Below are 128,276 nucleotides of genomic sequence, written 5' to 3'. Positions count from 1 at the left end.
CCGGACGCCAACCAGACCAATGAGCGCCCGGCGCCGCGGCCAAGTCCCGCCCCACTGCGCCCGCGGCCAGGTGTCCGGGTCGCTGGCCAGGCCAATGAGCGCCCCGGCCCCGCGGCCAGGCCCCGCCCCGCCCGCGACCCCGCGTCCTGCGCGCCGGGCCGCAGCCATCCTGGAAAAGGGCGGCCGAAGCAGCATCCTCGCGTCACGGGCCGGGCAGCCTGAGGAACTTCTCTGCTCGCAGGCTCCGGCTCTTCGGGAATGTCGATGCAGGGGGTGATCCGAGCAAAAAGAATAAGGAACGAATCACAGTGACTTAGAACCACTTTTCCAGTAGGATTTTATTGTTGCATATGCGCAACAATAAAAAGTAATTAACCTGTCGTCGGACACAAGTATCTAGGTGTACTTTCGGGCTAAGTTAAAAAAGAACTATTTGCTCTCTAGAATTATGCATTAGAATTCGGATTTTTATAAAGCAAGGGGAACTGTGTGAATGTGGGAAATCCATTGGAAGGAAAGCTTTCCCTCGTGAAGCCCAAATTCATACTAACAAGCCATCCTGAGAGGAGACATTCGGTTTCACAGCATTGACTTCCTACTTCACAAATGACGGGCGCAGAGCTTCTTTGCTTATTTCAAAGCAACTTCTGTAACATAAAGAGTTGTGTCAGTTTGGAAATTGTTGGCAACTACTGATGATGACAGTGCCCTCAGTGTGCAGCAGTGTCCTGCAGGAGCTTTATAAAGATTCTTGGAAATTGTGAAAAGATATATCTGCACTAGGCATCTCAGCCTGCACTCATATTGGTGTATCTCCAGATATTAAAAAACATGCTATGGAGGTTTTTTTAAGATTTGTTTATTTTGAATGGAGAGGCAAGTTTACAGAGATAAGGAGAGACAGAGGGACAAGGAAAGATCTTCCATCTGCTGGTTCACTCCCCAGATGTCCACAGAGGCATAGCTGAGCTGATGGGAAGCCAGGAGTGCAGGGTCCAAGGCTTCAGGGCCGTCGGGCACTGCCTTCCCGGGCCACAAGCAGGCAGCTTTAAGGGAAGTGGGGCAGCTGGGGCAGGAACCAACATCCACATGGGACGCTGGCGCTTGGGGATGGAGGATTAATGAATCTGAGCCATTGCACCGGGCCCACTATGGAATTTTTAAATGGTGAATTATTTAATGCAGTAGCACATGTCAGTGGAAACTTGGAAACCTAGAATTAACTTGAAGTCTGTAAAAAAAAAAAAAAAAATTTGTCAGGCCCGGCACAGTGGCCTAGCGGCTAAAGCCCTCCCCTTGAACGCACCAGGATCCCATTTGGGCGCTGGTTCTAATCCTGGCAGCTCCACTTTCCGTCCAGCTCCCTGCTTGTGGCCTGGGAAAGCAGCCAAGGACGGCCCAATGCTTTGGGACCCTGCACCCGCATGGGAGACTCGGAAGAGGTTCCTGGTTCCTGGCTTCAGATCGGCACAGCACCGGCCGTTGCGGTCACTTGGGGAGTGAATCATCAGATGGAAGATCTTCCTCTCTGTCTCTCCTGCTCTCTGTATATCTGACTTTGTAATAAAAATAACTAAATCTTTAAAAAAAATTGTCCCTGTCATTCACAAAATCCTATTTAAAAGAAAATCGGAGGTGGGGGGACGGCGGGAGAAGAGGAAGGAGAGGCGTGGAGATGGTGAAGGTGAGGACCTGCAACAGGAGAGCTGGAGGAAAGGAACGTTAGGCATGGTGAAGCTTCTTGCTGGCGCTGCTGAGCACATCACGTGTTGCCTTAAGTCCCGCAGTGGCAATGCCCACAGCTGTAACTTGAGACCACGCGGCCTACTGAAATCCCTCACCTCCTGACATTTACATACTAGATCCAACCACTTCTCTCCAGCACCATCCCCACCCAGGGCCAAGCTGTCCTCTGCTCTTACCCTGGTTATTTTACTAGCTGTCAAACAATCCTAAATAAATAAATAAAGGTAAGAAAAGGAGAACACTCAAGGTAGCTACATTTGGTTGGCCACTTGTGTGCCCAAAGGACTTTCAACGGCTCCTCATGGCACTCAAGATTGAAAGTGTATGAGGGGTTGGGCTCGGCAGCGTGGCCTAGTGGCTAAGGTCCTCGCCTTGATCCCATATGGCTGCTGGTTCTAACCCCGGCAGCTCCACTTCCTCTCTATCTCTCCTCCTCTCAGTATATCTGACTTTGTAATAAAAATAAAATAAATCTTTAAAAAAAAAAAAGTGTATGAGGGGTTCCAGGGCCTCCTGGACACGCCTCCTGCCCACCTCTGGTCTCAGGAGCATCCCAGCGTCATGGCCTCCCGCTGGTCACACGTGCCACGCCCACTCTGATTCCTGCTGCTCAGCATCCTGCCTCTTGTGTTCTCCAGACCCCATTTCCTGCTGCACCTCAGGCCTGGGCCTTCTCTGCAGGATAGAATTTCAAACCCTGAGCCTTCATCCTGCACATGGTTATCACCAGCAGATTCGTCATCAGCCTGTGCGTTGCCAGAGTCCTAAGTGGCATGCATGGCGCCTGCCTTATCTTGGGCAGCCCAAGTTGGCCCTCAGCACGGCCTTCCTATTTGCTAAAGGAGTGACTGGGACATCCAAGGTACTCAGACGTGAGCACTTTCCTGGCAAGGAGGTGAGCTTCATGTTGCTAAGGAACTTTGCCTCCAAGCTGGAGTTGAGGATGAAGCCACCAACTGCAGTGCCAGCATCCCACAAGAGGCCCAGTTGGAGCTGGTGCAAAACCTCAATCAAAATCCCAACCATTTGTTCATGGCTCATTGCTTGCCTACGTGACCTTTAGCACCAATGGGTTCCAAGGCTCGTGAATCAAGGCCTAAGTCTGGTTATCTCACAGGTGGCTCCAGGTAATTAAATGGGTGGGTACCTTAATCGTTGGACCCAAGAAGAGCCAGGCATGGGGTACCCAGATAGGTAGGGAATGTGTGGTATTTCCCTCCTCAACTTGTAGGCTATTGTGAATTGCCCCTTTTCAAGCTATTGAGGACTGCTCCTATACAAACGCTGCTCAGCCACTAGGCCACGCTGCCGAGCCCTATCAAATGGGATTTGCAGCAACCAGACTCTTGGCCAAGAAGGCTTGCATTGTGCATGCCCTGAACAAGGATACCATGCCCTCCATTGAAGCTCTTGATGCACTAGCCAAGAAAAAGAAGGGGAAAGCACCAGGGGGATCACCTCCTAAGGGCCTGATATACTCAATCAATCCTGACACAGTTGATGATCTGAGCCAGTTTGGAAATAACGTTGCCCGCATGTGCCAGGGGATTCCAACCTACAGGGCTGAGGAGATTCCAGATGCAAACTTGTTTTATTACTCAGGAAAATGCTTCATACAAATGTACTTTGGATTCTGAATATTTCCTACTGTGGAAAAACCGTGGAGGACTAAACAAATTCTGAAATCACTCTGGATTTGGTCACCAGTATATTCTGTGGGGAATATGTGGGTTCTAATGGTTTGTATCCTGTCACTCTTGACAAAGTTTTCTGCTAGTTATGTTTGTGTTAAGTCTCAATAAACTCACAAAGCACTGAAAAAACAAACAAACAAACAAAAAAACAAACGCTGCTCAGAAGGGCCAGTGGGTTACCTTCTCTCAACCAAGAAGGGAGCGTGAATAAACCGCCTTTGTGCACTTGCTTTGACTTCAGACTCCTGGAGATTTCTGGGGATCTCAAAATCTCGGCACAACAGTGGCTCCTTCACTTCTGATCCAACTCCCTGCTAATGCTCCCGGAAAAGCTGTGAAGAACAGCCCAAGTCCCTGGGCTTCTGCATCCATATAGTTGACCTGCGAGAGCTCCAGACTCCTGGCTGCAGCCTGCCTATATATATATATACCCACCACTTGCAGCCATTTGGGAGTGAGGCCTTAGATAGAAGACTTCTGTGTCTCCATCTCTCTGTAACTCTGTCTTAAAAAGAAACGAAAACAGGGCCCGGCGCAGTAGTGCAGCAGTTGAAGTCCTCGTCTTAAACGTGCCAGGATTCCACATGGTCCCCACTTCCTATCTAGCTCCCTGCTCATGGCCTGGGAAAGCAATCTAGGACGGCCCAAAGCTTTGGGCCCTGAACCACATGGGAGATCCAGAAGAAGTTCCTGGCTCCTGCCTTCAGATTGGCTCAGTTCCAGCCATTGCAGCCACTTGGGGAGTGAACCATCGGACAGAAGATCTTCTTCTCTGTATATCTGCCTTTCCAATAAAAGTAAATAAAACTTAAAAAAAAAAAGAAATAAAAAATAAGGGGAGAAGGATGAAAAAATATCTACTTATAAAATGTATCATGAATTATACTGATTAAAAACAAATACTGGGCCTAGTGGCCAAGCTCCTCACCTTGCACGCACTGGGATCGCATATTGGCTGGGATCCCAGATGGGCGCCGGTTCTAATCCCGGCAGCCCCGCTTCCCATCCAGTTCCCTGCTTGTAGCCTGGGAAAGCAGTGGAGGATGGCACAATGCCTTGGGACCCTGCACTTGCACGGGAGGCCTAGAAGCAGCTCCTGGCTTCTGGCTTTGGATTGGCGCAGTTCCAGCCGTTGTGGCCACTTGGGGAGTGAACGAACAGACGGAAGATCTTCCTGTCTCTCCTCTGTATATCTGACTTTCCAATAAAAATATATATTAAGAAGGTAAGATGGTATATGAGCAAGGAGGGTTGTACATCATGCTCCAGTAGTGTGGCTCAAGGTAGGAGTATGTATTTAGTAAAAGAGAAAACCACTAAACTGGGGTGTTGTGTGGCCACTGGGAGGCCTGCATCTACCCTGGAGGGCCTGGCTGCAGCTGCCTGCTCCGCTGCTCCTTCCAGCCTGGCCAGCCCAGCCATGGTGCGTGCTGGGGGAGAGAAACCAGCATATAGGAGTTCAGTCTCTTTCAAATAAATAAACCACAACAAAATTAAAACATTCATTCTTTTCAGTGATCACCCAATATGAGGGGAAAACGCAGAAGCTTGATTTTAAGTTAGGCTGTTGGTATGCCCACTTCTCAGATAACATATCTACTATGTCTACACTGGCAAAAGAGCAGTGCATTTTCCCTTCAATTGTTTTGTTCTCTTTTTAAAATTTTAGATGTTTACATGGTTGATCAGGGTGGGAAGGATCTAGGCTAGGGAGAAGTGGGTGTGATCATTGTTTCCAAGCTTTGTTTCTTCTTCCCATTTCTGGGGGGAGGGAGGAGAGAGATAGGCTACACAGCCTCCCAACCATTCCAGTACCCAAGGATGGGGACAGGCCACCCGATATCAGCCCAAAGTCACAATGGCACATATTCTGAAGGTTCTGCCCAGGTGGGTGTGATAGTTTCAAAATGCTGTCCATCTTGCCGATCCATGGATGAGGAATCCCTTCCAATGTCTATTGGGTGACACAGTCGACCTTATAGTCTCTACCCCCAGACCTGATTCACTCGTGACTTCAGCCTCACAGACCTGTTCCCTTTTCTGACACTGGTAGGTTCCATGTTGTAGCCCTTCAGGTAGAGTGGCCTTGTCCATGGAAGATCCAGAGAAGCCATTCTTCACCTGGACCTGAACCCTAAGGTCCTTGTTGATCCCCAGTGCCATCTCTCAGACTCCCTGTAAACACACACCCCCAAGATCCCAGGGTCCGCGGGCTTGATCTGGGACAAGCTCAGGATTTACCCATCTCCTGGCAGCGGTGGCCGGAGCTAGGATCCCATGCATTGAGCCTGGCTCAGCCCAGGTGCTCCCAGCAGCCACGTGGCAGGGAACCAAGCCTCCAGCTTCAGACTTATGTGGGTTCTCCCACCAGAACAGTGCATTTGCTAGGGTCAGACCAAACAAACCCAATATTGTTTTTCTGAAATATTACTTTTTCCAAAACAGGCATAGCGACAACCATGAATTGTTTCTATCGTATGTTCGTTTCTGTGAGAAAAATTTCCATTATCTTCTAGCTAAGAAATTGTTTATTGAATTCATGTTCATCTGTGACATTCCCCTTCCCTTCTTCATTGTTAAATGTTTTTCAAATGACTGCCTGAGTTAGAGAGGTATTGTGGAGCTGAAAATGGCTAGCCTAGATACCCAGCCTAACCGCTTTAGGGTTAGCTGGGGACCTTCAAGTTTCCTTAATAACCACCATTACAGATAATTGAGAATCGTAAGTTATCAATGTCACACACCCTACCATCCAGGAGGTGCCCAGTAAAAGGCATTTCACTTTAATATTAAAAAACAAACAAAAAAACAAGACACAAAACCTTGTCTTGCAGTGCGAAACAAAATGCTGCTGTCACAAACATCGGTATCTGAACCCAAAGTGTCTCCAGGTACAAGAACGGGGGCGAGACCTCGCCTTGCACGACCTGGGATCTCACACAGGTGCCCGTCCAGCTGCCCTGCCTGTGGCCTGGGAAAGCAGTCGAGAACGGCCCAAAGTTTTGGGACCCAGCACCCGCGTGGGAGACCTGGAGGAAGCCCCTGACTCCTTAAATCTTAAAAAAAAAAAAAGGAATGGAAGCAAGTTGAAAAGGACGTTGCGGGGGCATGGGTTCGTAGCCTGCCAGCAGCCAGGGGAGCAGAGAATGGCTCACCTGGCGAGGGGCAGAGTCCCCGGCGTCCCCCTTCCCTTGTGCCAAACCCCGGCGTCCCCGTTCCCCTCCGCCAGTCCCCGGCGTCCCCCTCCCCCTCAGCCCGACGCAGTCCGGCGGAAGGACGCAGGCCGGCTGGTCTGCGCACGCGGCTGCGCGCGGGGACAACTGTTCCCGGCCGGCCGCCGTAGCGGGGCTCCCATTGGCCGGGCCTCTGGCGCCAAGGCTCGAGGCGGCGCGGGACCGCTGAGGCGGCGTCCGTTGGCGCGGCCGCGGTGCTTGCGGGGCCGGCGCGCCGAGCGAGCCGCCATGTACTGCGAAAAGGCCTTGGAGTTGGTCCGCGAGCTGCACCGCGCCCCTGAGGGGCAGCTGCCGGCCTTCAACGTGAGCGAGAGGAGACGGGGAGCGGGGTCTCGCCTCGGGGGGGTTGGCGGCCCCTAACGCTGTTCCCTCTCGTCCCGGGTCGGCTCCTGCTCGGCCGGCGAGAGGGAAGAGGACGCGTCGGTGCTTGGGTGGCCCGGGCCGCGTTAGCCAGGTGTGGTACCGGGAGTGCGGCCGGGGGGCGGCCGACCAGGGGGACGGCTGGGGGGCCGTGGTGTCGTGGCGTTGGTGGCACCCCGGGTATCCAGTTGCGGGCTTGGGAGCCGGGCGGCCGGCTGGGGTGACTGCCCGGGGGTCAGTCCAGTGGAGCTGCTGGCCGGGGTGCTGGGGGGCGTGGCGTTGGCGAGACACCCCGGTATGCAGGTGCTGTGTCTCGGGGAGCCGGGCGGCCAGCCAGGGGTGGCTTTGGGGCCTCCAGGTGCAGGTGGCTGCCGCCCTGTAGCCCGAGGGACGCGTCCACTCACTGGTCAGGGTCTCAGTGCCTGGCAGCCTCGGTCAGTCGACATCTCCGTCCGGTCCTGGCTGTTGTTGGCCACATTCCTCTGCTACCTGCTTCTTTCCTTCCCTCCAGCTGTACCTGCAAGGGTGAGGGAGCGTGAGGGTGTCGCCGAGTTAGGAGTGCCAGAGGCGCTTGCATGGGCCTCCTCCTCCCTCTGTTATAGGGTAGTCGCCTTGTGGGTGCCGGGCAGCACAGGAGTGGGTGGTCCTGAGGAGGGGCACCCAAGAAGAGGGGCCGCCCTGCCCCAGAAGGAAGCCAAGGCCCTAGAGAAGTGTGGCACTCCAGCAGCAGGGACAAAGCAGGGTGTGTGGGTTAGCAGCCTGGAAGCGTTTTGGGCGTCACCCACAAAGCATCTTGGAAGCTGCAGAGTAACTCAAGACAGACCATCTTTATAAAGAAAACATCTTCTTTTGGCTCATGACCTCTGAGGGCTTGGAGGCCAGGATCTGGCAAGCCGTGTTGGTTTGGTGTCTGGATAGCAGGAGTCAGGGTCAGCAGGAATCAGTTTTGGGGGCCTAGCCCTGAAGAGCTGGTTCAGTCTGAGCATGTCCTGAGGAGCTCGCCTTCATTGTCTTTTTTTTTTTAATGATTTATTTTATTGTTATTGGGAAGTCAGATATACAGAGAGGAGGAGAGACAGAGAGGAAGATCTTCCATCGAGTGATTCACTCCCCAACTGCCAGTAATGACCAGAGCTGAGCTGATCTGAAGCTAGGAGCCAGGAGCTTCTTCCGGGTGCAGGGTCCCAATGCATTGGGCCGTCCTCGACTGCTTTCCCAGGCCACAAGCAGGAAGCTGGATGGGAAGTGGAGCAGCCGGGATTAGAACCGGTGCCCATTTGGGATCCCATCGCATGCAAGGCAAGGACTTTAGCCACTAGGCTACTGCACTCGGCCCCTTCATTAATTTTTTTTTTAAGATTTTTATTTTTTTTTTATTACAAAGTCAGATATACAGAGAGGAGGAGAGACAGAGAGGAAGATCCTCTGTCCGATGATTCACTCCCCAAGTGAGCCGCAATGGCCGATGTACGCCGATCTGAAGCTGGGAACCTGGAACCCCCTCCAAGTCTCCCACGCGGGTGCAGGGTCCCAGTGCATTGGGCCGTCCTCGACTGCTTTCCCAGGCCACAAGCAGGGAGCTGGATGGGAAGTGGAGCTGCTGGGACTAGAACCGGCACCCATATGGGATCCCAGGCGTGCAAGGCAAGGACCTTATCCACCACGCCATTGCGCTGGGCCCAAAAATGTTCCTTCCCTTTTGTGCTTTTTAAAAACATTCTATTATTATTGTAAGACAGAGTTAGATAGATTGATCTTTTTATCCTTTGGTTTACCCTGAAATAGCTGCTACTGTTATTTTCAGAAGATTTAAAGAAGAAGGCTGCAGTGTAGTGTAAGGTCAGTGTGAAATGTTGGGATGGATGCAAGGTGTTTAGGGTCCTTACTGGGATTGGAGAGCTAGAAACTTGTGAGGTCATGTTACAAGTGACGAAATGAACCAGGGATACAGAGCCGCGTGTCCAGATAGATGCTGGCCAAGTGAGCCTTGAAATGTGACTTTCAGTTTAACTATTTATTTATTTTTAGTTTAACTATTTATTTTTAGTTTAACAATTTCGTTCTAGTTTTCTATAAATAAAAACAATGAGACTGGCATTGCAGTATGGCTGGTTACCCACTGCCTACAATACTAGCATCCCATTGGGCTGCTGCTACAAATGGCTGTGCCAGGTCGGCCCAGCTCCTTGTTGATGTGTCTGGGAAAGCCGCAAAAGGTGGCATGTCGGTCCCTGAGCTCACGTGGGTGACCTGGAAGAAGCTCCTGGTTCTTGTTTTCTGTCTGGTTGGCCCAGACCTGGCTGTTGAGCTTGTTTTGGGGAGTGAGCCATTGTATGGAAGACTTTCTCTCTGTTTATCTCTGTATCTCCCCTCCCCCCCAAACTACCTCTGCTGTTCAAATAAAGTGAATCTTTTAAAAAACTAGATTGGGAAAAGCAGATGTGATCTGCCGTCTGACAGATACATTATATGTCATTCATTCTAGGAGGCGGTGTTCTCTTTTTTTTTTTTTTTCTTTAATATATTGTATTGTTGTTGACAATGTTAATTACGGTTTAAAAAAAAAAAAGGTTCGGGTGTATAGCGAAGTGGGTAATACTACCATGTCCATTTGCTTCCATCATATATCCCAGGTAAAGGGGGACATTGAGGGAGAAACTCCACCCGGTTTCCCGCCCACCCCAAGACCCAGATGTGGGGCATGCTCTGAGATATTTGCTCAGGTGGTTTTAATAGTTCTCCAATTATGAATTGCTAACAGTTTCGCTCGATGAGGTTGTCCACTGATTGATATGGTCCATCATAAAGTCTCCGTTTGCCCCATGTTTCGCTGCCAACATATAGCTGAGATGAATGATTGACCTGTCCTGTCTTCTGTCTTTTCTTGGCTAGAGTTCTGAGTCCAGCAGTTCAATTGGGGAGATCTCCAAAGAAACTTTGAGGTATTCCCAGACTAGATTCTTGTATGTTCTAGCAAGCACAGGGCCCGGCACAGTCCATCACCCCGATCAGCTGGTGGTTGCAATTGCTGGGTTGGTTCTGTTTTCAGTCCCGAGTTGCACTGGAACCAATGGGTGTTGCAGTCTAGTCTGGTTCTACCCAGCCCTTACATCAAGCAGTGGGAGCTGCAGCCTAGTCGGGGCGACCCACAATAACCCCCACCAGGCCCGCCCCCTACCCTGGTTTGCCAGTATGTGTAGCAGTAGACCAGTCTGTCCCCCCTCCCATTTGGCTCTTGTACTTGTCACTGGGTATTAAAGGTTAGTTCCATCTAACCAACTCAACCATCCAGCCCTCACGGATGTTGTTGAGTGCCTCTCTGTCTAGCCATCCCAGCCCCCGTCCTAATTTCCATACCCTCCCACGGGAGCAGTGACCCAAGAAGGGGGAACCCACTATTTCCCTTCCAGGTCTCTCTCAGTCCCGGTTTATGCATGCTTTAGGTGGTTCTGTGGTTTGACTTGACAGAATTAGTCCCCAGTGCCAGCTGATGCTGCGGCTAAGCCCAAACATCCCTCACCCACTCTAATTTATGCTTGCACCAGCAGGAATAATCAGCCCAGCCTGGCTTTTCCCTGATCTAGTCCACATGCAGTGCACACAGGTGTTGCAGCCTTACTTAGTCTGGTCTGTCCCCATCCCAGCCCAAGCTCTCCAGTGGGAGTAGCTGTCTGGCGAGGGGAGCAGCCCCTTAATCCGTTTGCCAGCTCTGCCCCTCCCTTCCTGGATCTCACGTGTGCTGGTTGAGTGCTGCATTCAAATCCAGTGGGCAACCTTGCCCTGGCATTCCATAATGTGTACTGGTTTTGTCGCAACCAAACCCAGCTCAACCCACACTCTGTTTTGGTGATCGGATTTGCCAGTGGATGACATGAACTGATTCAGCCTGGTCTGCCCCTGACCCATGCCGAATGTGTGCCAGTGGGAAACTTTCCATGGCCTATTCTGGGCTGTTTCCTATCATGCTTCTTGCGCTAACCTGCAGGGACTGTGTCCTGCCAGAGGAGTTGCTCAGGCTCCTCCATCAGAACCCCTCCCAATGCCAGATTTTGCGCATACCAGGGGGTCCTTGAGCCAACCCTACTCAGTTCACCTCCTGTCCTAGCAGGAACAGTGGCTTTTCCTGGCTTGCTTTCACCCCGTTCTGGTTCTTGTTGTTGGATGTTTCAGCCCAGCCACAGCTTGTCCATACCCACGTACAGCTCACACATGGCTTAGTAGGGGGTTGAGACCCAGCCTAGTCAGTCCCATGTCTACCTGGTTCTCCATGACACCAGATGGTGTTGGGGTCTGAACTGGCCTGGTGCATCCAATCCCAGCCCACACTAGTGCCTCGGGTGACTACGACTGTTTCCTAGATAGAACGCAGCCCCCATTCCAGCACACGCGCCCCTTGGTGGGAACCTCAACCCAGTTAGGGTGTCCCCTTACCTCCCCATTTGGGCCTGTTCCTAGCCGTAAATCGTGCACCTGCCCGTGGTTGCTCTGAGGACCAGTAGGTGCAAGAGCCTAGCTTGGTATGACCTGTGCTCAATGCTGGTTTCTGGTTTTGCTTGTAGGCTAAGGTTTGCTTAGTCCTGCCCAGTACATTATGTTCCATTACCAATTTTATGGCTCAGCATTGTTAAGTGATTAGAAGTTCTTCAAAGGAAGAGTTACTGGCATTGGGAATCTTTAGGATTGACTCAGATCCCAGAAACAGTGTGGTCAGCCTGGAGCTACCTAAGCAACGATTCAGACAACCAATAACCCAGAGCTCCCCGGCCGGGTGGCCAGCAGGCACAGCCTGGCACCAAATGGCGCACTGGCCGCCCAGGCCCAGCTCTCCATGAGCACATGGTGGCTGGGATCAGGATCTGAGCAAGACGCTCCCTCCTGCAGCCCCCAGTAGCCTCGCAGCTGCTGAAGTTTCGGTGTTCTCTTTCCAAGTGAGTTTTTAAAAAGTTATTGAATGTGTATTTCCTAGCAGATGCCCCTGTCTGCTGGCCCCATCTGATGGCTCTCACATGAGCGGCAGGCCACGTGCTCGGGCCTCACGTGCCTCCTTAGCAGGTGGCTGGAGCCTGGCACTAAGCTCAGAATGGACAGAACGCGCCTGTCCCTGCAGCTCTGCATCTCTAGGCAGCAAATGGCTGCCTCTTCAAGGACGTCAGAGAAGGTGACTGGAGAAGCTCTAGGCTTTTTTATTAGTGCAATACAAACCAAACGATGTTTGCTTTGACGTTTAACATTTTCAGACAAAAATTTTTAAAGATTTTATTTATTTTTTCTGGAAAGGCAGATATATATAGAGGAGGAGAGACAGACGAAGGTATTACATCTGATAACTCACTCCCTAAGTGGCCTCAGTGGCCAGAGCTGAGCTGATCTGAAGCCAAGAGCCAGAAGCCTCTTCCAGGTCTCCCACACAGGTGCAGGTTCCCAAGGCTTTGGGCCTTCCTCCACTGCTTTCCCAGGACACAAGTAGGGAGCTGAATGGGAAGTGGAGCTGCCCGGATTAGAACCGGTGCCCATATGGGATCTTTAAAAAAAATAAATAAATCGTCAAAAAATATTCATTCCCCCCCTTTTTTTAAAGATTTATTTATTTTTTTTATTACAAAGTCAGATTTACAGAGAGGGAGAGACAGAGAGGAAGATCTCTTCCGTCCAGTGGTTCACTCTCCAAGTGAGCCGCAACAACTGAAGCTGAGCCAATCTGAAGCCAGGAGCCTGGAGCTTCTTCCAGGTCTCCCATGTGGGTACAGGGTCCCAAGGCTTTGCGCCGTCCTCGACTGCTTTCGCAGGCCACAGTCAAGGAGCTGGATGGGAAGTAGAGCAGCTGGGATTAGAACCGGCGTGCATATGAGACCCCAGGCGTGCAAGGTGAGGACCTTAACCACTATGCTATCACACTGGGCCCCAAAAATGTTCATTCCCTTTTGTGCTTTTTTTTTTTTTTTTTTAAGATTTTATTATTATTGGAAAGCCGGATATACAGAGAGGAGGAGAGACAGAGAGGAAGATCTTCCATCCGATGTTTCACTCCCCAAGTGAGCCGCAACGGGCCGGTGCTGTGCCGATCCGAAGCCAAAACCAGGAACCTCTTCCGGGTCTCCCACATGGGTGCAGGGTCCCAAGGCTTTGGGCCATCCTCAACTGCTTTCCCAGGCCACAAGCAGGGAGCTGGATGGGAAGTGGAGCTGCCGGGATTAGAACCGGCGCCCATATGGGATCCCGGGGCTTTCAAGGCGAGGACTTTAGCCGCTAGGCCACGCCGCCGGGCCCCTTTTGTGCTTTTTTTTAAAAAAAATTATTATTGTAAGACAGAGTTAGATAGTTAGGTGGGGCTTTCCCCTTTGTTTCTCCCCTGACCCCAGGTACAGGGAAAAAATGATAATATTAGTGTGGAAACAATGGTGTTACCCACTTTCACCCTGTAGCCCTTGACCCTTTGTACCCTAATCAACTAAGTAAGATTATTAAAAAATAATTAAAAAAAAGACAGAGTTAGATAGATTGATCTTTTATCCTTTGGTTTACCCTGAAATAGCTGCTACTGCTGTGGCTGGAACAGGCTTCAGCCAGGAGCCAGGGACCTCACCTCTGTCTCCCATATGGGTGCAGACGCCCAAGGACGTGGGCTGTCCTAGGCTGCTTTCCCAGGTGATTTCCAGGGACCTGGATCTGAAGTGGGGCGGCTGGTCCTTGAACTGGTGCCCACACGGATGGCCAACACTATTAGCTTACAATGCCGCCTCCCCCTATAGAAAATATACGTAATACAATGTTTTCCATTGTAATTGCTGGATGTATGCCTCAGTGGCTTTATTTATTTTCCCCTTGCAACATCATCACTGTTTATTTCCAAAACGTTTTCATCACACCAGACAGAAACTCTGCCACTATAAGCTGTAGTCCTCCCTTCACTGCTTCCGGTTGCCCCCTCTTATTCTCTTATCTCTCTGAATTTGCTGGGCAGATACTTCAGATAAATTGATTCTTTTTTTTTTTTTAAGATTTATTTGTTTTTATTGGAAAGTCACATATATAGAGAGGAGAAGAGACAGAGAGGAAGATCTTCCTTCTGATAGTTCAAACCCCAGGCGGCCACAGCGGCTAGAGCTGCGCGGATCTGAAGCCAGGAACCAGGAGCTTCTTCCAGGTCTCCCACGCGGGTGCAGGGTCCCAAGGCTTTGGGCCGTCCTCGACTGCTTTCCCAGGCCACAAGCAGGGAGCTGGATGGGAAGTGGAGCTGCCAGGATATGAACTGGTGCCCATGTGGGGTCCTGGAGCGTGCAAGGTAAGGGCTTTAGCTGCTGTGCTATCGCGCTGGGCCCTAAATTGCTGCTGCTGCTGCTGCTGCTTTTTTTTTTCTTAAGATTTATTTATTTTTATTGGAAAAGCGGATATACAGAGAGGAGGAGAAACAGAGAGGAAGATCTTCCATCTGATGATTCACTCCCCAAGTGGCTGCAATGGCCCAAGCTGAGCCAATGAGGAGCTAAGAGCTTCTTCTAGGTCTCCCACACGGATGCAGGGTCCCAAGGCTTTGGGCTGTCCCCGACTGCTTTCCTAGGACACAAGCAGGGAGCTGGATGAGAAGTGGAGCTGCTGGGATTAGAACCTGCAACCATATGGGATTCCTGCGTGTGCAAGGCGAGGATTCTAACCACTACACTATTGCGCCAGGCCCCCTAATTTGCTTCTTAAAATAATTATCCTGTTGTGTTTGATGTGTTCCACTTAGCCTGATGTTTTCAACATTCATCAGTTCTTTGATACTTCACCCCTTGTGTCTGAATGACAAGATTTAATGAATGTGTTTCAGTGTTAATTATATGCTTATATCTATCTTTTTTTTAATAATATGCTTATATGTTTCAGGAGGATGGAATCAGACAAGTTCTGGAAGAGATGAAGATTTTGTATGAACAAAACCAGTCTGATGTGTAAGTTATAGTAAGAATAATGTTTTTTTTTATATTTTTAATTTTTTATTAAAGATTTTATTTGTTTTTATTACAAAGTCAGATATCCACAGAGGAGGAGAGACAGAGAGGAAGATTTTCCGTCCGATGTTTCACTCCCCAAGTGAGCCGCAACGGTCCGATGTGTGCCAATCCGAAGCCAGGATCCAGGAACCTCTTCCTGGTCTCCCACGCAGCTGCAGGTTCCCAAGGCTTTGGGCCGTCCTCGACTGCTTTCCCAGGCCACAAGCAGGGAGCTGGATGGGAAGTGGAGTTGCTGGGATTAGAACTGGCGCCCATATGGGACCACTGGGCATTCAAGGCGAGGACTTTAGCCGCTAGGCTACGCTGCCGGGCCCAAGAATAATATTTTAAAACCATTTAAGAAATAAGATATTGAAATCAGTTCAGTAATATGATTTTTTTTAAAACTGTGTCTACTCAGCTCCAGTCATGGGCACATTAGTGTGGTCTAGAAGGGTTTGCTGATGAACTCTGTATCTGTTGGATTTAACAGTGTTTTACATGTGGTAGGTGTTCCAGTGAATACTTGTTTGACTGTTATGGTTTGGAGGAAGTTAAAGCCTATCTGAAAGACATGAGATATGAACAAATACAAAAAGTGACGTGGATTGTGGGAGGAAAGCAGTGTAGGCAGAGGGGATGGTGCATGCAAAGGCCCTATGTCATGAAGGGGGCACGGTACTCAGTAAGTCAGAGACCAGTGTGACGGAGCTTGGCAAGTGGCAGAAGGACCTCGGGTGTGGGGCAGCTGGTGTCATGTCAGTGTCTTTAAAAATCAACCTGACTGGGCCTGGTGCAATAGCCTAGTGGCTCAAGTCCTCAGCTTGTAAGCGCCAGGATCCCATATGGGTGCCAGTTCCAATCCTGACAGCCCCACTTCCCATCCAACTCCCTGCTTGTGGCCTGGGAAAGCACTGGAGGGCGGCCCAAAGCCTTGGGTTTCTGCACCTACGTGGGAGACCTGGAAGAAGCTCCTGGCTCCTGGCTTCGGATTGGCTCAACTCGGGCCATTGTGGCCTCTTGGGGAATGAATTAACGGATGGAATATCTTCCTGTGTCTCCTCCTCTCTGTATGTCTGACATTGCAATAAATATAAATAAATCTTAAAGAAAAACATCTTGGCTTCTGTGTGCGTGGCAGAGTGGAGGAGAGTCAGGGAGAGCTAGGGGTCCACGTGGTGCTGGGTGGGGCCTGAGGACTTGAGCCGTGTCCTGCTGTCCTCCCCACTCAGCCACAGCCGGGAAGCTGATTGGAGCTGGAGCAGCTGGCACACGGAGCAGTGCTCACACAGGGTGCTGGGTGCCACAGGAGGAAGCCCAGCGTGCTAAGCCACAGTGCTGGCCCCGGCTTCTCATCTTCTGATGTTAGTAAAATCCTTGATGTGGAGGTATTTATTCTCTGCTTATGTTTGCTTATGTTAACTGCTAACCATAATTTGATAAAAATATATAAATTGGCTTTGGAATTTTCACTTACACTCAGATGTACTGTTTTGTTGTTGTTGTTGTTTTTTAAATAAATGCTCCTCACAGGACTGAAGCAAAGTCAGGTGGCCGAAGTGATTTGATCCCAACCATCAAATTTCGACACTGCTGTTTGTTAAGAAATAGACGTTGCACGCTAGCCTACTTGTAAGTGTCCTTGGTTTGATTTGGGGTGGCAAGGAGAAGTGGAGGGTTTTCAACTGTTGGTTCCCAGTTCAGCTGTTCAAATGGGTAATGGAAGGGTTGCGTTGTCTTTGTAACAGTCTTTTTTCTGGAGGAAAAACATTTGGATAAGATAGCATTGTTGGGAAAGTAAGGTGTGTCAAATAATAGCATGTACCACATGGACCCATCACATCCCACAGAGTTAGCAGTTTCGTGGTCACGGTGTTTCCTCCCGTAGAGCGAACAGTCGTTCAGGGTTTACCATGTTTCATCCCGTAGAGTGGAGTTTCATGGGTCACCATTTTTACTGCATTGTGTTTTGTTTTACAGCCATCATGGCACTTCACCACCAGATCCTTTGGTGTATTTAGTAGTTTGTTATTTCTTCAAGAAATGAGTCCTTTGCGTCTGCATCCTTTTTCTGTTGGGACGGCTGACCTGGAGGCCAGTGCAGAGGAAGCTGTTGGCTTTGCTGGCTTTCTGGCGTCAGTTCAGTCCCCATGTGCTCCTTCTCTCACTTGGTCAGCTTGCGTGAGGAGTCTGGCCTCGCCATCAGAACAGCTGTCTTATCCCCTCTCTTCCCACACCCTCTGACATGTGTCAACATCCTAGGTATGACCGGTTGCTTCGGATCAGGGCGCTCAGGTGGGAGTACGGCAGCGTCTTGCCAAACACCCTGCGGTTTCACATGTCATCTGAAGAAGTAAGTTAGTGTTGTGACACTGTTCTGTAATAATATTTAGTGGCATTTCTCTTTGTTTTTGGTGTGTCTTTCAACAGTTTGTGCCCATGTTTGTTTATTATGTACTGTGATGGGAAATATGCGGTTAGATTCTAAATGCTATGTGGAATACTATTGTTGATGGATAGTCTCATGTACGCGTGGTCACCTGTTAGTGGGATTAAAGGTGTTTCATTTGGGGATTTCTATGAAACGTGTATATACAGATGCTTCTGTAATCAACAGTACAAATTCATGTTTATAATGAAGTCTGTGTGTAGTCACTGAATCAGGTGATTGCAGAGAAGTCACGTGGCTCAGAAGTGTTCAAGGCGAGGACCTTAAACATTACGCTATCGTGCCGACCCAGCAGTGGTGTTTTAATGTTGATGGAGCTTATGTTGAAAAAGCTTATGTATTAAAGTTTCCTAGGTGTGGTAACAGGGAACTGGATAAGTGGAGCCGCCAGGACTTGAACTGGTGCCCTGTGAGATGCTGGCACTGCAGGGGATGGCTTAAGCAACTGTGCCACGGTATTGCCCCTACTTCATTGCTTTTTTTTTTTTAAGATTTATTTATTTTAATTGGAAAGCCAGATTCACAGAGAGAAGGAAAGACAGAGAGGAAAGATTTTTTCCGTCTGCTGATTCAGTCCCCAGTGGCTGGAGTTGAGCTGATCCGAAGCGTGGAGCTTCCTCCAGGTCTCCCACATGGATGCAGAGTCTCATGGCTGTGGACTGTACCCAGCTGCTTCCCGGGCCACAAGTGGGGAGCTGGATGGGAATCAGGGCTGCTGGGATTAGAACCAACGTCCATATGGGATCCTGGTGTGTGCAAGGCAAGGACTTTAGCCATTAGGCTACTGTGCTGGGTCCCACCTCATCACTTTTTAAGATATTTGGCCACCTAAGAGCATGCCTGAACACTGCAGTTTAATATTGGTTATTATTGAGTTTTATGTATATGGATTCCTAGAGTTCTTTTGTCAAAAATCTATTTCACTAAGCTTCGTATTTTTGAGATTCTATTCTGTGGATGTAGTTGTGATGTTAGTATCCCAGTTTAGATATAGGCTGTAATTTATCATTGATATTGATTTCACCTTAAACTTTCTTTTAGAAAGTTTTATTTATTTTCTTTTTTTTGGAAGAAAGAAATTGAGGGTAGGGATCCTTACTTTGCTCCCCACAGCTAGAGCTGGGCTGTGCTGGAGCCAGGAGCCTAGAGCTGGGCTGTGCTGGAACCAGGAGCCTAGAGTTGGGCTGTACCAGAGCCAGCAGCCTAGAGTTGGGCTGTACCAGAGCCAGAAGCCTAGAGCTGGGCTGTGTTGGAGCCAGGAGCCTAGAGTTGGGCTGTGCTGGAGCCAGGAGCCTAGAGTTGGGCTGTGCCAGAACCAGGAGCCTAGAGCTGGGCTGTGTTGGAGCCAGGAGCCTAGAGCTGGGCTGTGTTGGAGCCAGGAGCCTAGAGTTGGGCTGTGCCAGAGCCAGGAGCCTAGAGCTGGGCTGTGCCGGAGCCTAGAGCCTAGAGCTGGGCTATGCTGGAGCCAGGAGCCAGGAGCCTAGAGCTCAGTTTGCATCTCCCACAGGAGAGGCAGTGACTCATGTCCTGGAGCCGTCACTGGCTGCCTTCAGGGGTGCAGTAGCAGGAATGTGGGGCTCGGAGTGGAGCTGGACTTGAACCTAAGCATGCTGATATCGGATATGGCCTCCCAAGTTGCCTCCTCGTCACTGCACTGAATGACTACCTCGGGTCTAGGGGTTTAACTTCAAGGCTGTTAACATGTGAGGCTGCCTTATGTTGCTTTGGAGGGTGTTGAGCAATCCCTCTGGGCTCTCATTAAAGCAGCTCTTCCTGTGCCCCGTGTGTGACAGCCAGAATGTCTCCAGGCAGCAGATGTACTCAGGAAAGTGAAGTCGGTTTGGTCTCCAGAGGGTGTATATTGTTAGTACGTTGTGCCCAGTGATTTTCCAAGGGCCGTATCCTTCACACTCCCGCCAGCCATGTGATGGCCCTTGCCCAACACGTGCATTTGCCAGTCTTTCAAACTTCCCTTGGCATCTGGTGGTTTCTCATTTTGGTTTTACTTTCCCGTGATCAGTGGTCCTAAGCATGCTTCTCTGTTGATGATTTGCATATCTTTTTTTCTAAATGCCTGTTCAAGTCTAATTTTTTAGCACATTTTTTCTAGTCAGCAACTGGTGCACATTTGAGTCTTGTTCTTATCCTCGATAGCGTGTTCCTAACCAGATACTGAAATCCCAAACCTGGTGAGCAGTGATGTGACATCTGGAAGGTTTGGGTTTCAGAGCATATCCCAGTCTGAAACTCCAGGGAGGGGAATGGTGCGTTCTCAAGCATATCCAGCCTTTCTGCCCTTTGTCAATTATATACGTACATTTTGCACCTTTATGGCATCTTGTAAGAAACAAAGTTATAGGTAGGTTATTATTATTAATGTGGCCAGTCTAATTTTTCCCTGTGTGGTGAGGATGTTTGTTTTGTTTTGGACCCAATTGGAGAAATCATTGTCTGCCCTAACATTACTAAGGTAATTTTCCAGGGTAAGCTTAGGGAAGGCATATCCAGAATCGTAAATCTGGCACTGCCAAGGCAGTGGGGTGGGACTCGAGGTTTGGTGAGTCTGTGGCAGTCCACCGAGGATGTTATGGATATCCCGGTGGCTCCTCACCCCGTGTTAGTGCTGCACCTCACCTTGTATAGATTTACAGTGTTGGATTGTCTTATGGGTAATGGAGGAGTCAAGGTTCATTTTGAATGTTGATGTTGAGGTGATACCATTTATGAAATGCTGTTCCTGTTCCCAGTGCTGTCTGTGCAGCCAGCCACCTTTGTCACTCTGGAGAGCTCAGGTTCCTGTGAGGTTCGGGCAGGGACACTTTCTGTTCTGTTAGTCTGTAGCTGAAGTCTATACTTTTGTGCTAGTTTTATTTTCATGATCTGTTTCCTTAGGGTAATGCTTAGTAAGTCAGGTTGTAAACTCTGTGAGAGTAGAGATTTTTGGTCCATTCTGTTGAGTGTACAGATCAGTGCCTAGATCCTGCGAGTCCCTAATGATCGCAAAAATGGTGCATATTGACATAGGTGCTGGTTTTGAAAGGCTGAGTGTATAGTTTGCATACAACTTAATTTAACTTTGTCCAATCCCATCTTGTTGTTTACAGACAGAGTGGTTTAGTCATTATAAAAAATCCCTTGCTACTTACATGAGAACTCTGGGAGGAGATGAAGGCCTGGACATCACGCAGGACATGAAGCCTCCAAAAAGCTTATATATTGAAGTAGGTGTATTCTTCAAAAGTGGATTTTTTCCCTTTGTTTTTAGGATCTATTTATTTTTCTTGAAAGAGAAAGGAGGAAGGGAGCTCTTCCATCTGCTGGTTCATGACCCAAATGACTGCCGTGGCCAGAGCTGAGCCAGTCCCGAACTGGGAGCTTCTTCTGGACCTCCCGTCAGAGTGTAGGGCCCAGGGACGTGAACCAACCTCTGTTGTTTCCCAGGCCAAACACAGGGAGCACCCAGTGTGAGCCAGTGCCCGCGTGGGATGCCAGAGCCACAGGCCTGCTCCACCACTGTGCCTCCCTGGGTTTTCTTTAGTACTTGGTGGTTGCTACCTTTGAGCTCAGATGAGGGTGTTAATAGATATATATTGGCTTCTGAAAACACGGGGAGCACCAACCAAAGCCGAAATTGATGATTATAGTAGGGTGGTAACAGTAGATTACAACAGGTAAAGTTTTATGAGTATACCTATTTTAGGAATGTTGTGTTTTAGACTCTGTAAGTATTTTACCTATTATCAAACTAAGATTAAACATAAATGGTAACCAGTCTTAAATTTTTAAAAGATTATTTAATTTTATTTGAGAGGCAAAAATATTTTAACAGGGAGAAGACCAAGAAGGTCTTCCATCCATGGTTCAATCTTAAAATGGCCGCAGTGGCCAGAGTTGATCTGAATCTGGGAGCCAGTGGCTTCCGCCAGGTCTCCCACGGGTTGCAACATTCCAGGGCCACATCAGAGAGCTCAGCTGGAAGTAAGGCAGCCGGGACACACACGGCACCCAAGTGAGATGCTGTAGCAGTGCTGCAGGAGACACAGAGAAAGATCTCCCATCCACTAGTTCATTCCCCAAATGGTAGCAATGGCCAGAGCTGAGCTGATCTGAACCAGGAGCCAGAAGCTTCTTTGTGGTTTCCCATGTGGTTGCAGGGTCTCAAGGCTTTGGGCCGTCCTCGACTGCTTTCCCAGGCCACAAGCAGGGAGCTGGATGGGAAGTGGAGCTGCCGGGCTTAGAACTGGCGGCCATATGGGATCCTGGCGTGTTTAAGGCAAGGACCTTAGCCACTAGGCCACAGCGCCAGGCCCAAAAGTTTCGAATATTAAGTCCCCCTACAACTATAGGCTCTACAACCCCATAAACAATCCAACAATAATTAAAGCATATCTCTATGATATTAATTAAAGCCAAAAAATTATAGAAGTGGCTAAACAGATATATTTTCTATGCTCCAAAGAATTGCAAGGACAGGCTAACCTTTAAGGTCACAGTAACTCTATTTATTGCCATAGCAGTTCAGCTTATTAGTTTGTAGGATTCTTATTAAGCCGTCTCCCAGAAGGCGTGCTACATGTCTGGGCCAGATTCCGGGACAGTAGGTAGGCACACAGTAAGGTGTCCAGAAACAGCATGGGCTTAGTTGTACTCCTGTGTGCAGTTAAAGGCCCACTCACCAGGACATTATCAGTAGTATTAACTCCCAAGTTCACATCAGTTATAAAAACCATCTCTCGGGGCAAACAACAATGCCTCAATGGATTACAGAATTCTTAGCGGGGTGGTTGAGTGTCCATGCAAAGGGGGTGAGACTGTGTCAAGGTGGTTGGAGAGACATCTGCCAGGCCCTGCCATACAGCTGGAAACTCCTCACGGCCTTGCCAACAGGGGAGCTGGTCTCTCCACACGTTTGTGTCACCCACACTCACTGCATATAGAGGCACACATTCTCATACACACACACTTTCTCTCCCCTCGCTCCCCCTCCACTCTCCCTCTCTCCCCTCTCCTTTTCAAATAAATAAATCTAAAAATTGTTTTCGGTGTAACCTTTTAGAACCCCTGCCTTTCAGAGAGCTCTGCAGTCATTGGGATTGGCTTTTTGTGTAGAATGTAGGTAGGTGTCAGATTTCATTTTGTATGAGGATATTTATTGAAAACTTTCTCAGGTTGGCACGAAGGCTCAACTGGCTAATCCTCCCCCTGCAAATGCTGGCATCTCATGTAGATGCCAGTTCGTGTCCCAGCTACTCACTTTCCATCCAGGTTCCTGATTATGGCCTAGGAAAATAGCACAGGATAGCCCAAAAAACCTTGGGACCCTGCACCCACATGGGAGACCCAGAAGAAGCGCTTAGCTCCTGGCTTCAGATTGGCGCAGCTCGGGCTATTACGGCTACTTTGGGAGTGAGCAGGAGGACAGAAGAGCTTTCTTTGTCTCTGCTTCTCTCTGTTGGTCTTTTTTTTTTTTTTTTTATTGCAAAGTCATATATATAGAGAGGAGAGACAGAGAGGAAGATATTCCATCCAATGATTCACTCCCAAAGTGACCACAATGGTCGGAGCTGCGCCGATCCAAAGCCAGAAGCCAGGACCTTCTTCCGGGTCTCCCACATGGGTCCATAATCCCAAGGCTTTGAGCCATCCTCTGTTGCTTTCCCAGGCCACAGGCAGGGAGCTGAATGGGAAATGGAGCAGCCAGGATACGAACCAGCAGCCATATGGGATGCTGTTTGAAGGTGGAAGATGAGCCTGTTGTTCTGTGGCACCATTGGCTGTTGTCCCTCCTTGTCAGATGGGACGGATGGAGCATTCAAGTTCCCCAGGAGCAGCCAGCCTGAGGAAGCAAGGAGGGTGAGAAGGGATGGTTGGAGCATTCGAGGACCCCAGGAGCAGCCAGCCTGAGGGCACAGGGAAGGGCAAGACGGAGTGCTGGACCGGCACCGAGCAGGTGTTTGCTGAATGCTGTCTTTGTTTCGGCTCCTGCATATGTGTATTGCATAATTTAGATAAAGCATCTGTTTTTCCTTTCAGGTGCGGTGTCTAAAAGACTATGGAGAATTTGAAATCGATGATGGCACTTCGGTCTTACTGAAAAAAAATAGCCAGGTATTTCTTCTGTCTTCAGATATTCTTCAGTTTTTAAGAGGATTGATAGCGCAACTGTTAGGAACAGTAGCAAAAGAAGTAGTACCTTGTAATAATCATTTGTATCTTAGACATTAAGTGTAATAGACTCTCTGTTAGGTGGTTTTTCCACATGCTAACACTAGAAGCAAATGTTGTACGGTCAGGAAATGCTGATTTGCTGGGTAGTTCTTACATTGCACACTAACCGTTGTCTAGGGGAATTACCATGATGGCCCATGCTTTAGTTAAGTGGCAGATCATCATTTGGGGATGTTAAACTACTGGGGTTACCTTTTTTTCTTCGAATTCCAATTTATCAACAAAAGTTGCCAAGCTTTAATTTTAAGCCTGTACTTCACTTTTAAATCCTATTTCTCTATCTCCCACATCAACCCGTAGTAAGTCTTGACTGCTCCGTTTCCAATCCAGCTCCTTGCCACTGTGCCTGAAAGAGAGCCTACACCAGAGACCCTGGCTTCTGTGATCTTTGGAAAGTGAATCGGTAGATTTATTATCTCTGTCTCTGTTTCTCTACCTTGCCTTCCAAATAAATAAATAAATAAATAAATCTTTTTTTTTTCCCCTACGGAATTTTTCAACATACCAGAATTTAGCAGGGAAAGACAGAAATTTGGAAACTATAACTTAAGCTAATTTTTTTTTTTTAAAATAAAGAATCTCAGTGTATTTATTGTTTCCTTAGAAATGTTCAGATTCATACTAGGTGAAGTCCTCTTAGCTAAATTTATTTTTTATGCTCTTCAGGTTTTCTGAGGACACAGTGTAGGGAGAAAAATGAGCCAGTAAAAGCCGCCTTGCTGCAGAGCATTGGTGTCCAGTTGACACATCCCCGTGTGGGCTTTGTTCATGAGGGGTAGCCCCGGAGCACTGCAGGCCCAACAATCATTGGGCTGATTTCCCTAACGCAGATAAGCTGGCATCTTTGGAGTTCTCAGTAGTTTGCAAAAATGAAGGTTGGATTTTTTTCCCCAATATTTATTTCTTATTGGAAAGTCAGAGATAGATAGATGGAGGAGAGACAGAATGGAAGGTTTTTCATCTGCTGGTTCATTCCCCAAGTGGCAGCAATGGCTGGAGCCGAGTCAGTCTGCAGCCAGGAGCTGGGAGCCTCTTCTGGGTCTCCCATGTGGGTGCAGGTTCCTAAGGTCTTGGGCTGTCCTTGACTGCTTTCCCAGGCTACAAGCAGGGAGCTGGATGGGAAGCAGAGCAGCCAGGACATGAACTTCCGCTGATATGGAATCCCTGCGTGTGCAAGGTGAGGACTTTAGCCACGAGGTTACCACGCTGGGTTCGATTTTTTTTTTTTTTTTGAAGATTTTATTGTTATTGGAAAGCCAGATATACAGAGAGGAGGAGAGACAGAGAGGAAGATCTTCCATCTGATGTTTCACTCCCCAAGTGAGCCGCAACGGGCCGGTACGCGCCAATCCGATGCCGGGACCAGGAACCTCTTCTGGGTCTCCCACATGGGTGCAGGGTTCCAAAGCCTTGGGCCATCCTCAACTGCTTTCCCAGGCCACAAACAGGGAGCTGGATGGGAAGTGGAGCTGCCGGGATTAGAACCGGCGCCCATATGGGATCCCGGGTGTTGAAGGTGAGGACTTTAACTGCTAGGCCACGCCGCCGGGCCCCAATTTCTTTTTTTAAAGATTTATTTTATTTTTATTGGAAAGTCAGAAATACAGAGAGGAGGAGTGACAGAGATGATGATCTTCCGTCTGTTCATTGACTCCCCAAGCGGCCCCAATGGCTGGAGCTGCACTGATCTTAAGCTAGGAGCCAGGAGCCTCTTCTGGGTCTCCCACGGGGGTACAGGGTCCCAAGGCTTCGGGCTGTCCTCGACTGCTTTCCCAGGACACAAGCAGGGAGCTGGATGGGGAAGTAGAGCCGTCAAGACGTTAACTGGCATTCATATAAGTTCCTGGCATGTGCAAGGCGAGGACTTTAGCCGCTCGGCTACAGCACCAGGCCCAGGGTTTGATATTTTAAAAACAGATTTTGAGGATGCCCTCAACTCTGGTTAAGGTAGAGATGTCACGCCTGTGTGCCCTCACAGGAGTCGGAGATTAGTGCATCGCAAGTAGCTGAGTTCTCTGAGGGGACTCTCACAGGAAGCTCAGCTCACAGAAGCGAAGCATCACTTCACACTGCTTGCTGTGCTCTCCCGCACGTGCTGTGGCGGCTCTGGCAACACTGCCCTGAGCCTGGGCCTGCCCTGCCTCTCGGCTCAGTGTGGACCTCGTGATGCTTAGAACCCGGTCGCGAAGTGGCCCGCCTAGCTTCAGGTTCAACAGTGGAGACTCTAAGTTATAGCCAGTTCAAGTTGGTATTAAGGGGCTTCCAAAATGATCACATTTCGGATTGTTTATAGAAGTGATATAGATCATTTGTGTAATATGAACCACTAAAAAGGAAACATTTGGTAACCATAATTCTTTCTGTACATTTGTCAGTATGCCAGGCATCTTTTATTTTAGTCCAGAAATGAGAGTTGCTTTTCCTTTTTTTTTTTTTAATAAATGTAAATATTTTTGAGCAGCGGAGAGGCAGGGCGAGCTCACGTGGAGGGCTAGACCAGGGCCGAGGCCTGGGCCTGGGCTCTAGACCCACGGCTCCGCTTGAGCAGAGTGTGAGAGCAGAGGCTGTGGTGAACTGAGACGCGCATCCCAGGGAGGGAGTCTAGTTAATGTGGCAAACGAGGAAATCAGAATTCAGTCCCACCGTAAGGGGCATCGGTTCCAGTGGGTTACAACGGCAAACACTAAGTGTAGCTTGGCTGTGGCAGTGGAAGGAATACATAACCGTTCACTACTGCAGAAGTAATTTAGAATTCTCCAGTCCTTTCTTACTCTCTTTCTTCTTCCCTCAGCACTTTCTACCCCGGGGGAAGTGTGAGCAGTTGATCAGACAAGGAGTTCTGGAGCATGTCCTGTCTTGAGCGGGAGTGTCTGGTGTCCTCCCACTGTTGTGAGCATGCCCTGGGGCCACTGGGACCACTGCCGAGAGTGCCTGAAGCCCACCTGCCCTGTGTCCTTGGGGCATGGTTCACTAGGACAGCCAGGAGGACTTGGACAAGACCCCATTGTTTGCTGTTAAGGATCTGTTTTCTGTGTTGTAGGTCATTGTTGCTACCTTTTTTTGTAATACACTATACTGTAGTCCTGACATTCTGTTTAAAATAAAAATAAAACACTGTTCCATGTGGAGTGTCTGTGTGTGTAGGAAGAAGGCAGCTCTGTGCGTGTATGGTTGTCTGTGTGCTGTGTGTGCCCCAGACAGCTGGCTGGCCTCTGTGGCTCAGGTCACAGGGCAGGTGGCAGTGTGCCCTGCACTGGCTTTTGAGTGTTGAAAGCTTGGGCGTACTGACTTGACGTCTCTTCGGGAGGGAAGCAGGGAAGGCTGTGATGATTTTACTCATTTGCAGCAGTGGTGGCTAGTTTGGCGAGTGCTTGGCTACGAGCTTGGTGGTTGGCACTGGCTCAAAAGGGCCTGGAAGCCTGGGGCCAGAGAAGGAACATGGGTGGTTTCCCTGAGGTTCCCACTAACTGAAGAGTCCCAGAAGGGGTGGTGGTGGCAGCCTTTCTGTGTGCTGGGCTCTGCTGTAGAGCTGGAGGGGCACACACAGCCTTGCCTGTGCTCCGTGGTTTCCCACCGCTCCTCCAGGCCGGTTCCCACTAACTGAAGAGTCCCAGAAGGGGGGGTGGTGGCAGCCTTTCTGTGTGCTGGGCTCTGCTGTAGAGCTGGAGGGGCACACACAGCCTTGCCTGTGCTCCGTGGTTTCCCACCGCTCCTCCAGGCCGGTTCCCACTAACTGAAGAGTCCCAGAAGGGGGGGTGGTGGCAGCCTTTCTGTGTGCTGGGCTCTGCTGTAGAGCTGGAGGGGCACACACAGCCTTGCCTGTGCTCCGTGGTTTCCCACTGCTCCTCCAGGCCGTCCTGTGGCCACATGATCTGGAATATGTTCAAGCCTTAAGAGCCAGATAAGCCAGTTCCTAACCCATACTGTGTTCAGTTTAAATCTTACAAGTGTGTTTCCCCATGGTCAGTCAGATCAGTTGTTGAAAACCATGCTTGAAAAGCATACTTTACTTTTTAAATGACAATTTTATTTTATTTTTTCCTAAAAATTTTTTTGAAAGATTTGTTTATTTTTTATTACAAAGTCAGATATACAGAGAGGAGGAGAGACAAAGAGGAAGATCTTCCGTCCAATGAATCACTCCCCAAGTGACCACAACGGCCGGTGCTGTGCTGATCCGAAGCCAAAACCAGGATCCAGGAACCTCCAGGTCTCCCACATGAGTGCAGGATCCCAAAGCACTGGGCCATCCTTGACTGCTTTCCCAGGCCACAAGCAGGGAGCTGGATGGGAAGTGGAGCAGCCGGGATTAGAACCGTCGCACCAGCGTAGCCTAGTGGCCTTGCACGCCTGGGATCCCATATGGGCGATGGTGAATTCCAGAAATGCCTTGAGAAAGCCAGGGGCAATGCAAAGTAATCTGCCCTCCTTAGTCAGCAGTAGATCACACAGGATCTCATGATGAAGGGCCCTCGTTCTGGCCCAGCAGTGCAGTGCTGTGCTTCTTGGAGATCCCAGGCATCTCATGATTCGTGATCCTACAGGATACCGTGCGTTGTGTCATGACAAAGCCAAGCTCTCGGGTCACCCCTCTGGGAACTGCACAGATGTCAAATTCCCTGGAATGAGCAGCAGATCAGGCTCAACAGCCCAGCCTCCCTTGCGGTCTCCTCACTGAGCAGGACAGCAGTATTTTTTTTAACTTTTATTCTAATATTGCAATGGTGGGAGGGCTGCAGGCCAGTGTGGACAGACCTCTGATGAGGATGAAGAGGGTTGGGTTCGGGGAGAAGGGGTGTGAGATCAATGTTTCTGTTTTCCCCTCTGTGCCTGCTTACTGTCCACTGCAGCAGCACCAGGGTCTGGGGATGGTTGAGCTGGCCTCAGAGCCCCCTATGGGTGAAGAACATGCCAAGGGGCTTGCTTGAGCTGTCTTGTCAACTTCATTGCACTGAGGCCTGTTGGCTGTCCTTGTCTGCCTCGGTGCACCACAGACCTAGGTGCCTGTGGTAGAACCTGGCCTGGAGTGTCATTCAACCTGTCCTTTCTAACCTTTGATGAGATACTTGAAGTCTTTTGTTGGCTTCGGTAATCTAGCCGTCTTTTTTTTTTTTTTTTTTAAATTTAAACATTTCTTTTTTATTTTCATCACAAAGTCAGATAGAGAGGAAGAAAGACAGGAAGATCGTCTGTCTGATGATTTACTCCCCATGTGAGTGCAACGGCTGGTGCTGTACCGATCTGAAGCAAGGAGCCAGGGACTTCTTCCAGATCTCCCATGTAGGAGCAGGGTCCCAAGGCTTTGGGCCATCCTTGACTGCTTTCCTAGGCCAAAAGCAGGGAGCTGGATGGAAGTGGAGCAGCCGGGATACAAATCGGAGCCCCTGTGGGATCCCGGTGTGTGCAAGGTGAAGATTCAGCCACTAGGCTATTTGATACCTAATAGCTTTATTTGCAGAAGAATTTTTATGACTTGCTAAAATGTGGGGATTATAGTCATTTATACTACCAGAAGTGTTCTGGTTTTTGACTATTACCAAAAAACATGCCAGCAGTATCTGTATATGAGTCATCTATGGACACATATTTCTCTTCTCTTGGGTAGACAACTAGATCACATTATAAGTGCGTGTTTAACTTCTTAATTTTCAGTTTTTAAATGTTTACTATTGTTTACATAATTGAGATGGTTGCACACTCATATGGGCCTCTGATTAGCATGGGGAGAACTGAGGTATGACGGTGGGACAAATGTTTCCATTCTTTTTTCTTCTATGTCTGCAAGGGGAGAAGCGGAGGGGGCCACTCCTTGCTGTCAAACTATATCAGCAATCAGGGATGAGGGAATGGCCATTTGATGATATCTTAGGAACCCCAATGTGGGGAAGAACGTTCTGAGAGTGTTAGCTGGGTGGCTTTCATAGTTCTGTGATGTCATTGGCTCTGTTGCGTTAGGATTGAGGAACTCTTAACGTCTATTGGTTGACGAAGTCCACCTTAGTGCATCCACGGACTCAGACACTTGCTGCAAAACTTGGCCAGGAGAGTCGTCCAGCATGTTCTGCTCTCCGTCCATTCTACGTCCTCTGCTGACCTCGCTGAGCTGGCTGTCATGTCCCCCATGTGCATCTGGGCATACTGTCCACTGCACAGGCATCAGCAACTGAGGAGGCCCAGTCCCGATGCATGCACTCAAAGTTTGGACCACATATCCTCTCCCCAAGGAACCTCACCTGGGGTGACTTCAGACTTGATTCTTGTGTGCATCAGCTAGTGCAGGGACAAGTTCAGTCTGTCACCTGCACCAGCCAGTGCACATACCAGCGGATGCAGCTGCCTAATCAGTTCACCCTCAGTCCCATCTCTCATGCCAACTTATGGGTACTGCAGCCCAGTCCAGCTCATCCTGCCACATGCAGGCCCTCACACATACCAGCACATGCTGCCACCTAGTTGGGGTGACCCCTAATAGCTCTCTCACCCGGCCTTCCCCCAGCCCTTTTTTTGTGCGTGCCAGCATGCAATGTGACCTAGCCTGGTCCATCCATCCAGTTCTCACACATATTCATTGGTGCCACATTTTAGCTTACCCTGATCTGTCCCCAGACCTGGCCAGCACATATGCCAACAGGTGCTGCTGCCTTGTTCAGCATGACTTGCCCTCAGCCATGGATCTTGTGCTCACCAGTGGGAGCTGCAGCCTCACAGTTCCCTTGCCAGGCCTGCTCCCAGCTCGAGATCTTGTGCTTGCCAGCGGGTACTGTAGTCTAGCCTGATGTGACTTGCACCTGGTCCCTGCACTTGCCAACAGGTTCTGTGGTCTAGCCTCACCAGCCCACACGTTTTGGCTTTTGCACCTGTCAGTGGGTGTGGCAGCCCAACCCAGCCTGCTCCCAGACCCAGCTCTCACTCCAGTGGAAGCAGTTAGCTCATCAGGTGAGTCCTGACATCCCTCCCTCCCAAGCCTGTCCCCGGCCCCTGGTCTTCCACATGCTGATGGGTGTTGTGGCCCAGTCTGGCGCGGCCTGCCTCCAATGTCAGCGTTTGCCAGCGGTGCTACAGCCTGACTCAGCCTGGGTTGCACTCATTTTGGTTTTCTTTCTTTTTTAAAGATGTATTTATTTTTATTGGAAAGTCACATTTACAGAGAGAAGGAGAGACAGACAAAAAGATCTTCCTTCCATGGGTTCACTCTCCAAGTGGCTGCAACCGTAGGAGCTGAGCCGATCCAAAGCCAGGAGCCTCTTCCAGGTCTCCCACGAAGGTGCATGGTCCCAAGGCTTTGGGCCGTCCTTGACTGCTTTCCCAGGCCGCAAGCAGGGAGCTGGATGGGAAGTGGAGCTGCCGGGATTAGAAATGGCACCCATATGGGATCCCAGTCCGTTGAAGGCAAGGATTTTGGCTGGTAGGCCATGGCATTGGGCACAGATTTATTTTATTTTTTATTGGGAATTCAGGTAGACAGAGGAAAATCTTCCATTCGATGGTTTACTCCCCAAGCGGCCACAACGGCTGGAGCTGTGTGGCTCCTAAGCTAGGAGCCAGGAGCCAGGAGCCTCTTCCAGGTCTTCCATGTTGGTGCAGGGTCCCAAGGCTTTGGGACATCCTTGACTGCTTTCCCAGGCCACAAGCAGGGTGGCCACAAGGATGGGAAGTAGGGCCTCTGAGATTAGAACCGGTGCCCATATGGAATCTTGGTGCGTGCAAGGGAAGCATTTTAGCCGCAAGGCTACGGTGCCAGACCCCTTGTGCTAATTCTATGCATTGTACATAACTTTCATAATTCTTGAAATAGTGTTAATGACCCAAATTTCTTTCTATACACACACACACACACACACACATCTTTTGCTTTTCATATGGAATTTAGGATCAGCTCATGACTTTTTACTAAAAAACAAAGCTTGCAAGCATTTCAGTTTGGATTGCATTGTATCTGTAAATTATGGGTACACCTTCCCTTTTTGTTTTTAAAGTTGCTTATTTTTATTTGAAATGAAGGATGACAATGCTTCATTTCAAATAAAGAGATCTCTAAGGGGCTGGTCCAGATTGAAGTCAGGTGTCTGCTGAGGGGGTTCCAGGAACTCAGTCACTTCTCCCAGCATTGTGTTCCGCGCACAGCTCCGTCAAGCCTTGTCAGCACTTTCTACATTCCGACCCTAATTATCAGTGAACAGAAACAGTACGACTGACAGGCCTGGTGTGATAGCCCAGTGGCTAAAACCTCACCTGGCCAACTGGGGGAAGCAGCTGGCCCTTCGCCCGAGGGGCGTCAGCTCACAGTGAACGGAGCATCATCAACCTCTGTGTACTGAGTAACGCTCAGGTCAGCATGAAGCATACCAAGGCTTCATATTTCCATAACTGGTAGAACTAGGCTCCCGTCATTTTTTTTTTTTTTTTTTGTAGCATTTCCGTAGTTTCCTTTTTGGTTCCTGGGTTGTACAGTAAGCTGTACCTGTCCTGCCGAGTTCCCGAGTGCAGGGAACACTGGCATGTGTCTTCATCGGGATGGTATCCCACATGCTTCCAGCTCTCCCCACCCAACAACTGATGCTGTAAATTCATCCAGTCTTGGGGTTCCCCCAGGAGTGTGTGCAGTTAAGCTCCCACATGGAAGGGGGGGGTGTGCGGCTGCAGGGCAAACCCGGGGGCAGCACAGCAGCCTGGCAGGGAGGAGGGTTGTTTTCAGGGTGTGGTTGTGGCCATGCAGGTGTTTCTTGTAAAACTTCCCCCATTTATTTAAGACAGTATAATGAACAGGTTTACAAGTGAATTTTCATTGAACAGTTTATTGCGAAGGTTGACTTTTACATCAATAATACAAGTAGCATAATTTATGTATATTTCAGATATAAAACTATACATATTTGATATAAACATATATATATAAAATTGTTCCACATAGACTGGCAAACTTCCAGTGACCCTTTCATTTGCAATAAATATGGCATCCCTGAGCCCACACACCTGAGGTCCACCCTGCCCAGGGATCCCTTCAGCACTCCAGGGGTGTGGCTGCAACTCCAAGATCTCCCAGCGCAGGTGCAACGGGAACCGCCTGCATGCGCATCTCACAGACCATCCTGGCCCTAAGGTGTGCGCGGACGCCTGGCTGGAGCGCGGGAGAACACGCCGCCGACTCGCTCCTGGAAGCGGCTCCTGCGTGCGAGGGACGTGTCTGCGCTCACACAGAGAGGGCGGCGGGAGCCATGCGGTTGACAAGACTGTTGAGGGCCTGGACCTTCTCCTCCAGGCCACGGCTCCTCCTCTCGGCCCTGCGCTGCTGCTCCTCGGTCACCTGCAGGGCCTTCACGAGGTGCGCGTTCTCCACGTAGAGCTCCTTGAGCAGCAGGTCGGACCTCCTGTTCCTCTCCAGCTGCACGGGAGATGGGCTGGCTGCACACAATTCCCGTGCAGGCGCATCCGCAGCCCGCCCCAGCCCAGGGGAAGAGCTGCTGAACCCAGTTGTGGGGACAATTTAGAGACAACCCTAAATGCCAGTAGGGGGACTGCGTGACCTGAAAAGCAGCTCCTCTGGGTAGTGGGCTGCCTTGTTCCACATTGCAGTACCCTGGTAACGAGTCCCGCCTCCACTCCTCTTCCGGCTCCCTGCTACTGTGCACCCCGGGATGCAAGGACCTGTGTCCCGGCTAGCCTCCTGGCTGTGGCCAGACGCAGGCACTGGAAGTGATTTCTGGGTTCTGTGCCAGTCTCCCTGGGTCAGCTGGGGACTCCCGTACCAGGAAAAAACATCCAGGAAGAGGTGGGGGAGCTGGGGCCAGCGCGTCCCTCACCTGCTGCGTGGAAGGGGTCGGGGAGCTGGGGCCAGCGTGTCCCTCACCTGCTGCGTGGAAGGGGTCGGGGAGCTGAGGCCAGCGTGTCCCTCACCTGCTGCGTGGAAGGGGCTGGGGAGCTGAGGCTGTTGCTCACCTGCTGTGTCAGCTCCTGCACTTTGTCCTCCAAGAGCAGCTCCACATTGCGCAGGCGCGTCTCCACCTCTCGCACCCGCTCTGCCGCGGCTTCCAGCTGCCTCTCCCGTTCCTCCTGCCGCACACAACACGAGGCTGCAGACTGGCATTTCATATTTACTGAGACTCTCCTCCAGACTGGCACGGAGCTGGGACTTGCAGAGCTGCGTGTGCCCCACCCACAGCCCCGGAACACTTCTCTAACCCCCAGAGGTGCTCCCTGCTCCCAGGCTGTGAAGTCTGGCCCTGGTGGCACCTTAGGACCACACCGGGGTATTTCCAGCAGGAGCTGTTCCTTGGGCCTTTTGCATTTGCCATCTGCAGTGGGCGCCCAGAGGCCACCTCACTGACACCCACCAGCAGGTAGCTCCCACTGGTGCTTGAAGATGGCAGCCGGGGAAACCGAGGCACAGAGTCCTTAACTCTGTGAGTTAGCAGAGGCCTGGAGCACTTGGCTAGTGGACGCTGAGTCACCGCGTCTTGTGCCCTTTCTACCTCAGGGGCCTGCATGGCACTGGGCACACAGCCGGGCCCCCTCACCTGAGTCATGCCTTCTTTTTTCCTCAGACACACCAAGTACCTGGGATGCTTCAAAAAGTTCATGGAGGGCCTGGTGCGATAGTGTAGCGGTTAAGGTCCTCACCTTGAACGCACCGGGATCCCATATGGGCACCGGTTCTAATCCCAGTGACCCCGCTTCCCATCCAGCTCCCTGCTTGCGGCCTGGGAATGCAGCTGAGGACGGCCCAAAAAGCTTTGGGACCCTGCACCCACATGGGAGACCCAGAGGAGGCTCCTGGCTTCAGATTAGCTCAGCACCAGCCATTGTGGCCGCTTGGGGAGTGAACCATCGGACGGAAGATCTTCCTCTCTGTCTCTCCTCTCTGTATATCTGCCTTTCCAATAAAAATAAATAAATCTTTAAAAAAAAAAAGTTTATGGAAAATGCAATCAAAATTTAAGTAGTTTTGTGCAAAAATTTCAAAAGCCACCTCAAAGCAAATGCATAATTTCAGAGTATTTGGCGCTGAAATAAACTTCCTTTTAGCACCTTTTTTGCATAAACGTCCCAAGTCCCCTGCATGGCTCCCATTTTATTTTGCATTTGTGTCCCCGCCTCCCCCAGCGTGTCACTTGTGGAGGGCAGGGCCTTTCCTGCTGTCCATGTCTCCATCTCCAGTGAGCACCCAACAAACAGCACGGCCATGGGTGCTGCGGGCAGTTCTGTTCAGCATTGTTTGAAACCAGAGATCTGTATCTGGGAAGAACTGTCCTGGAGCCCGCTCTGTGACATGCACACGGTCCTGTCCCCACCTCTTCTGCCATGCTTCTGTGTGTGGCCTCAGAGCTGCTTGCAGCCGCACAGAGCCTGGCTATCGGGCTCGGCAGCCCAAGGCCAGCCAAACCTGGCCCGTCCCCCTGCAGCTACTCGCCTGTGGTCATGGCAATGGGCTGCAGGTTGCTACCGTGCTCCCATTCTGCCCAGGTTAACAGGGCCGGCCACCTAGGCCACCTAACCTCACCCTCTGGTCCCGCTGACTGTCCCCAGGGGGCCAAGAGCAGCTGTCTGACTACCCGCTGTGTCCCACCTAACCTCCGCACCCCTGCCCCGCACCCTCTGTATGCTGAACAGGGACTGCCAGCCACAGGCCTCATGGCACCAGGTACCAGCAGCCCATCTGCTCCTGCAGGCACTGGGCCTCATGTGGGCTCTGTGTGTTTGCAGGGTTCCAATGATTACTCTGGGAACAGGCATTGTGTAGCAGGTTAAGCTTGGACTTGCATGTCCCCCACGGGAGCACGGGTTTGAGTCCTGGCTGCTCTGCTTCTGATACGTCTCCCTGCTAATTCACCTGGAAAGGCAGTGGAGAAGGCCCCTACTGGCGCCATGTTGGCTGATCTCATGTTGGGTCCCTATCACCTACCTGGAAGACCTGCATGGATTTTTTTTTTTTTTTTAAATTGCAAAGTCAGATGTAGAGAGGAGGAGAGACAGAGAGGAAGATCTTCCGTCCGATGAATCACTCCCCAAGTGACCCCAATGGCCAAATCCAAAGCCAGGATCCAGGAACTTCCTCCAGGTCTCCCACATGGGTGCAGGGTCCCAAGGCTTTGGGCCATCCTCGACTGTTTTCCCAGGCCACAAGCAGGAAGCTGGATGGGAAGTGAAGCTGCCGGGATTAGAACCAACACCCATGAGATCAGGGAGCATTCAAGGTGAGAATGTTAGCCACTAGGCCCACTGCATGGATTCTTAGCTACTGGTTTTGGGCTGGCCCAACCCTGCTAACTGCAGACATTTTAGGAGTGAACTAGCAGGTAGATCTCTCTCTCTCTCTCTCTGCCTTTTAAAAAGATGAAAATAGCGAGTCATAGCTCCCACTGGTGAACAGGTGGTTCGGACCTGGGGGTCGGACAGGCTGGGCAAAGTAGCAACAATGGTTCGTCAAGGTATGGAAAGGCGATGGAACGGGCGCACCGGGCAGTATTGAGCAAACCTTAGTCCACAAGTAAGATTGGAAACCAGGATGGAGCATAGGACATGCCCAGCTAGGTTCTTGCACCAACTGGTCTGCGTGAGCAGACCAGTCACGACAGGTGATGGACTGTGCCAAGCTGAGTCAGAGCAACCACTGGCATGCTGAACACTGGCTGGGAACAGGTCCGGTTGGGGAGCTAAGGGGACACCCTAGCTGGGTGGAGGTTCCCACTAACGGGTGCATGAGCTGAAATGGGGTTGCGTTCTGGTCAGGATACAGTTGTAGTCTCCCTTGGCACAAGTGTGGACTGGGACAAGATGTACCAGGGCAGGCCAGATTGCAACACCTTCTGGTGTTCTGGAGGTCCAGGGTAGATGTGGGACGGACTAGGCTAGGTCTCAACCCCAACTGAGCCATGTATGAGCAGCTATATGTGGGTATGGATGAGCTGTGGCTGGGCTGAAACATCCAACAGCAAGAACCAGAACGGGGTGAAGGCCAGTTAAGAAAAGTCACTGTTCCTGCTAGGACAGGGATGAACTGAGTAGTGTTGGCTCATGGACCCACTGGTATGCGCAAAATCTGGCACTTGGAGGGGTTCTGATGGAGGAGCCTGGGCAACTCCTCTGGCAGGACACGGACCCTGCAGGTAAGCACAAGAAGCATGGAGGGAAACAGCCCAGAAGAGGTCATAAAAAGTGTCCCACTGGCATACATTTGGCATGGGTCGGGGACAGACCTGGCTGAATCGGTTCACGTCACCCACTGGCAAATCCAAGCACCAGAACAGAGTAGGTCGAGCCAGGTTTGGTTGTGACAAAAGCAGTGCACAACATGGAATGCCAAGGTGAGGTTGCCTGTGCCAGATGTGACCACAGCACCCCACCAGCACACGTGAGAATCAGGAAGGGAGGGGGGCAGAGCCGGCAGGGGAATAAGGGGTGGTTCCCTTGCTGGACAGCTACTCCCACTGGAGAGCATGAGCTAGGATGGCGACAGACCAGACTAGGCAGGGCTACAACACCTGTGCGCCTCATGTGGACTAGATCAGGGAAAAACCAGGCTGGGCTGATTATTCCTTCTGGTGCAATCTACAATTACAGTGGGTGAGGGTTGAAGCTAGTTCTGTCAAGTTAAACCACAGAACCACCTGGAGAGTGCATAATCTGGGAGTGGGAGTGGCCTGGGAGGGAAATAGTGGGCTCCTCCCTCTTGGGTTACCACCCCCCATGGGAGGGCACGAAAACTAGGACAGGGGCTGGGGTGGCTAGACAGACACCCAACAACATCTGTGAAGGCTGGATAGTTGAGTTGGTTAGATGGAACAAGGTTTTAATACCCATTGATGTGTGAGAGCAGAAGGGGATGTGGGACAGACTGGACTAGTCTGCTATACATACTGGCAAACTAGGGTAGGGGGCGGGCCTGATGGGGGTTATTGTGGGTCGCTCCAACTAGGCTGCAGCTCACACCTTTTTATGCGAGGACCGAGTATGTGCTGGGCAGAACCAGGCTGGACTGCAAACACCCATTGGTTCCAGGGATGGAAACAGAACCAACCCAGCAATTGCAACCACCAGCTGATCATGGAGATGGACTGTGCCAGGCCCTGTGCTTGCTAGTACATACAAGAATCTGGTCTGGGAACACCTCAGACAAAGTTTCTTTGGGGATCCCCCCAGTCGAGCTTCTGGACTCAGAACCCTAACCATGAAAAGACAGAGGACAGAACAAGTCAATCAACTACCTCAGCTATATGTTGGCAATTAAAATACTGGGCAAACGGAGACTCTGTGACGGACTGTGGATTCTCCAACGACCTCATCGTGCTTGGAGTGGTGAGAGTGGCAGCAATTCAGAACTGTTGAACTATCAAAACCACTTGAGCAAGACCCTCGGAGCATGCCCCACATCTGGGACCTGGGGTGGGTGGGAGACTGGGTGGGGCTTCTCCCTTAAAATCCCCTTTTACATCATATATATTAAGGAAACAATAAAAAAAAAAGAGAATAAATGATTTAAAAAGATGAAAATAAGCATCTAAAAATACTTTAAGAAACTAAACCATTTTCATTTTATTTGAAATCAAGCTACAGATGGAATTCTTCCATTTACCAGTTCACCCCTCAAATGCCTGCAACAGTTAGTCAGGGCTGGGCCAGGGAGAAGCTGGGAGCCCAGGGCTCCAGGTGGGTCTCCCATAAAGGAGCAAGGACTACAGGCTGAGCCACCACCTGCTGCCTTCCAGGCTGTGCACTGGAGAAAGCTGGAATCAGGAGTGCAGCCGGGACTTGAACCCAGAGATTCAGCAGGAGACAGCTCCACCTTACAGTGGGGCAAATACTGCCCTCAGAAGCCACCAGTGCTTGAGTGAGCACCGCCCTCAAAACAGAGGGTGGTTGGGGGAGGTTGTAGGTAAGGGACATTTTTCCAACATTCCTTTCAGTCTTAAAAATGAAGACGAGAACCCCTGACCCTCAGAGGTGCTGCTGGGCAAGCACCTCTTCCAGGGAGCAGCCCCGGCATGTCTGAAGCCGCAGGGTCTCCCATCCGGGCCGACTCCTTTGCAGTCTCAGCAAGCCAGGGCAGGGAGTCCAGGGCGGGCCCAGCCTCAGGTGAGTGGCCTCACAGGCAGAGACTCAGCAGGTGACCCAGGCCAGCCAGCAAAAGCGACCCAGGGTCAGCCAGCAAGTGATCCAGGCCAGACAGCGACCCAGGGTCAGCCAGCAAGTCACCCAGGCCAGCCAGCAAGTGACCTAGGCCAGCCAGCGACCCAGGGTCAGCCAGCCAGCAACCTAGGGTCAGCCAGCCAGCGACCCAGGGTCAGCCAGCCAGCGACCCAGGGTCAGCCAGCCAGCAACCCAGGGTCAGCCAGCAGGTGACCCAGGCCAGCCGGCAACCCAGGCCAGGCCGGTACACACCACAGCAGACCTGCATGGGGTCCTTGGGGCTCGCCCAGTCACCTGTATGCTCTCCTCATGCTCCATCAGCGCCTGCTCCTGGGGAGGAACCAGCTTCCCAGCTGAGTCCCTGCTCTGCTTTGCCCTGTGTGTGCCTGGTATCCAGGGCTGTGAGGTGCTTGGCTGCCCAGACCTGACCCTGCACAGCCAGCAGGTGTGTGGGTGTGAGGCAGAGTGCAGGCATCATGCCACCCTCGTGCTGGCACCCTCTTCCTCCCTCAGAGGCCACCCTGTGACTCCTGGGGGTTCTCTGCTCAGCTGCTGCCCCTGCACTGGAGAGGAACTCAAGCTCTCACACGGCAGGGAAGTGTCATCAGATGGGTTCAGCGACTGGCAGTGCCGTCAGCCCAGGGTGGCCGTCCCTCCAACCCCATCCGGCCAGGCCTCGGCTCAACGCCCGCAGCCAGCGTGCACACCCACCTGTGGCTGACTTTCTTCCAAGGTCTCCGTCAGCTCCGACTGTGACAATCGCAGGCGCTGACACTCCTGATTCATGCGTTCAAGTTCAAGTTTTTGGATCTGTTCACCCTGTTTCAGAAACACAAGACATCCCTAAGCCATCTGATACATGTTCAATGTGGAAACCTCAGACAATGACAGAAACGTTTTTAATGACGCAGTTTTAATTCTGCAGGGTCCTCGTGGCTGGAGACTCCCCTGGCCCTTGTTCCTGCACACGTACTAGTTCTAAGATGACATCTGAAGGCCAGGCACAGGGTGTCGGCCTCGCTCTGCTCCTGGTCTCAGCCTGGGCCTTCTTCCCCTGTAGTAAACTAAAGCTGGGTTTTCATGGGCCATGCCCAGTTCATTCCAACACCACTTGATTGTTGAGCAGAAGTGCCACGGGACGACCCCAGCTGCTGTCGCCACAACTTCTTGGATAAAATTCCCCTGAGGCTCACAGACACTCTGAACTGCGACGCTATCTTTCCAGCCCCTGGGGACTTGCTGCTGAAGCCTGCCCACTCCCCAGGCCAGCTTCACACTCCCTTGTGGCCCATCCAGGGCTGCTTCCTTCCAGCACCTCAGCCCAGGCTGCTTTGAGCTGCGCATCTCCCCTGCCATGCCCTTGGAGTGTGAATGATGCTGCCTGGACCTGCACCTGCTGCCCCTCGCGCTCGCCTGCCTCCTCCAGCCCTTGAGTCAGCAGTGCGACAGTGACGTGGTTCTTGTCCCTCCAGGTGTGGTGGGCAGAAGCACCCTCCTCCAGCTGCAGGACCCTGCTGTGGAGCTGGGAGAGTTCATCTTCGTATTTCTGACCCTGCAGCAAAACAGGTAAAGATACAGATATGAAAATAGAAAAGTTTCTAAGCTGAAAGCAGTTCCCAGGTCTCTGGGCAAAGCCACAGACCCGCGTGGGTGTCTGTAGCTGGTAGTGTTTGCCACCCCACAGTGGGGATGGCTGCGCGCAACCTTGGGACTGCTGCACTGCCCAGAAGAAAGAAGAGGTCAAGGCCATGGCCGCCACTAACCCCCACCCAGTCACTTCCTCCAGACCCTAAGCCAGTTAGGGGAGAAAATTATCTAAACTTGACACACAAAATTTCCAGATACAAGAAAAGGAAGAATTCAGGTTAAGTCTTGCTCAACCTGTGGTGTCAGGATCCCATACGGGTGCTTGCTTGAGTCCCAGCTGCTCTGCATCTGATCGAGCTCCCTGCTAACGGCCTGGGAAAGCAGTGGTGTCTGGGCTTCTGCACCCATGTGGGAGACCCAGAGGCTCCTGGCTTTGGCCTGCCCCAGCTGGGGCCATGACAGCCATTCAGGGAGTGAGCCAGCAGACGGAAGATCTCCTCTCTCCGTAACTTTGCCTTTCCGACAGATGAATACATACAATCAGTCTAAAGGAAAAGAGTGCCCCTCACACTTGCATGGCGACACTGAATACAGGAATATGGGGTGAGGAAGTCACATTCCTTCTACCTTGCTTTATTTCTGTGAGCTGGGATTTTGGGGCTCGGCAGCTCTTGGGGTGTTTTTAGGTGTGTTCTCAGCAGTCTTAGCATGGTGGTTTTGTGAGCTTAATAAGGGAACCCTGAAATGGTTGTGACCAGGGTCTTTCACTTTGGGGATCAACTAAGTTGATTCTCTTATACGTGTCTTCAGTAAATAAGACAGCATGGAAATGATTACAACCCAGACAGTTGTAAGAGCAGAATGAGACAGAACCAGCAGCACCTTTCCCATGCTCCGCTGTGCTCGGGGGCTCAGCTGTGTGTGCGCACGCATGACATCATGTGTGTACCCATGGACGTCTGCATGCAAGCCACACACGTGCCATGACACTCAGGTACACAGATGACATCACACATGCACAAACGTGTGTACATGCCATGCATATGTGTCCTGTGCAGCTGTGCTTGCACATGACTGTGCAGTCACTGAGTCAGGCAGTGACCACGTATCCTCAGATGTATACACATACACACACACACACACACACACACACACACACACACGAGCCTTTTGCCACGCATCAGTACCTGACCTGTTTGCTCAGCTCCTCCACTGCAGCGCAGGCCTCCTCCTTGTCTCTCTTCAGAACTCCTATTTCTTTCCTATTGAAGAAGCACACCAGAGGTGAGTCCCCTTCAGACACCGGTCTTCTCTTGGTCACAGCTCTGATGGCCGTGATGAGGGCGAGCCCATCCTCAATCTCCAAAACGGAGAGTTGGCACTGCGACTCTGGCCACATTTGCAGACGGTCACGGTGCCACCCCCGTGTCGGCACAGACACGCAGTTCACACCTGCTGAGGTCGGTGATCTCAGGGGTCCCAGAGGCAGACCCGAGCCGAGAGTAATTCAACTCACAGGATTTGGGACTGCTGACATGCAGTTGTAGGGCATGCCCACGGGGCTCCAGGAAAACTCGACCAGTGAAGACCCTGTCTCCAGCAGCCAATGGCAAAGGGCATCCTGATGTATGGTCCTGGAGGTGGCCATGGTGGTGGCAGCCGGTGGGCCAGCTCCCGCAGCACATGTCCTCCCTCACTGCCTGACGGATGCACCCCTACAGCCCCCCTTCCGGCTCCGGGTCACTGATTAATAAGCCAGCACTGATCCACACAGAGAAATGCAGCTGATGTGGTTCTTGGGGTGCATTCGCTGGAGGGCGGCCAAGCGCCCCAGGCCTGTTCAGGAGGCCACAGGCCTCACCCAAGCCAGACTCCATGGTGCAGGCTGCTCTGTGCCTGCCCCTCCCAGGCTCACTCTCCTGAGGGCAGGCTGAGTGGAGAGCCGGCCTTGGCTGCTCTGCGCCTGCCCCGGCTGCTCTATGCCAGACCCAGCAGCTCTGCGCATGCCCCGGCTGCCCTGTGCCAGCCCCTCCCAGCTCACTCTTCTGGCAGCAGCTGCCCACCTGTATGCATCACTTGCGTTCTCGGCAGCTTCAAGCTCCTGCCGAACCCTTCCCAGCTCCTTCTTCAATAACACGTTTTCTTCAGACAGCCTCTGAAACTCGATTCTGTGTGGGAGAAAAAAAAACAGAAAACAGAGGGGTGAGCCCTGGAGGAAGTGCCCACTGGTTGCAGTCAGGGGTCCAGGCTCTCTGGCAGGAAGTGCTGGAACTGAGCAGTCCCCATGCCCCTGCTCTCGGAGGACACAGGACTCACACACTCTGCGTGTGCAGTCAGGCTGCGGCAGACAGACCTTGGTCTAGGCCATCAGCAATGCACTAGTGCCCTGGGCACACTGGAGTCCTTCACTTGGAGCCCACAGCTCCCTGACCAGGTGCATGCCCCAGTTCCAGCCCAGGGCTGTGTGTGAGGGACACTGTCCCCAGCAGGCAAGCTCCTGCACACAGCTCAGAGATGCATATTCTCCTCCAGTGCGCCCCTGCCCCGCACCCGACCGTCAAACCCGAGAGAAGCACGTGGGAAGCACTGGTCTATGTGTGGAGACCCTCGAGGCCAGGGGGACATCTCCTGTGAGGGGAGTTCCCCTCCTGTGGGACAGGTGGGAGCGTGAGCCCCGGGGTGCCATGTCTGCCCGCAGCACCACTCCAAGCACCACCGATCCTCAACTGATGAACAACTCACACACACACTGTCGCCAACTGGAAACTGACAGGAAATCAACTGGAAATCTCGCTGCTCTGGCAGTCAGGGAATGCTCTATGCTTCCCAAAAGGGTCATTCAGGACTAGAGTGCTACACAGAAAAAGTGGCCCAATGATACTGCTTTTCAAAGATTACCTATGTCAAACGCAGGGTTACAGAAAGTGAAGGAGAGAGAGAGAGAGAGAGAGAGAGAGAGAGAGAGAGAGAGAGAGAGAAACTCTTGCACCTACGGGTTCACTCCTTAAATGGTTACAGTGGTTAGGGCAGACCAACGAGTAGCAGGAAGCCAGGAGCTTCATCCAGTTTCTAGCGGATGCAAGGCCCCAAGTACTTGGGCCATCTTCCACTGCTTTCCCAGGCAGCAGGGAGCTGGACAGGAAGTGGAGCAGGCAAGACTCTAACCAGTGCCAATGGGGTACCAACACTGTGGGCAGTAGCCCAAGTTGCCACAGTGCTGGCTCCAAAGAGTTTTTAGAAGTTGAATGCTTTTAATCTCCTTGAAAGCCAGAATAGGGAGTGAGGAAAGAGAGAGAGAGAGAGAGAGAGAGAGAGAGACTGACTTCTTGAATGCTGTATAGCTGACGTTAGATCAGGCTGGAGCCAGGCACTGCATCCAAGTACCGACCATGACTGGGCACTTGAGCCTCCCAGGATACATTCGCAGGAAGCTGGATCAGAAGTAGAACAGCCTCGACACAAAGTGCCACTTGGCTGTGGGACCACTCTGCCCTAGTAGCAGCTGAAGCCGAGATGGCGATGGCGTCATGGGCCGTGGTCGACAGGAGCATTGCTTGGCATGTGGCTCTCCAAGAGCTTCTATCACAGCACTCTATCTGACAGCCAGGAGCTACAACTACCCAACTCCATCAACAGCAGAAGGAACAGCCCATGGTGCAGTCACACAGCCAGGAGCTACAACTACCCAACTCCATCAACAGCAGAAGGAACAACCCGTGGTGCAGTCACACAGCCAGGAGCTACGACTACCCAACTCCATCAACAGCAGAAGGAACAACCCATGGTGCAGTCACACAGCCAGGAGCTACAACTACCCAACTCCATCAACAGCAGAAGGAACAACCCATGGTGCAGTCACACAGCCGGGAGCTACAACTACCCAACACCGTCAACAGCAGAAGGAACAACCCACGGTGCAGCCGCACAGCTGCAAGCGAAGTCAGGCAACAATAGCTGGCATCAGGGAGCCCAGACTAAGGGCTGCCCCACAGATAGCACAAACCAGGCAAAACCGTGAGACCACAGCACGGCCTCTCCTTGCAATGCCCTCACTCACGTGTTGTAATCCATGCCACAGAACCCGACTGGTAGTCGTGTTCATTTTCCTTATGTCTGTAACCCTCTAAGCATAAATTAAACAGAACGAAAGCGGGGCCAGCACCATGGCGCAGCAGGTTAAACTTGCACCTGCACCTCAGCATCTTGCATGGGAACACTGATTCCAGGTCCAGCTGCTCCACTTCGGATTCTGTTCTCTGCTAATGTGCCTGGGAAGACAGCATGTGATGCCATGGTGACTTGGGGACCCTGCTACGCTTGTGGGAGACCAGGACAGAGCAGGTAGCTCCTGGTTTGGACCTGACCCAGACTTGGATGTGGTGGCCATTTGGGGATCTCTGTCTGTCTCTCACTCTGCCTTTTAGATAAATAAGTCCCAAGACATTTTTCAGACAAACATAAATTTGAAGAAATTCACTCCAGCACCATCTGCTAACAGCTAGGGTCAAAAGAAGGAACACGTTCCCTACAGGGAAGGTAGGCAAGGAGGGGAGCCGAGCCTGCTCGGGTGTGGGTTGAGAAGGACGTGGGATCAGTGCACGGAGCTCGCTGACAGTCTCCCGCTGGCTCCTGATCCTGGAGCATGAGCAGGAGGGCCAGGCCCTTTCTGCACAATGGCCTTGACTTCTTGACATGGTCAGACTCTAAACTCCCAGGACTCAGTCCTACCCTGACTCGGCAAGATACAGGGCGACTCAGCAGACACACAAAGAAAACGCAGTCTCTTAACAAAAGCCAGAAGCAGGGCACTTTCCTGAGGAGGCTGACCAAAGGGTCCAAGAAAAAGCAGCTCTTCCCAATATCAGATCCAAAGACACCACAAGGGAAGGGAACCCACAGACCAACAACCCTGACCACGTTGAGGCCAAACCCGAGCAAAGTTCATGTTTAAGGGGTACTTTCCACTCAGGATGACGGAAAGACCAGGCCAGCAGACGGTGGTCTCTGCACAGCACTGTGGACGCTCATGGTACCTATTCATACTTACAAGTGGCTGTGGGGATCAGTGTTCTACTCTGCATATTTCACTGTGGTTAGAAGACGTGACTGCCAACCCACAGCAGGAATGTGGGGACTGTCTTCCAGCTCAACAGATACGCAGAGGTGTGTTCATAAATGCGCAGCCTACCCCTGGCTGCATCAGGAGGCCAATGGCCCACAGGAAACCATGAAAACAGCTCGGGAGGTGAACATGTTACAGTCAGCTTCCCTGGGTTGCGGGAGGAGGTCACACTGTCCCTACAAACACCACACCGTGGCACTTGGCAGTAAAATATCCTAATGACTGCATGGTCCCCAAGGACTCAGCATACCAGCAGCAGCGTCTGCACTGAGAACCATGATGTCCTCTCGCCGGGAGGCCTGGATTCTTCACAGCCACTCCCTGGGCTCCCCTGTCATGACCAAGGCCAAAACCCTCATCATGGCCTTCAAGATCCTGTGAGGCTGACCCAAGTTCTGCACGGGACCGCACACATGGTGGTGCCATGGATCTAGAGGACCAGCTGCGAATCCTGGCCAAGGGACCACTAGCAAGCACTGGAACCAGGGCTGGATCCCGGGCCGGTGGGGGGAGGGAGGCAGGGGTCCAGATGCTGAGCCCGGGAGACTCCTTCAGGTGCTCTCAACAGCTGGCCCAGAAGGAACTCCTTGGGCTCCTACCCAAGGGACACGCTTCCCCCAGGGGCACTCAGCAGCTCCTCCTCACCCCAGCCCACTCAGTGGTGCCTACCCAGGGCCGGGCAGCATGGAGGCCCCTTCCAAACATGTCTGCCCCTATTGCTAACCTCCTCCTACACCAGGACAGGGGCCTGTCTGGCCGAGACAGCGCTGGGTTGCAGCCCTTTAAGCCCACCTTTCTCAAACCCAGCCAGAGGAGGGGAGGAGGGTTCCTTAGGCACCCAGGGTGAAGGTTGTGGCTCTAAATGTCAAGCCCTTGTTCCCAGACACCAGTGCCTGCCAAGCTGGGTGCCCAGGGACCGGGAGGCCAGAGCAGGGCTGGGCTCACAGTGCCCACACAGCCCTGCCAGTGGAACAGGCACTGGTGACCGACTCAAGCCGGAGGTTTCGTGTCAGACTGCTCAGTGTGCATGAAAAACAAACCTTTCAGCATCTCTAGAAGCCACTGCTGTCTCAAGTGCACAGACGATCCCTTCCAGCTGCACAAGTTTGGCTTGCACGTCACTCTTCTCTCTCTCTGGCGTGCCTTCGGCCTCTGTCTGTCCCAGCATGGCAAGCTGCTCCTGTCCATCTGGGAGCCCAGCGTGGGAGAAGGATGGCTCCCTCGTGGCTGCCCTCTTGGGAGGCTGGTGTGCAGGGTCCAGGGCCCCGTTGCTGTCCCTGGCCTGTCCGGGACACCCTCCTGGGGCTGCCTCTTCCAAAGCGGTTCTCATCCTCTCGACCTGACCGCTCAGCTGCGGCTCCGTCATCCGGGATGAAGCTGCTAAGTCATTGGCCTCTGCTCCTGGGCAGGGTGGCTCCAGGCCTGCAGGCCCGCTCAGGCTCTCTGGGGCCCTGTCAGGAGGCACTGGGTCCTCCAGGTTGCCTCGCTTGTCCATCGCACATGACTGCACGCATGACGCCCCATCCGGGGGAACAGAAGCCCCTTCCTTGGCATTGAGCAGCCCACCTTGGTTCTCACTGTAGCCGATGCTCTCTGAGGGCCCTCTGGATGCCAGGATGGGGGCTGCAGCTGGACTCTGTACAGTGTCCGCACAGCAAGAGTGGCCAGGCCCTTCTCCTGCGGGCTCCTCTGTCTCTCCATCAGCGCCCAGTTCCGGCTGAGCAGGCGGCCGCTCCACACCACCCAGACACGGGGCTGCAGGGCTAGGTGCACCCTCCTGTTCTCGCCCTGCTGCCGACAGCCTCCCCTGCAGCAGGGCCTGTAGTGCCTCCACCTGGCGGGTGAGCTGTTGCACTTGCTGCCTGTAGGTGAGCTCCAACTTCTCCTTTTCAAGGGCAAATGCCTTGCAGATCTGCGCCTGCTCTTCGCTCGTCGTCTCCCGCAGCTTCAGCTGCTGCTTGTGGCAGCGTGTGCGGATCTCCTGCTCCCTGCCTTCCTGCTGCTCCCTCTGCAGCTCCAGCTGTGTCGTCAGGGCCTGCACCTGCAGCTCGTGCGCCTGCAGCAGCTGCGCCCTCTCACGCCGCTGCTGCAGGGCCAGGTTCTCACAGTGCGCAGCATGCTCCGCCTCTAGCCACGACAGCTTCTGGCTCAGCTCCAGCTCTGCCTCCTTCCTGAGGAACAAGGTGGCACCCATCACAGGCTCTGCCAGCTTGGAGCCTCAGACCCTTCCTCTTGGGGTGCAGGCCTCCCTGGTTCGTTCTCCCCTCAACCCCGGCTGCCGTGTTTTCATCCCACTTCACTTGTTCCTTCCAGAGCCTCAGTCCCCACACCCTGCAACTGGGGACCTACCTCCAGGGTTCCTATAAACACAAGGTACCCTAGCAAGACACTTGCCCTAGGTAACTGCGTCAATGTAAGGGAGTTACAATCGCCAGGAGTTAAAATCCAGGCCTTGAGTTGCACTGGCCACATTCAAGGTGCTCGAAAGCGGAGATTGGCTGGCAGAGCGGAGCCAGACGCAGGATACGCCCATCACTGCAGAGAGCCTAAGGATGAAACAGCAGGCTCACCCACAGCCCCAACTGCTCTTAAAAACCCTAGATGCTGCTGGGTGGGGGGCCCCGGAGAGTCACGTCAGGGCTGGGCAGGAGCCCCACGCTCAGGTGCTGTCTGCTGTGGCCAGGGCAGGTGGGATGGGGCTGGAGGGGCTGCTCCTCCATGCAGAGGGGTGACTGCGAGCCCAGCTGGATTCAGCAAGAAGCCTATGCCTTAGGGCCCGGGGTGGTCTGCTGGGGAGTGAGCAAGTGGCTCAGCATGCACATGAACCCGGAGATGTGGGTCCCTGTTGGGTCTGGTGGGGTTTAGCCCCTTATTGCATGCCCTGGGGATTAAGAGAAAAATAAGACAAACATATGGTTTAACAGTGACCTTGGGCCCAGGCCCTGGGGCTAGGCCTAACTCCCTGTTTCCAGGGAGGGGAGGAAGGCTGCCATGTCACCTGCCTTGCAGCTCCGCTGCCGAGCGTGGCCAGGGGAGACATAGGAGGCTCTGCAGGGTCCCGGAGGGGCTTGTCCTTTTCTGAAACTGCCCTCAGCCTGGCCCAGCCCATGTGAGAACTGAACCATGGCTGGAATCTCTTTCTCTCTGTAACCCTTTCAAATAAATACTCTTTAAAAAAAAAAAAATCCTGGTTGCAAACTGCTTAATGGGACACACTGTATTTAGCGATTCATTTAAAGTTAAAGCAGAAATGCCTATACAATGAGCTGTAATTTCCACACCCATCCATCTGCCCAGACAGAAACCACCCTGTCAGTAGGTCCTGCAACCTCAGGGACGTCACCCAAGCCTGATTTCTTGGCAAGAAGCCCAGACCTCATCTGCTGCAGCTGGTCCTGGTGCCGAAGGCGCAGCTCCTCCTCCAGGCGCAGGGCCAGGCCCGAGAGTGCCTGGGCGCAGCACGGCCCCAGCCCCGCCTGCGTGGGCTCAGGGGTGCGGGCCACGTCCCGCAGCTGCTCCTGCAGGCCCTGGATGACCTCCTGCGCCTTGGCCTGCAGCGCCTCCAGGTCCGCCCTCTGTTCCTCCAACGCGCTGATCTCCTGCTGGTGCGCCAGCTCCACCTCTTTCCTCTCCTTCTCGAAGTTCCTCTTCATGGTCTCCACTTCCCTCTCATAGTAGTTGACCTAAAATGACAATCACAAGCAACGCTAATCAGAGGGACCTAAAAACACAATGCAGCTAAACTACAAGCACAATGCTGAGCTGACAGATGCGATGGCTCAACAGGGGCCAGGGTCTGCAGGAGGGGACAGTGTTGTGAACAAAGCATCATGATGGCCTGGTATGACCAAGATGTCACGTGACATCCTGGGATGTATGTTCAGATGTAGAACGGAAGGCAGACAGCAGGACAACTATGGAGAGCTAGGGAAGCAGGGCGTTTGCAAGTCCAGTGGGTTGGCTCTCAGCATGCCGCAGTCCCTGATAGAAGGAATACTATGTGGCCACAGGCAGGCAGGGCTCTTCTGCAACCTTCTGGTTGTCTCACCCAGGGAGCCCAACAAAGTGGCACAGGGCAGGAGATGCTCCCGCCCTGCTGTCACTCAGAAGGGGATATGTGCAGGCTGTGGATAGCAGCCCTTAGGAGCCACCAGAGGCTACAGAGTATGGGATCAGCCGGGGCAGCCTGACCATGAAACCACGGAGTTCCTACGAGGGCAAACGCCAAGTCCCTCTGGCTCAGAGCAAAGCCGGTGATGACTCCCCTTGGCCAGAGAGCAGAGTGCTGCCCAGGATGCCCAGCCCTGAGCGTGTGCCCAAGTCACACTTGGAGAGCAGCATCTCCCGCTCCATCATGAGTCACACCCTTGTGCCACCTCCTTCCGAGAAGGCCGTGACAGACATCAAACTCCGGTCCCCACAGGCTTGGTGTGTGGCACAGGTGGGATGGACACGGGGGTGGGGGGGACACAGGTGGAGCTGCGGGGCCCTCAGCCTGTCACCTTGGTCTCCAGCTGGATGCTGAGGTCCTGGTAGTGCTCCTTCACCTGCTCCATCATGATCTCCGTTTCTATACTCATTGGAGTGGACTCGCCCACAAACAGGATGCCTGCAGACAGAAGCACACTGCTGCTGTACGTCTCAGCCATGGTGCTGCAGGGGCCCTTCCCAGCCTGACGCTGGGCAACACAGGTCCCACCCCACATCCTCTCACCGCCCCACTAACACAGCATGACCTCCCAGGTGCACTGCTCCTTCCCAGCCTGATGCTGAGCAGCACAGGTCCCACCCCATGGTCCTCTCACCGCCCCACCAACACAGCATGACCTCCCAGGCGCACTGCCTGCAGGCTGAGTACTCTGTTGGCCGAGGGGGTTACTCCATGTTCCCTAGACATCAGTGCCTCAAGACCTGGCCAGAACACAGAAGACTCAGACACAATGAGACAATTCTCCACGGGGTGGCAATGTCACAAACGGGGGTGGGGGAGCGCAGATAGCCTGCCAGAAACACACTTCCCGGCAGTGAACAAGTTTATGGTGAGGTCTCGGTCTCAGGACCCCTGTGTATTTGGGTCTTCCCTTCTGTCGGCATTACACCCTACAAATGAGGCAGAACTGCAGAAGTATGTCTAGAAGTTGCTGACAGACAGGAAAGAGAAGTGACCCATCAGACAACTGCACCTGCCATGCAAGGTAACTCACTGGCACGAGGCCTGCAGGCCCACAGCACCCGAAATGTACCTGAACCTGAACCCTAACCCTGCAGGCCCACAGCACCCTAAATGTGCCCAAACCTGAACCCTACCCCACCCTGACTCTTCCCTGTGGCTGGACCACATGCCTGGCCACACACAACATTTCTCTGGGGATTTCAAAGTGACCCACAGGCTGGCTGAGCCCCAACATCTTGTGGCCTCCTCGCCCAACTAAGCAACATCATCAAAAACTGAACTAAGATGGACTTTCTCACAGTTGGTATACAGTACGCACCTTTAGCTAAACAAGTGGTCTTTAACACACAAGAAGATGTAATTCTGTCTGTGGCCTCCCTGGCGTGGGACCCAATCAAGACAATGCTTGGTCCTTCCTTGTGGTCCCAGCAAGTCTCCTGGCCAGTGGGCCTGTGGGATTTAGGAGCTGCCCGATTCCAGCAAAGGAACCAGCAGATCAGGTGGGGCTCCCCTCAGGCTCCCAGAAAGTTAGTGACACAAGCAGAAATGCCCTCTGGTTTCTCTGTAAGGATTTCTGTTGGGTCCCCAAGGGCCGTCCCTGCAGGAGAGCCAAGGACCTCACACGTGCCTGTGGCAGTGAGCAGAGAGCATGCAGCCCCCAGCATGTGGGGTCCCCAAAAGGGCTGGCTGTGACATCTGGATGTGTTCTGATTTCTAGAAGGATCTGAGAGCACTTCAGCAGGCAACCTGTGGCCTCTGGGCATCTGAGCTGGTCCCAACCCCATGGGTAATGGCATTGGAGGCTGATACCCTGCTCCCTACATGCAGGCAGGCCAGCCCCCTTCTTCTTGTGGGGCGTGGGGTGGGCCTGCCTTTGGTTCCCTTTCTTCCTGGCTCTTCAGGTGACTGCTCCTGTGCCTGGTCAGGTGACTGTCCCTGTGCCTAGTCAGGCTGCTGGATCTTCCTTGGAAACACCCCTGTGGGGGGATGGTCCTCCCTTGAGGTGCTGGTGCCCAGGTCAGCACTTCTACCCTATCAGTAAGATCCTCCAGTCTCTGGGCCCCAGAGAGGCCTCAGGGCTACCCTTGCTGAGGCTCACACCCATCCCTTCCCAGTGCCAGGCCGAACCTGCTGGGCCCCAGGCAGGCCTCAGGGTTGCCCCCACTGAGGCTCACACCCATCCCTTCCCAGTGCCAGCCCGTACCTGCTGGGCCACGACCAGGGAGCCGCCGTCGGTGTCCGCTAGGGCCCTGGGCAGAGCTGTGCTGACTCTCAGGCAGCCGTGCCCGCAGGCCTTCCAGCTCAGCCTGCAGCTCGTCATTACGGTCCTGCAGGTCCTGTGGGGGTAGGAGTGTCCCAGTGAGGACAGGGGGAGCCCAGAAGGGCACCCACTGTGGGCAATGCACTGTGAGAAGTCCCCAGCTATGTGGTGAGCTAATAAAAATGGGTCATTTCTTGACTTCCCATGTCCTACATCATATCCCATTACTGGATATAAGGGATAGACGTTAAAAACATTAAGGAGAGTTGCAGAAAACACAGGGCATTGTGGAGACCAGCACTGCAGTTAATCCATTAAGCCACCATCTGCAACGCCAACATTCCATAAGGGCACTGGTTGGAGTCCCGGTTGCTGCACTTATAAATACATGGCTTCTCACTTATGGAAATAGATAGTGATGGAGTACTGGGGTCTACCATATCCAGATGTGGGGGTACAGTGCAACACGCATCCCTGCTTCCGAACAAAAGATGGATTCCCAACGAAACTGTTGGAAATGTGTGGACAATGGGACGCCAGACTGTCTGACACTGTGCCAGCAATGTCGGGGCACACTTAAATAAGAGACTGACAGAATTATGACTCCTTATGAAGGACTACACTATTGTAGCAACATGGGGAAAATCTGTCGGGGGTGGGAGTTTTTGGGGGGAACCCCAAACAACATAAAATTAAAAAAATATATAAATATTTGTTTTCTCTTTCTTTTGTTTTACAGTTTTGTAGGTCTAGATGTCTGCTCCTTTCCCTCCTTCTACTCCCTTCCCACTGTCCCCTGTATTTTATATTAATCCAGTCCTTCGGTTGCTGTCCATCTGATCCAGTTCCCGGCTAAGGCACCCAGGAGAGCAGCAGCAGAGACCCAGGTTGTAGGACACGTGGCAGACCCAGATGAAGCTCCTGGCTTTAGCTTGGTCCAGCCCTGGCTGCTGCAGCCATCCGAGGGAATGAGCTAGTAGATGCAAGATCTCTCTCTCTCTCCCTTTCTCTGTAACTCTGCCTTTCTAATAAAAATAAATCTTGAGAGAAAGAAAAAGAAAAGTGTAATGACGTTGCAGCATGCATGAGGCTGCGTGTCCTGGCTTCTTTCCACTGAACGTGCCAAGACCCGAGTCATTTCCTGTACCCTGGCGGATGCACATGCTGCAGATCCAATGCCACAGAGTGAGTCAGGAAGGGTGGGTGCAGGGCCTGCAGCAGGATTGGGAGCCCCAAGAGGAGCAGGACCTGGCTGAGAGACAGCCTGCAGCCCTGGGGAACAGGGCAGGACTCACAGTGGGGTCCCTCTGGTGGCTAACTGGCCCTGACCGTCACATCCATCACAGCCAGCGCTGGCTCTGCCCTGCTGAGCTCCTGATGTACATTTGGTTTCTGTCAAATGTGCTACATACACACAAGACACGCTGGATTTCAAGGACTTCCTGTAAGACAGGGACCCAAAGCTCCCCAGCCGCTTGTTTAGGTGTTGAAATGATAACACTTTGCAAATATTGGAGTAAAATAAAACACATCCTTAGATTGAACATCAGCAATTTTTTTCTGACATCTTTGAATGTGTTAACTAGAAAACTTGAAGGTATGTGTGTGACTCACATTGACCTGTTCCTGGCAGTGCCAGTGCAGAAGGCACCGTCTGCAGTACCACTGTGCCCAGCATCCTGCCCCTTCAGGGTCGCTGTGCTGCCCTGAATGGGTGCTGAGAGCACACAGAAATCCCCTAACTCGGTGGTGCCAGAAAAACAGGATGTGCAGGGAGGTGGGGGCTTATGACAGAGTGGCACGTGCCATCCTGGGCACCTGTGGGCACCTGTACTGCGCATCATTGGGTGCAAGGGGTGAGGGTGCCGCAGGCGACTGTGGGATGCTACAAGGGGACTTCAAAGAGTTTGTGGAAAAACAGAATAAAAGTTCATTGTCATGCAAAAAAAAAAAAAAAGCACTTCACAACCCTGGCAGTCTCCACAAGGAGCAGCTCCCATGGAGTTTTTGAGCCCCCTGCACAGTGCCAGCTGGAAGAAGGGCTGTGTAAGTCAGCGCCGCAGCAGCCATAGCCCACAGCACTGAAGGGCTGAGGCCTCGGAACCCAGCACGGCTCTTCTGCCTTCTGGCGCTGGGGGAAGCTCCGGAAGCCGGGCTGGGAGCGGGATTTCAGCAGCAGCCCAGGAAGGCGTTCTGACAGCAGGAAGGCTGGGCTGGCAAGGCTGCTTGGGGAAATGCCAGGCTCATTAAGCATAGCAAGAAGGGGCTAAAGAACTGCCCGGAAGATGGGTAGTAGCAGCCTGTTCCTCTTCAGGTTGGTGTGGAAGGGCAGGGGGAACACACAACATAGGGCTTCCGAGCAAGGACACAGAGGACTGACCCCTAAGGTGGATCTGTGCCCCAAGAAAACGGACACTGACCACTGAGAGGTGCCATTAAAGGTGAAATGATAGTGTAGCTGGAAGGCACTCAGCACAAACGAACCCTGAGAGACCACTTGGAGACACACGGTGTGCCCAGTGGGGAGGGTTGGGTTTATCGCCTCTGCGCTCAGGAGCTGCCTTCAGGTGGGAGAGCAGTGACCAGGCCCCTAACCGCCCCCCTGGGAGCAGTAAGCAGGCAGAGCACCCATTCCCTCATGTTTGGAACAGGGAACCAACACATGTGGCAGAAATGGCAGGTGCCGGGACAACTGGGAGCCAAGCGTGTGAGCCAAGCATAAGGTGAGCCTGGGGCACCTTGCTGGGCCAAAGAATATGAAACCATTCAACCAAAGCAAAAACAGAAAGCAATGGTGGTGTGTCACCAGAACAGGCAGCCAGCTGGGGGTGAAAGAATATTAAGCCTGGCAATGTTTTACAAATCACTAGTGTGTGTGTGTGTGTGTGTGTGTGTGTAGGATTTGGAATCAGGGCTTTGTACCAGTAATAAACAGACGACAGAGGAAACTCCCCCATGGTACTGTATAAAGTCAGCATCGCTGACAAATGCTGGAAAATTATCCACAACTATCATGATAAAGACTGAATCAAGCAAGAAACAGCCATTGATGTTAAATCCAGGAAAAACCTTGATGAAGAGCAGCACACCTGTTCGGTCTCAGAGCATCTTCCTGTGGGCTGCTTACCAGTTGCCAAGAGAGAATGGCGGGGAATCAGAGACCACTTCTAGCAGATGGTCAGAGTTCACATCCCCAGCGGCGAGCATCACCCACACAGGGTGCCGCTGAGACAACAGAGATGGCCAATGCAAGCAGGTCAGGGCCCTGACCCGAGCCAGCACCCCACGAACCTGCTACAGAATGCTCAGGTGAAACCTAGGGTTTGACAAGCATCGTATGACATCCCCAAACCCCCGCAGGAGCAGCGCCTGCATAGCGTAGGGCCTATTCACAGGGCATGCCCAGGTAAGGATGGGTCAAGGGTCCTGATGCGTGTGCCTGGCCCTCAGATGCGTTACAGAGACTTCCGTGGAACCCTTCATGTCCTCACAGACAAAGCAAACCTAGCTGAGAAAGCAGATGGTGAAAAAATGTGAGCAACAGGTGAATCTATGCAGAGGACAGACAGGCGTTCCGGTACTACCCTCACGTCTGCGTCTCTATTTTTTAAAAAGATTCATTTATTTTTATCGGAATCAAAATATATACAGATATAGAGAGAGGAAAAGACAGAGAGAAGATCTTCTGTCTGCTGATTCGCTCCCCAAGTGGCTACAACGGCTGGAACTGAGCTGATCTGAAGCCAGGATCCAGGAACTTCTTCCAGGTCTCCCATGTGGGTGCAGGGCCCCAAGGCTTTGGGCCGTCCTCGACTGCTTTCCCAGGCCGCAAGCAGGGGACTGGATGGGAAGTGGAGCAGCCGGGATTAGAACCGGCATCCATAAGGGATCCCGGCGCGTTCAAGTTGAGGACTTTAGCCGCTAGGCCACTGCGCTGGGCCCGAAGCCATTTTTAAATGAAAGGTTTCTGAGACATGCATTTAAACCACCTAAGTTATCTCACAGCTGCAGGACTTTATAAGAATGCTGAGGTTTCAAAAAGGAAGATCTGGAGTCCAAAGTGAGGCCTGGCCTGGCAGCCTCGTGGCTAAAGTCCTTGCCTTGCATGCGCCGGGATCTCATGTGGGCGCCAGTTCTTATTCCAGCTGCTCCTCTTCTCATCCAGCTCCCTGCCTATGGCCTGGGAAAGCAGAAGAGCTGGGACCCTGCACCTGCATGGGAAACCCAGAAGAAGCTCCTGGCTTCAGATGGGTTCAACTCCAGCCGTTGCAGCCATTTGGGGAGTGAACCAGTGGATGGAAGATCTTTTTGTCTCTCCTCTGTAAATCTCTCAAAAAATGAATGGATAATAATAATAATGAAAAGGAGTCTAAAGTCAAACAAAAAAAAATCTCGCAGTAAGGGAACTTTCTAACTGATGGGTAACTCCAGGCTCTGAGTCTATCCCACAGTCTCCAGGCAGCAGAGGACCCAGCAGGAGATTGTGGCCCTGGCAGAGAGCTGGCCGGTGAGATCCAGGACACCCAGCCCCAACTCTGCTCCACCCCAGTCCACTCCAAAGAGTGGAGCTCGGCTGGCCACACAGGATCTTCAGAGGCAAATGTGGCGGTGCAGGGTGGAGTGATGCAGCCCCCAAGATTACACAGGAAGTCACAAGCCGGTCGCACCCAAGACGTGCTGGGCTCACCGGGGCCTTCTGTGCTACGACAGTCATGTGCAGCCCTAGGAGGGGAACTGGTGGCAAACCATCAGCGACAGGCAATGCTGTTACCCGTTGACCTGGTCATCAGAGACTGTGAAGGTCAGTACCAGCCTGGGAGGAAAGCCATCCTCCCCCCCTCCTCCTGCCTGCACAACTTTCAAACCATGAAGACTGCTTTATAAATAACTAGTGCTGTGCCTAAGACCATGGCAACAACCGCACTCAAGCAGAGGTTCTCAGGCTGAGGTGCCAGACCCTACAGGAGAGGCCGGCAAATCTGCAGGAGAAATAAATGAATGAAGAGTGACCTCGAAGGCCATCCTCCAAGTGTTCTCTTGGACAGGGTTTCGTGTGGCTGCAGCACCGAGCAACGTGACCTAGGTAGGATTCCGTTTCTAGACGCATCCGTCCTCAGAGCTACTTCCGAGGGTCCCACGGCTCCAATGAAAACGGTCTCAAAATGTTTCGCCATTCTGACGTCAGACATGACTGTTTCCGGTTCTGCTGCTGTAACCCTCATGCCAAGGGAGGGGCAGGTGGACAAAGGGTGGAGGACCATGATGGGTACCAAGGTTATCCATGCCTTTCACAAGTTAAGCCCCAACCAGGAGCCGTCTCATACAGACCCAGGGACAAGTGAGGAGTGTAAGAGCTTAGCGGTGCCTCGAGTGGCCAGCCTGGCTCCACACTGCCTTCTTCATTTTCCCACACTGAAATCTCAGCAATGCCTCTGCAGGGCCCAGCACAGCCACAGCTCTGCCTGGGGACGATGGCCTCTGACCACCCTTAGTGGACCCCCTGAATGCTCAGACCAATAGTGAAGCCCACCCAGGAGGCAAGAGGAACAAAGCCTGCCTTTGACCACACAGGCCAGACCCCGACAACACAGAGGGCCTGCCCCATCTCGACGGACCCATTCCACTCCTGCTGCAGGATGGAGGTGTGTGAGCGAGGCTAGGCACCAATGACAGAGCAAGGGCCCCAGTCTGGAGATGCTGGGAGACACGGATTTATTCTGCGGCGCCGCAATGGTCACGTACCCGACATTTGAGCTCACACTCCTTTAGGACGGCTGCGAAGCGCTCCTCCTGGACCAGCAGCTCCGTGCTCTGTGGCTCCAGCTGGGAGACAGGGGACAGGGGACAGGCCATGAGCCAACTCCGCTGGTCCCAGGCCCTGAGGACACGGCAGGTCTCTAGCTGCATCCAACCACGTGATCCCTCCTCCCCTGCACAGCCCCTTCCCCTCCTTCTCCAGCATGGTCTGCTGGAGCTTCTAGGTGTGGAACTGGTGGTGACATTGACATGGCTGTGCAGGGGAGCACAGCCAAGGCCATGCGGCTAGGCCAGCTGTCCCCCCTCCCCACATTAGCCCACGCCAAGGGGCCTGGGGACCACGGACCCGTGATGGGACCTGCCTTTTCCCTCAGCACCAGCTCCAGGTCACTTTGCAGCTTCAGGGCCACCTTCTCAGAATCCGAAAGCTTCACCACCACTTCCACGATCTCTTTCTGAAGTCGGCTGTTCTCCTGCAGGAGCGTCACAGATCAGGGTGAGGAGCAGGGTGACAGGTCCCGGTGTTACCTGCCGTCATGTGCCCTTGCGGCAGCCAGCTTATGTGCACTCAGGGAGGACAGCCCTGAAGGCAGGCTGCTGGGCCTGTGGCATGGATGTGCCAGGGGACAGCCTCGGGCCCCACCCTGTCACACCTCCCATGGTTGTTGCTTCTCTGGCCCCCTGTAGCCTCCGTCTCCCAGGGTTCTGAAGCCATGAGACTGCATTGAGCTACCCCTGCAGCTCAGGGGTGCTCAGGGGCCCCCAGGAGAGGAAAGAGACTCATGTGGACCCAGCAGGGTCACACGGCTGCATTGACAATGCAGTGGGAGGGGTAGCCCCAGGCATACCAGGCCTTCTCCCTGGAGGCAGGGAGCATGTGCGCAGGACTCCAGATCAACAAAGGGTGAAGACGGCAGAAACAACAGCGGGGAACACAGACGGGGTGTCCCTGCACCCTGCTCACACCCAACTATCCATGCAGCCCAGACAACTTAAGGGAGTCAAAGACAGGCTGGGTGCAGGGCAGGGGACACTCACAGACCCCACCCGGGTGCCAGTGAGCCATCCCCCAGGTGTTCCTGGTTTCTGGAGGTGCAGTCCTCAGGCCCCCGAACCCGCAGCAGAGTGTGGACACAAGGGGACAGTGTTGAGACACAGCAGGTTAAATGGTCACTTGGGATACCTGTACCCCTCCTCAGAGTGCCTGGGACCCAGCCCTGTCTCTGCTTCCGCGGCAGCCTCCTGCTAACACACCTGGGAGACAACAGAGGACGGCCCTAGTGCAAGGCCCCTGCCACCCGCATGGGAGACGGAGGTGGAGTTCCTGGTTCCTGGCCTCAGCCTGGCCCACCCCAGCTGTTGTACCTATGACATACCGGCAGTGGGCCATGGGAGGGAAGAGTCCCCCTCTCTCTGTCTCTCTCAAATAAATAAGTCTTAGAGAACAAGGAGGTTAGAGTGAGTAGAGGACAGAGCCTCACAGCTCCTTCCAAAGCCAGGGGCTTCAGCCTTGGCCACGGGGATGACGGCTCCCTGCTGCAGCCAACATGGGTGCTTCACAGCTTAGGAGAGCCAGGTGCCGAGGGCCCCCTAGAAGACTGAACATGTGGGCATGGGAGGAAGGTTGCCGGGCCTTCCATGCCTACCTTCAGGGCTAGGTTCAGCTTCTGACGCAGGCGGGCCTCTTCTGCCAGCAGGCGGGCCACGTCCTGCTCCAGCGTGGCCTTCTGCTTGCGGGCCTGTTCCCAGAGTAGCTCACGCTCCATCTCCACCTCTGACCGCAGGAGGTTCAGCCTTTCCAGGTACCCCTGCTCCAGGTGCCTGTAACACATCACAGCACATCATGTCTAGGCTCCCTGGCTGCTCCCTGACTATCCACAGTAGTCCTCTGCCTCTCCTTACCCTCAATGCACAATGCACAGGTCAGCCTCTTTCCCCAGAACCAGGCAGCGTGAAATGCTACACAAAGGGTGTCCAAAAGAGGCAGCCACACTGCAGCAGCCTCCCACAACTGAGCCTGTATCCCCTAGTCTCTCCAGGGCGTCCAGCAGAGGCAGCCACACCACAGCAGCCACTGGAACTGACCCTGCATCCCCCAGCCTCCCCAGGGCGTCCAGAAGGGACAGCCACCACATCACAGCAGCCGCCATAACCAAGCCTGCATCCATGTAGCTGGGATCCCAACACACAGGCTGGCCAGGACATGAGGTTCAGAGTGGTACTGTAATGGAGTGGGGGCATCAGACAGAGGGAGTGAGGGTCTAGCAGCAGCCCGTGCTGTTAGTCTGTCAACACTACTCTGCTTCTAATTTTGAACAAAAGCTCCTCTAAGGAAACCCGGAGTGGATTCGCAGTCTGTTCTGGGAGCTGAGCAAAGCTGACTGAGCATGTGGGACCTACATGAGGTCCCATGCTTGACCCCACCCTGAGACATTGCTCAGACAGCAGTTTTAGCTGCCCCCAAAGACGAGGTGATGCTTAAGTGAAAACCCTCATGATGCAGTCACACAGCCTGTGCCAAGCAGTAGAGGCCGAGTGAGTCCCGAGAGAAGTGTCCTCGCCCAGATATACCTTAGGACCAGGGTCAGGTTTATGGCTATGAGGCATGATGGGGAACACTTGCAAAGAACAGCTCCTGGAACCCAGTGTCCACATACCCTTACACACCCACATCCCTAGCTAACTCATCCACACGCCCAGCTCATACTCACACACACTCGTCCACATGCCCAGCTCACACACTTACACACCCTGCTCACACACTCACATACTCTTCCACACACACAGCTCACACTCACTCATGCTCATCCACACGCCCAGCTCACACTTACACACCCTGCTCACTCACTCACATACCCTTCCACACACCCAGCTCATACTCACATATGCTCATCCACAGAGCTCACACACTCTCACACACCTCTAGCTCACACTCAGCCACATACACTCACCCACACCCCTAACGCTCAGCCACACAGATCACTTACACATACTCATACACTCATGCACTCTCCCACACACTTGACACTCACACCCAAACACCTAGCTCTACACCCACACCAACCTGGCTTCCACATCGACACACTCACCAGAACTCACACTTTGATACTCTTCTCTCACATACCCACTTGTACATACTCATCCACTCACAGCTTCACACGTCTTCCTCACGCTCACCCATGCTCACTCACATGATCACTCCCATGTCCAAATGTGCTCACACTCACGTCTGCCACGCTCACTCACCCATGTTCACATCCATTCGCACTTGCGCACACTAAGTGCCGAATCACAAATGCTCACCTTCACTTACATCTATGTTTAATCACACCTATCCTCGGATGCATTCTCCTTCTCTCACACTCAAGTCGTGCTCACACTCATACTCCCACACTCACACGTGTGCTCATGCACGTATTCATGCGGCTACACACACCCACTCTCAGTCACCCATGCTCACACACCAGCACTCAACCAATCACATTTACAAACTCACACCTCTCCCACTGACCTGCATGCAGTTACGTTCATGCTCATGTTTATTCACGCTTACCCACACTCAGTCTCATGCACCCACATTCATGCTCACTCTCACCCTCAGCCCCCCACCCTGCCATCACCTACACTCACTCAGACCCACATTCTCACACACATACCTGTGTATGCACATTCAGATTTTCACACGTCCACACAGTACCACGTTGCATTCCCAAAGGCGCGCGTACGTGCGCACACGCACACACACACACACACACACACACACTCCACAGCACAGGTGCTGGTAGATCTCAACCTGCTGTGGGTGGACTTGTCTAGACACCCAGGGAAGGCCCCAGTTGGTTCAGGGCACACCCTCCATGGCAACACGTAGAATAAGGCAGCCCACACTCAGTGCAGATCTATGGAAAACGAGTGTGCAGGCCATGAGAAGGGGTTGCTGGGCCCTGGAGCTGCCAGAGGACTTAACACTGGGTTAGCCTTTCTACCTGCTGGAGCAAAGCAACCAGGTACTTTCACCAGAGGCCTCATTTTCTACAGCCCCAAATAAGCAGCACTAGGAATAGAACAGACCAAGACAGATGTGAGGCTTATGTGACACCCTGTCACCAGTGGCTGCAGTCACCTCTTACTGAGTCAGGATTCCGTCACCACGTGGCTGCGGTCACCTCTCACTGTCCTGGGTCCAGTATCACACACCTTTCTACAAGTGGGTGTGGCTGCTTTTTAGTGAATTGCTTCGAACCTGTTTCTTTTACTGAGAAATGGGAGTGAAATGGCTGACTTGAATCACAATGAGGTGACGGCATCAGTACACACAGAATCCCAAAAATTAAAGCGGTGCCCCTGGGACTCAGCAATGGCCCTTCCAGAAGTGGCAATCAGCTGGCCTGGTGAAGGCTCAGAATGCCTGTGGAGGAAGAGGAGTCCTCTGGGTAAGCCCCTGGTTTAGCCAGGGACAGCACTACAGATACTGCAAGATACCGCCGGCATCCATCGGCGGGCTCGTCCGGCATGTTCATCTCTTCCCCATGAGCTCACACACACAACCACCCGGAGCGTGAATGCCAACGAAACGTCTTAGCCTGCTCACCTGCAGCCTGGTGGGGAACTTTGTTTTGCTGACAGCGACAGTCACTGTGTGTGGGTGCCCACATGCTATGTCTGCAGCGATGCCCATACAAGCTGCCTGTGCAGAGATGGTTTTTCTAAGTGGGCATCCATAACTACTGCTTCCACAGAAGAACATCTGGAGGAGCAGAAGTTTCGAGAAGGCAAGCAGCTTGGGCTGGCATTGTGCTGCAGTAGGTTAAGCCATTGCTGACACCCCACTGGAGGCTTGCACACCTCCTGGCTGTTCCCCTTCTGACCTAGCCTTGTGCTAACATGCCTGGAAAAGTAGTGGAAGACACTCTAAGCGCTTAGGTCCTGGCCATCCAGTGGAAGAACTGGATGGAGTTTCTGGCTCCAGGCTTGAGCCTGGTCCACGTGTAGCCAAGGTGGCCATTTGGGGAGTGAACCAGTGGATGGAAGATTGCTCTCTGATGCTCCCCTGCTCCTTGTAAACCTGCTTCCAGGTATTTCCTCTGGTTAATAAAGCACAGAGGTGATTGTGAGCCCAGAACAAAGTTGCCAGAAGTCTCTTCTCTGGCTTTCTTGGCCACTAGCTCTACAGACTGCCCAAACTTCAGGGGGCAGGTGCCAGACAGTGTGGTGGCCGGTCCCTGGCATTTGTGTTGCTCCTCCAGCTCCCTAACACACGTGCATACCTGACCCTTGTAGGATGGACCCTTACAGCAGGAAATGGTATCCCTGTGTCCCACGGCCACACACAGCTGCTGCAGGCACAATGCCCCAACACCAGAGAGGCTGCCTGTTAAACACGCCCCTTCCAGACCTTTCCCTACCCCCAGAGCAGGTGAAACGGACGCCTCACTTCTGCCTGTGCATGCCCTGGCCCCCACCCCAGCTGGGCCTGCGGCAGCTTCTGAATCAAAAGCCACTGCTCAGGCAGCCACCGAGCTGTTTGCTGCTGGGTCCCTCCAACTTTACTTGATTTTCTTCTCCGTGAGCTGCTCCAGTGTGGAGTGGCAGTCGTCCATCTCTTTCACAAACTCTAGGTTCCTCTTCTCGGCTCTGTCCAGGTCCTGCCTTGCCTTGTCTCGCTCCTGCACCAGCTGCTCCATTCGTCCTCTGCCCACAGCAAAGACAGAATGAAACTGGGACACCGCCATGAGCCTGCTATGCAAGCCCCATGTCCTCAGGCAGACAGAAATGACTACGTTACTCAGAGGCCACTACCATGCTAACCTCAGGCCCTAAATTCCTACACTTGTTTTACAGATGTGCATACTAGGAGAGCCCAGTTTCCAGAAGGTTTCTGAACCCAAGAGCCTCGGGTACCACAGTGTTCCACACCACAATTGGGGCCCCTGGCTTTATCTGTGCCCTGCTGTCTTCAGCATCTAATCCAGGAATGGCCACGTGAAGGACACAAGAAGGGTGACCACTCATCATTCTGGCAGCCTGGTACCTGAGTAAGCGCAGGTCCTTCCCTGGCTCTGCAGCCTTGAGAGGGACACGGGCAGAGTAGGTCCTTTCCTGGCTGTGCAGCCTTGGGAGGACATGGGCAGGGCAGGTCCTTCCCCAAGTCTGCAGCCTTAGCAGGGACACAGGCAGGGCAGGTCTCTTCCCAGCCCTGCAGCCTTGGGAGGATACAGGTAGGGCAGGCCCTTCCCTGGCTCTGTGTACAGAACCTCCCAGAGGTCAGAGAGCTCACATGTCTATATCCGACCAGACTTTAAATCCTTAGGGTTGAGAATGTGATTTCTGCCAATATTTTCTACAAAACCCCAAACCAACAAGTGCCAATCTGCTTAGCATATGGACGGCCTGTGCTGCCGGCTAAAAGCCAAGCCAAGTTCCACTAACAATGGGACTTGGCCTTACTATCCCTCTGAGCTTTGGGGTCACACCTGAAAAGTGCTTCTGTTCCTTCTCTCGTTGGCTGGGCCAAGCATGCAGCTACTTCTGGAAGCAGGTTCATGGACAAATGAAGGACACCTGACCTCTAGCAGTATGGGATGAGGGTCAAGTTAAAGCCCTCCTCGTTGGAACCAGCTGAAGGGGTAAGACCTTGACACACTGATTTCCAAGATTCTGACTCAGTACCACGAATGGTTGGTGACCCTTACCTTCTGTGGACACAAACACCTGAGCAGTACCTCCACTGGATTGATGGGGTCCTTAGGCCCTACCCAGTCCTGAAGGACAACATTCCTCCTTCCTTCCTGCTCTGTATATCTTAACTCTTTAGTGACCCACCTGAGGACCAGCTAAACGGGGCAGAGGGTGCAGGATTGGTTACTGGGCTGGAAGAGGGAAGGGCACAGAACAGCCCAGTACCTGTGTGTCCCAGACTGCCCCTGAGCCCCACCTGGATGACTGCTCCTGCCACCCCAAGTCCCTCGTGGGCTCTTACTGGAGGAAGCTTAACTCCTGCCGGTAGCAGGCCAGGGCTGCCTGCTGGGCATCCCCATCGACGGTCAGCAACTCGTTGTCAAGGGCCCAGCTCAGCTCCAGAAGGTTCACCTTCTCATCCACACGGAAATCCAGGCTCTGGAAGGGGCATAAAAAACACGAGTGGCTGCTTCCTATTCTCCCACGGGAGGGCCAAAGAGCCCACCCCACACTGCCTGGCACAGGCGACACTTGCCCTTTGCCTCTTGGAAGGAGCCCCTCTTTTGCCCCCAAAGCACAGTCTCCTCTTACAGCCTCATGGTGGACATAGCTTTCCGATCTGAATGTTGGTGTCAGACACAGGGCAGAGCACCCTGGGGCTCTGACACAGGCACCCAGGGGAGACAGAGCCTTCTCCCTGTAACCCTGGCTACTGTAAGGGCTCTAGAAGCCTCGGCAAGCCCCTTGCAAGGCTGGTCCGTGGTCACAGCCACCAGGGAGAGGGCTGAGGAGGGCTGCAGAGCTCTGACTCAGTTCCTGCCAGGCCTGGCTGCAGCTACTCCCCAAGTGCCCACCGGCCACCCCTGAATCCTCTCCTTTCCAGCCATTTGGGCTCGGGTTTTTGCCATGTCAAAGGCAGAGAATCCAGATCACTGGGCCTATGAGACACAGAGTGTGCTGGCTGAAAAACATCAGGAGAGGGACACAACCCAAGCCTAGAGCCGAGCACAGCTCTACACCCTCAGGATTTTAGAAAATAAAGGTAAGGTCAAAGAGAAAGAGCAGAAGAGCTGGTGCTGTGTGCCTTCTTGCTTCCCCACCCTCCCACATGCCCAGGACAGAGGCGCGAGCACTCCTTGGCGACCCCAGGCCAGCTGGCCAGCAGCCAGTGTCGCTGCGGCTGCTTCCTAAGCACTGCCTGCTGGTTCTCCCCTTCCCCCCACCTTTTTTTTTTTTCAATATTTATTTGTTGACTTAATGTTTAAAAGGTAAGGGGATTGGGCTCAGCAGCGTGGCCTAGTGGCTAAGGTCCTCGCCTTGATCCCACATGGCCGCTGGTTCTAATCCCGGCAGCTCCACTTCCTTTCTATCTCTCCTCCTCTCAGTGTATCTGACTTTGTAATAAAAATAAAATAAATCTTAAAAAAAAAAAAAGGTAAGGGGATTGCAGACCCAAATGGGCCACCAATTAGGACGGAAAGGGACACAGTGTGAGAGGAAAAGCAAAGCCTTTGCCCTCCCTCCTGTGATCACAAAGGGGGCAGGGTAGGGTAGGGAAGACGGACTGCCCTTTGCTGTCAGACCACATCAGTGCCAGGGGACAAAAATGGTTCTCCGATATTGTTCCAAGGACTCAGTTGGGGCAAGAATGTCTTGACTGTTACTTGAGTGGCCCCGACTGCTCTGAGATGTCGTTGGCTTGCTTATGTGAGTGGTGAGAAATTGCTTCTGATGCCTGCTGGCTGCCCATGTCTGTCTCAGTATGTCCACAGGCTTAGGCACTCACTGGAGAAGTTGGCCTGTCGTGTTGCTCAGTCTACTCTACTCCTCTTTCCTCCTCCTGCTGGGGGCACTTGAGGTCTTCTGTCGGATTAGAGCAGCTGGCTGCCTTGTCCTTCGTGTGCATCTGGGTATGCTGTTCATCTCTGCATGGCAACGTGTGCTCCGAGGCTGGACCACATGTCCACATCATGTTCCCTGAGGTTGGGGATTGAGTGGGGCGGCCCAGCAGGGAAGACCCCCCAAGAATCCCTATTAGACCAGTCCTCAGCCCTTGGATCCTCTAGTGTGTGCCAGCAGGTGCAGCTGCCAGCCCTGTCTACCCCCTACCTGTGTCCATGCATGTCCCAGCAGGGGGAGTTGCCTTTCTTGGCCTGCCCCCAACCCCAGTTCCTGTGCTTTGAGCATATAAGTGACCTAGTTAAGGAGATTCCCTAAGTCAACCACCAGTCCAGTCCCCAGACCCAGCTTTCATGTATACCTATGGGTGCAGTGGCCTGGCCTGCCTCCAGCTGCAGTACTTGCTTGTACTGGCCACTGCTGCAGCCTGGTCAGGAAGACCGCTTAGACCTCTACCAGGCCCGTCCTCTAATCCAACTCTCGCACACTCTCGTGGATGCTATGGTTTAGCCCAGCCTTCGCCCAGACCTGACTCTTACTTGTACTGGCAAGTGCTAAGGCCTGACATCGCCCGCATCCAGACCCAGCTTTCACCTGTACTGATGGTGTAGTGTTCTGACCTGGCCCTAGACCTGGCTTTTGCACATGCTGCTGGGCGCTGTGGCCTAATCCATCCTGTCCTACTCTGAGATTCGGCTCTCATGCACACTAGCAGGTTTTGTGGTCTAGTCAGGGAGAACCCTAAGAATCCTTACCTGGCCTGTCCCCAGGCCTGGCTCCCTCATGCACTGGTAGGTGCTGCTGTCTGGCCTGTTCTGCTCCCAGATTCAACCTTCACTTGTACTGGCAGGTGCTGTGTCCTCACATGGCCTGCCTCCAAACCTGGCTTTCACCCGTACAGAATGTGCAGTGGTCTGACCTGGCCCAGCCTGCCCCTAGACTTGGCTCTTACACGTGCTGGTGGGTATTGTGGTCTGATTTGGCTTAGTCCACCACCAGATCCAGCTATCACTTGTACCTACAGGTTCGGTGGCCTATTGGTACAGGCCTCATCCCAGCCCTTGTGTAAGCTGCCCTGCTGGTTCTTACCTCCTCTCCCTCTGACTTCTGGACATCACACATGGCTGCACCCGAGTGGGCACTAGGCAGCATCCATGGTCTCCTTAGAACCAGTGAGGGATGGGCACCCTGCTTACATCATGAAACGGGGACCTGAACTTGCCCTGCTGCCCCCTGAGCTGCTCCTGGGAAGCAGTGGCTGATGGGGAGGTTGGGAGGCCTACTCTTGTCACCTCCCAAGTGCAGCCTTCTTGGTGGAATCCCTGAGTCAGGTGGAGAGGGGACACAGACATGGAGTCACCACTAGCCACCCTGGCCTCTGAGATGGCCCATACTCTTGGCTGACAGCAGGGCCTACTGCTCTGAACAGGGACACTCTGAGTGGTGTGCAGGGCCAGATCAAGATCCTGTCCTTGAGAATCACCCGAGAAAAGTCTCCTGGCAGGCCCTGAAGAGCAGCGGGGCAGCAGCACAACCAGTGACAGGGCTGGAGTCAGGAGGCAGGGAAGCCAGGGCTGCCTCATGGTCACAGCAGAGGGTCCCCCTGACCTGCTGCCTCACTTCCTCACCCTGCACTGGGGACACAGGTGTGAACCTGCCTGCAAGCGGGCTCTTCCCGGGCTTGCTTCTTCTATGTTTTATCACCTAACTAACACTACCTTTAAAGCTACCTGCCCCATGAGGTTCTCTGCATGGAACACACGGCTATTACACTACCTCCCCCAGGAGGTTCTCTGCATGGCTAGCCTGACAAGGGTACTCCATCCTGCCTATGGGGGGACCTGACTCCAGGCCCCCTGCTGGGCTCCACGCCTTTGGGTGCCACCTTCTAGCTTCCAACCTGCAAGATCTCCCTGCCATTGTGAATCCCCTCCTGGGCCAATGTGGCGATGATCTGCTCTGGGAAGGCTGAGCCGGTTCCGTCATCAATGCTGGAGAAGAGGAGCAGGCCGGAGGCCACAGACACGAGCGATGAGGCTGTAGGGGTGTGGCAGCTGCTCTCCTCAGGGACCTGTGGAGGGCAACAACACACTGAGCACACAGGGCACGGGTCCCACAGCCTCCCACCTACATGCTAACCCATGGGCCACTCTCCTCATCCTTGCGCAGGCTCAACAAGAATGACCCAGGAGACCGGCAGTAGCTCCTTTTCCTAGCTGAGGGAATGGAGACAGGGGTCATCTCATGATTTGCATCTGGGGCTCCCCCCAAGGGTGACTGCACACCTGCTCCTGGGCTGTCCCCCTGAGGCCTCACTAGTGTGTGGCCGGATTGCTAGCCATGGTCAGCAGGACATGACTTAGGATGATCACAAAGGCGTCTGAAGGTTTCTCTCTGAATTAGTAACAGGGTAAGCCTGGTTTAACAGAGGAAGCACCCAGGAAAGTGCATGCCTGGGCCAGGAAAACCAGACAGCAAAAAGGGAGACTGGGTTCAGGAAGGAGAGGGACAGCCCAAGCACAGCCACACGCTTCCTCAGAACACAGTATGCGCCCCACTGCTGGGCAGTCCTGGAGAGCACCATGAGGAAGGCAAATGCCTCTCTGGCCAGAAAGCTGTCACCTGAGGTTCAAATGCCATAGGGCTGCAAAGGGCAACACACTTTCCCCATGGTGTTTTGCCCCAGGCTGGGTTCCCAACGAGCCTATGAGCCAGGGGACAGAGGATGGTGGCCACGTTCTGCATGCCACATGGCTAGGAACACCTCCCTGCTGTCTAGCATGGCACCTGGCTCCAGGCACTCACCTGGCCTGTCCCTCCCACCGGGTCTGAGCCTTCTCACAAACAGGCAGGGATGAGTAATCTGCTTCTTGAGTAGGTCAAGTTGCACAGGGCAGCCACTGAGGTCAGCTGTGCCTTTGCCTCCCCACAGACGGGTACTGAGAATCGCTTCACTGAGCCGTGTGGCGCTCTACAATCATCCTACCAAGTGGGCAGCACACCTGGTCTTCCAAGGAGAAAAAGCAGCTCCAGAATACCCAGAAATGGCCAAGGCTGCCAGTGAGAAGCTTAGATTCCCAGACCCAAGGCACCTGTGTTCCCCCATGTCATGACCTTGAAAATGGAGACTGTAACCTGAACCCCGCAGGTATGAGCAGAAGAGTGGCGTAACCTGAACCCCGCAGGTATGAGCAGAAGAGTGGCGGTGATCTCTGTGCAGGGGTTTCACCTGTGGGGTCCAGCACACCCATACAGGTCCACACACACAGGACACAGCCCCCGCAATGCAGTCAGGCTGGCTTCTTGGCCACCCTGGCATTCCCTGCAGATGCCATATATTAGGAAGGCAGGCACTCAGGGCTCTGCAGACTGAAGTCAGAACCCATCTCTGCCCAGAATGGCTGGGTGGGTCATGGAGTAACACAATGAGTGTGTATCAGTGACGAGAATGTGTGTTACATGAGACACAGGTTTACATGGTGAATGTGCACACTGTAAGGGGTGTGCATGCGCACAGCTTACACAGTGAGCATACACGGTGGAGATGGGTGCAGTGTGTACACACGTATAGGTGCAATGAAAGTTGGAACACATGCAGTGTGCGCAGAGGGGGTGCGTAAGTGCAGGCATACACAGAGAGGGGACACAGGAGCATGTATACGGTGCAAAAGTGTGCGTGCATGTGGTGTTTACAAGGTATGTACAGCAAACATGTGCGTGTATGAGATGCATCGATGCAGGACACATGTGCATTTGCATGTGTAAGAGGTGAGCCCTCACAGTGGGTGGAGCATACACAGTGGGTGGAGCATACACAGCAGGTGAGCACTCAGTGGGTGGAGCATACACAGTGGGTGGAGCATACACAGTGGGTGGAGCATACACAGCAGGTGAGCACTCAGTGGGTGGAGCACACACAGTGGGTGGTACATACACAGTGGGTGGAGCATACACAGTGGGTGGAGCATACACAGTGGGTGGAGCATACACAGTGGGTGGAGGGCTTGGCAGCGTGGCCTAGTGGCTAAGGTGCTCGCCTTGATCCCATATGGCCGCTGGTTCTAATCCCGGCAGCTCCACTTCCTCTCTCTCTCCTCCTCTCAGTATATCTGACTTTGAAATAAAAATAAAATAAATCTTAAAAAAAAAAAAGAAACAGTGGGTGGAGCATACACAGTGGGTGGGGCATACACAGCGGGTGAGCGTGCACAGTGTCCACAGCACAGCAGGTATGTGTGTACACACAGTTTGCACATAAAGTGGGTACACATGTACACCTGTGTGAGTCTATGTGCATGGAGGGTTAAGTTCCAGGCATTCAGAGAAGACTGCATGACTCGTGACTGTGCGTGTGCAGGGTACCGGGTGTAAGGTTAGATGGCTCAGAGTCTGCCGCACCCAACTGAACAGGCAAAGCGTTCCAGGGACAGGAAGAGTGAGAGCTCATGTCACCCCAGGAGGGCCTGCAGCTCCCAACACATTTGGGACAGCAGCTTTCTACAGCAGGTGAGAAGTGCCTGCTGGGAGCCTGTGGGGCTCACAGTAGACCTCACATGCATTCAGTGAGTGTAGCCACCTGAGGACCAAGGTTCAAGGTAGACAATGGTAGTGCTGATGCACAGGAACCGAGAAGGCACTGCCCCAGACCAATGCTAAGCACCCCTCGGTGAGCCTCCCCTGGGTCTTCCTGAGCTGACACAGTCCCTCAGCTCTGGGTCCTGAGTTTATCCTTTTTTTGTTCCTACAGACTCAGGGTGTCAAACTTGCATTCTCAGGCGCACCTTCCAATGCTGTCTTGCAGTGCCCACCAGACACGGAAGCAGCCTGATGACCAGCCCCACCAGATACGGAAGCAGCCAGGTGACCAGCCCCACCAGATACGGAAACAGCCAGGTGACCAGCCCCACCAGATACGGAAGCAGCCTGGTGACCAGCCCCACCAGATACGGAAGCAGCCAGGTGACCAGCCCCACCAGATACGGAAGCAGCCAGGTGACCAGCCCCACCAGACACGGAAACAGCCAGGTGACCAGCCCCACCAGACACGGAAGCAGCCTGGTGACCAGCCCCACCAGACACGGAAACAGCCAGGTGACCAGCCCCACCAGACACGGAAACAGCCAGGTGACCAGCCCCACCAGACATGGAAGCAGCCTGGTGACCAGCCCCACCAGATACAGAAACAGCCAGGTGACCAGCCCCACCAGACACGGAGGCAGCCAGGTGAGCAGCACCTCATCTGGGGGTGCCCAGGACAACCGTGCGGTGAGGCAGGCACACTGAGAACCCAAAGTCTGGCCCAACAGTCGCAGAACAGAACAGAATCTTAGCTCCCACAGCCAGCTGCAGTCACTCCATAGACAGCAGTTCAGAGATGCAGCCTCAGGAGTGCTGGGTGGGAGGGCATGGGTTGAGGAACTGCTGGAGGACCAATCCAGATGCACTCCCATGGCCTTCACTGCACAGCAGAGTGGGGAGAGAAATCTCCCACTGGAATTCATTCCACCCCACGCTGAGATGACACACTGGGGCCCACCACGTGTCACACACTTCGCATAACCTCCCATTCCCCCTCAGACGAGCGTCCGAGCATCCCTACTCCACAGGTAACTCACACAGGGATGCACAGCACCAGAGCAACCCCAGCTCTGCATGGTCCTAGAGTCTGAATCATGCAACCTCCTGCACATGCCCTTGCTCTGCCCAGCTCTGCCCAGCTCACTAACTGGCCACACAGGCAGGGGCCGGGCACCCACAGTCACTGCAGGGGCTGAAGGCTGCCCATCTTACCTGGCAATGGCACCAGGGCCTGCTTGGTTCGACCACACTGCAAGTTTCTGTCAGTGATGGAGGTACATGGCTGAACAAGCCGAGCTGGAACTCCTCCAGGCTCACGCGGCCATCTCCATCTCGATCCAGTTTGTTAAACAAGTCTTCCAGCTCCTGAATGAAAGCCACCACTCCTCAGCTCTGGTTCACCTCCCGGTTATCTGTGAGGGCACTGTGTGTTTCTTGTCCCAACTCACACTGTCTGGGCCCCACCTGGGTATGGCTCCCTAAGGCCTCCCCTCTCTCTACAGGTGGGCGTCCCCTGAACTTCCTCATTCCACAGATGCTCATTCAGACCCTCAGGAGGCAGATGCTCCAAGCATGCCCGGGCAGCCTAGGGCCTGATGTGGGTGCAGGTTGGACAAGGGTGTTGATACAGTAAGGCTTGCCCCATTACAGCATCAGGGATGGCGGCACACAGGCAGGCTCAGAAGTGCTGTGTTTTGGGCTGGCTGGTAGAATGCGAGGGAGCAGGGCAGAGAAGCTTCAGAAGGTGTTAGACGTGCCCCCGGAGCAGAGGCTGGGCTGAGCATGCCTGCTCTCTACCAGCCTGGGGCTGGAGCTATGGCAGAAGCCCTGGGAGCTTGCCCACGGGTATAGACAGCAGAGTAATGGGACTGAATTGCTGTGTAGGAGTGGCCACTCAGAGGGAGGCTGGCCACCCTCGGCCCCTTACCTCTGTGTCCAGTGTTCGCAGCCCGATGCTCTGGCAGACCACAGCCAGCTCCTGCCTGCTCAGGTGGCCACTGTTGCCCACACCCAGCTTGTCCCAGATGGCTCGCACCTGGCTTTCAGGGCTGTCCAAGGAGGGGCTGCAGGATTTCTGAGAGCCCCCCAAAACTTCGGAACCCCAGGCTTCCAGCTGGCCTGAAGCAAGAGGGAAGTTTATGGTTAAACCTTGTTACATACACAATGTAGTCTTCAGCCTTCACATGAAGTGGTCCTGCCACAACAGGATGAACCTGGGACACATCACTCTTTGCCTTTTAAAGACAGAGTTGCAGAGAGAGGACAGAGAGGAGAGGAGAGATGGGGATGGAGAAGGAGAGGAGAGAAAGGAAGGGAAGGGGAGAGGAGGGTAAGGAGCAGGACAGCAGAGAAGAGGAGGGAGAGGAGGGGAGGGAAGGGAGAGAGAGAATGAATGAATATTTTCTTTATCTCTCTCTTTTTTTTAAAGATTTTATTATTATTGGAAAGCTAGATATACACAGAGGAGGAGAGACAGAGAGGAAGATCTTCCATCCGATGATTCATTCCCCAAGTGAGAACAACGGCCGGTGCTGCGCCGATCCGATGCCGGGAACCAGGAACCTCTTCCGGGTCTCCCACGCGGGTGCAGGGTCCCAAGGCTTTGGGCCGTCCTCAACTGCTTTCCCAGGCCACAAGCAGGGAGCTGGATGGGAAGTGGAGCTGCCGGGATTAGAACCGGCGCCCATATGGGATCCCGGCGCGTTCAAGGCGAGGACTTTATCTGCTAGGCCACGCCGCCAGGCCCTTCTTCATTTCTTAGTTCACAATCACCAGGGCTGGGCCAGGCTAAAGCCAGCAGACAGGAACTTCATCCAGGTCAATCACAAGGGGCCCAAGCAGTGAGGATATATCCTGCTGCTTTTTCAGGCACACCTGCAGCAAGCTAGATCAGATGTGGAACAGCCGGAAGTCAAACCAGCGTGTGTGAGACGACGGCATTGAGAGTGGAAGCTTGACTGCCTGCGCCACAACACTAGCCCTAATGGAGGACATTATTCTAGGTGAAAGGAACCAGACACAAAGACAAAACTGCAAGACGGCATTTAGATGTGGGATCTAAAACAGTGCAACTTGTGGTCATGAAGATGAGAACAGAGGGGAGCAGAGGGCTGGGGGTGCAGGACAGCGAGATGTTAGACAAGGGGCGAGCCCTCAGCTGTCAGAGGAGCGAACCCTGGAGCCCGATGTATGGCCGGGGACTGCAGGAACTGACCCTGTGGCTTAACTCACCTCAGGCAGAGAATATTTAAAAAAAAAAAAAAAAACCTCACATCTGGACAGAACAGGCACAGATTTTTCTGGTCATTATTCCCCAAACAGTAGAGTCTGAAGACTATTTGCAGAGCAAAAGTATATGAAAGATGAGAATTCACCTAGAGACGACAGAGTGCACAGGAAGGTGGGCTCAATGTGTGCCCACACTCTGCTGCCACATAGAAGAGACCTGAATCGCCACGGATTGTGGTGGCCAAGAGGTGGCAGGGTGGGGAGGGAGTGCGAAGGGCAACCCTTGGTGAGGAGCAGCTGTATGGCACTGTGCACCCGAGAGCCGTTCAAGTGCTCCTGTCACACACAAACATCACTGCGTGAAGGGACAGATGTGCTTGTTACTACACTGGGATGATGAACTCAGAGCATGCAAACAGCTGCACAGCACACCTTAACCTGCCGACCACTCCTCAACAGTAAGACACAGCGACCACACTGCACACCTTAATCTGCCGACCACTCAACAGTCAGACACAACAACCACACTGCACACATTAACTTGCCGACCACTCCTCAACAATCAGACCCAACGACCACACTGCACACCTTAACCTGCCGACCACTCCTCAACAGTCAGACCCAGTGACCACACTGCACACCTTAACCTGCCGACCACTCCTCAACAGTAAGACACAGCGACCACACTGCACACCTTAATCTGCCGACCACTCAACAGTCAGACACAACAACCACACTGCACACATTAACTTGCCGACCACTCCTCAACAATCAGACCCAACGACCACACTGCACACCTTAACCTGCCAACCACTCCTCAACAGACAGACTCAACGACCACACTGTACACCCTAACCTGTTGACCACTCCTCAGTCAGACCCAACGACCACACTGCACACCTTAACCTGCCGACCATTCCTCAACAGTCAGACACAACAACCACACTGCACACCTTAACCTGCCAACCACTCCTCAACAGCCAGACGCAACGACCACACTGCACACCTTAACCTGCCGACCACTCAACAGACCCAATGACTACACTGCACACCTTAATCTGCCGACCACTCAACAGTCAGACACAACAACCACACTGCACACCTTAACCTGCCAACCACTCCTCAACAGTCAGACACAACGACCACACTGCACACCTTAACCTGTTGACCACTCCTCAACAGTCAGATGCACTGACCACACTGCACACCTTAACCTGTTGACCACTCAACAGACCCAGTAACCACACTGCACACCTTAACCTGCTGACCACTCCTCAACAGTCAGACCCAACGACCACACTCCACATCTTGAACCTGCTGACCATTCTTCAGTCAGATCCCATGTTCCAGGTTTAATCATTGTGGGAACCACATCAGCATTGTCCATTGACAGCTGGACAGACAGCTGACCAGACGGACAGATGGGAGTCACACTGTGTGCTGTGTGGTGCTGGCACACAGCACTGACAGATGGACAGACAGCTGACCAGATGGACAGATGGGAGTCACACTGTGTGCTGTGTGGTGCTGGCACACAGCTCAGGCCAGTGCACTTCTTTCTACTCTATGTTTGCAAATTTTCTTTTCTTTTTTAAAATTTTTAGTTATTTAGGTGGGAGGAGGAAAAGAAATAGGAGAGAAGAGAGACAAAGAGAGAGAGAAACAGAGAGAGAGAGAAGCATGTCCATCCACCAGCTTATTCTTCAAATGCCCACAGGTGCCAGGGCTGGACCAGGCGAAAATGGGCGCGCCAGCACTGCTGGTTCAGCTTCCTGTGGATGTGCCCTCTGAGAGAAGCAGGTGACAGCTCAGACACCCGAGTCCCACTTGAGATGGCACAAGCCACCCACGTGGGAGACTCCGATTAGGTCCTGGGCCGATGGCTCTGACTTGGCTGTGATGGTGGGCATTTGGGGGAATGAATCAGCAGACAGAAGACCTCCATCTCTCCTGCCTTTCAAATAAAGTGAAGATAAATACATTTTTTAAAAAGAAGTCTCTACCCATGAGAGCAGCAAGTCATGTGTGTGCTCCCCAGGCAGATGCCACGTCATACACAGGCACCTGCTGCTGTCCCAAGGCGTGGGTCTGGCAGACGGCCCCACAGGCAGCTTAGTCCACATCCCTGCACTGTGCAGGGACCTGGCCACGCGCTGCAGCTGTCACATCCACCTCCTATCCCCCGTCTGAAGCACAGAGACCCTCGTGGGCAAGGCGGATCTGTCATATCAAGATCCAAGCTGTGCCCAGGACTGGCCCTTTAGGGAGAAGGTACAGGGTAGCCCTAGAAGTGATGAGACTGGTCTGAGACTCCAGGGTCACACCCAGCAGCTGGGGTCGGGAGGCAGTGGCAGAAGCAGCCTCTGCCCGGGATGTGACCACAGAGGGTGCTGAGGGCGGAGGGAGCACCTTGCAGCTGTGATGATCACATCTGTCCACACCTGGGAAATCAGCCACGGCATGTGTTTCCCAGACGCGGTGGCTGTGCACCCTAACCAGCCAGTTCCGGCAGGAGGGACCACCATGTTACCTTGTGCTTCAAGCAACTCATTCCGAGGCTCCTGAATGCTCCCAGTGTCTTCATCTGACTTGATGCTCTGTGGGAGAACATGAAGAGAAGGATGTGAAGGCGCATAACATGTCGTGGCAGACAGAGCACCAGGAGCCAACAGGACGGGGCGTTTCATTGGGGGTCAGCCACCATGCCTCCGTGGTGCAGTCCCTGTCACACACTGCGCCTCACCCCACATGGACTGCGGCCCTCTCAGAGGCACACAGGGACAGACTTGCCTAGGTCCATGCTCGGGGCTCAACATAAACCAGCGTCATCAAAGAATGACCTCAGTTCAGACAGTGAATGGGGCTGGCCCTGGAGCTGCTCGCCAGTCCCAGCACCAGCACTGCTCTCTGCACTGTTCCTCAGTGTCCACATGTCCAGCAACCGCACAGAGGCCAGGAGCGGTGCTCTGTTCCTCCAGGGTGCCCTGGGACAGCAAACCCTGACTCTGAGACAGCCTCTGCCCGCTTGCACCCGAGAGAGTATAGGCAGGGCTATCAGGAAATGTGTGGAGCCAAGCCCTCCCATCTCAGCGGCCTGCGCAGCCAATCAGAGCCAGGTGCTGATCACGCAAGAAGCACCTGGGTGACCAGGACTGCCAACCAGTGGCAAAGAGAATCAATCCGCGGGCAGACCAAGGGCGGCCCTGTGTGAATGCAGGTGTCAGGGTCAAGGACTCGAGGGGAGACATGGCAACAACCAAGATGTAGGACAACAGGTCGAGGCCTAGAAGCCAAATTTAAACAGAGGGTCAAAAGGGGGTATCCTAAGCTTGCAGCGGGCCTGGGAGAAAACAGACACTCAAGTTGGAAGCCAGGCTTATTTTCCTTCTATCTGTTTGCAGAACACATCTGTTTGCCTCCTCTGTTCAAGGTACAAGCTAACCAACAGTGAGGCCCCGAGCTGTCTGAGTTTTGGATGCAGCTCCCCTCCCCCTTGTAACAGCAGGAACCAGGGGCCTGCTGGGGTCGTTGCCTAACTTGCAAGCCATGGACCTGCCCCATGGATATACCTCCTTACACTCACACTGTAGGGCTCTGCCCCCAGCTCCCAGCAGCCATGGATGGCTCAGGAGGGCTGGGGAACATGCCACAACTCACCGAGTCCCAGGAGGTGGCTGGCTCATATTTAGCTTGTCGTAACATGCGAGCCTCAACATATGCTGAGAATCGGAGGCAGCAGGGACCACGGTTGTGCACACTTAACTGAAAGGCTGTAGCTAAAAGGCACCTTGCCATTTCTGTCCTGGCCACATGAAAATCGCCTCTCGCTTAGACGGGCAAGTGGTGGAGAGGCATGAGGGAGAGAAGACAAGTACGAAGGTGTAGGTGCTCTACTCCTGAGGCCTGAAGACACCCCCTGGCTAGGATTATCCTGTGCATGATCAGACCCCAAACAAGTGGAGATGCAATATTAGTGGGTGATGGGAGCCCATGCTACGGACACTTACTGTGCCCAGGACTGCCTATCACTGCTGCACACACACACACACACACACACACACAGACACACACCCTTGGTGAGAAAGTGCCATGAACCATGATGAAACAAAACATTTATTCCCCCAATGCTGGTGAGCTGGGGCAGGAAGCAATGGCTGACCCACCTCCACGCTTTCCAGAGAGGCAGAACGCTGGAGCTGGCTCTTCAAGTTGCCCTTGGCCTGCGGTTCAGGTACACATTTGGCTTCTGTCACAGGGTCCCAGAGCTCGGGCTGGCTCCGACGGCCGTACCATTTAGAGCCGTTCACATACTTCGGTGGGACAGCTGGAAGGAGAACGAGAGATTTGCTGGTGGAGCCTTGGAAGGGCGCTCTGTACTCTGGCGTGCCGAGACACCATGGCCTGGAAAACTGCGGGAAGCTGTGAACTCAGCTGTGCTCTGGCCCAGGCTGGGCGTCTGAGACAGCAGGGCGTGCTCAGGTTGAAGTGCCTATATAAACATGTTTAAAAATCTATTTATTTTAATTTAAAAGATTTACAGAGAGAAGGAGAGACATAGAGAAAGATCTTTCACCTGTTGGTTCACTCCCCAAATGGCTGCAATGGCTAGAGCTGAGCCGATCTGAAGCCAGGATGTGAGTGTGTGTGTGAGAGAGAGAGAGAGAGAGAGAGAGAGAGAGAGAGAGAGAGAGAGGAAGGGCTGGCACCTGTGACGTGTGTGTGTGTGTGTGTGTGTGTGTGAAGACATCTTCACCCAGCTTTCACTTGGCTCCATCAGGGAAACAAGGTTTGGGAGAAGAGTGTACACACAGCTCCTCAGAACAGCGACAGCAGGGGTGGAGGAATCAGGCCTCCTTTCAGGTGGGGAACACCCAAATCTTGGCCCGGAGTCCCTTTAGCTCACTGCAGAGGGCACAGGAGGGCAGCAGCTGCTGGGAGGGGTAGTTCACCACCAACAGAAGCTTTGTACATCTGCTGGGGCCTCAGTGTGTGACCTCAAAGGTGTGAGCACGCCCTGAGCTCGAATGCACTGACTGACACCTTCAACTTCGGTCCGGAAGAACAGAATGACAAGGACATCGGGTCACTCTTCAAAACCTGGGACATGTGTTCCTGCCACAGGCACTTTGAGGGACAGGCCATGTGGTCCCTCACGGGCACTCCCCAGGCATGCACAGGGTGAGAGACAGGGACAGGCCATGTGGTCCATCACAGTCACTCCCCAGGCATTCCCAGGTTGAGGGACAGGCCATGTGGTCCATCACGGGCACTCCCCAGGCATGCCCAGGTTGAGGGACAGGTCATGTGGTCCATCACAGTCACTCCCCAGGCATGCACAGGGTGAGAGACAGGGACAGGCCATGTGGTCCATCACGGGCACTCCCCTAGGCAAGTACAGCAACAGGGACAGGCCATGTGGTCCATCACGGGCGCTCCCCAGGCATGCCCAGGTTGAGGGACAGGTCATGTGGTCCATCACAGTCACTCCCCAGGCATTCCCAGGTTGAGGGACAGGTCATGTGGTCCATCACAGTCACTCCCCAGGCATTCCCAGGTTGAGGGACAGGCCATGTGGTCCATCACGGGCGCTCCCCAGGCATGCCCAGGTTGAGGGACAGGTCATGTGGTCCATCACAGTCACTCCCCAGGCATGCACAGGGTGAGAGACAGGGACAGGCCATGTGGTCCATCACGGGCACTCCCCTAGGCAAGTACAGCAACAGGGACAGGCCATGTGGTCCATCACGGGCGCTCCCCAGGCATGCCCAGGTTGAGGGACAGGTCATGTGGTCCATCACAGTCACTCCCCAGGCATGCACAGGGTGAGAGACAGGGACAGGCCATGTGGTCCATCACAGTCACTCCCCAGGCATTCCCAGGTTGAGGGACAGGCCATGTGGTCCATCACGGGCGCTCCCCAGGCATGCCCAGGTTGAGGGACAGGTCATGTGGTCCATCACAGTCACTCCCCAGGCATGCCCAGGTTGAGGGACAGGTCATGTGGTCCATCACAGTCACTCCCCAGGCATGCACAGGGTGAGGGACAGGGATAGGGTTGGAACAAGATTAAAAGCACTGAGCTGGGGGGCAGCGGCACGTGAAACAAATGCAAGCTCAGGGAGCACAGGCAGCGGTCACTCTGCGCTCGGTGGGGCGTGGTGGGGTCAGCCCTTCTGAACGTGGGGTGGGTGTATGGAGGGGACAGGGACAAGCCCTCCAGCATGAGGGGTATCTCAGGCGGGGCTAGGTGAGGAAGTCTCTTCCCATCTCGGCCCATTTCCTCGTCCCATTAGCAGGTGCAATGTCCTTTGATGTTTCCTCCTCTGACCCCAGCCATGCAACCCCTCCTGGCCAGGACCTGCATAGCACTAGCCAGCTGTGGGACACAGCAAAGTGCCCACACACGTCAACGGGAACAGTTACACCTGGGAGTGCTCTGTCATCACCCTCCACTTCGTACTCAATCCACCTGCCCCAAGGGGGATTCTCTCCAGCCTCACAGTCTTGCTGCCAACTCCCATCAGTTCAGGAAGGTAAGCGGCTGCCCACATCTTGCAGAATGTGTGAGAGACAAAGCCTGTCTGGTTTGCCTAGGCTGCTACAAATAGGAACTGGCAACGCTGACTGTCCCTGCACCTGAGCCCAGGACCAAGGCCAAGGACTGATTCCTGAGAACGCGACCAGCCCCATTTCTGCAACTGACTCCCATCACTCACAGTGGCACAGCACATCACCGTCCGTGACCAACCAGACTGCAGGGCTGGCCTGGGCCAGCCTGCATGCCACACTCAGAGAACCATCTGTACTGTACTGTTAATTCTCCCCCACAACCATCGGCTCATAACCTTATAGTGCAGGTGGAACACCTGCTGTTACTGTATTTCACTACCTACAAGGAGGAGAAGAAACCCAGCCGGGCAGAGACAGAGGTGAAGCCAGAATTGAGTTTTCTGACCCGCGTGGCCATCCTTCAAAGGCTAGCTCATCAACACCAAGGAAAGCCTGAGTGCATCTCACCTGATTCTACAGAGCTGCTCTCTTGCTCCGCAGGGTTGGCACCAGCCCCGGACGCCAGCACGGCCACGAAGCCCGCCTTAAACTCCTCGAAGTTCACCTACAGAAATGCAAGGGGGTCACACGTTGAGCTCCTTCAGCCTTTGGGGCTTTGTTCCCAGGCGGAGGAATCTACTGTTGCCCTTTGATCCAGAGCACTGGATAAAAGAACATAAGAAACAGAGCAGTAAACACCATTCATAATTTTATTAAAAACAAGTATGGGGCTGATGTTGTGGGCAGTGAGTTAACTTGCTGCTAGGGTGCCAGCAGTTTCACGCCGCCTTCTTTTGTTTAATGTATTCACTTACTTCAGTAACAATATGTAGGCCACGCTATCACCGTGGAATTTAAGTTCAGGTTAGACAAGAGGATTTCACAACTGCAACAATATATTCTGTGGTATGTCAAAGTCTGTATATAATGTCTGACCAATAGCTTGCTCATAAACTATGAATCACTTCTATATGTAATTTAATATTTATGAGTCTTACACAGAAGCATCCTATACCCATTTAAAGTGTTAATTTACCTTTGTCTTAAGCAGTTAAAATATGTTTCAATTTGAAGATGCCATTTAAAAGTGATTCTAGTGTAACAGCAGCAAAAATATAATTCTGCAATGATAAAAGAGCTAACCTGGAATCCATAATTCTGATTATGGATTCTGAAATAAATGCTGCCATATTGCTATCTGACAAGTTTTTGTTTACATACACATTCAGTTGGGGAGGACTTATAAGCTCCACGAACTTTTTTAAAAAGTTCTTCAAGAGACAACTAGCCCTAAAAACTGAAATAGTCAACCAGCCTATTGGGCAGGCAGAAAAACAAAGTGAATCAGCTGGGGCGGTGTTCTCTGTAGTAATTTAATCACCAAAGTTTAAGAAGGGGGGACACAAATGTAACACTGTGTTACCCCGGCTCCCCATTAGCGCTAGTCACAGATAAGTCGGTCACCAGGCAAACTACGCCTACAAGGAGGTCAAGAAAAATACCACATGTTACCATCTAAACTCGCTCAAACTACTTTTGACATACAATGTAATGTCAATATGAGATGTCTAAATTAAATGAGCATCTCCAACAGAACCAAGCAGGCATCTTTTCTTCTAAGCCGCAGGTTTTGTGCAATAGACCATACGATCAGTCACTGCTCCTGCAACAGAGCCCTGAGCTGCCCCCTGCATGGGGGTCAGGTGGAGGGACATTTTAGCATTTTCCCTGCTTCTCTGTTTGTACAGCCATATGCAACATTACTGTAAACCTGCCAGTCCAATGGGGACAAATGGTTCCTCTGGATATTCAGATAAGCTTAGCTGCCTGGTCTTCATCATACAAAGAAAGAGAAACATCTGTGGTGGTTGATGCAACGATTGCTTAAAGAATCTTTAAACAGTTAAAATAGCTCACACATGCCAACCACCTTCTTGCAGGTCCACTCTGATGCAGCTCCCTGTTGGGAAGGCGGCAAAGGATGCTCCAAATGCTTGGGCACAGCCACCCACAAGGGAGACCTTGGAGGGAACCCCTGACTCTCGACTTCAGCCTTGTGCAGCCATGGCTGCATGGTCTTTCAGGGAGTAAACCAGAAAATGTAAGATCTTTCTGTGCCTTACCGTCATTCTACCTTCTAAATAAATAAACTTGTGTCCTGGCTGCTCTGCTGCTTCCCATCCAGCTCCCTGCTTGTGGCCTGGGAAAGCAGCTGAGGACGGCCCAGAGCCTTGGGACCCTGCACCCGCGTGGGAGACCCGGAAGAAGCTCCTGGCCAGGCACAGGGGCGTAGCTCTGGCCATTGTGGCTGCTTGGGGAGTGAACCAGCGGATGGCAGATCTTCCTCTCTATCTCTCCTCCTCTCTGTATATCTGACTCTCCAATTTGGAAAACGAAGTGCAGAAAAGAGGGATGTAAATAGCATGCAGCAGGACCAGGCATAAAGTAACCCTAAATGGCATCCCATAGTGGAGTGCTGGTTGGCTTCACATCCAGCTCACAGCTCAAGTACCTGGGCTCCTGTGGAAGGCCCACATGAGTTCTAGCTTCCTGGCCTTGGCCTGGTTCAGCCCCAGCTACTGGGCCCATTTGGGAAGTGAGCATAAGGACAATCTCTTCCTCTCTCTGTCACTCCGCCTTTCGAATAAATAAAATCTTAAAAAGAAGAAGCAAAAAGATGTTGCTTGGGATGTCCACATCCCATGTGGAAGTGCCTGGCTGGAGGCTCAAGCACAGGCTGCCAGGGGGACCCCGCACTGAGCTCTGGCCTCTAGCCTGGCCCGAACCCACAAACAGCTGATTCGGTCTGTCTCCCTGTTTCTCTCTGTGCTACTGCTGATCTGCCTTTCAAATCAAACAGAAACAGGGCCTGGTGGCGTGGCCTAGCGGCTAAAGTCCTAGCCTTCAACACGTCCCAATCTCATATGGGCGCCGGTTCTAATCCCGGCAGCCCTGCTTCCCATCCAGCTCCCTGCTTGTGGCCTGGGAAAGCAGTGGAGGACGGCCCAAAGCTTTGGGACCCTGCACCCGCGTGGGAGACCCGGAAGAGGTTCCTGGTTCCCGGCTTTGGACTATGAACCCTGAGCTTTTCTAAGTTCACTTATTAACCAATATTTCCCCTCTACTGTGACAGCACGAGGCCTGTGTAACACTGCAACTCCATGACTGCCCTCCTCACTTGGGTGGCTTCGCTGTCACGTATGATAACTCTCCATACATTATTTTGCTTTGTACAGTAAATGTTCATGTGGAATGAACACATGAACCACTTATCTTTCTTTATAATTTTACATATTTTTAAAAAATATTTTTTATAGGAAAGTCAAATATACAGAGAGGAGAAGTGACAGAGAAGATCTTCTATCCACTGATTCACTCCCCAAGTGGCCACAATGGCTAGAACTACACCGATCCGAAGCCAGGAGCCAGAAGCCTCTTCCAGGTCTCCCAAGGCTTTGAACCAGTGCCCACTTGGGATCCCAGTGTGTGCAAGGTGAGGATTTTAACCACTAAGCTACCATGTTGGGCCCTAATTTTACATATTTTTAAAGGATTTATTTATTCTATTTGGAAAGTCAGATATACAGAGAGAGAGACATCTTCCACCCACTGGTTCACTACCCAGATGGTCACAATGGCTAGAACTGGGCCCATTGGAAGCTGGGAGCCAGGAGTTTTTTCTGAGTCTCCCATGTAGGTATATGGGTCTAAGGATTTGGACCATCCTCTACTACCTTCCTAAGATATCAGCAGGGAACTGGATGGAAAGTGGAGCAGCGGGGACATGAACTAGTACCCATATGGGATGCTGGCACCTGTAGGTGGAGAAATAGCTTGTTGAGCCACCATGCTGGCCTCAGAATTATTATTTTTTTGTAATAATTTCCAGTTTTTCTCCTTCGGCTAGGAGAGCCAGAGGTAGTGTGAGATATATTTCTGTTTTTAATAGTTATTTCTGAAGAGCTTAAACTATTTCCATTGCCAATAAAGCTGGTTGCAAATTAATTGGCTTTTCTAAATGCAAATCAATCTTCTTTGTGTGTATGAAACATAAATGTTCATTTAAAATATGCATAAGCAAAAAATAAACAAAATAAAATGTTAACCACACAGAAACAGACTGTCGCCGCCCCGCAGCGACACTAAAATAACGAGGCATGCTCTTGAGGGTCTGGGAAAACATGAACCACAATCGGACCCCTCACTGCCAAAAGTGGCTGCGTTTAAATCCTTCTCTCCGCTGCTCTTGTCCCCATTGGTCTAAGCTTTCCTCCCTGTTTCTCCAGCACCCTTCCTCCCGCCCGCCCTCCTCCCTCGTCCCGTCTTTCTCCGTCCGCCGTTCGTTCGTCTGTCTGTTGTCTGTCCGTCCCAGTTTGTCCGTCTGTCGTCGTCATCCCAGTCTGTCTGTTCCCCTTCTTCTGACAGGCTTGGATATCACTGCAGGTGTCACGCCTGGCATCAGGTTAGGTATTAGTTTATTTTCCGACTCTCCAACTAGAATGTGAAGGCACGGCTAGCACAGTGTCGGTCAACAGTATGCTACGTGTGTGCGTCTCCGTACCCTGCTGTTGCTGAGCCCAGCTCCCCTCGTCACTGATGCAGTCTGCCTCACTTCTGCTGGCACGGGCTTCAAGCAGGCAGTTATTTTCCGCTCGCTCACCGGAGACATCTTTCCACTTGTTTCTAGCTTCCACTGCGGCAGTTAGAGAAGCAATCACTAACCGAACTATAGCTAACTTTCAGGATATGCCCTTTTTTTGGCTGATTTTTTAAAAGATTAAACTTTTCATGTTGAGACAATTAGATTCATATACAGTTATAAGGAAGATGCAAAGCAATCCTATGTGTCCACCTTTGGCTACTTTTAAGGTATTCTCTCTTAGTTTTCTTTCAGTTTCCAATTATATGGTATGTGCGGATTTATCATTTATCCTTGTAGGTTCATTGGTTTGAAATACCAAGATATATATTGTGTCCAGAAAAGTTTTTGGCAATTTTCTCTTCACACAGTGCACCTGACCTTTTTACTCCTTTCTTCTGGGATCCCAGTCAAGGGCATGCTGGACCATCTTCTGGGACCCCAGTTAAGGGCACACTGGACCACCTTCTGGGATCCCAGTTAAGGGCACGCTGGACCACCTTCTGGGATCCCAGTCAAGGGCACGCTGGACCATCTTCTGGGATCCCAGTCAAGGGCACGCTGGACCATCTTCTGGGATCCCAGTTAAGGGCACGCTGGACCATCTTCTGGGATCCCAGTTAAGGGCACGCTGGACCATCTTCTAGGATCCCAGTTAATGGCACACTGGCCATCTTTTGGGATCCCAGTTAAGGGCACACTGGGTCACCTCCAACTTCACTGTCTTTCCTTTCCATATCTTCCTGCTATATTCCAGGGGCTTGCAATTAATCCGTGCATTTAGCTGTTTCTAGTCTATTATTACTCTTTGCCATTTAGCACTTGTTTGTTTATTTGACAGAGCAAGACAGAGCACTCTATCCACTCTCTCCCCAGGTACCCAGAACACTCCCAGCTACGGCTGAAGCTGGGAGTTGAGAAGCCAACTCACGTCTCACACACTGGAAGGTGCTCCATCTTGGAGAAACTGCATTTCAGGACACACACAACATGTGAGAAGTCAACAATTCCAAGTAACTTGAGCCTACCTGTCTCTGCTGATCCAATCTCCTGTCGTTCCTGCAGACACAGAACATGAAGGAAGGGAAGCCTGGGGAAGGATACGGCCCACTGCAGTCAACTGAGCCTACAGTTGATGCTACAAGGTGATGGGCCCAACAGTTACTCTTTTGGTCTGAATTTTCCAAACCATCGAAAATATCAAGGAAGTCAGATCACCGCTCCACGGTGAGTGTCAGGAACCAGTCCCATCGTGCAGTGGGGTAAGCCGCAGCTCGTGGTGCTGACACCGTACATCATAGATCACGGGTTGGAGCCCTCGCTGCTCTGCTTCTGATCCAGCTTTCTGCTAAGTAACCTGGAAAGCAGGGAAACAAGGCCCGTGTTCTGGGGCCCTGCCCCTGTTGCATAGCTCTGGATGGAGTCTGGGGCTCCCAGCTTCGGCCTGATCCAGCCCTGCCTGTTGTAGACATTCGAGGCATGAACCAGTGGGTGGACGTTCTCTGTCTTTCTCTCTCTCTCTCCACCCTTCAATTAAATCAATCAAACCTTTTCATGTAACAACATTCATCTCCATGGGGATCTGTGGGATGGGCATAGCCACTAGGGACTTGGAAATTACATATGCTTAAAATACATGAATAATAAACAGTGTTGGTGGTTTACAGATATACCTTTGGTTGACCTGAGTCCCAAACAGAATTCCCAATAACATCAAAGACCCATCTATTCTCTGGTGTATTTTAAGAAGGCAGGAAGAAAGTAGGGAGACAGGATCGGCAAAGCCCGTCTCCCACAGATGGGAGGAGTACTTTCTGGGGGAGCAACAGCTCCCTGCCATGCAAGCAGAGGAGTGACAATGGGTGGGGCCACCTGGCGACCCGCACAGGCCAGCATGAGGGATGGGCAGGGGGCTGTGCTTATTTTTGCCCAAGAGCCAATGCAGGGACACATAGAGGCTGATCTGTTTTTCACATGAAATGGAAGGATTTCATGACGTCCCGAGGACAAAAGCGCCTCCTTCCGAGTTCGAGTGAGTGACAGCAACAGTCCTAGCCTGTGCACTGACATGTTCATGTCTGGGTCCTGGGGGGACAGTGGGGTGCTTTGACTGCTCATGCAGGTCACCACAACCGAGAGGTCATCACTCCGGATGACCTTGAATTTCCTGGAGGAAACCATCCTCCAAGCTCACATCATCCATCTGCCAGATGAACCCAGGGGAAAACCTCTGAACCTGGGGACCCTTTGTGCTGGATGAATTTCAAGCTGTGGACCCTGAAAGCAAATCTGCCCTGGAGGTTCTAAGACAGGGCTGTGCTGTACCAGTGAACCCCAGATCCAGCCTGTGTGTCTGTGACCCACAGGGCCACCATCAGCGCCAAACCCCTCTCCACCCTACTCCACGGCAGCATCTCCTGGAGGAACCAAGTAGAACAAACCTCTGGCAGCTCCTACACTAAATGGCAAAGCCTTCTGGGGAAACTCAGTCTGTGGGCACAAAGCAGGCCAGCCCACCTCCCGGCAGCTGTGCTTCATCACACAGCCTTGTCTGCTGCCCGCTGGGCCCGGGGCAGGGCCTCCTGCCCGTGCGGTACCCACCCTGGTGAAGGGGTCACTGCCAAAGAGCGTCTGAAGGAGAACAGGCAGCTGCTTTTCCAGCTGAAGCTTTCGGCAGAGTTGGGTCAGCTCGTCCCGGTCCAGGAAGCCTGTGCCCGTCGTGTCGCAGCTGCTGTAGACTGCCCTGAGCTGCAGGATGTAGTGGCTCTCCTCTTCCTCCATCCCATAGCACGCTGTTGGGAACAAGGGAAAGGAGAGACATTAGGACTCGTCCTGCCACACTGGCACACTGCCACCTGCTGGGACAAGCAGGCCTGTGCTGACTCCGAGTCCCCGCAGGATGGCGAGGGGCGGGCGAGGACGCAGCCCCACCTTAGCAGCTAAGCTCAGAGCAGCCATAGGAAGCATGGAAAAGAACCATCACAAGAACCAACATTTCTTTTATCGTGTTAGAAGTAATTTAGGAAAAAGTGCAAAAAGATGACAGAGGAAACCAGAGTCACCCTCAGTTCTGTCTGCTAACACGTATTAGTAACACTGTCATAAACACAGGTTCTAATTTTTCAGCATTTATGTACACACACATATGCACACATACACACAACATGTAACATCCCAGGCTCCTGCTTCAGAGCTCACATCGGCCATCTCCGGGATCCTGGGCAAATCGCATCCTGGAATTTTCCTTTTACCTTTAGTTCCAATAAACTCAAGTATCTCTCTGAGTTTTCCCCTTAAGACAGAAGTTCTCTTTCTTACAGTTGCATTAAATGATGTGCTTACAGGAAAGCACAGGGGGTTGCTGCTGTGGCAGAGCAGGGAAAGCCAACATCCCCCATAGAGCTGGTTCTGTCCCTGGCTGCTCTGCCTTGGCTTAGCTGTCAATGGGACTGGAAAGCAGCAGCAGAAAGCCCAAGTGCCTAGAGCCCTGAAGCCATGTGGGGGACCCTGGATGAAGCTCCTGGCTTCTGCTGGCCTGGGCCAGGGCTGGATGTTGTGACCATCTGGGGTATGGCAGCAGACGGAAGACCTGTCTCTCCCTTTCAAATAACTAAGTAAATAAAATAAGTAAACAAAGGAGTAATAGTAGTTTCAATAAAAATAGACAAAAGAGGTTAAAATATGCAAAACTGCTCCCGTACACACAGATCCTATTCGCTAGGGTGGAATTGTCAAGCCCAGAGCCTTCAGGGTTGCCTGGGGCCACCACAAGGAGGCCTCACCCTGGCTAGGGACGGGACTTCGCCTACAGCCAAGAGACGTGAACCCGTTCTCACCAAGGCCGGCCACTCCTTGGACTCAGAGAGACACACAAACCAACACGCAAGCTTACCAGAACTTTATTGTGAAAGGACATGGAAGAAAGAAACTAAATGCCCAGCAACAGAAAACTAGTTTGTGCAATTATAGGGTATTTCTATGATAGGTCAACAGCCTGAGTAATCCACTGTTGAAACTTTAACAGCCTGGGAGGTGTCCTTGTTAAGTGCCAATGCAGGGGAAAAACTTTGTATTAATATCAGCTTACTCACTCATGGGTCCTTTTATGTGTAATAGCTAATTCGTGCCTTAGAACAATTCCATCAGAAGCTTGTCTACCTTCTGCAGTAAAATATATTTGCTTAAAAATGTTAAAAATACATTAAATTGTAAAGAATGTTTTCCTAGTTATTGAGCATTTATATCCTGATTCATAATTTACATTTTCAAACATTTTATGAGCAGAGCAATTTTATGAACATACACATGTTGCTAAGACATGAAACAGACCAAAGTCCTGAAGGTGTTAGGCTAGAGCAATCTGTGCGCACCTGTACGTGTACTCATACAATGGCGATCTCAAATGACTCAGCTTGTCACGTAGGTACAAGAACTAAGACACCATTCTACAAAGAGGAGTAAGGAAGCCATAAGAGGGAGGCATGACTCAGACTGACACCGGGGTTGGAATCTAAGAAAATCTGCCTGCTCATCTCCTTCCCTCGGCAAACACAGATGGTGTCTTCACAAAGGCATCTCATTATGAAGGGGAACTCATCATACCTTGAATTATACACCTGCTGATAAGATCTGAATCCAGTCAAAGTCCTCCCTGGAAATCAATATTCCAGTTCCGGATCTCTCATGCAACACAGGTGTAAATGGAAGGGACCTGCCCAATAACCCTGTGTGGGTGTGTGCTGTTGGCACATCAAGGAAGCAGGGTGAGGCGAGCGGTGGACACCCACCCTTCGCTTCTGATCATCTTGAAACAATGAATGAACAGGGAAGCTAACAGCAGGCCAGAAAGCACACTACACAGTTTTTCTAGGTCGACAGCTTTGAGACTGCACGTCTCCCTTTACCAGCTCACTCAGTCCTTGGGTTGAGAACCTTCCTGGGAGACCTATATAAAAATGTGAATATTCATAAATGTTGGCTGATTTGTTTGACATGTTTGAGGATGGCTCACCTACAGGGGCAACTACGGTTAGGCCAGTTTGTAGTATCTGCTGGCATCCATGTGGGTCAGGTCTGGGGCAGGCCAGGCTGGGCCAGTTCATAAAACCCATTGGCACATCTGAGAACCAGGATGGGGTACAGGACAGGCTGGGTCAGGCAGCAACATGAGCCAGTTCACATTAGGGCCTGGACTGGGGACTGCCTGGGCTGGACTAGGCTGCAACACCCACCAGAATGAGCTGGAACTGGGGGCAGACCAGGCCTGGCCCGGCTATAGCACCACTAGAAAATGCTGAGGTGAGGCAGGCCATGTTAGCCTGGGCTGGAACACTGTCCCAGCACATGAGGGCACACAGAGCGAGGGGGAGTGTAGGGTGTGAGCCTGGTAGGGGGCCTGTGGGGGACTCCTCTGCTGGGACACTGTTCATAATGGTGAGAAAGAATAGGGACTAGGGGCAGACGAGGCCGGGTAGGGCTACAACACCCATTGGCCTGCATGTGAACTGGATTAGGGTGTATCCACCGGTGTATGCATGAGTCAGAGAAAGGGTAGACTGGTTGGAGTTTGTTGCAGCATCATCTGGCAAGTGCTGGGAATGGGGGCAAACCCTGTCAAGCTAGGCCACAGAACCATTGGACAGTACAAGATCCAGGACTGGGAGAAGGCTCAGTAGGGAAATTGTGGGCACCTCTCTGATGGGCTGCAGCCCCCATCGGTGAACATGAGAATTAGGGCTGGGGTAGGCCTGGCTAGACAGGCAGTAGCACCCACTGGCATGATTGTGGGCTGGATGGCAAGGCCAACTGGGGCGAGCTAAGCTTCAACGCCCTCTGATGTGTATGAGAGCTGAATGGGATGTGGGACAGACTGGACTAGTCTGCCGCATGTACTGGTAAGCACAGGAGCCAGGGCTGAAGGCAGCCCTGGCGGGGGTCATTTGGGGTCACTCTGACTAGGCTGCAGTTCCCACTGGTGTATATGGGAGCAGAGTGTTTGGTGGGCAGGACTGGGCTGGGCTGCAGCATCCACTGATGGGGCTGGAAACACAGTCGATCCATCAGTTGCAACTACCAGTCTGCGCAGCTTGATGTGGGTGACGGACGAAGTGAGACCACATTGGCTAGCACACACAGGAGTCAGGTCTGGGATCACCTCAGATGAAGTTTCTCTGGGGATCCCCCAACTGAACCACCAGATTCAGAGCTCCAACAGGAGCTATCATCTGATCATGGAGTGCATGTGTCAGAACTGGACGTCCTCGGTGGCTCAGTCGGAGCAGTGGATGGCATACCCAGATGCATGTAGGGGATAAGGCAGTCGTTGGGGCCTGCAGGAGACATCTGATACCATAGCAGAGGATGGAGGGCAGAGCAAACTGGACAAGTAACCCAGCAAATTACTGACAGCAAACATCTGGGCAGATGCAGACTCTGAGGTGGACTGTGTCAGCCAGCCTGACCTTGGAAGGATTTCCTCATCCTTGGAGTGTGACATCAACAGCATGTCAGAACTGTCAAAACCACATGAGTGGAATGCTCAGAGCATGGTCCACACGGGGACCCTGGGATGACATTGGGAGGCATTCCCCATCCCTGGGTACTGAGGTGGTTGGGAGGCTGGGTGAAGTTTCCCCCCTTTTCTCCCCCCTTCCCCCAGATACACAAGAACAAAATTTAGAAACAATGGTCCCACCTGCTTTCCCCTAATCTTTGACCTTTGCCACTCTAGTCAACTACGTAAACATAACCGAAAATAAGATCTAAAAAAATTTAAGAAAACTTTTCACTTTAAGGAAGAAAGGTCTTTTTTGTCACAAATCGTTAGGACATTTCCTAGCAATGTCTAGCTGTGCTCTATTTTTTAATTTAAAAAAATTAAAAAGACCACTGATTCCAATTTTCGTTTTCTTCTTCCCGAGTTCCCAGCCAGCTCCACTCTGCTGGACCCCAGCATGAGTCCCCAGCCTCCCCAGACTGCTGGGCACCTGGTGTAAGGAAGGTGCCCAGGTGCCCGAAGTGTTTTCAAATATAACAGGAAAAGAACACAAACTTCCTCCCTTCAGCCTAGGAGGCAGCCTGTCTTTCTAGAACTTTTCAGATTCCATATGACCAAACTTCATGGGTGAGACAAGAAGGCTCAGGAAATCCCGAGAGCTGCACGGCTGAAAGTCTCGGTTTGCAAAACTCATCTGGCCCACTGCCAAGGGACTGTACACCTGCCACAGGCTGCCCTAAGACTCACGGATCCTGGAACAGGAACAGGTGTAAGATGCACGGAACTGGGGAAGCCCTCAGAAATAGCCAAGTCTGATTGGGAGGCTCACACACTCTCCATGGGCTGGAATCCAGAGCCAGTGATGGGGGGAGAGAGTAAAGACGGGCTTCAGCCTGGTACTACATGTGAGCTCCAAATGAACCCTTGAGGCGCACACAGAGAGAAAATCATTACAGTCATGGAGCAGAACAGTGTGCTGTCCCAAGGCTTGCTCCCAGTCATCGCGGGCCTTTGGAAGGCAGGAGACTGGGTTGGCTTGTCAGGGTTGAATCTGGAGGCTTGGATACAAACACAGGTGTCCGTACTCTGTCCTGTCGTGTGGCCTTCCATGCTGCCTCAGGACGCTGCCAGCAACAACATGACTAGAGGCTGAAACCAACGGGGCTGGCCAACCTTGGCCTCCTGAAACCATGAACCAAAATGAACCCCATTTCTTCCTAAGTGGCTTGTTTCAGGTATGTCGCTATAATAATAAAAATGCTGCTACCAGGACAAAGGGAAATCTCTTGAATACTGCTGTAGTTTTAATTCCAACCACAGAACTGGAATACTAAAAAAGAAATCCTCCATTAAGTATATGTAATAATAAAAACATTTAACATGAAAGAGAAAAATAAGAAAATTAAAAATCAACTCTGTGTGCCTGGCACACTAGCCTAGTGGCTAAAGTTTTTGCCTTGCACCCACTGGGACCCCATATGGATGCCGGTTCTAATCCCAGTGGCCCTGCTTCCCGTTCAGCTCCCTGCCTGTGGCCTGGGAAAGCAGTCGAGGACGGCCCAAAGCCTTGGGACCCTGCTCCTGCATGGGAGACTCGGAAGAGGCTCCAGGCTCCTGGCTTCAGATTAGCTTAGCTCCAGCCATTGTGGCCGCTTGGGGAGTGAATCAGTGGACAAAAGATCCTTCTCTCTGTCTCTCCTCCTCTATGTATATCTGACTTTGTAATAAAAATAAACAAATCTTTAAAAAAAACCACGAGGCCTGACTTGGCGATGATTTTGTTCATATGAACACCAAAAGCGCAGACAACAAAAAGATAATCAGACACATGGAATTATATTAACATTACGAACTTAAGCACATTGAGGCATGCAATGGGAGAAAATACTTCCAAGTCATGTATCTGATAAGGGTTGATGTCCAGATGTATCAAACAACCTCTAATATTCAACAGCAAAAAAAAAAAAAGCGACCCAATTTAAAAATGGGCAAAATACCTGAACAGACATTTCTGCAATGATACAGGTACAGTCAGTCAGAACATGAAAACGTGGTTGATGTCTCTAATCATTACAAACATACAGGTCAAAGTCACACGAAGGGCGGGCATTTGGTGCCGTGGTTAAGCCATCATCTGGATGTGCGCATTCCACATCCGAATGCCTGAGATGGAGTCCTGGTGTCACTGTCTGTTCCAGACCCCCAGGTATGGACCTCAGCACCCCATGTGGGAGACTCAGCTCAAGCTCTCAGATCCTGGCTACGGCATGGCTTGAAAAACAAATCTTAAAAAAAAAAAAAAAAAAAAAAAAGAAGAGGGAAAGGAGGGGCTGGTGTGGTGGCACAGCTAGTTCATGCCCTACCCTATGGCACAAGCATCCCACCTGGGTGCCAGTTTGTGTCTCAGCTGTTCTACTTCTGATCCAGCTCTCTGCTTATGCCCTGGGAAAATAGCAGAGGATGGCTCAAGTTCTTGGGCTCCTGTACCTGTGTGGGAGACCCGGAAGAAGCCCCTTGCTCCTGGTTTTGGATCCACTCTGGTCATCGTGGGCATTTAGGAAGTGAGCCAGCAGACCTAAGACCTCTCTTTAAAATGTGTCTTTTAGAGTCTAACGTGGTAGCCTAGTGGCTAAAGTCCTCACCTTGCAGGCACCACGATCCTAAATGGGCGCTGGTTTGTGTCTCGGCACCCTGATTTCCACCTAGCTCCTTATTATGGTATGGGAAAGCAGTCGATGATGGCCCAAAGCCTTGGGACCCCCTGCACCTGCGGGGGAGACCCAGAAGAAGCTCCTGACTCCTGGCTTTGGACCGGCTAAGCTCCAGCCGTTGCAGCTGCTTGGGGAGTGAATCATCGGACAGAAGATCTTCTCTGCCTCTTCTCTCTGTATATCTGGCTTTCCAATACAAATAAATAAAAACCTTAAAAAAAGGTCTTCCAGATAAAATAAATAGAACTTTAAAAAATGGAAAAAGAAAAAAGAAGCGAAGCATGGCTTCACGCACTGTAGCTGTGTCAGCTACAACAGCCAGGGAACGGCCACACTCCTGCCGCCGGGCCAACAGCGAGAGGCCAAACATGCAGTGGAATTTTGCTGATGCAAAGACAGTTCCCAGCGACGGAGAAGCTGGCCCTCGGCCTCCACAACGCCGGGGCCCTGTCCGCATGCCTCCCTGCTCAGCCACCACTGGCTCTTGTCTCTCCCTCACCACAGCTCCTTGGGCTGTCAGCGTGGGAGCCCAGACGACGTCCTGGCTGGGCTGCTGGGGGCATGCATGGAAAACCGCCGCTTGCCCTGCTGCTGTCCTTCCCGCAGGGGGTCACATCACTCTCTCTGCTGCTCCAGTTTCCAACAGCGCCTCACTGCACAGCTGCAACGACTCCCTTCCACAGATAAGCAATCAACTGCGCCTCGTGTGGTGACAAGAACGGGTCAAGTTGCTTCCTGTGACACTGGCATGCCACACGGGGGCTGGTTCAGTCCGTGTCCTGGCTGCTCCTCTTCCCACCCAGGAAGCAGCAGAAGCTGGACCAAGTGCTTGGTCCCCTACTACCCCCAAGTGGGAGAACCAGATGGATTTCTCGGCTCCTGGCTTGGGCCTTGCCCAGCCCTGGCCATCGTGACCATCTGGGGAGTGACCCAGCAGGTGGATGATTCTCTGTCTCTCCCTCTCTGTCACTCTACGTTTCAAACAAATAAATCTAAAAAAGTATCAGGGCCCAGCGCGATAGCATACTGGTTGAAGTCCTTGTCTTGAACATGCTGGGATCTCATATGGGTGCCGGTTCTGATTCTGGCAGTTCCACTTCCCATCCAGCTCCCTGCCTGTAGCCTGGGAAAGCAGTCAAGGATGGCCCAAACCCTTGGGACCCTGCACCTGCATGGGAGACCTGGAAGAAGCTCCTGGCACCTGGCTTCGGATTGGCTCAGCACCGGCCATTGCGGCCACTTGGGATGGAAGATCTTTCTCTCTGTCTCTCCTCTGTCTCTATAGATCTGCCTTTCCAATAAATAAATAAATCTTTAAAAAAATTAATCAGCACACATGAGTTCAACAGTGTTCGCTCGGCCAGCACTGCTCCCTGGGGGCTCCCAGGCCAGCTGGGTCAGCACTGCTCCCCAGGGGCTCCCGGGTGAGCTTGGCCAGCACTGCTCCCAGAGGGTTCCCCGCCCTTCTAGGCCAGCACTGCTCCCCATGGGCTCCTGGGCCAGCTAGGCCAACACTGCTCCCCAGGGGCTCCCGGGCCCACTCATCCAGCACTGCTTCCTGGGGGGCTCCCAGGCTAGCTTAGCCAGCACTGCTCCCCAGGGGTTCTCAGGCCCACTTGGCCAGCACTGCTCCCCATGGGCTCCCGGGCCAGCTAGGCAAGCACTGCTCCCCGGGGGCTCCCGGGCCAGCTCGGCCAGCACTGCTCCCAGGCCCGCTCCGGAGCTAAGGTGCAGGCCTCAGAGCAAAGTGCCTCATTATAAATAATAAACACTATTTACCTGGGCAATGCAAAAGCCTCTCCAGTTTCTTCTTCATCCTGACTGAATTATTCAACATTCTTCAGGAGTCCACACATACTCAGAACCTCTGCACATGAACATTGGCTGAAGGCTCGGCCAGCGCTCGGCCGTTGATAGCAATACTGGGAGGGCCATGCTCCACATACACAGAACGCCTGGTTCCTCGTAGCTTACGTATTCTTTGAAGTTGAGATGAATAGAATTTCAATAATTCTGTAGTTTCAAATGCTACCAGCAAAATCCCATTTTCATTCAAAAGACAAAACCTCTTCTGAGAAAAATCCCCAAACTGGCCACTCACTGTCCCAGACATGGCCGGCTTTGGCCTTCTCCTTGCAGGACAATGTGGCCCTCTGGAGGCCAAAGGAGCAAGGTGTTGGGTTGCACTTAATTTATGCACAGCAATGAGGGAATTTAATCTGTGCCAGGTATGGAAGGCACACAGAGAAGGGTGCAGCCTGGGTGTGCGGGTCACGTGGGGGTGCAGAGCTCCCCACACAGTGGGAACAGCTCCAACAGGGCCCTGCGGAGACCTGCTCGTTTAGAAGGAACAGGACTGGGTGAGGAGTCTTCCCAGCCCGGCTCCTTGTTCATCTGCGATGATGTCACAACCCCGATAAAACACTGAAGCCAAGCCTCAGGATTCGCTCAGCAGACCTGGGCCCCAGTCTAAACAGCCCCGCAGGTCAGTGCACAGCCAACCCCAGCAGCTGGGCAGTTCTGACCCGCAAGGACTGCTGGCTTTTCCTTGCTGTTCAGATGTTGCGCTTCTTACTGACTTTGCACAACAAGCCCTAAATATCTCAGTAATAAAATTTGAGAAACTGTATTGTTATAGCCACATAGGGATTCAGAAACTATGCTTTCAATGTGCCGGTTTCAACTATATAATTTTTTTTTTTTTATCCATTTTATTGTATTGTTGTTGACAATCTTTACATAGTTAACTATAGTTGAAGGAAAAACAAGAAAAAGAAAAAAAAGGTTCAGGGGGATAGGGAGGTGGGCAATGCTATTATGTCCATATTTCAACTATATAATTTTAATGTCTGTTTTCCTATAGAGATGTTTGAGTACACATTATAAAGATATAACATTTGAAAACTGTCCAAGGGACCTGATTGTTTTAGGATCTCCTGAAGAAGACGACTTGGCACTCCTGAGGCCTGTGACCATGGTGGGGGTTCTGTGACCTGAGAGAAGTCACTTCCCTGAGCCCATTTCCTGGTCAGAACCTCATTAGGACATTATGAGAATCAAGAGTTAACCTGACTGTCCTTGGCCCAGTGCCTGGCATGTGGTACCTGCAGAATTCACATTAGCACCATTGCATAGGCACACGTCTCTAGCATTGCCACCTGAGGAGGGCATTTATTGCTTCTATGGCAGTTGCACACAGACAACCTTGTATATTCCTACTGTATGACAACATATTAAAATTTTTTAACAACCATATATATTTATGCTGACTACTGCTGTCTAGACACAACATGTATGCACCCTCATGCAGCTACGAAACACAGCCGTATGTTACTAAATGGTGGATGCACTCTGAGAAAAGGCAGTTAGGCCAGAGTATGGTCAGGTGGATTATAAAGTTCAAGCTGCCAGGAGCTCAAGCTGAGTTCCGTGGAATAGCTACTACTGCTTGTAGGCTACACCTGCACAGTATGTCACCCCGCTGCGGAAGCAACTGTGCCGCACATGGAGCATCTGTGTATCTAAACATCCCAGGGCACAGAAGCCAGGGCTGCTTCTGGATCTCCCATGTGGGTGCAGGGCCCGAGCCCCTGGGCCATCTTCTACCCCCTTCCAGGCGCATGAGCAGGGAGCTGGATCAGAAGGGCAGCAGGCAGGACATAAGCCAGCACCCACACCACAGGAGGCAGCTTGATCGGTACTGGCCCCTACTTTTCTTCGTGTACCTTATATGCTTAATTAAAAAAAAAAAATCTGTTGGCTCTTTTCTGACATATAACACACTGGACAGAAATGAAAAATATAATTGCATTTCTTTGTATTATTCCTTAATTTTTTGTGTGTGAAAAACTAAGACATAAGCACGTACATTAGCACAGGCCCACCAAGGATTGGGGTCATTGGCATCACTGCCCACCGACACGTCTTGTCCCACCAGCAGGTCTCTGAGGTGGTAACACACATGGGACTGTCATCTCCTAGGACAATACTGACTCCTTATGGGACAGCTCCAGAATGACCTGTCTAAAATGGTCATGGCTAACTTCTGCTTTTTTGAATAAGCAGATGGAGGAGTACACTCACATAAAAAAATACAGTGTCTACAGCATTAAACATAAATGGACTAAATTCTTTTATTACATGAAAGGCACAGGCAGACCGAATTGTAAAACAAGATCTATTCACATGTTGACTACGAGAGATGTACTTCAGATTTAAGGCGGAAAGGACAAACACAAAATGACAGGAGAAAGATACTCCCTTTTTGTTGTTAGTACATAACTAACAACCAAAGGAACTGGAGAGGTTGTAGGGCTGAGGCAGGAAAGCTGAGGCTAATTGGTAATCTGAGAAAAACAAACTCCAAACCTCTGTTTGTGGTCTTGGTCTGTTTTGGTGTCTCTGTCTCCTGCCCTTATCCCTGCCCTTGGGGCAGAAGGCAGAAGGACTAACTGGGGAGGCTGAGGCAGCTTCCCTTAGAAGCCCTACACATCAGATGACCCCAGGATCACACCAAGGGCCACCCTCAGCAGTGTCCACTCCTAGAAGAGTAGAACTCTCTTCTGCACTGGGGGCCTCAGATCACTGCTGTCCAGCTCCTGACATCCTAACAGAACGTGCTATGATGAACCTTTTGCTATGACGAGCCTTTACTGTTACATTTGTTGTCTATGTCTCATTCAACTCCTTGTCTGAGGTTAAAAGAACCAAGATCTTGGCTTCTGACTTTTGATTCCTACAACATAGTGTCATATAAAACAAAATTTAAATAAAAAAAGAATTACAAGGAATGGAAAGAGGACCTCATATATTGATGAAAGGATGATGAGGCAGGAGGCCACATATCAATTATACATGCATACTTAACAACAGAGCTCCAAAATATACGAAGCAAAAATGAACAGAACTGAGGGGAGAAACGGTCCAGCAACAACAGTTTAAGACTTCAACATCCACCCTACTTCCCATAGTCAACAGAATGATTAAAAAGGAAATAGAGGACTTGGGGGCAGGCCGCTGCAACACAGGCATCCCCCATGAGCGTCAGTTCGAGTCCTGCCTGCTCCACTTCTGATAATGTCTCTAGGAAAGCGATGGAAGCTGGCCTGCAACCACACGGGCCATGTGGGTTGGAGTGCCAAGCTCTGGTCCGGTCATGGCCTTGGCCATGTGGGCCATCTGGAGAGCAAGCCAGCACAGCGAAGATTCTCTCTCTGCAAGCCTGCTTTTCAAATAAATAAGTAATAAATAATAACGACAAAAAAGAAAATAGACTGCTTGAAACAGCATTATAAAGTAGACTGCAGCAACATCCATAATTTCCACCTAACAACATCAGGTTATATATTACCCTCAAGCACAGAAGGAGCATTCTCCGTGACAAATGGAGGATTAGGCCAGAAACAATGAACCTGCATAGGCTAAAAATCAGGCCAAGTATTTTCTGTAACCACAGTAGGGTGATACCAGAGAACAGGAACAGACAACTATGAAACCTGAAAATCAAACGCCACGCTGCACTCCGACAGGATGGGTCCAAGAATCATCACAGAAGTTATAAAATATCTTGAGACAAGTGAAAACAAAAGTAACATACAAAAAGATACGTCAAAAGCAGTGACAGAAAGGAAACCAAGCTGGATTCAGCATGAGCCTTGCTAGTTTAGTCCCCAGCTTCCTACCGATCCGCTCCCTGGAAGGGGCTGGCTGCTTGCCACTCTCACAGGAGACCGACTCTACCCAGTCCAGCCACCGCAGGCGTCTGAGCGTGAACCAGTGAAGAGGTGGAGTGCTCAATTGCTGAAAGCATCTCTCCCTAAGAAAGCACAGGTGCAAATCACAGCGTGATGCTTAGCAAACAGGAGAATGAACACCAAACCTTACCAGACTTTCCTCACAAAATGGAAGATGGGGGGACATTTGTAACTCACTCTGCCAGGCCTGACACCAAAGCGCAAACAAAAAGTACAACAATATACCTTATCAATACTGATGTAACCGCCCCCCCCCCCACAGCAAAACACTAGCAAACTTATCTCAGTCGTACAATAAAAACACTGTAACCATAACCGAGTGGCATTGATTCCCAAGTGCAAAGCTGGGCCAGCTCACAAAAAGCAACTAAGATAACACACCGTGTTACTTGAATGAGAGAAATAAACAGTGATCACCTCAACCGATACAGAGAAATCTAACAATTTCCATAACAAAACGACTCGAAGATCCAGGACTAGCAAGGAACTCAAATTCCTAAAGACCACCCACCTACAACAGCAGCCACCAAAACCGAGAACAGCACAAACAGTGAATGTCACACTCAAAGCTCAAAGACTGAAAGTGTTTCCCTTAAGATCTGGAATGAGACAAGATATGCTTCCACCACTTGTATCCCACACAGCACTCCAACCCCCAGCCAGAAGTAGGGAAGAAAAAGAAACTTGTGATGGCAGAGAAAGAAAGAAGAGTTCTATGGTTGGTATCTTCTTACCTGCAGAAGGCCATAAGCATCTCTCTCTCTCAGCAAACTAAACCAAAGAAAATCTGAGCCAATAAACGATTTCAACAAAACCACAGCATACATCAACACCTAAAAATCACACATTTAAAACACTAGCAATGAAAAGTTAAATGTAAAATAAGAAAATCGCTCTTTCGACTTTCACATCAAAAGGAATAAAAAAGGAACAAATTTAAGTATATAACGAGAAATACAAAACACTTGTAATAGAAATACACTTCCAATAGAAATTAAAAAAACATACAAATAAATGTAAAATGTATCTTCAAGGTTGTTAAAACGACATGCGCTCCTGTAATCTACAATCTACATTCTGCAATCTACAAATTCAGTGCAATCTCTGTCAAAATCCCAAAGCGGTATTTTGGAAGAAAAGAAAAATCCACTGTACAATTCACATGAGAGTTCAGTGATTCCACATACCCAAAACAACCCTGAAAAAGAGGCGAAGCAGCCTTGCTAACTGCTGATTCCAAGAAGAGAACTCGGGCTGCACGGAGACCAGCAGAGATCCCTGCTGCACCAACCACCAGCAGCAGTCTGGACACAACGCCCTTGGCATCCGGAGCGACGGCTCAGGTCCAGCACCCCCAGGCTACCTACTTGTCCAGATCAGGTGAGACGCACAGACCACAAACACACACCACTGCAGACAGGTGACAAGGGATCCACCTTGAGCTGGGCTCCCCCAGGCTCAAGAAAGCTACCCAGGGCAGATGGAGTCTTGACTGTGCCTGCCCAACTCTGCACCACAGCCAGCGGCCACCCTGAGAGGCAGCCCACTTTGGGGGACACGTGACCCACTGGGCAAAGCTTTGAAGGACATCCTGCTTCCACAGGAGAGAGAAACAGGCTGCAGCCTGTCTCCCACACGGTCCCTTCTTCGCTCAAGAAGCTGCATATCCTGAGACAGACTTGAACAAAGCCTGGGCTGTTTCAGGCAGCTGGGTCCTATCTCAGGACACTCGAGTTACCCTTGAGAACCGCAAACAGCCAGAAAGTCAAGGGAAGCAGGTCACTCCAAGGCCACGGAGCTGTCCTGTAATAGAGCAATCAAGGAAGAAGACTCAGACTTCCCGATTTCCCAACTTACTACAAAGCTATAGTAACCAAACGCTGTAGCATTAAAGAGAAGGCTTTGGCCCTTATTGTCCGCTACATACAAGAAAGAACTCCAAATGGATTAAAGACAGAAATGAGAGAGGGTGAAGTGCAAAACTCTTTAACAGGAACAGAAGAAAAGCTGCACAGTATTGGACTGGGCCAGACTCTCCCAGCGAAGGCACGAGAAGCGCAGGGCTGTGGCTTGAGTGTGTCCCCCAAAGCTTCTGTGTCAGAAACTTACTCCCCAGAGCAACTGAGATGAGAGGCCAGGACGGACCTGTCCATAAACGGACGGACTGCCATGAGTGGAGTCATTAACTCAAGGCGCCTTTGTTAGAAACGTGTGTGTTCAGGAAGAGGCATTTGCCGTGTGCTCAGGGCTCGTGTGACTCATTCAGGAGGGCCCGGGTTTCAGTGCCAGCTCTGCTTCCTGCTCACGCCCCCTGGCAAGCAGCAGCCAACCGCCTCCGTGCTTGGGCACCCTGGCAAGGTCTGGTTGCAGTTCCTGGCTCCTGGACATTTGGGGCGGGAGCTGGCAGAAGAGGACAGTCTGTCTGTCTGTCTCACAAATAACCAAGCTAAATTCTTTTTAAAGCTTTATTTTATTTTATTGAGAGTTACAGAGAGTGAGAGACACAGATCTTCTATCCACTAGTTCACTGCCCAGACGGCCACAATGGCTGGGGCTGGGCCAGCCTGAAGCCCAGAGCTTCCTCTGGGTCTCGCATGTGGATGCAGGGGTCCCAGAGCTTGAGTCATCCTCTGTTGCTTTCCAAGGAGCACAAGCAGGGAGTGGGATCAGAAGTGGAGCAGCTGTGACTCGTGTTGGCACCCACATGGGATGCTGGCACTGCAGGCAGAGGCTTCATTTGCTGTGCCATGGCACCAGTCCCAAATAAATTCTTGAAAATCAAATAAATGAATAAAGCTGAGGTTGGCAAATGATATCCAGCATCACACCAGATCAAGCCAGAGCAATGCCACATCAAATCAAATCGCAGCAAACATCACACTGAATCAAACCTGAGCAATTATCATATCATATCAAACCAGAGCCAGTGTCAGATCAAATCACAGCACAGCCAATGTCATGCGGAATCAAACCAGAATCAATGTCACAGGCACTCAGACCACAACCAAACCACAGTGAGCATCACATTACAAGGTCAGAGAACATTTCTCCTGAGATCCAAAAGATAAGCCCACTCAGAACATCACCGGAGGTTGTAGCCAAGGACTAGATGTAGATGACAACTAGACTGCAATGGAAAATGTAAAATAACTCCTTGCACATCACATGGTCTTGCACACAGAAAACCCCAAGGAACACACTAGAACTATTCTAACTAGTGAATGAGTTCAGCTGTTTTTTAGAACATGTGCAATGAATAATCCAAAAATTAACAAAGAAAGCATTCAACATATAACAGCATAAAAAGACTGAACTATTTGAGTATTAAATTTAACCAAAGAAATGTGAAAACTGAGGCACACACGTAACCTGGTGGCTAAGATGCCTGCATGCCACACTTGGAGAACTTGGAGTTCTAGAACCCTCTGACTCCAGCTTCCTACTGACGCACAGCTCAAGGGGCAGCGGCTGGCAGATGAGAGGATGCAGCCCAGGTCCAGGCCTGCCCACTGATGACCTGGGGCAGTGAGCCAGTGGACAGCAGCTGGCAGAGGAGGGAATGCAGCCCAGGTCCAGGCCTGCCCACAGATGACCTGGGGCAGTGAGCCAGTGGACAGCAGCTGGCAGAGGAGGGGACACAGCCCAGGTCCAGGCCTGCCCACAGATGACCTGGGGCAGTGAGCCAGTGTACAGCAGCTGGCAGAGGAGGGGACGCAGCCCAGGTCCAGGCCTGCCCACAGATGACCTGGGGCAGTGAGCCAGTGGACAGCAGCTGGCAGAGGAGGGGACACAACCCAGGTCCAGCTATGCCCACAGATGACACCGGGGGAGTGACCCAGTGGCCAAGAGCTCATGGTGTCTAATTCCTTTCCTAGACTCTCCAATATATGTTTTCAAAAAATGAATGTAAAAAGAAAGGTGTAAAACATGCATTCTAGAAACACAATTGAAATTCTGAAAAATAACTAAGTAAATGCAGAGACACCGTGGGACTCCCGATTCGTGGCTGCCGACCATGAATTTCACATTCAGTAAATCAATCTCCCAGACAAACAACGAGCAAGCTGGACATCGCTGAAATGTACAACCCCGGCCCCCTCGCCTGTGACCTCACCAGTAGCCACATAACGGCATAAAGGACACACCCAAGGACTGATGGGCACACAGCACCACCCATCCCTGGACCACAAACAGGGCGTGCAAAGCAGTGGGTCTCTTGTTCGTTTTACTGTGCATCTACTAATTCCCAGCTTGCAGGGAAATTAAGAAAGAAATAGCAAGACAAACACAGATCCCAAGACAGCTTGCCTTGACTTTGCTCAGAAGCTGGTCCCGCATAAAAAGCCTGAACCGGCCCACCAAAGGGGAAGAGACATCCGAAGGTCTCTTTGGGGCTAGAAGCCAGGCTTCTGCTGCAGGCACACAGCCTGTCTTGCGAGATGAACGGTTTAAATAAACACATCTCCAAGGCGTGCTTATTAAAAACAGCAGGCTGACATTTAACTGAGGAGCGACAGGGCCCATTTTCTGGGTGAGCAGAAACCTGATGAACTCCGAACAGGTCTGGCAGGTTTTCCTCGCGTGAATGCTTTCTGCATGTTTTACAAGCGATTTCTTCACCCCAGTTATTCAATCCAAATTTCCCCAGGATAAAGGCTCTCCTACCCTGCCCGTGGACTTCACCCTGTCCCACCTGACGGCAGTGTTACAGGACATCAGCAGATAAGCGAAGCCTGGCTTGGCACGCTAGCATGTGGCATCAGAAGCACGATTCACATTCCACCTCTGCTCCAGCTGTTCCCCCTGGAAGGCAGCAGATGATGGAGCAACTGCTTGGCACCTGCCACTCCAGTGGACACCGGGAAGTGGTTCTGAGCTCCTGGCTTCATCCTTGTCCAGCACTGCGACTGCGGGCATTTTCAGAAGGAACCAGTGGACACAAGACATCTCTCTGTCTCTCCCTCTCTTTCTGTGGATCTGCCTTTCAAATAAACAAATCCATTTTTTAGAGAGTTCTTTATTTTATTGCAAAATCAGATATATATACAGAGGAGGAGAGACAGAGAGGAAGATCTCTCCACTGATTCACTCCCCAAGTGGCTGCAATGGCCAGAGCTAAGCCGATCTGAAGCCAGGAGTCTGGAGCCTCTTCCGAGTCTCCCACGTGGGTGCAGGGTCCCAAGGATTTGGACCATCTTTGACTGCTTTCCCAGGCCACAAGCAGGGAGCTGGATGGGAAGCGAGGATGCTGGGATTAGAACCGGTGTCCATATGGTATCCTGGTGCATGCAAGGCGAGGACTTTAGCTGCTAGGCCATTGCATCAGGCACAATAAACAAATATTAAAAAAAGAAGAAGATAAACAGAGGACACCTAGTTCAATAATCCCATGTCAGAGATGAACCCCAGTCCATGAACACACAGCTGGGGAGGTGTTCGCAGGATCTCAGCACCCAAGCAAAGCTGCGTCCGCATGGGTGATAACCACACCACCTTCCTGTTACCAACAGGCACCCAACGGCTACAGACGAAGCTGGAGTCACCAATACTCACCGCACACCTCTCTAACTCCTTCTGTTTGAATGACACTACGTTGGTGATTTGAATGCTGTTCTGGAAGTAATCACAGCCACTGCTTTAGGCGCGGACGTGGGAGGCGGCGGGCTGTTAAAGACTGCGCGTGTATCACACCACAGGCTAAAATGGAAAAGACTTGTGTCAGGTGCTGGAGAAGATGTGGAGCAATGAGAAGGCTGGCAAGCTTGCTGATGGGACTTCGGCACAGCTTTTCAAACGTTATCAGAATCATCCAGCAGAGCTAAATGCAACCACGCTCCGTCGGCTCAGGCTGCCTCCCTAACACGGCAGGGACTGGTGCTTTAAACTCAGCTCCGGGCTCGGAAGACCCAGACCTGGATGTCGACACCCTCTTGTCAGGGACACTGGTGGGAGTCCTCCTCCAGGTGTCAGAAGCTGCCAACTTCTTGCTGATACCTCCACATGGCAGGAAGATGGCAAGAGAGCTCTCTGCGGTTTCTTCTAAGAAATGTATCCTGTTCACAAGGACCTCACTGTCGTGACCTAATTTCTCCCTAGGACCTGACCTTCACAGTCCACACACTGTGAGGTCAAATTTCAGCACAGAGTCTTGGCGAGACACATCCACTCTCTAACACCTACACCTATGCTATGATTCAGCAGCTCAACTCCTAAGTAGATCATCAACAGAAACACATGGATTCCTACACCAACACAGGCTTTCTCAGCAGCAGTACAGAAAACAGCCAGCTCCAAAGCCCATCAACAGTAAAACAGAGGTTGGCATTGTGGTTCAGTGTGCTAAGCTGCCACTGGCGCTGCTGGGGTCCCATAGGAATGCTGCTTGCAGCCCCGGCTGCTCCATCTCCAGCTCAGATCCCTGCTGATGTACCTGGAAAAGCAGCAGATGACCCAGATACTGGCTGGGAGACCCAGATGGAGTTCCAGGCTCCTGGTCTCGGCCTGGCTAAGCCCTGGCCACTGGCAGCCACAGGGAGGAGTAAACCAACAGATGGATGATTTGTTTCTCTCTCTTTCCAAGTAAACAAATCTCCTCCTCCCGCTCCTTTAATGTTTTCAGGGGCTGGAGTGGTGGCTCAGCATGGCAATCCTCCACCTTCTAGAGCCCATCCCATATGGGTGCTGGTTTATGTCCCAGCTGCTCCACTTCTGATTCTGCTCCCTGTTTATGGCAGGGAAAGTAGCAGAGGCAAAGCCCTGAGATGCTGCACACACATGGGAGACCCGGAACAGCTCCTGGCTCCTGGCTTTGGATTGGGAGGTGAACCAGCGGATGGAAGACCTTCTCTCTGTAGCTCTCATTTTCTCTAAAATCTGACTTTCAAAGAAAAATAGAATTTAAAAAACCTGTGTTTAAAAATAAAATGAAAAAGCAATTTGTGGAAACTTCTGGAAAAAGCTAAAGCAAAGGCAATGAACGAATTGCATATCATGAACCTTGCAAACCATGTTACAGGAAAGAAGCCAGATACTGCATGAATCCATTTACATTAATGATAAAAGCAAGAATAATTCATCTAAGGTCTTAGAAAGTCATAACAGGGAAGGAGATAACGGCTGGGGCAGTGACATTCTGTTTGATTTCTGGGATGCATTGCTTGTTGCTAGCGTAGACTCTGTAGCAACTGCTCTCTGCCCTCCAAGGCAGCTGGCTCTGGGGTGGCCTCTGAGCAGACGCTCTCAGCTCCTCCCTACCTCGGCTGCACATCCGTGGACTCAACCAAGTGTGGGTGGGAGACATCGGGGAAAATCTCACCTGTGCTGTTCCTGCACAGTTCCTTCAGAGCTAATGTTTTCCAGAATTGTTTGGACGCGTGGACTTTAAAATCTTCCACTAAAATGAACTTAACTCAGAACTGCATTTCCCATGACTCTTGAAGTACTCTTTCACACAGCACTGATGTCGTGTTAGGTGTTACAAGTCGTCTAGAGAGGATTTAAAGCATGCAGGAGGGGTGGGTGGGTGGCCCGGTGGTGAAGCCCCCCATTTGGATGCTGGCACCCACACTGGAGTCCCAGCGCCATTCATGACTGCAGTTTCCTCTGGATGTGCACCCTAGGGGGCACCAAGCGGTCACCCAAGGGCTCAGGTCCCTGACACCCACGTGAGATACCAGGATGGAGTTCCTAGCTCATGGCTTCAAGCCTGGCCCATGCCCAGCTGTTGCAGGCATTTCAGGAGCGAAATAGCAGGTGGAATCTTTTTCTCTTTCTCTTTTAAATGAATCAAATAAATACAAATGTTAAAAGAAGAAAGCATTTAGGAGTATGTTAAGTTACAGGCACACATGCTATTTTATGTCAGGAACTTGAACATCTGTAGAGTGTAAGATCCACGAGGGTGTCCAGGAACCAATCTCTGTGGACAATGACAAACTGTACCTAAGGTAGACAAGGTCCCAGAGTGGGTCCCTGACCCAATGGAAGCAGCATCCTCACCGAAAGGGATACCAGAGGGTTCGCTGCCTGTCCCCTCTCACTCCACACTCCGAGGCGGAGTGGTCTCACTGGGCACCAGGCCTGTTGGCACTTGATTTCCGATCCACAGACATATGAGACAACCGATTTCCTGATATTCAAGGTCCACAGTGCGCAGGCAGTCCATGTGGACTAGGATGGACGGACACTCTTTTGAAAATGGGCATTTAACTTTTTACGTATAGGGGAAACGAAGACGCAGCAAATGTTTCCCATTCTGTGCCGGCTTCTGGGTGCTCGTCTCTTGACACTCACATCTTGCTATCACAGGTTTTGCTGCCAAGATTCCAAGGCAGAAATCAGTGACGCTGAAGAGGACTTGGAAGCACAATTTGAGTGTCACAGGAGCCCGTACAGAGATGACACTGCCACGTGACACTGCCACGCTCAGCTGTGCAACTGGTCTGGGGTGGTGCCCATTCCCGCCGGCTCTCACGCAGCTCATGAAAAAGCTGGCTGGGAGAGAAAGCAGAGAAACAGAAAAGTGACGTGCGGGCTGGCACAGACCATGGCAGGTCCCTGTGGCTGCAGGAACAGACCGTCCGACCTTTGCTTAGCATGGCCAGGCCCCTTCCCAGACCCTCAGGGTAACGAATGCTGGGTCTCACCTCCTCTCTTCCCACTCCTGCTCAGTGTTGGGAAAGGACAACTAAGAATTCTACAGCCTAACAAAGGCCGGCAGGAACTCATTATGCACCAACGGGAACAGATGAATGACGTCACCAGAGGCATTGGGGCGTAACACAGGGTGGTTAAGCAAGGCCTTCCCAATGTTGGTGAGGGAAAGACCCCTCCCCCTCCCCACCCACGGAGTGCCAGACATTCCTCTTCAAGTTGACCTGTGCCACTCCTGGCGACTAGTTTCACAGGGTCCTGCGCACACGGGCTGCAGCTGAGCCTCCTCACACCTGTGCACTCAGAAGCACGCCTGCAAACACGCTTCTAAGCCAGGAGTCGGTGAGTGGGTTAGAAATGAATACCAGGCAGACAGGAACGTGCAAGCATGTAGCATCCACAGGAACAAGGGCATTTGGTCTCATTTCCAAATATCTTGGCTCACATTAGGTTTACTTAGAGATAAAAGGAGCCTGCCCTAAACAGAAAAAATGACCACAGGGGCTTGGTGTGGTAATCTAGTGGCTAAAGTCCTCGCCTTGAATGCGCTGGGATCCCATATGATCGCCGGTTCATATCCCGGCAGCTCCACTCCCCATTCAGCTCCCTGCTTGTGTCTTGGGAAAGCAGTCAAGGACAGCCCAAAGCCTTGGGACCCTGCACCCACGTGGGAGACCCGGAAGAAGCTTCTGGCTCCTGGCTTCAGATTGGCGCAGCTCCAGTGATTGTGGACACTTGGGGAATAAACCAGTGAATCGAAGTTTTTTCTCTCTGTTTCTCCTTTTCTCTGTAAATCTGGCATTCCAATAAAGATAAATAAACTTCTTTTATAAAAATAAATGAATGAAAAACTAAAATGCAAAAAAAAAAAAAAAAGAAAAAAAAACAAACAAAAAAAAAAAGAAAAAACAAAACAAAACAAAAAAATAAATGAATGATGCTAGTTTCCTTAAGCCTTCTTTCATTTTCTCCTTTCCCCCATTCAAGTTTTGATAAAATAAAGAAATGTAATACACAGTCCTCCGGGTTTACAAGGCCAATTGCAGCTTTGTCCTGTTGACTAATCACAAAGGTGAATTCCAGAGCCCTGGGCCAACCCTCACCAGCAGCACAGAGGCAGACACAGCCTCCCCAGGTTCTGCTGAGCCAGGGAGAGAGGCCACAGGAACGGGCATCGGCTGAGACCTTAAGGGGCCAGGTAAACTCAGCCAGGTCAGGAAGGGGTCTTGCAGAAACAAGAGAAAGGAGAATGGGGGCACAGCGGGGTAAGCCTCAGCTGCGACACCCATATCCCATGCTGGAGTGCCTGTGTTTGAGTCCCTGTTGTGCCACTTCAGGTTCTACTTCCGGCTAATCTGCACCCCGGAAGGCAGCAGACGACAGTCTAAGTACCTGGGTCCCCCTCACCTGCAGAGCACACCTGGACTGATTGCTGGGCTCCTGGCTTCGGCCTGGCTCACTCAATCCCAGCTGTCGGACTATTTGAGGAGTGAATGAGCACACTCTCATTCCATATCATTCTCTCTCTTCCACTCCCCCCAGCTTTCAAATAAAAAAGTTTTTAAAGATTTTGAGGAATCAAGATGGCAGCAAAGGGTGGAGACATGTTTAAGATGACTGGGGATTATTAGGGTAAAGAACAGAGAGCAGATTACAGAAAAAAGATAGGGGTCAGGAAGTCAACAAGGAGGTACCTGGAGAACCCTTGGACACAGGGAAGAGGTGATGACGGTGGAGTGATGTTACAGGGAACAGAAAACCCAGCAGCCACTGGTGAGCTGTGACCTGGACTCCAGCGACAACCAGGGATCCAGAGGCGTCCACAGATCAGCCCTTGGGACAGCCAGGTGGGAGACTGGGTTCACATTGGGAGGTTGGGTGGTGAAGACAGGCTGGGACTGGCCAATCATGCCAGATACCTTGGCCCAGCAACGAACAGAAAGGGAGCTGTGGACTCCACGGGGCAGACTGGTAGTGGGTCGGAGCTAACAGCACAGGGATCAAAGGCCGGAGTGGGCACGTTTCCAGCTAGTCACACTGGGCTGATCTCACAGGGAGGACAGCGCCAGCTTTGTGTCCTGCAGGATCTGTGTGGTCCTGGATCTGAAGGCCAACAGCCCCGGCTCTCCAGCAGTGCTCCACTGGGCACCACCTTGTATGTCTAGACAAGATCAATGCCGCCAATAAAACAGTTATCTGGGACAGTTGACGTCTTCCTAACCCAGGACACTGATTGAACATAAAAACTGACTTGTAGACCTGTAGGTAATACATCTTAGGAAGAATCTGGCAAACAGGATTGTAATATCAAAAGTTAAAAGAAGAGACAGAGGCACAATGAATGTTACCGAAAACTCACTGGTAAAGGAGCAAAAGTCTCTACCACCCTCAGAGTTAAGTGAGGAAGACATTGAAAACATGGGGGACACAGAATTCAAAAAACTAATTATAAAGCTTCTGACCAACAATGAGAAGCACATAATACAAGAGCTCAAAGAATTTAAAGAATTTGTTACACAGGAAATGAATCAAATGAAAGCTGATATTTCAGAAGTTAAGAATACAGTGGAGAGTCTAAAAAATACAATGAATGATGCAGAAGAAAGAATCTCAGAATTGGAAGATATTTCTTGTCACCAGGTGGAAACAAACAAAAGCTGGAAGCAGAGCTGAATCAGGCCAAAAAAAGCACCCAGGAATTCAAAGATACAATTAAAAGGCCTAATACAAGAATTATGGGAGTTCCAGAAGGTGCAGAAAGAGAAACTGGAATTAAAGCTGTATTCAATAAAATAATACACGAAAACTTCCCTAACTTAGAGAAAGAATTGGGAAACAACATCCAGGAGGGGCACAGGACTTCACCTTCACCAAGACACATGATAATCAAGCTCACCTCAGTTTAACATAAGGAAAAAAATCCTTTAATGTGCATGTGACAAAAATCATGTGACCTACAGAGGAGCCCCAATCAAACTCACAGCTGACCTCTCAGACGAAATACTGCAGCCAAGGAGAGAATGCAGTGACACAGCCCAGACTCTAACAGGGAAAAATTTTCAGCCAGAATAATGTATCCTACAAAGCTCTCCTTTGTCTTTGAAAATGATATAAAATTCTTCCACAATAAAGAAAACTCCAAGAATCTGTGTCCTCCAAACCAGCCCTATAGCTAATACTCAAAGATGTTCTAGTGAAAGAGAAAAGGAATAGCAGCTACCAAAGCCAAAGGCATCTGTGGAGAACATCCCAGTAAAAGACAAACAGAAAATTCAAACAACAACACATTACTACGACGCCAGAACCAAATGGCCATCTATCCATATTAACATTTAATGTAAAAGGTTTAAATTCATCTATCAAACACCACAGATTAGAGGACTAGATCAAAAAACAAAACCCATCTTCTGCTGCTTACGGGAGACACATCTCAATGACAAAGATCAGAGGAAATTGAAAGTGAAAGTATGGAAAAAGATATTCCAAGCGAATGATAAGGAAAAATGTGCGGGGGTAGCCATTCTTATATCAGGTGATATAGACATTGATGTGGAAAACATTAAAAGAGACTCCCAGGTCCTCACTAAGGAATATCAGTATGGAGACCAAGGACTATATCCCAACTGCCAAGGAGACCACAGGGAACTGGAGTGTCCTCGTAGGCCGAGAACTCTGAGATCATCCATTCCCCATCGGATCTCCCACACAGGATGGAAGAAGCCCAGATCCGTGCTCACAGGATCTAATGTTGTTAGAACAACAGCTGGGAGCCCTGAGCGGACCTCAGAAACAGTAAACAGTAAACTTCCTTTGGGGCTCGGGAGGGGAGCCTTCTCTGGTCCTTACTGAGTTCTAACTTTGGACCCCCACCCTCTCTTGCAATGACCATCAGGGTCATGCCAGAGGCCCCCCCGCCCCACCACCCAAAAATTAGATCAGTTAGACAGAGACCAATAAGGAAAGCTTAGCACCAGACAGGAAACAGATAGATTGGACTCACATATTCCTTACTAGGTAGGACACAAAGATTGGTTACTCCTCACTAGGGTATTGAAGATTTCTCTGCACACCCCTCCTGAAACTGTTCTGCACCACAATTGTTAACATTTGCCTTGTTAGAGTTACCAGCTGGTTTAGACTATCCTAAAATTCGCCAAGTCCAGTAAAAATTATGCTTCAATACTATAAACTGCTAAATATAAAAATGAAAATAGACACGAGACAGCTGAACAGTACCCTATAACCATTCTAAGGTGTATAGCAATTGGTTGTGTATAAACTAAAATTGAAATGCCAATGAAGTAGTCACAGGATGTGGTTCAGAACTTATATTTTCTAACATATTGGTCACTCAGTACCATGTCAATTAAGTTCATAATGTTATACATTGCTGTTGATGTTATGTTGTGGCTGTTCATTGGACAGGATGATATCCTGCCAGCTCTACTTTCAGACTAGGGAATGTCTCCCCAAGAAACTGTTGAATTTACCTGGACAATAAGATGCTGGACTCTATGCATGGTACATGCTTGCGATGAAGGAATCATGACTGGATTTGAACTGTAATACTGCAACAATGTGGAGGAATCCAACATGGGGGGGGAGCATGGGGAGGGGTTGGGGGAATCCCAGAGCCTATGAAACTGTGTCATAAAATGAAATTAAAAAAAAAAAAGAGATGAAGAAGAATACCATATAATGATCAAGGGATCCATCCATTCAGCAAGAAGAGATCACCATGATAAATATATATGCGCCAAATGTCAAGGCACCTAGCTACGTGAAACAAGCATTAATGGACTTAAAGGGAGAAACAGACTCCAATACAATCATAGTGGGTGAACTTAATACCCCTTTAACATCAATGGAAAGATCAAAGAGACAGAAACTCATCAAAGAAACAACAGACCTCACCCAAACTCTAGAGCAAATGGACTTAGTGGATATCTGCTGAACACTTTATCCTACAGATAGAGAATATACTTTTTTTCATCAGTGCATGGAACTTTCTCCAGAATTGACCATGTTACACTTCACAAAAAAAGCCTCAGCAAATGTAAAACAACTGAAATTATACCATGCATCTTCTTAGATCATGATGGAGTGAAGTTAGAGACCAAGAAGTCAAAACACCCAAGAAGACTTGCAAACACATAGAGACCATATTACCAAAAGTAATATACAGATTCAACGCAATCCCAATCAAAATCCCAACTACATTATTCTCAGAAATAGAAAAGATGATACAAAAGTTCATCTGGAATCACAAAAGACCACGAATAGTCAAAGCTGAAGAATAAAAATTGGGCCTGGCACAGTGGCCTAGCAGCTTGCTTTGAACGCACCAGGATCCCATATGGGTGTCAGTTCTAATCCCGGCAGCTCCACTTCTCATCTAGCTCTCTGCTTGTGGCCTGGGAAAGCAGTCGAGGATGGCCCAAAGTCTTGGGACCCTGCACCTGTGTGGGAGACCCAGAAGAGCTCCTAGCTCCTGGCTTCAGGTCAGCGCAGTACTGGCCGTTGTGGTCACTTGGGGAGTGAATCATGAGATGGAAGATCTTTCTCTCTGTCTCTCCTCCTCTCTGTATATCTGATTTTGCAATAAAAATAAATAAATCTTAAAAAAAAAGAATAAAAATCAAGCTAGAGGAGTCACAATTCCAGACCTCAAGACATACTACAGAGCAGCGTTCATCAAAAACAGTCTAGTACTGATACAGAAACAGAGAAGAAGATCAGTGGAACAGAATAGAAACACCAGAAGGGAGCCCACACCCACACGTGTATAGCCAACTAATCTTTGACAAGAAAACTGAAAACAATCCAGGGAAAAAGCCTGGTCTATTCAACAAATACTGTTGGAACAACTGGATATCAGTCTGCAGAATAAAGAAGCAAGACCCAAACCTGTCACATTAATACAAAAAATCAGCTCTAAATGGATCAAGGACTTAAATCTACACCTAGAAACCATCAAACTATTAACGGAAAACATAGGAAGCACACTCCAAGGTATAGGGACAGGGAAAGACTTCTTAGAAAAGACGCCAAAACGAGGTTCCCACCAAGGGGTGCGTGTGCTGGAATGGGGTTGCGTTCTGTCTAGGAAACAGTTGCAATCTCCCGAGGCACTAGTGTGGACTGGTATCCTGAAGGACCAGGGTGGATGTGGGGCTGACTAGGCTGGGTCTCAACCCCATACTGAGCCATGTGTGAGCTGTACGTGGGTATGGACGAGCCATGGCTGGGCTGAAACATCCAACAACAAGAACCAGAACGGGGTGAAATCAAGCCAGGAAAAGCCACTGTTCCTGCTAGGACATGAGGTGAACTGAATAGGGCTGGCTCAAGGACCCCCTGGTATGTGCAAAATCTGGCATTGGGAGAGGTTCTGATGGAGGAGCCTGGGCAACTCCTCTAGCAGGACACAGTCCCTGCAGGTAAGCGCAAGAAGCATGATAGGAAACAGCCCAGAATAGGCCATGGAAAGTTTCCCACTGGCACACATTCGGCATGGGTCAGGAGCAGACCAGGCTGAATCAGTTCATGTCATCCACTGGCAAATCCGAACACCAGAACAGAGTGTGGGATGAGCCGGGTTTGGTCGTGACAAAACCATTGCACACTATGGAACACTAGGGTGAGGTTGCCTGTACTGGATTTGACTGTAGCACCCAACCAGCACGCGCGAGATCCAGGAAGGGAGGGGCAGAGCCGGCGGGGGGATTAAGGGGCTGGTCCCCTCTCCGGACAGCTACTCCCACTGGAGAGCTTGGGCTGGGATGGGGACAGACCAGACTAAGCAAGGCTGCAACACCTGTGCGCTGCACGTGGACTAGATCAGGGAAAAGCCAGGCTAGGCGGATTATTCCTGCTGGTACAAGCATAAATTAGAGTGGGTGAGGGATGTTTGGGCTTAGCCACAGCACCAACTGGCAGAAGCTGGCACTGGGGACTAATTCTGTCAAGTCAAATTACAGAACCACCCGAAGAGTGCATAAACCGGGAGTGAGAGAGACCTGGGAGGGAAATAGTGGGTTCCCCCCTCTTGTGTCACTACTCCCGCGGGAGGGCATGAAAACTAGGACGGGGGCTGGGATGGCTAGACAGAGAGGCACTCAACAACATCCGTGAGGGCTGGATGGTTGAGTTGGTTAGATAGAACTAAGCTTTAATACCCAGTGACAAGTACAAGAGCCAAAAAGGATGTGGGACAGACTGGACTAGTTGGCTATACATACTGGCAAACCAGGGTAGGGGGCGGGCCTGGTGGGGGTTATTGTGGCTTGCCCCGACTAGGCTGCAGCTCTCACTGGTTGAAGCATGGGCCGAGTGTGTGCTGGGCAGAGCCAGGCTGGACTGCAACACCCATTGGTTCCAGTGGAAATCAGGACTGAAAACAGAACCAGCCCAGCAATTGAAACCACCAACTGATCAGGGTGATGGACTGTGCCGGGCCCTGTGCTTGCTAGAGCATACAAGAATCTGGTCTGGGAATACCTCAAGGTTTCTTTGGAGATCTCCCCAATCGAACTGCTGGACTCAGAACTCTAACCAGGAAAGGACAGAAGACAGAACAGGTCAATCATTCATCTCAGTTATATGTTGGCAGCGAAATACTGGGCAAATGAAGACTCTTTGATGGACTGTGTCAATCAGTGGACGACCTCATCGAGTGAAACTGGCAGCGATTCATAACTGGAGAACTATTAAAACCATTTGAGCAAGGATCTCAGAGCATGCCCCACATCCGGGACTTGGGGTGGGTGGGAAACTGGGTGGGGCTTCTTCGTCAATATCCCCCTTTACCTCAGATACATGATGGAAACAATATGGACATAATCTATTACCCACTTCCTTATACCCCCTGAACCTTTTTTTTTTTTTTACCGTAATTAACTATGTAAAGATTGTCAACAAAAATACAATAAAGAAAAAGAAAAGAAAAGAAAAGACGCCAAAAGCAAAGGCAATCAAATCCAAAATGAACAAATGGGACTACATCAAACTAAAAAGCTTCTGTACAGCAAAGGAAAGAATTAACAAAGTGAAGGAGCAACCAACAGAATGGGAGAAAATTTTTGCACACTACACAAGTGATAGGGGACTAATATCCAGGATTTACAAAGAATTCAGAAAACAAGGGACAGCAAAAGCAAAGCAAAACAAAACAAAAACAGCCCTGTAACAAAATGGGCAAAGGAAATGAACAGACATTTTTCAAAAGAACAGATTCAAATGGCCAGCAGACATATGAAAAGATGCTCAGGGTTCCTAGCCATCAGAGACACAAATGAAAACCATGTTGAGGTACCACCTAACTCCAGTGAGACTGGCCTATATTCAGAACTCAACTAAGAACACCTGCTGACATGGATGTGGAAAGAGGCACCCTCCTTCACTGCTGGTGGGAGTGCAGGCTAGTACAAACAGCATGGAAATAAGTATGGAGAGTGCTTGAAGAATTACAAATGAACCTGCCATATGACCCAGCTATCCTGCTCCTAGGAATATATCCAACAGAAATGAAATCTGCATATGAGAAGGGCATCTTTAATCCCATATCTGCAGCGTCATAATCCACAATAGCAAAGACATAGAAACAATCCAGATGTGCATCCAAAGAAGAGTGGTTAAAGAAACTGTGGTACATCTACTCCATGGAATATTATTCAGCCGTAAAAAGGAATGAAATTATAAAATTTGCAAATAGTTGGTCCCAATTAGAGACCATTATGCTCAGTGAAATGAGTCAATCACAAATGAACAAATACCATATATTCTCTTATATAAGGAAACCAGCATGGAAAGTGTAACTTCAATAATCCGATTCATACTTTTTTTTTTTGGCTGCATCCCATGTGTTTTGATGCTTTTGATTTCAGTTTTATTCATTCCTAATACTTTCTTTTCTCTTGTTGAATTCATTGCTGGCTCATGGATTACCCGGTGGCATTTTTCCCTACAGACTTTTGTATTTCCTTTTTTGTCACCCATTTGTTGGTTACTCAGTGGCCTGTTTTTTCATGGTGTTGTAATTGTTGTTGAGGCTGTTGTTCTAACTCATACCAGCTGATGACCTTGTTTCATGGCTTCTCAATTATGGGAAATGTATAGAGATGGAGTACTGGGGTCTACCATATCCAGATGTGGAGGTATAATGCAACATGCATCCCTGCATCCAGATGAAGGATGGATTCCCAATGAAACTGTTGGAAATGCGTAGACAATGGGATGCTGGACTGTCTGACATTGTACCAGCAATGTCTGGGTACACTTAAACAAGAGACTGATGGAATTATGATTCCTTATGAAGGACTATACCACTGTAGTAAAATGGGGAAAATCTGTTGGGGGGTGGGAGTTTGGGGGAAAATTCCAGCCTATATGACATTGTACCACATAATTCAAAAATTCAATATATATATTATATTATATATTACACACATATATAATATATATAATATTTTGAAAAGAATTCATATTTGAAATATACAGATAATGAGTTTACTGCCCAAGGAACAGCTACTCTACAGAGTAAGGCAACAAAAGGACATCGCACGTGTGGTTCTTTGGCATCTTACACACCATAAGGTGTAGCATAAGCTACACACCATAAGATGTCTTACAGGTGTTTGAATGAATCTTTTGGGAGCATTCCATTTCTCTCAGAAACCACAAAGCTCACTGACCTATGGTTCATCTCTCACATTCAGTTCTTGTGCTATTGGGATGAGAAGTTTAACCAGTGCTCTTCAGGGAGCAGATGTGGGGCTCGGTGGCTCGGAGGCCACTTGGGACACCCGTATTGGGCCTGACCCCCAGCTCTGCTGATGCCGGCATCCTGTAAGGTGTGTGCACCTGGGAGGAAGCAGCTGATGGCTCAGGGCTGGCTCCCTGTCGCCCACATGGGAGGCCCGCACTGAGTCCGGGGCTCCTGGCCACGGTCTGCCCAGCTCAACCTGTCATGTGCCTCTGAGGAGTAAACTAGCAGATGGAAGAGCCCTGCCTGTCCCCTGCTTTCTGTCTCCATGTCTGCCGTCTACAAATATATACAGGACTTCAGTTTCATACAAATCATAGATATGGCTTAAAATGTCATTTCATATTAAAACTATGTCACAAACATTATTATCATATGTCAGTGTCTGACTTAAAAAGCTTCATGTAGCATAATTTTTTTTTTTTTTTTACCTATTTAAAATCAACTGGGGCCATTAATCCTACAAACCTGACTCTTCCCCATAAAAAACTAAACTGTGGGTAACAGCAACCACCTGAAAACATGCTGAGAGCAGCCGTGGGGTCCGGAAAGGGGGTGCCTGGGGGAAGGGCATTTACACTGTCACAGCTTCCAGGCACAAGAGGGGGAGCCGCCAAATCTAGTGGAAAAGCACCATCCCGATGCTGGAGAAACCGAGCACAGGAGGCTAAGGCAAGTGAAAATCAAGCAGGGATCCTAGGAGGGACGGAGCAAGGAGAAAAAGCACCAAACCCTGCCTAAATTCTGCGTGTGTCTTCGCCAAACGAGGCCCGTGTCAAGCAGCTTCCAACAACTCAACTAGAAAGAAATGAGCTTTCTGAGCCGCTGTACAGCACGCAGAGTTTTCAATTCGGTCCAATCAGCTCCACTGCTTACTAAACAAACAAAACCCAGTGCTCTTCAGTGCAGGATCCCACATTCCCCACAACACATGGTCACAGCACGCAGCCTGTGACACAAAACTGCTCACAGAAACGAAAGCTCGGGAAAAAGGAAACTCTTCTCCAGACAGCACCCAACAGACCAATCGCCAGATGATTCAGAGGGCATCAGCTATTCCAAGAGCCCAGCCCACCACCGTGACAACACTACGCAGGCAAAGGGAAAGGATTCTTTAAAGGAAACCACCCATATGGATATCAGCAGAGAAACAAACTCCAAAAAAGTCAGGTGAAAATTTCAGCACTGAAAAACAAAGCCACTTAAAACTTCAAAGGCAAGGCTTAACAGCAGAATGGAACTGACAGAGACGAAAGGTCAGGAACTGAAAAACAAGACAATAGCAGCCACCCAACTGTACCAGGGAAAACGGGAGCTTTTAGGGATGAAGAGCCCTGGGGTGCACCGGATACAAATGTAGCCGTTCATGAAGCAATGAAGAGCATCCAAAAAGGTAAACAAAACTCTTAGAAAAATCCAAGAAACAAGATTTATGTTTGCAAAAGCACAAATACCTGCTTCAAGTCAAATGCATCCCATTGCCTTGGGATGGTGATGTGTATATGCCAGCTGTATTACAGGATGAACACACACACTCGAGGGATTTCTATGTTAAACCCAAAGCGTAAGATGCTAACTTTAAAGACTGAAAGGTAAGAATCTGTATTGCTGCCTCCAGAGAAAACTCCTAAAATACAGAGGTAAACCAAGGGGGCGGGCAACTGGCCTGCCAAGCTGCTCTGGGACACCTGTGTCTCGGTTCCTCTGCCTCCAGCTCACTAACCCTGCGAGGCAGCAGGTGATGGCTTAAGTGCCTGGATCTCTGTCACCACGTGGACAAGCTACATGTAGGTCCAGGCTCCTGGCTCGGCCCTGGCTGCTGCAGGGGACAACTACTGTGGTTCAGTGGGCTAAGTGACCACCTGCCAAGCCAGCATCCCCTGTCCGTGTGCCGCTTTAAATTCCAGCTGCCCCATTTCCAATCCAGCTTAGGCTCTTGTTATCCATGTGGGAGACCCAGCTGGAGTTTCCAGCTCCTGCCGTTGTGGTAATGACCACAATGGACAGAATCTAACTCTCTCTCTCTCTCTCTCTTTCTCCCTCACTGTGCATTTCAACTAAATAAACAGATTCTGACAACGCATGTAGGCTTCACAGGCAGTGGCCTCACTAGCTGTACTACGTCATCCTGCCGGTCAGCTTCACTGGCTGTATTACGATGTCGCCCTGCTGGTCAGCTTTTTAAAAGCAGCAGCTGGGATGGACACAGACTGCACTGAGTGTGTTCATCACTTAGGCAACATATGGGACAGTGTTTTAGACTTGTAGAGCTGCTGCAATAAACTATTTCAAACAAAGTGGCTTAAAACAGCATACTCTTACAGTTAAAGAGATCAGAAACCCAACACCAAGGTGTTGGCAGGGCTACTTTCCCTCTCTGTAGATTCCAGGAGGGCGTCTGTTCCTTGCCTCTCTTGTTTTCTGGGAAGCCTTTCCCTGGTTCACAGCTGCATTGCTAATCTTGGCCTCTGTGATCAAAACCATCAGATCTACAGACAGAGAGTAGATGGGTGGTTGCTTAGTGCTGCAGGAAGCTAGGGGATGAGAGGGAAATCGAGAGTGACTGTGAATGGGTACAGGGCTTCTTCAGAGGATGATGACACTGTAATCTGTCCTGATCCTGGCAGCAGAATTCTGAGAACATATTTTATTGTACACTGAATTAAAACAAAGCTGAAATGTAGGATATTTGAGTTATATCTCAGTACAGTTATTATCTTTTAGAAATACTTGGCATGTTGGAGCAGCCCCTACTAATACTGTTCACAATACTGACGATTCGCACAGACTTAACATAAACACATATGTACCTAACAACAGCCTCAAAATACAAAGAGCAAAAACTGATGAAACAGACAATTCCACAAACCGAGCTTAAAACTAACTGTGGTTTCTTGGCAACTGATGGGACTAGACCTTTAAAAAGAATCAATAAAGATGCTGAGTTGAGTCAGCAGCAATTAATAAATTAATCAAAATAATTTATTTCCTTGGAACTTAAAAGGCTTTGTATTGATCAGGTTTTCTAGAAAGAGCTGCCCATGGTAATTTGCACCAATGGCTTCTGCTTAACAAACTGTTGAGCCTGGCACAGTACGTTTTCAGAACTGAGACTAGAGCAGTAAGAAGTGGAGACAGCCATCCAGATGCAGACACTTGGAGAGTCAAATGTTCATCCTCAACATTGAGCAGCAGAAGCAACACAGGTTTATCTTTTCTGCTGTTTCCAGAAAAAACAGCAGAAGGCTGTTTGGCCTCAGAATATTCTCCAGAGTTTCACATGTTTTGCAGCATGCCACAATTAGCTGCAAGCTGCAATCTGTCTCAAGAGGTTTGTACAATCTTGTTCAACTAATAATGACCCACACGGAGCCTCATCAGGTAAGAAAAACAGAGAATAAATCATCTGCACACCCAGGGGGCTTCACCAGTGTTAACAAAGCGAGCCTAGCAGGTGCTTCCTCTCTCACCCGATGCCCTGTGTCAGATCACAGCGGGATCACCAGCGGTCTGCTTGACTCGGGGAGCAAAAGGAATGTAGACATGAGGTTAAAGCTGCAGGGAGAGAGCATCAAACAGGGGGAGGTACCCGATGCACGCACACCATCACACCACAAGAGGATGGCAGCATCAACTTACCCTTCAACGGAACAGAAGAGATGTCAAACACAGTGAGAAGTAAGGGTTTTAGCGTCCACAGCATAGTGGAACATGTATGGTGCCCATTCCTGGATTATACGCTGAAGAGACAGAAGGAGCACCTGCCTCGCCTGGCTACGGCATCCTCCATCTGAGTACCTGAGTCAGCTTCCTAGCTTCCCGCCACCTGCATCCATGGGAGGAAAGGGTGACACCTCAAGCAATGAAGCTCTTAACACTCTGAACCTCCTGGTTCCTGGCTCTTGCTCTGACCCAGGCCCAGCCCTGCTGTAGCTGCCGTGGGTATTTGGGAAGTGCATCAAAGGATGGGAGTCCTCTCCCTTGCTCTCCCAGAGAGAGAGAGAGAGAGAGAGAGAGAGTCCCCTTCCATCTAGGTCTTTCCCTGGTGTGATCTCGCTCGCACCCTGCAACAGGACAGCACGCCAAGAGTGTGAGTCCAGCTGCTCTGCTCCTCACTCAGCTCTCTGCTCACGCACCTGAGAAAGCAGCAGGTGGCCCAGAGCCCCAGGTCCCCGCCATCCCATAGGAGACTAGCACAAAATTCTAGGCTCGTGGCTTCAGTCTGGCCTAGGCTGGACCGCAAGGCTAGCTGGGGGGTGAACCGGTGGATGGAAGATCTCTCTCCCCCTTCCTCTGCCTTTCAAATATATAAAATAAGCCTTTAAGAATAATGTTCATCATAATCATAAAAACCTAGTTTCTAGGGCCTGTGTTGTGGCTCTGCTTCCAGTCCAGCTCCCTGCACGTGACAGGCCAGTATCTGGGTCCCTGCTATCAAGTGTGAGACGCGCAGACAGTGCTGGGTCTTAGCCTGTCTTGGTGTCGTTACCTGGGAAACAAACAGCAGATGAAAGGCTCTCTCTGCCTTCTAAACAAATTAATCTTTTTTAAAAAATGGCAAGCATCTTCTCCCTGAGGCAGGAGGCACAGATGCAGAGCCTCCTGGGGGTGGCAGGGGTGAGAGTGTGCAGTACCAGGGAGGCAGCAGGTGGGCATGGGGAAGGGCAGCTGGGACAGGACCAGAACCAGCTGTGTGCATCAGCCAGAAGGACTCTGTCCTCTGCCGCCTCCTTAGAGAACAGAGCCCGACACAACCCTGCATCGCATCAGCTCACCACGTGAATGATTCTAAGACAGCTTCCCTGAGCATCCCCCTTCCGCCGGGGGAGCAAAGTGCCGGATCCTTTCCACACCCCGGGCGGCGTGGGAAGGGAGAGGGAAATAAACTGGATCCCCGAAGAGCTAACTTATTCCAAAAAAGGAAATAATATAAAAGCAGTTCAACTTGCCAATGTTGTGTGAAGAAACAAGGGAAAAACCACAGAAGACCGCCCTTCATCACAGCTTCCACGAGGCAGAAGGAAATCCCCCAGCTTCCCAGGCAGGCACAGCCAGGAGGCAGGAAGACATCATTTCAAATATCTGAAAACATTGTAAGTACAAACGAAAGGCATTCTGCCCACCCAGCTCCGTCCCTCTGCCCCACTGACGGTGATCACTGGATCGTTTCCCGGCTTCCACTGGAGATCAGGCTCAGACTCGGTGCCCCTGACCCCTCACCACTTCAGTACGCATGTGCTGAGCTCAGGGACACACCTGCACATTGACCAACCTCCGGGTGTGGCCAGAGCAGGCAACGCGGATGAGGACACAGCACGACTGTCCCCTCTGTCATTCACAGCCAGTTGTGCCCACTGTGCCACAGCCGTTTTTTCTGTCTTTCCCCACCATATGCCATCGTCCTGTCCTGTCACACCCCTCTTAGCACAGCTCTTCCCCCCTTCACTGTGCTTCAACGTGGAACACTTTGAAGAGTACACAGGCCAGGCATTGTTGTAGAATCTTCCAGAAATGGAAGTACCTGTGTTCAGTCAATGCAGGTTACAGTGGATGTGGTGGGAACCCCCCGACCCCAGAGCAGCCTGCTGTACCTCCTTGCTGGAGAGGCTAATTTTCATCACCTGGTCAAGATGGGGTCCATAACAGGACAGTCACCCTTTTTTTTTTTTTCATTTTAAGTTCAGTGTATCTCTTTTAAAATTTGTATGGTGTATGAATCTGAATGGTGAGAACTTCACTATGGGGCTGGCACCACGGTGTTGGAAGCTGAGCCTCTGCTGAGTGCCAGTTTGAGTCACGGCTGCTCCACTTCTGATCCAGCTCCCTGCCAATGTGCCTGGAAAAGCAGAGGACGATGGCTTGGGTCCCTGCACCCACATGAGAGACCCAGAAGAGCCTCCTGGCTCCTGGCTTTGGACCACACAGCTTCGGCCATTTGCAGGCATTTCACGAATGAAATGGTAGATAGAAAATTCTCTCTCTTTCTCTCTCTCTGTAACTTCCTTTCAAATAAAAAATAAACCTGAGACACACACACACAAAAGCTTTACGTCATAAAATCTACAGAGAGTCTTATTGTATGTATACCATGTGGAATCATGACAGTTCTTGGAGATTTTAAAATGCATCAAGAACTGACCAATTCTAAAACTGCATGGCAGTGAGCAGGGTAACTCTGTCTTAGACTTCTGCCATGGAGCAAGGCTGGGCTGGTCCTGGCTCACACAGACAGCAGACCTGCCTGTGTCAGGCAGGGGCCATGCGCACATCCTGCTGGAGGCACTTTGCCCAGGACCTGGGCATCCACACGCTTGCCCCATCATTTCCCTTCCCTTGGGTCCTTAGAGAGGGACAGTAGTGACCGAGCTGACCTAGGGAGTGCCTGCAGCCTGACCTTAGGGGTCTAGGGGCAGGAGATTCATGTGCCCCACAAATCTGTACAAGGATTTGCTACTTTTCTCACCTTGGGGACCTGGTGTTGTGGCTCATTTTTTTTTTAAAGATTTATTCAGTTTATTGCAAAGTCAGATATACAGAGAGGAGGAGAGACAGAGAGGAAGATCTTCCATCCGATGATTCACTCCCCAAGTGGCTGCAATGGGCCGGTGCTGTGCCGATCCGATGCCGGGAGCCTGGACCCTCTTCCGGGTCTCCCACGCGGGTGCAGGGTCCCAATGCACTGGGCCGTCCTCAACTGCCTTCCCAGGCCACAAGCAGGGAGCTGGATGGGAAGTGGAGCTGCCAGGATTAGAACCGGCGCCCATATGGGATCCCGGGGCTTTCAAGGCGAGGATTTTAGCCGCTAGGCCACGCCGCCGGGCCATGTCCTCGGGGGTTTACCCCACTAGGCTACAGTATCCACTGGTACAAATAAGTGCTGGACCTGCTGGACAACTACTTCCATTGGAAAGTGTGAGTCGGGATGGGGCAGATCAGACTAGGCAGGGCTATAACACCTGTGGGCCTCCTGTGAGCAAGATAAGGGAAGGGCCATGGTGGGCTGACTGTCCTGACTGGTGCAAGCAAAAATTAGAGTGGGTGAGGGATGGTTGGGCTTAGTCGCAGCATCAGCTGGCAGAGGCTGGCACTGGGAGCTAATTCTGTCAAGTCAAATGCCAGAACCATCTGGAGAGTGCATAACCTGGGAGTGGGAGTGGCCTAGTAGGGAGATAGTGGGCATCTCCCTCGGGGTTACCACTCCCACTGGAGAGCATGAAAACCAGGACAGGGGCAGGGGTGGCTAGACAGAAAGGCACCTGCCAGCATGTGTGTGGGCTGGATAATAGGTTGGTTGGGTTGAACTAGGCTTCAATGCCCTTTGACATGTGCGAGAGCTAAATGGGAAGTGGGACACACTGGACAAGCCTGAGGTACATACTGGCAAGCATGGGAACCAGGGTAGGGGGCAGAACTGGTGGGGGTTATGGGGAGTCGCCCCAACTAGGCTGCAGCTCCCACTGGTTTGCATGAGGACCGAGTATGAAGTGGGTAGGATCGAGCTGGACTACAACACCTGTTGGTTCACGAAGAAGACAGGGCTGGAAACAGAACTGACCCAGCAATTGCAACGACCAGCATGAGCATAAGCTGATTGGGGCGACGGACTGTGCCAGACCCTGTATTGGCAAATTCACACAAGAATCAGGTTTGGGATCATCTCAGATGAAGTTTCTTTGGAGATCCCTCCAACTGAACTGCTGATCTCAGAACCCCAACCATGAAGAGACTATGTCAGCCAGTGGATTCTGAATAGATTTCATCGTGTGTTGAATGGTGAGATTGGCAGCAATTCAGAACTGTTGAACTATCAAAACTGCTTGAGCAAGACCCTCAGAGCACGCCCCACGATGGGGATCTGGGATGGGTGGGAGGTTGGGTGGGGCTTTTCCCTTTGTTTCTCCCCTGACCCCAGATATAGGGGAAAAATGATATTAGTGTGGAAACAATGGTATTACCCACTTTCACCCTGTAGCCCTTGACCCTTTGTGCCCTAATCAACTAAGTAAGATTATTAAAAATAATATATATATATTAATAAGTGCTGGAGCTGGGGGCAGGAAGGGCCAGCACACAGCACCTGCAGGTTCATGAAGGAGCTGGGGCTGGGGGCTGGCCTCCACAGGCTGTGCTGCTCCCTGGTGTACATGAGCCAGGCTGGTGGCAGGCCTAGAAGGGATCCTCAGAGGTGTCATGATTAAGCCACAACACCTTTCGGTAAGGGCAGGGCTAGGAGCTAGCCAGCCTGGCCCCAGCACTGCTGGCATGTGCTGTTGGGAATTTTGGGGGAATTGTCCCAACCAAGCTGTAGTTCCATGGCACATGTAAAGCTGGGTCTGGGGGTGGGCCAGGCTGGGCTGGACTACAGCACCTGCTGATGCACATGAGAGCCGGATCTGAGGACCAGCTCACCAGGGGCTCTTGGGAGTCAGCTCAATGGGTCCACTCCACCTGTTGCCCAACTTCAGGGAATGTCACATCGATGACCGTTCTGTCCTCAGAGCATATGTTGTGAGACTGGGCCACCCCTGTTGCTGACTCTGTGATATACACAGAAGACAAGACAGCTGGTCTCTCTGATTCAACAAGGGACCTTGAGTGTCTCACCAAAAGATGGAAGGAGGAGCTGAATGAACAACACTACAGGCCAGACCCTCCAGCAAACATCTTAGATGATGGAAATCCCCAAACAGACATAGACAGCTGGCAAGTGTGGCATGGTAATACTCAGAACAATCGAGAATACTCAAGCAACACCTTCAGGACCCTCTTGCCCTCATCAGCCTCAGGGGACCATCTCTGTCCCCTGATGTGATCTGGCAGCACACCATCTCTTACCCGCCTCCAGCACCCACCCTGTTCCCCCCACCCCAGTCACAGGAGGGTAGGCGGGGTCTTTTCCCTCACAGCTTCTCCCCTATGTAATAAACACTTAAAATAAACAAATTCAAGATTTTTAAAAAGCGTTCTTCCTGGAGTTATGGCACCCTGTTCCTCAAGGTCTACAGTGTATTATTTGTAGCTGTTTAGTAAATCCCTGCACCCTTGAAAGCTAGCTCCATGGGCAGGGCTGTTGCAACTGTGGTTTGACACCCTCTGTGGCGCTGGGGGAGATCCTGGGGTGGTCAGGGCTTGGAAGAGGCCCCTCCGTGGCGCTGAGGTGGGCGAGGCTCAGTGGAGGCCCCTCCGTGGCGCTGAGGGAGACCCTGAGGTGCGCGGGGCTTGGAAGAGGCCCTTCTGTGGCGCTGAGGTGGGCAGGGGGCTGCTGGAGGCATTAGATTCTGCTTCTGAAACCTCATGTCCAGGGCACACGCAGTCTACAGAAAGCAAAGCCTGATTCACACATGGAATCTGAGCGACTAATTCCCACACGGCCCCCCACCTAGCATGCTGCACGGGCAAGAGTCCCATCACAGCTTGTCATCGGCACTGAAAACACAATTTTCTTTTTCAGGTCCAGGAATCCAGTCGCTCAGAGGCGGGGAAGGATGGCGGGAACCCCACGGTGCTGAGAGACAACAGGACACCCCACACTGGGGGAGCTGGAATTTGCAGGGACTTCCACGTGACCTTGGGCAATCATTAGCCACTCTGAAACTTGAAATCCCCGACTGTGAGATGGGCAAC

The 128,276-nt window shown here is 51.4% G+C and overlaps 2 protein-coding genes across 3 annotated transcripts; one reads left to right on the top strand and one right to left on the bottom strand.

Annotated features, from left to right (window-relative positions):
• Positions 1-6,850: 6,850 nt before the first annotated feature.
• On the top strand, positions 6,851-26,807 carry GINS1 (GINS complex subunit 1). 2 transcript variants are annotated; one of them, XM_058679473.1, is made up of 7 exons: positions 6,851-6,976; positions 14,900-14,964; positions 16,540-16,638; positions 17,269-17,359; positions 20,560-20,676; positions 23,489-23,563; positions 26,475-26,807. In XM_058679473.1, the coding sequence occupies exons 1-7, from the start codon at positions 6,902-6,904 to the stop codon at positions 26,541-26,543; spliced, it is 591 nt and encodes a 196-aa protein (XP_058535456.1). In that variant the 5' UTR covers positions 6,851-6,901; the 3' UTR covers positions 26,544-26,807. The 2 variants fall into 2 exon arrangements, with proteins under 2 accessions (XP_058535456.1, XP_058535457.1); XM_058679474.1 differs by lacking the exon at positions 6,851-6,976 and adding an exon at positions 7,035-7,127.
• A 6,046-nt stretch (positions 26,808-32,853) lies between these two features.
• NINL (ninein like) lies at positions 32,854-105,904 on the bottom strand. Its single transcript, XM_058679902.1, has 23 exons — positions 105,791-105,904; positions 87,879-88,069; positions 81,107-81,203; positions 78,253-78,413; positions 76,620-76,686; positions 72,789-72,979; positions 72,074-72,226; positions 68,184-68,354; positions 64,686-64,822; positions 63,257-63,397; positions 59,353-59,527; positions 58,069-58,179; positions 57,692-57,772; positions 51,893-52,025; positions 50,018-50,124; positions 48,891-49,198; positions 46,556-47,686; positions 42,457-42,561; positions 41,586-41,655; positions 40,200-40,358; positions 39,514-39,625; positions 33,620-33,999; positions 32,854-33,065 (listed from the first exon to the last, which is right to left on the bottom strand). Exons 2-23 carry the CDS (start codon positions 88,056-88,058, stop codon positions 32,874-32,876), a joined length of 4,362 nt encoding a protein of 1,453 aa, XP_058535885.1. The 5' UTR covers positions 88,059-88,069; positions 105,791-105,904; the 3' UTR covers positions 32,854-32,873.
• Between the last annotated feature and the right edge of the window lie 22,372 nt (positions 105,905-128,276).

Source organism: Ochotona princeps, chromosome 22, assembly GCF_030435755.1.
Source record: "Ochotona princeps isolate mOchPri1 chromosome 22, mOchPri1.hap1, whole genome shotgun sequence".
NCBI classification, from domain to species: Eukaryota; Metazoa; Chordata; class Mammalia; order Lagomorpha; family Ochotonidae; genus Ochotona; species Ochotona princeps.
Note: the sequence above shows the minus strand (reverse complement) of the source record. Positions and strands in the feature narration are given on the sequence as shown.

Bases quoted from the DNA above. Each gene is read 5' to 3' on its own strand.
- NINL (XM_058679902.1), bottom strand. From the start codon at position 88,058: ATGGAGGAAGAGGAGAGCCACTACATCCTGCAGCTCAGGGCAGTCTAC. The intron at 47,687-48,890 runs GTCTGGGCTTCT...CTTGTTCCTCAG, and splicing joins GACCAGCTGCAGCAGATGAG to GAAGGAGGCAGAGCTGGAGC. The intron at 42,562-46,555 runs GTTTGTTTTTCA...TCTCCCACACAG, and splicing joins GCTTCTAGAGATGCTGAAAG to AATCGAGTTTCAGAGGCTGT.
- GINS1 (XM_058679473.1), top strand. From the start codon at position 6,902: ATGTACTGCGAAAAGGCCTTGGAGTTGGTCCGCGAGCTGCACCGCGCC. The intron at 14,965-16,539 runs GTAAGTTATAGT...TGCTCCTCACAG, and splicing joins GAACAAAACCAGTCTGATGT to GACTGAAGCAAAGTCAGGTG. The intron at 20,677-23,488 runs GTAGGTGTATTC...TTTTCCTTTCAG, and splicing joins CAAAAAGCTTATATATTGAA to GTGCGGTGTCTAAAAGACTA.